At 35.0% G+C, this 112,303-nt stretch overlaps 2 protein-coding genes across 2 annotated transcripts; both read right to left on the minus strand.

The window, feature by feature from the left end:
* Positions 1 to 43,235: 43,235 nt before the first annotated feature.
* Positions 43,236 to 71,913, minus strand: LOC111506452 (odorant receptor 4-like). Its single transcript, XM_023161519.2, has 5 exons — positions 71,352 to 71,913; positions 56,003 to 56,102; positions 55,088 to 55,177; positions 54,877 to 55,032; positions 43,236 to 43,492 (listed from the first exon to the last, which is right to left on the minus strand). The coding sequence occupies exons 1-5, from the start codon at positions 71,861 to 71,863 to the stop codon at positions 43,442 to 43,444; spliced, it is 909 nt and encodes a 302-aa protein (XP_023017287.2). The 5' UTR covers positions 71,864 to 71,913; the 3' UTR covers positions 43,236 to 43,441.
* Positions 71,914 to 73,065: 1,152 nt separating this feature from the next.
* LOC141480614 (uncharacterized) lies at positions 73,066 to 80,095 on the minus strand. Its single transcript, XM_074170806.1, has 3 exons — positions 79,981 to 80,095; positions 78,901 to 79,468; positions 73,066 to 73,090 (listed from the first exon to the last, which is right to left on the minus strand). Exons 1-3 carry the CDS (start codon positions 80,093 to 80,095, stop codon positions 73,066 to 73,068), a joined length of 708 nt encoding a protein of 235 aa, XP_074026907.1.
* Positions 80,096 to 112,303: the final 32,208 nt, after the last annotated feature.

The following is a 112,303-nucleotide window of genomic DNA, read 5'->3' on the forward strand; positions in this document are numbered from 1 at the left end:
CTACTTCGAATACATGAGCACGTATTTCACTTGATTAAACGAACCATTTGTTAAAACACAAAATTCTTCTTGAATAACAAGGAGGTCTGTGAATTCTCCACACAAAAGTTTAGTATTTACCTACTTTTCTTCTCAAGTCTTTCTTCTCATTACTGAATTAATGATCTACTCTGAGTCATGCGAATTATATATCAGTCATGATTGAATAATAATATACGAAACTATTCACAGCTACTGAATTATACAGTGCATTTCTTCAATGTCCCCCCCTTTATTTTTTTGAACGGGTCAACTCAAAAAATTGAAATTTGGGGTAATCAAACATAAATATTTTATTCAGAAATGTAATGGACAGATGAAGCTCTCTGGGCGCGACAGGGCGCGATCTGGGAAAACAAATTAAATAGAAATGAGGGTCTTGTGATACATAATTTTAAAGCTCCTGACGGATACTTCACAACCCTAGAATATGAAGTCAATATATTCTCCTACTACAAAATGGCGGCACATTTAATAATTTCACAACACAACAAAAAAATATTTTTTGAATGTTTCCTACACTAAATTAGTCAATTTCTACTGATTTTGGGGTGATAAAAACGAAAATAACAATGAAAAATTTTTATTAGCTCTGGTTTTTGAGATACACAGTACTTAATCTCAAAGAGTAGTTATACTATACGTGAAAAGTGAAAGTACATAAAACAATATTGTTATGTTTCTTTTAGAATATTTTAAGTACAAAATTAATAAAAAAAAACATTATTCTTAGTGTTTTGACAAATAAAAGAAGTTTGTACCACCAAATTTCAATTAAGTCCATCCGATTCATTGTAAGATCGCTGTCGTTTAGCTTGTCTTTTATAAAACACTTCTGGAGCATCCCTACACACAGACCAGCAGTAGTCTGCAAGCATTGCTTCATTCCAACGGCCCTGATATCTCTATTCCATTAAGGCAATGTCTTGATGGAATCTTTCTCCATGTTCGTCACTCACAGCTCCACAGTTTTGTGGGAAGAAATTAAGATAAGAGTGAAGAAAATGAATTTTTAAGGACATGTTGCATCCAAGTTGGTGGTAAGCTTGAAGAAGCTCTTTAACCAATGCTGTGAAGTTATCATCTCTTTTGTTACCTAAAAACCCATGTACAACCCCCTTAAAGGCTTCCCAGGCTCTTTTTTCATTTCCTGTTAAAATCATGTCAAAAGCAGGATCATTTACGATTTCACGGATTTGAGGCCCAATAAAGATGCCTTCCTTGACTTTAGCATCACTCAACCTGGGAAACTTTGCTCTCAAGTACTTAAAAGCTTGTCCTTCCTGGTCTATGGCCTTCACAAAGTTTTTCATTAGTCCCAACTTAATATGTAATGGGGGAAGGAGAACATCCTTAGGATCTACAAGAGGCTCGTAAACTACATTTTTCTCATTAGGGTTTAGGTCTCGTGTAGGCCAGTTCATTTTTTTATAGTGAGATTTTCTATCCCGACTGTCCCACAGACACAAAAAACAACAGTACTTGGTGAACCCTAATTGCATTCCTAGGAGTATAGCAATGACTTTCAGATCACCACAGATGTGCCACTTGTGTTGTTCATATTTGATTGATTGGAGAAGTGTTTTCATATTTATATACGTTTCCTTCATGTGAACTGCAATACCTATAGGAATAGAGGGTAGCTGATTTCCATTATGCAGAAGTACAGCTTTTAAGCTTAGTTTTGAAGAGTCTATGAACAGTCTCCATTCAGATGGAGTGTGATCCAAATTCAAGCAGTCCATCAAACCATTAACATCAGAACAAACTACGAGGTTTTCTTTTTTCTCAAAAAAAGGAAGCAAATCTTTTTGACGCTGTCTGTACTGAGATATTTTCACATCATGTTTTAGAAGATTCCACTGTTGTAGTCTTGACCCTAACAGCTCAGCCTTTTCCTTAGACAAGCGAAGATCTCTTATAAGGTCACTCAACTCTGCTTGACTAATTCTGTGCGGATCACTAGACCTATCGCTTACCTCAAAATCAGGGTCATAGGATGTAGAAGGATGGGTTGCTCCTTCTAAACAGTCTTCATCACCTTCCTCTAAAATTTCATAGTTTTGGGGTGGAGAAGGGACTGGCAAATTGTCTGAGTGTGGTACCGGCTGAAGAGCAGATGGGAGATTAGGGTATTTAACCGTTCCTCTTTTCTTCATAGATAAACCTTGCTTAATGGGAGGAGTTAAGCAGAAATAACAGTCGTCTGTATGATTGGTAGGCTCACGCCAAACCATAGGTACTGCAGAAGCCATTGCCCGGTTTTTATTTTTCAGCCACTCTCGCAATATGACGGAACAAGAATTACAACATATTTGAGGAGCCCATGATTTATCTTGGTCCCCAACTTTCACACCAAAATAATGTTCATAGGCTGTCTTAACGATAGGTGTCATTTTACGTTTCTGAGCCTTAAATGTTATTTCACCACATATATAGCAAAAGCTATCGACAGAATTCACACACTTTCGAGGCATTTCAGATCAGCACTTAAATTAATTTAAAAATCAACTTCACACGATAATTTCAATAGCAACCACGTGCGTACAATTGACAAACTCACATAGGTTATGTTTACTACTTAAGAACAGCTGATGAGAGGGGTGTTATGTAAACAAACATGTGTACCAACTGTTGGTGATGAAATATTTCATTTGTTGAAAACTCAATATACATATATATAATATAATGATACTATATCTTGAAAACAAGAGCTAATATATAATTGTTATGGTCACTTTCGGTTTTAACACGTGGAAATACATTAAAATCATCTAATTTCAACCCCGAAACAAAAACTTTGTTGTGTTGTGTTTCCAGAAGAAAAACACATTAATATCGATATTTCAAAAAATATTCCTTTTTATCTACCATATGGCAATTTCAACAACCCGATATGGTTTGTTTAGTTATTTTTTGTTTATAAAAACGACAAAAAATGTCAGTACGACAATGAACATCATTGTTCTGTTAGAATATTCTCATTTAGTTTTCGGTTTTATCAGTAAAAAGGTACCACGTCAACAATTTCCAAAACGGCCAATTCTCGTCCATTGGAAGGAAAAATTGAAGCGATTTTTATTTACGATGCACGAGACCGAAAGGATTTGCAATGAACGTTTTCAGAATCATCCTATCTGTGAAAAATATATGAGGGAACTTGTATCCAAATTCACAACTATCGGTAGTTTACATAACAAAAATCTCCCAGGTCATCCGTCCATTCCGGAAGAACAGCAAGTGCAAATAATTGGTGGGATGGTAGTAAACCCTGAACAGTTCACTTATTCCGTCGCAAATGTTTGTGAGGTGTCTCCTTGTACTATGTGGAGACTTTTGAAGAGTAATACGTATCATCTATACAAAATTAAAATGGCATACCAATTAACTGAAGATGCCCCTGATCGAAGAACAGAATTCTGCGAAATCATGGCGGAAACCATTGCAAGGCATCCTACCTATCTCCACAATATTTGTTTCAGTGACGAATGTACATTTTGTTTGAACGGCAATGTCCTCAGACAAAATTGCCGTTATTGGAGTGACACCAACCCTCACGTTTTCCGAGAAACACATAGCCAATATCCAGAAAAAATTAACGTTTGGGCAGGAACATTGGAAAACCATATTTTAGGACCTCTACTTATTGATCAGAATTCAACAGGGGAACTGTATTTGAATATGCTGGAAACTACTGTTACCCTCTCATCACTGAAATCGTCGAAGAGAATCCTAATGAATTCGATATGGATATTATATTCAAACCGGATGAAGCACCACCACATTACTTCACACAAGTAAAAAACTATTTGGATACTACGTTTCCCAGTCATTGGATTGGCCGTCAAGATCCTACAGAATGGCCAGCCCGCTCGCCAGATTTGACACCTTCGGACTGTTTTTTAAGATACTTTTTGAAGCAAAAGGTGTACGAAACTAAACCTGCTTCAATATTGGAAATACGACAGAGAATAATAAATATTTTTAGAGATATGGACATTACTGTGTTCGAAAATGTTCGGCGTGGAATATTGGATAGGCTGTTCATATGTCAAGAAGTTCGAGGAAATCATTTCGAGCATTTTCTGAACGGACCTCAAGCTCATTACCTCATATTATGTAGTTAAATGTCAATGTATTCAGGCAATTATTGAAAGTTCCGCCATTTTGTAGTAGTTGAAGATATTGACATTATATCCTAGGGTTGTGAAGCATTCTGTCTGTCTAAATAAAATCTGTTTTTCCGTTAACCATCTCTCAGAAGCTTTGAAAAAATGTGTTACAAGACCCCCCTTTCCATTTAATTTTTTCCCCAGATGGCGCCTAGACGCCATCTTGAAAAATTCATCTGTCAATTTCACTTCAAAACAAAGTATTCATGCATTAACTTGATTATCCCGAAATTCAATTTTTTGGGTTGACCCGTTCAACTAATAAAAGGGGGGGCATTAAAGAAAAGCCCTGTATATTTGGTCATATTTCATTTCCTGGGAGGAATTCACAAAGTTCTGCCATCAACTCATATATTTTATAATGATAGTTGATATATGATCGATAATCATGACCACTGCGTGAGCAAATCAAAGTATTATAAAGTCATTCGTCACTGAACTGATTCTGTTTGGTGAAATAAACAGAATGCTTTTCAAAACAGTTGATTGGAATGATCATGTACTTGTAAGTTGTGATAATTGGTATATGAGAAGCTTTGGAATTTAGTATGATATTTAAATATCAGATTCTCAAGAAGTTGCTTCGGAGAAGCAACTAAACAAATACAAAACAAATCAAAACAGTTGATGGGAAAAATTATTGCGGCCTATGTGAACCTCTAACTTCCATTTCGAAACATCTAGCTTGCTAATAATGCACTAAGAGTGATTGCAATACCCAGGAAAGAAGAAGAAGAACATTTCCATTGAAATAGGTAACTCTAATATACAATATCATATAATACATTTGAATTGAAGGGGTTATATTTTTAGGAGTGATTAATTTTTGGGAAAGAAAGTTTTTGGCTTTCTACTACTCCATCTTGATACACAAAACAAGGATGAGGGAATCTTCCAAGGAAAGGAAGGAAGTAATCAATTCGAAAATAAGTAACTCTATACATGGATGTGTAGATCATGCAAAGAAGTAACTTTCAGACACAAACTGAAAGAAAGTCCTCCTCCTCCTGAAACAGCTACTTTCATATAAAATATTGAATTACACGAAAGAAAAAAATTCTTTCGAAACAAATACTTCTATATGAACACTGAATTATACAGAAGATACTTTTCTCTAATCAGTTTGTATTTCAAACATTCGTTGTGGAATAAAAATCAGATATCATTCACATGAGTTCTACTTTAAATGAATGGTAATAAATTGCACTTACATGGAGCACTGTCACCGTCACTGGTATACACCGATGTATGTTCCTTGGAAGATTTCTTCATCCATGTTTTTTGTATCAAGATGGAGTAGTAGAAAGCCAAAAACTTCCTTTCCAAAAAATTATTCACTCCTAAAAATATAACCCCTTCAATTCAAATAAGTTTCCTCTTGGCTGGGATTGAATCAAATAGGTGAATGAATGACATTACGATGTCATCGATGACATAAGCAGATCAAGCTTATTCCGTGACATTAAAAATCGTAATTTATTAATGAACTGTGTGTATTTTCTATAATGTTATCCAATTCGGTACTGGAGGGCCTTGGGGCAAGTGTCTTAAGGCGAAACATCGGTGTATACCAGTCAGGGTGACAGTGCTCCATGTAAGTGCAATTTATTACCATTCATTTAAAGTAGAACTCATGTGAATGATATCTGATTTTTATTCCACAACGAATGTTTGAAATACAAACTGATTAGAGAAAAGTATCTTCTGTATAATTCAGTGTTCATATAGAAGTATTTGTTTCGAAAGAATTTTTTTCTTTCGTGTAATTCAATATTTTATATGAAAGTAGCTGTTTCAGGAGGAGGAGGACTTTCTTTCAGTTTGTGTGTTTCTTAAATTCTTCCCTTTTGACATTTTCATACACCCCAATAGTTTTGATAAAATTTCAATCACATGAAATTGAATCTAGTTCAATTTTATCCAAATTATTTCAGGAGTAGGAATATCAACTAGTACGTGATCAATTGAAGTCTCACTGTTATCAGTGATTCTAGTAGGATTCAATATTAGTTGATCAATTCTACATTGCAAAAAAAACATAGATTTGATTTTTTCCACATGAAAACTGTGATTCAAAAAATCTAAATTGAAATCTCCTACAAAAATGCAATGCTCATCACTGGCAAAGATATCATCAAAGATAATTTCCAGATTTTCTATGAATATAACATCCGAGGCAGATGGAGAATGATAAAGACAACCAACCTACCATTGATACACACCAAAATTTACCCTTATGACTTTATACCAGTAATTATCTTATAAAATGTGAGTCTTCTATGTTGAACACTGTATACCATTCTTCACATAAGTCAACACTCCCAGTTTGACGATTTGTAGAATCACTTCAAATATGGCTATAACCATCCAGTTTGGTTCGTGAATCTTAAATTTCACTTGTTATTTTAGCCTCACTAACTAGAATTACTTTTGGCCAGTAATTTAAAATGCATATTTGAATTTGGTCGATTCCATGCAGCAAACTTTCGGCGTTCATGTATATGATATCAGTAAAAAGGTGGAAACAGGGGTCCTTTATAGATTTTCTCGTTGAGAAGTAATATTTTTGTTTACTATGGTTGGTTTATTTTCGTTGAATTTTATTGTTTTTGAATCATCATTTCTAATGAACTTATCAAATTTGGATTTAATGCTTTCGAAATATTTTTGTTAAGTTTTGGTTTACTCTCCTGATTATTTTATTCCTGGGAAAAATATATTCGTGATGACAGTTAGAAAATATTCAATATTAGTGAGTCGATCCTGTACAAGTTTGGTTTCAAATGCCCCCATAAAAATCCAACACTGTGAAATCAGGAGAATCAACATAAATTCACTTTCGAATTTTCTTCTCAACCATTCAGTGGTGAAATGAGCGAGACATCCATCAGGGTTTCAAATATAATGATATTTTGTGAAAAACATTTCTGGTGGAGGAGTAAATGGAGTTGAATCAATAAAGAATCTTCTAATGTGTATTGAAAGCAAACTAAAACGTTTACTCCCACCTTACAGAAAATAATTCTTTTTGCTTTCAGAACAAAAAAATTCACTCGTTGACAACGTCTCGATTGAAAGCTATATTTTTTTTGACACACATCAGAAGATTTGAATGTCCAGAGGTCATCTTCGATAGTCTACATGAATAGACATATTATAGACTTTCCATAGATCTAAAGCAAATATTTCTTGGGAAAGCTATTGCATAGCGAAACAGGTGTCGCTGTTTTGTAAACTTTTCATAGTAGCAATCAAAATAAATCTCACAAGTAATCTTTCATACAAAGGGAAGACGGATCGGAAATAGTGGAATATATTCTGAAATCAAATCAACTGGTGATCACGCGATGAAGTGGAGTGAAATAAAAATTGTCACCAAAAACCCTCACAGAAAAATTGTAAAACTCAAAGAGTTTGCATATTTTTTTCCAGCAGGTAACAATTGTATTTCGAATGGCTCTAGGTAACAAGTGAATTTCCAATAGTTCTGTAGAAATCAATCAAAGGATGCCTTCACTAAGACGAGAGGCTGAAAAAGGAAATCTGAACACAAACTAAGTTTCGATTTTTGAGGGTTCTCATTCGTGGAGGGGACGGCAGATGGTTAACGGCAAAACGGAAACAGAAACAAAGACTATCGAAAATGACATCTGAACCGTTCACACTTTCGACATGTGCCGAAAAATAAAAGTGTTTTCCATCGAAGTATTGTGCACAAGTGAGTTTTTAGGAGTTCAAAAACGAAAATTGATTATTTTCCGTGAACATCAGTCATCTAAAGAAAGTTAAGTACAGGTATTTAACTTTTTCCATTTAACATTCAATTCATAAGCAAAATTCATACAATACAAATCACTCGCTATTTGGATTTTTCAATGGTTCATGTTACTCAGTAACATTTTGAAATGGACTTTTCAGTTAGCCCTTCATTACACTGTAGATTCTTTAATAATTTGCTCCGTTTATCTTTAAGATAATGGATGTCTGAACCCAAAAAAATTTTAGAAATATAAATTTTATAATATCAGCTGTAACTTAATTGACTCAAATTGAAAAAAGTGATTCAGCACAAATTTTAAGGACTCTGAAAATACCTAAAATACACAAAATATGACTGAAAATTTGTACAAGGGTGGGAATTGAAATGAACGTTTTGCTTCAAATACGTCATGTTTGACAATTTGAAAACGATGAAATATACTCAGTGGCTAATGAATGCCAATGAAAGTAGTTTCTCACTTATCTTAAAATGCAAATAAATTAATTTGAAAGAGTACTGTGTTGAGAAAGATTTTGAAATTTGTGGCATATCCAGCAGAATGGAAAATAAGACTTCAGTCATTTTAACATGTTACGCTAGTTGCACACACATGCGTAGTAACTACAATTTCACCGAGCATTCGAGAGTGGAATGGTCGGTAAAAAACCGGTGAGTATGCAAGAGTGTATTTAGTCATGTACGCCAGTACTTCCCGGTACTGCCGGCGATACAGTGGCACTGGCCGGCTGCTCACCGGTATTTTACCGGCGACGACAACCGGTCGGCGTGTGTGCAAGGTCCCGTTTCCTCATGTGGTTCACCATTGGAATTTGGACGACCGGTATAATATCGGCCGTCCAAAATCGCTGTGTGTGCAACTAGCGTTACTGCTCACCTAGCGGTAACATTGATGTTGTTTCAAAACATATTTATAAGTATTGGAACAGGTATGTTACCCACATGTAAACATCAGTTTATCTGGAGATTTAAATATTGACTCTTCTATTAGTTCCATGGATAGTGCACATTTTAGTAAGCTCACACATATATTCGATAGTTTTAATATGCACCCGTCGTGAACTGTCCTACGAGAGTTATATATCAAGCCTTGACCATCTTTCAGTGCATTCATGGATGTTTTTCTCTTTCAGTTCAATATTCATTTCCCTTTGAAAAAGTATTTTGATAAGAATAATGTCAGCAATTTATTATTTTTCTTATGACATTAAAAATAAAATAAATACAACAATAAAAATTAATTGGCGCTCCGGGGCGACTTCATTGATTCCAGTGGCGCATTTGCTTTTTCAGCTGCAGGAAAACCCGGAAAAACCTGCAGCACCACATCATCTGAAGATCTTGATCTAACAATGTCCTCTCTCTCATAAAACAAAATGTAGGGTGTCTCCAGAGGCTCCAATAAATTCAATGCATCGCCAGAACACTTCGTGACACGACTATCGTCAAACTTAAACCAGTCCGTTTCTTCTTTGACCAAGGCGTAATAATGACCACATTCAACGCCAGAACCACAGTGAACAATGACTGCATGAATATTATAACAGTGGTCTGCTAGGTTGAAATGTTCATCTATTTCGAACCTTCCAAAGAGTTTCTTGCTTCCGTTAGAGGTTTGAGTCTTGTTTGAATATCATCAGTGTTATTATTAGATTGACTGGTGCCTCAGCTATACTTGTTTTCTTATAACAGTCAGTTAGTTTGGCGCATGTATGACAATACAGTTGATCATCACCTGTTAAAAATTCCATTTTCAGATGATTTAACAATAAGCTTTGCACGGACTGGTAATTAGTCGTATTAGGAAAAGCTAGATGAAGTTCCAGAAATTCACATAAGTTTTCAGTACTTCTTGAACATTTACCACAAAGTAAACAAGTGAGGATTTTTCCAGCAAAAGATTTACAAACACAAGACGAGATGGGTTGTACGGAATCATTCAGTCCAGAGCGGCTGGGAGTATTGATTTTGCTATTGTTTTGCTCACGAAGAGTATTCAACAAGAACCCCAAGAATTCGGAACAATCCTCTTGTTGTCCTAACGAGTATCTAGTGGACTTCAAAGACTCCAGGAAATCGGTTGGAGGGAAAGATGATACCTTCTTACAAAACTGCAGCTGCATGAACAGTTGTTTGAGTTTGATGAATAAGCAGGAAACATTCTCGTTCTCGTTCATCATTAAAACTTCGTTCTTGAAATTCTTCGTCATGAACAACACTTGTAAAATGCTATTCATGTAACAAGTGTTTCCTAAATTATCCAATCCAATTTTCTTCTCTAGATTTTCAGGACAACTCTCTACTGATTCGTAAGGAAGAACACGTTTCACAGAATCTCCATAAGAACCATTTCTCAAGCTGCGATCGATCCTTCCAAGTGAAAAAGGGTTTCGTAGAGGGATCGATTCGGCTCTTGCTTCAAGAAGCGCTTCCACTGAAATGATACCAATTCTACGAGGAATGCAACTCATTTTTTGGGGCCAAGAATGACCTGAGTCCACTGACCGCACTGAAAGGCGAAATAAGGAAATCTAGTATAAAACTGAAGGATTCACACCATCTCAAAAAATACCCCCCTCCATTAACGAATCAGTACAAAACAGCTAAGAAGGAACACGAAGTTTTAATGAGAGATTCAAAAAAATGATATTACGAAATAAGAATCGCTAATTCTATCAATGTCAACAAAACGGCCTGTAATGTTATAACTGAACTCAACAACACGAACGTGAGAAGTCAACAACCTATAATTTAAAAAAATGGTGATATAACTCATGACAACCCTATTGAGGTATCAAACTTATTTAATGAATTTTTTATAAATGCTTCATAACAAAGTATAAAAAAAGGTGTAAGTGAAAAACGTAACATTTCTAATGAGATTAAATAGATAGAATGAGTACTCATTTTTTCTTGATCCTTTCACCCCTCTCGAACTGAAAATATTATTGAAATCTAAACTGAAAGATAATCATTCCTCGGGAAAGGACGAAATCCGACTTTCCATAATGGAGGCGTGTTTAGGAAATATTATTGAACCTCTTACTAACTTAGTCATATTGTCCTTTCTGAATAGTGAGTTTCCACAATGTCTGAAACTTGACAAAATCATTCCCATTTTCAAAAAGGCATGTACAACTGATATGAATAACTATCATCCAATTACTGTAACATCAAATTTCTCAAAAGTATTTGAGTAATTCTCAACCGACTTGTAACATTTTTGTATAAATGCAATATACAGGGTGTCCCTGGACTTCCTCTTTTCCTCTCGGGAATGTATAGATGGGGTCAAAATATCACCAGTACTTCATATAACTTTTTTTCCTAAAATCCTTCGTTACCAAGTAACGGGCCCTCGAAGTTACAAAATGAAAAATGTTTTTCTTTGATACCTTTTCAAGTGAATATTCAAAATCATCCAAATTTTGGTAATTGACTAAACAAATGAATTCCTTCGATGAGCTTTCATTCAGGAGTCAGTTGTTTTGCTACAAAGTCAGGAACGGATTACCCCCGATGGTCCACACCCCAAAACTTTGAAATGACAGATATTTTTCAATATTTTTCAACAAATTAAGGTTACTTGGACAATTTTATGAATAAAAGTACTCGTGTGGAAAGTCGATCGGAGCAACGAGTCTTGATAAAAATGTAGTTTCACTCGACGACATCAAACCCGCTCGTCCACCATTATTTGAAATGAATAATTATCAAAGCAGAAATAATAATGATACCGTTAATTCAACAACATTTATCCTGAGATGTCTACCATTATTCGAAAATATTAGTTTTTAAGGAAAATGGAAATGATAGGTAAAATGTTCATAACGAATTTTTATAATGCAAAAACGTTTAACTAACGAAACTCAAGAGCCGCAAGAGCAAACAGAAATGAAAAATCCGCTACAGAAACTGCTCGATATGACCACCTTCTCTCTCTTTACATTTTCTTAGTCTGCGAAGACACCCTCTCTGTACTTGAAATAGCATTCCAGGGTCGTTTCGTATGGCTTCACAATGTAATGTTATTCTATTCAACAATGCATCTCTTGTGTGAATAGGTGTAGCGTAAACAAGGCTTTTTAGATGCCCCCACAGAAAGAAATCCAATGGATTTAAATCCGGAGACCACGATGGCCATGAATATGGCCCACCTCTACCAATCCATCTATTGTGGAAAATATGGTTCAGATGGTCACGCACAATCAAACTAAAATGAGGGGGAGCGCCATCATGCATAAACCACATATCTCTTCGGGTTTGCAATGGAACATGTTCCAAAAGTCCATTCAAATCGTTCTGAATGAACTCCAAATAACGTTCTCCATTCAATCGGTCCTGTAGAACGAATGGTCCTATAAGATGGTTTCCTATGATACCAGCCCAAACATTCACGTTGAATTTCCGTTGGTGTTTGGTTTGCAATATCCCATGGGGATTTTCTTCGGCCCATATATGGTGATTATGAGAGTTGATAACTCCATCTCTACTGAAACCTGCTTCATCAGTGAATAAAACTCGATTAATAAAAGTCATATCCTCTCTTTGCCTATCCATGAACCAATTGGCATATTCCAGTCGTGCTGGAAAATCTTGAGGTGTCATGGCATGTACCTTCTGGATGTGAAATGGGTGGAGCAGTTGTTCCCTAATTATTCTATGAATAGTGGACTCGGATGTATGGAACTGTTCTGATAGATTTCTGATGCTCATTGAAGGATCATCAGCGACGGCTTCCACCTCGTTTTGGCAAAACTGTACCTACAATAATATCGAAATAAAACAACGTGCTCAAATTAATTATCAATTATTACATACCTGTCTCCCTCAAGCTGCGATCGACACGCTCGAATGTTTCTCTTGACGGTACCGTTCGATTGGGAAAATGCTCGGAATACAGACGACGAGCTTCTGCAGCATTACAAAATGCTCGTCCATAAAATACATGCATATCTGCATATTCATTGAATGTAAACTGTTCGGCCATATCAAAAAAATTCAAAATATCCTATAGAATATTGACAATACAATGATAGTCATATGACAACGCACCACTCAACAAAACAAAATCGCATTCCAGTTTCTCATTTTTTATCAAAACTTTCTAAAAGGTTTTTTTGTCAACATCTGTGAAAGAAATGGAACATAATTATTCCCTGGATATTTTTCACCTGATCATGTGCAGCCGTTTTTGTAGTTCATTCGTTTGCTTTTTATTAGTATAGTAAATATTTTTTCCGATGTGCGTTTTTTCAGCTAAATTTAGATTCGTGTTAAAGAATTTCTCCCATAAAATTATAATTATCAGTGAAACTCCTCAACAGTTTAGCTGTGAAGAAGAATTTGAAACATTCGAATGTTGAGTTTCATGAGATTCAGATAACTGATCAACACGGAACGTGATTATTCCACACGTATTATGTACATACAAAATATGGAATGAATTCGATATTTCATAGTAGAGTAGCTTGTTAGTTTAAAAACACCACGAATCTACAGAACTTGATATTTCTTTTGAAAAAATATCTGCTATCACAATTGTGACTCAAACTTCCATATAGGTACTGTACTTTTTGTTTACGACTTCATTTTAGCATACTTTGTATTATTCCTGTTATAAATGTTGTTGAATTAACGTTATCATTATTATTTCCGCTTTGATAATTATTCATTTCAAATAATGGTGGACGAGCGGGTTTGATGTCGTCGAGTAGAACTACATTTTTATCAAGACTCGTTGCTCCGATCGACTTTCCACACGAGTACTTTTATTCATAAAATTGTCCAAGTAACCTTATTTTGTTGAAAAATATTGAAAAATATCTGTCATTTCAAAGTTTTGGGGTGTGGACCATCGGGGGTAGTCCGTTCCTGACTTCATAGAGTTCATTAAGGCCAGGCAAGTGCCTTTGTGGGATTTTTTGTGATCTCAGCAAGGCATTCGACTGTGTCAATCATAATCAGTTAACATCGAAATTGTATAATAATGGATTACGAGGTGTAACATTGAAATGGATTTCCTCTTTTTTGAAACACCGGCATCAGTACGTATGTATTTCAAATATCCAATCTGGAAGGGTTGGTTTCGTCAATTCAAAGGGTTAAGCCATATTGGTGTACTACGAATATCGATCCTGGGACCTATTTTATTCATATTGTACTCTAACGATCTGGATAAATTCTTGAAAAGCGTTCGTGTAACAATGTATGCAGACGACACGTCATTGATAATTTCACAAAAAAACGAATTCCATATACAAAAAGATACAAAAAAAAGCTCTAGAACTGATGCAGGACTGGTGCAATACAATTTTTCTGAATTTGAACGCTCATTAAACCCAAATTATACGATTTCATAACTAATAAAGAAAATGCGATCTGCTCAGAATTAAGATGAGTGTTGATGTATCTATTGAGAGTACAGATGAAACCAATTTTCTAAGACTTTTTGTTGATGAAAATGTAACCTGGAGAGGTGACTGTACACAATCGATAGGAAGACTGAATTATTCTTGGAAGAGCAAGGTCTGCTCATGTTGCGATTTCTCCGTAGCATGGTCAGAAATTGAATCCTGCCATTTGATAGGAGGTTATATTTTTGTTTATATATATATTTTTTTCTTTGTATTTGTTCCTGTCAATAAAAGCAATTATTATTATTATTATTATTATGTATGTTTCATGTTCAGGAATCTCAAACATATACTTGAAATATCTCAGCTAGTGGCTCTATACCATGCACAGGTTGTGTCGCGAATTAGGTATACAATATGTTTGTGGGAAAATGCCACTTTGGCAAAAAATGTTTTTTCTATACAAAAAAGAATAATAACAATAATAGCTAGAGCTCCTAGTACCCATTTCTGTAGGGACCTTTTCAAACATTTATGAATTATCCGTCTTTATTTTTGAAAATAGACAAAAATTTGTTTTGACGGGAGATTTTCACTGCGTAAATACACGCCAGAAAAAAATTACCACATTCCATTCACAAAATATAAGGTCTCTATCAATGCACCCACAATGATGGGTCTGTCTAATTACAATAATTTACCTAAAAGTATAAAAGAAACCAAATATTTGAAAAAATCCAGTATCTGCCTCAAACAATTTCTGACTGAAAAATGTTTCTACTCGTTGGAAGAATATTTTAATAGCTAGTTATATCATATAAGTATTTAAGTGTAGGTGTATGTATATATATATATATATATATATATATATATATATATATATATATTTATGTTGACTTTTATATATCTTTATTCTCAAATGACTGTACTCTGTTTCAGTGCTGTTACATTATATATTCTTGTAGGCATGACTGGACTTATTTCTCCGAGAGCTGACTATATATATATATATATATATATATATATATATATAAAAGTCTTCGTAACCAAGTTACGGGCCCTCGAAGTTACAAAATGAAAAATGTTTTTCTTTGATAACTTTTCAAGTGAATATTCAAAATCATCCAAATTTTGGTAATTGACTAAACAAATGAATTTCGTCGATGAGCTTTCATGCAGGAGTCAGTTGTTTTGCTACAAAGTCAGGAACGGACTACCCCCGATGGTCCACACCCCAAAACTTTGAAATGACAGATATTTTTCAATATTTTTCAACAAAATAAGGTTACTTGGACAATTTTATGAATAAAAGTACTCGTGTGGAAAGTCGATCGGAGCAACGAGTCTTGATAAAAATGTAGTTCTACTCGACGACATCAAACCCGCTCGTCCACCATTATTTGAAATGAATAATTATCAATATATCAATATATATATATATATATATTTATATATATATATATATATATATATATATATATATATATATATATATATATATATATATATATATATATATATATATATATATATATATATATACAAAGAGAGATTTTATCGAGTGGGTATGATATAAAAATCAAAAATGAAACAATTAGTGGACACAACACTCCAAAAGTGGGGCAAACCGCGGACACGTGTTTCTGGCTTTTGGCCTCATCAGCGCGGTATAAAGAAAAGTAACTGAAATTTCAGCAGGTGTAATAACCAAATAAAATTTTGAAAAACTTTTGTAGAAAAATATTCTGAGGAAAAACTTCCATATTGGCAAGTAAAAAACCTGAGAAAATAACCTTTATACTGAAAGGTGAATCCAATGTACAAATAAACGAAAAAATGAATTTCAGTAGAAGTTGAAATCTTACCAAACCAAGGGGTACATAAACGCATTGTTGATAACTACCCTAGAACTCTTATTTAATCGGCACAATCCTATTTGCAGGTATTTTTGGCATCACCTCGTGCCTTCGTAAATCCCTTCTAAGGAAAGAATGATACGGATTGGAAGGAGAAAATAGGCAACAATTCGTACAGTAAACTGATCATAATATGTATGTTAAAAGCATAATCTCAACAAAAGATCATTTTTGGAACCCAGAAAATTCAATGAATTGAATGTTTATCCGAAAAGTGAATACCTTGTCTCAATAAATGAGAAGGTACATGCCTCAACGAGATAGCGGAAGCGAATTGAGTTGTCTGCTTCATAGTGAACATTTTGATGATTTGGAAAATCACCAGAAATCACTTTATGTCAAATAAAAAAAAAGTACGGTTGGTTTTTATTCATACCACGATATATCGAAAAAATATGTTGTTTGTATCGTATTCCACTCTTTTCCAATCAGACATGAATTTTCACTTTCAGATTCAACGAAACACTGATCCCTATTGATTGAAGATATTATTGATACTGACTTCTTGCCAAACATCTCATTTCGTATCGAAATAACTATTAAAGGTCTCTTAAGGAGCTAAGGTGATTTCATTAAAATATTTCACGTCACGCTTTTTGATCGTTCGCAAAATTGGCTCAACATAAAAACGTACAGTGAAAGACTAATTTATAAATGAAAAAAAAAAAAATAAGCTTTTACTCCATTCACCGAAAGGACAAGCAATCAATTAGGTGAGTGTATCAGTCGTGAATTTTGAGAAAAAGATTGGAAGGTGGTTTCCTGAAGAAAAACTGATGTGACTAATTAATCTAAATAAGAACTGAAAATAACAAAAAATATATTATTTTAGCAAATGCAAATAAAATTTGTGGGTGAGGAAATAATTTTTTTCTGAAAAAAATTCACTAAATGACAAACTGCCCCTCGATTCAGCTGGTGTTGAACTCTAGATTATGAGCAAGGTATTATGAGCAAACACTATATGGATGAAACCACGCCCAGATAGCATTCTGTTTTCCAGAATATTTCAGTTCCATCATACATTTTTTCCCAAGAATGTTTTAGAAATTTTCAGTGAGATGAAACAGAATTTGGTATCAATCTCTAGTATATTAACCCTAATTGTTTACTTTGAAGAAAAAAGTAATACATATCATGAAATTATAAAACAAAAAAAATTATTAGCGCTCCGGGCCGACTTCATTGATTTCAGTGGCGCATGTACTTTTTCAGCTGCAGGAAAATCCGGAAAAACCTGCAGTACCACATCATCTGAAGATCTTGATCTGCCAATGTGCTCTCTTTCATAAAACAAAATGTAGAGTATCTGAGAGGCTTCAATAAATTTAAAACATCGCTAGAACCCTTCGTGACACGACTATCGTCAAACTTGAACCACCCCGTTTCGTCTTCGGCCAATGCGTAATAATGACCAGATTCAACACCAGCACTACAGTGAACAATGATTACATGAAGATTATGATAGTGGTATGCTAGATTGAAGTGTTCATCTATTTCGAACTTTCGTAAGAGTTTGGTGCTTCCGTCAGAGGTTGAGTCATGTTTGAAGATCATCAGTGTCATTATTAGATTGACTGATGCCTCAGCTATACTTGTTTTCTTATAATAGTCAGTTAGTTAGGCGCATGTTTGGCAATGCCGTTCCAGAAAATAACATAAGTTCTTGCTACCTCTTGAACATTTACTACATAGTAAGCATGTGAAGATTTTTCCAGCAGAAGATTAACAAACACAAGATGAGATAGACTGTATGGAGTCATTAAATCCAGAACGATCAGGGGTATTGATTCTGCTATTTTGTTGCTCACGAAGAGTATTCAATAAAAACCCCAAGAATTCGGAGCAATTCTCTTGTTGTCCTAACAAGTATTTAGTGGACTTCAAACACTCCAGTAAATTGCTTGGTGAGAAAAAAGATACATTCTTTCGAAACTGTAACTGCATGAACAATTGTTTGAATTTGGTGAAAAAGTAGGAAACATTCTCGTTCTTGTTCATCGTTACAAACTCGTTTTTAAAATTCTTTGTCATGAACAACACTTGTAAAATGCTATTCATTTAGTAAGTGTTTCCTAAATTATCTAATTCAATTTTCTCTCCAAGATTTTCAGGACAACTGCCTGCTGATTGTTAAGGAAGAACATGTTTGGCAGAATTTGTATGTGATGAAGGGTATCGTAGAGGGATCCATTCGGCTCTTGCTTCATGAAGCTATTTCCCTGAAAGGTAACCAAAACCAGCTCATATTTGGGCGGCAAGAATGACCCAAGTTCATTGACCGCACTGAAAAGAAAGAAGGTGGATCAATCACTTGCGAATCAACTTTGAAAGGAGACTGAAGAATATACACATATCTCAGCTTGTTTCGGAAAGATTTTAGTTCCATATGGAGATGAGGGCAATGTATGATCTCATCAAAATTATGTGGATTAGGAATAGTTCCAAGGACCGAAGCAGCATTACCACGTTGAATAGGAGCTGTCTGACATGTCCAATTAGTCCAAGTGTCCAGAAAACACTGCAGCTAATAGGCTTATTGCGTTTATTCCCCCATCTTCTCATGACACCCATTCCATCAGTCTCGTTCCCTGTACTAGTTTATACAGGTTTCGTGAAGGATGTTCGTCATATTCTTCTGGATGTAATTTTGTACGACCATATATTGCCTGCCTCCTGTGATTCAGGGCCTCACATTCGCATAAGATATGTAGAGCTGTTTCTATCCCTTCGTTGCATAATCTGCAGCTGAGGTCTCCGTTGTACAGCCCCATTTTATTCATGTGTCCTCTAAGCGGACAATGACCGGTTAGTAAGCCTGTAATTATTCTGAGCCGATCCCTACTACATTGAAGTAGTTCTTCGGTTCTTTTCTCGGACGGTTCTCTAATGAAGGTTCTACTGTTTTCGTTGCCAGGTACTTTTGTCCAGTTCTCTGTGTGTTTCCTATTGGTCCATGTCCCAATCTGGTTTCGTACCAATGATTTTGGTACCCTCAGATCTGGTTCAAGACCTACATATGAAGTTGACGATCCACGTCTAGCGCATTCATCAGCTTCATCATTACCTGTGATTCCTGAATGCCCTGGCTCCCAGTACAAAGTTAATTTGTTCCTGTTTGCAAGTTTATTCAGTTCTTCATGGCATTCCCAGATCAGTTTTGATGTCACCTTCGGGTTTGTTAGAGCCCCTAGTGCGATCTTGCTGTCTGTTGAAATATTGATCCGCTCATTTCTTTGAGGTATCAATTCAATAAGCCTTGCAAACTGCAAGATAGCATACACTCCCGCCTGGAAGACGGATGTGTATAGTCCTAGCGGATAACTGTAGTTAAAATTTCTATCCGCTGGGTATATTCCAGCTCACGTTCCATGTTTGGTCTTCGATCCATCTGTATACCAGGTGTTTTTTCCAAATATGTTTTCGGGATGACTCTTCACAGCTTATGATTTTAGCAGTGAAGTTTGTGTTAAAGGTTTACTTCGGTGTCATGTGGTCCTTGCACATATTCAATATGTGCTCGTCCTCCACATGTTTCGAAATTTCTGTTCGGTCCGATCTTCTGTAGTTCGGTGAGTTTTTCAGTCTGAATTCGCCCATCCTGGCCTCCCCCATTATCACAAAGTGTAAAGAAGGTAGATTCAGTAGTGTCTCCAATGTGGCTGTTGGGGTAGTTCTCATTGCTCGCGTCATTTCCAAACATGCAAGTCTTTGCACCTTGCCTAGTTTGTTGATAGCGGTCACCTGCTTCATCTTTGGCCACCAGACCAGAGATGCGTATGTTGACATGGATTTAACCACCATCATTTATAGCCAATGTACCATGCCTGGTTTCAGCCCCCATGTTTTTCCATTGGTGCGTCTGGCGAGCATCAGTGCTACCTTCGCTTTCCTTCTATCCTGTCCAAGTGTAGGTTCCGGGTCAGTTCGGAATCTAGAATTGCTCCTAAATATTTAACCTTCCCCGACACTTGTATTTCTTCCCCTCGAAGTTTTAGAGGTCCTAGACCCTTCGTTTTAGTCCTCTTGGGGAATGCTACTATGGTCGATTTGGATGGGCTTATGTTGAGCCCTTCTTCTTCGGTCCATCTTGTTATAATATTCAGGGCCTGCTGCATGCATCCCTTCACTACATTATTGTATTCAACCTGGAGTGAGATGACTAAGTCGTCTGCATAGCCCAGTGCTTTATGCCCATTGTGGTCCATGAGACATAATAGCTCGTCCATTACAAGGTGCCATAACAGAGGGGATAAAACCCCTTCCTGAGGACAGCCCCTTACTACCCGTGCCACGACTGTTCACCCCATAATGGTTGTGTATACCAATCTTCCCCTAAGCATGCAGTCTATCCACCTACAGCTTGTTTTGTCGATCCCTCTTTTTCTCGACGCCTAGATGATTGATTGTAACGACGTATTGTCAAATACGCCCTCGATGTTCAGCAGCTAAAAGTACTTCCTTGATTTTCTAAGTATGTTCTACTTTTTTTGTTTCTGTTCTGATATGCCTGTCAAGTAGTTTTTTCAATGCGAATGACATGAGATCGATTGGTGTCAAGGCCTTCGCCGGGTCCTGTCCGATTTTGCCAGGTTTCGGAATGAAGGTGGCCCTGATCAGTCTCTAAATTTTTGGTATGTGTCCCAGTTCTAAACTGCCCTGAGAATTACATACAATTTTTTGAATAGAACTTCTGGCCCCTTTTGAAACATTACTGGGTATATGCCACCAGGTCCCGGCGACTCATAGGGTTGAAATGAGTTTACAGCCCATTTGATTTTCTCCAGATCTATTACCTATTACCTATTACCTATTACCTCCTTCGTCATTTTCCAGTCCTTCCTGGATGCCCTTTTGGGGGCTCCAGTTCTGAGTCCTTACCATGACTCCGGTGTAAGATTTATAATTTCTGACGCGTGAAAGTGTACCCGGAAAAGTTCTTTAATAGTCTCTTCTCCGGTTTTTGTATACGCCCCAGTATTTGTTTTTAGATTATTTATTGAGACCTGAGGTTCCTTCCAGAGTATTTTGTAGAGCCTGGCACATGCTTGGGTCTGTTCGATCTCCTTACATTGCCTTCTCCACATATCTCTCTTGGATTTTCTCAGGACTTTGTTATACTCAGTTAGGGACCTTCTGTATTGGTCCTACGAACCTGATTTCCTTGTACAATTGAAGTCTTTTCTGGTTTTTTGTCCCATCCTCACCAGATCTTCATTCCATCAGGGCACAGTCCTGTTTGATCTCTGATTTACTATGGGATAATGTTCGTTGTACATAGAGATGATGGCTCCCTGTAATCGGTTTGCTGCCAAAACTCTAGGTCTATGGAATCTCTAATGTCAAAATCTATGCGGTCTAAACAGGATATGTTAGGATCGGGGTCTGAATCCCTTCGATTTCAAAGTTTATGTGTCGATGGTCTGAACAACTTTCCTCATCAGACACATTCCATTTCCAAACATAGTTACTTACAAATGTAGTTCCTATCGTTACGTCTATCACTTCACTACGTCTCGCATTTACGAAAGTAGGTTTATTGCCTATGTTTAAAATGCCCAAATTATTTGCCATGATAAACTCTAGTAAGTGCCCACCTCTTCCGTTGGTGTTGGTGCTTCCCCAGGTTAGGTGGTGTGCATTGGCATCACAGCCAATTATGATGTAGTCCCTCTGATTGGCAGGTCCTAACCAACTCTTCCACTTCCCTGATTGGTGGTGGTTCCGGACTGTCATAAGGGATGTATGCTGATCCAACGATGATTTCCCCAGGTCCGCCTCCGCCAGCCGTCTTTATTTTGACTGCCGTCATGTCTTTGGAAGACAGATTACTCAGTGGCAGTATATTTGTTTGTTCCTTTACGGATAATTATGCATGTTCTTGGGATCACTGAGGTTCTGTTATGAATCAACTTCTCTCTGATGCCCCCCAATTCCATTATTTTTCCCCTGCACACCCAGGGTTCTTGTATGAGAGCAATATCAAACTCCCCATCAATTTGGTAAGGACAGCCGAGGCTCCCTTACTGTGTTGCAGGTTTGTTTGTATTTCTCTCAACATTGCTGTTAAGTCCCTTCAGGACCTTGAAGGTGACCATGCCTATCTTATAGTAGGCTTTAAACATGTTTCCCTCCAAGGCCCGAAGAAACTTTCATTCTTGAAGAAGGCCAGGATTTGTCCTTCCTCTTCCACTTTTCTGCTCAGGAAGATCCAGTTTTCCACTCCCAGGGCAGGATTCTGCTTACGGCGTTTCCTAACTGTAACTTTTTTGTCTTTTCGGCCCGGAATGAAGAATAAGACTCTCGGCCTCTTCTGGAGTTCGTTGGCCTCGACCACGATCAAGTCCGCCCCTTCTCAAAGATTGCCCAAGTTTCCATGCTTCCTCTGAGACATTCTTTTGTCTCTTCATTCGCACAGGTTATCCTTAGGAACCCTGCTCCAAATGAGGTCTTTTTAAATTGTAGATTTTTTAGGCAACTAGAGGGAGTATTGCTTTCATCAGTTTGCGCCTTTGCGCCCCTGATAGCATTTTATTCTGCAGTTCGACTTTCGTCAATCCTGCAGTTATGCTTTCGGCGGGACCGGTGTCTCCCGCCGTTTTGACTATGACTTTCCTTGCCAGTTTGCACCTCCAGGATAGTATTATTTTACGAGGAGTTGCTCGAAGAGTCCTCCTCTGATGTGTTGATAATTCTTTTTTCCACAAGTATAGGGGAAAGGGTTGTCCACATCCATGGTGCCCCCTATATGGATGTAAGGCTGGATACTTTCGGAGGTCGCCTGGTATCCCAAAGGCTCCGTTAGTGATACCTGTTGAGGCTCGGGTACCATTTATCCTTTGGCACGGGTCGCATAACACCTTGGAATAGGCATGGGTCCTTCTTAGTCTCTTACGGCCTTTTCGGCATAGGAAACCCTACCACCAGCTGAGATGCCGTCGACATAGCCCGTAACTTCATCACAGTAAGCAAGCCCTCCCACCACGACACGACAAGGTGAATAACCTTCGGAAGAGTTATCAGTACTTACTATCGACAACTTTCCCTTTATTGGATTTTGTGTCTTTTATCTAACTCTCAAGTATTTCACTTTTATCTAGTTTTCAATGGACAATTAAAAATTTGGTTTTCTGGTTATTCAATTGGTGACTATTTGATTATATGAATTTCTTCTCAATAAATTCACAACAAAATTTATGCAAAGTTAGCATTTTATTTTTTCTGAGTCCCATTTCAAAATTGATTTTCCGTTTTGAGATCAACTCAATATCTTCACCGGAAGCCTCTACCTCAAAAGTGAGTTCTTGTGAATTGGATTTAATTGATTCACAGTTGCACATGTTATCTCTGATCAATTATAATATAAATTCAGAACAATATCTCCAGAGAATTGAAACACTGTTTACTACCACCTATTCACGATTATTAGCTCTCTTATGGTCAATTAACCAATATTGGATGCTCTTTAATGGATCGTACTTGATTACTCGATATGGACTCAACGTCCAGTAAGTGTCACGAGGACTACTTTTTTGCATATGTTGGTACACCGAACTGAAAAGTTACCCTGCAGTATCTCAACAAGAGCTCAAACCACCATCCAGACCAAAAATATCCTATGATAAAAACCATTCATGACTTGTGACCCACCTTCTGAGCCCCTTGAAGGAGAACTTCGTCATCTAGGCTAGTGAGTTTCTAGCGTGAAAAACCAACTATGCTCTACTTCAAACAAAATAGATATACTTCAACTTCGATCATGCTTCAGTCGACAGTGGTAGACATAGTCAGTTTTCCTCACGTCAACAAAGTCACGAATCGCATTGAGAAACTGCATAAACGGCACGACTTTGAGACCTTTTACGAGCAAACTGTGAAACTATGCAACCCATTCCGATTAGAGAAGAAGAAAAGGGAGCTTGTGACATCCGCCGAACTTTGAAGAAGTATCTGTTTCTGTTGCTCAGTTCTGTCAGTACCTGTCAACAACTTGGACCAAACAGAACAACTTAGCAAAATTGCAGATCAATGAGCAATAAGCATTCGCATCCTCACCGTTACTCTCACCACCCTCACAAGTTATGAATACGATTAAATACGAAACTCACCAGTCAGTCGTTGCTGAGATATAGGTAACCTCCATCCTCGCTGTCAACGCACATACCACTAGAGATATCTGCCGAGGTAGCCGACAAAACAATCGGTTCTGCAAGCAACATTTGTTCTTATTGTTACATTTTTTTCTTGAAAATGAACTAATGGTGTTATTAACGGATATCATATACCTCTTTCGCATTTTTCCTACCATCTCCAATTATTATACTCTTTTCCGGTACCCTAAGACATTTTGGGTCAATTTCAGCTTTTATACAGAGTGTTTCAAATTCGATCCTTATCTCTGGGATCTCGGAAACTATGAGAGATACGAAGATGGTTTAATTAAGGCAAATTTACTCATTGACCCGACTAACAATATGCCGTTGAAAAAGTTCTGAAATTTCTAGTGTAAACGGAAAAAACAGAAATTTCGAAAGAAGGTTTTTGTTTTTTCTGGCTTTATTTTTTGTAGGATTCGAAAACAAATTGCACTTCCACATTGCCACTTTTTCTCTGCTACCTAATGGTGTTTTCAGATTTGCCATCCGACTTTTCGCATTCCGGCCACCATCATCAACTTTATTTTTTCTTATAGGCGCTACATTGGATTGTTTCTGTTTTGGATTCAAAACAATTTTATCCTTCCACTGATGTATCAAAAGTGATCATTCTATTTCCAAATATTGGAGATATTGAAACAAATTAATTCCTATCATAATATGCTTTGACTTTGATGTTTCTAAATTTGACTTTCAATTTTTTTACTCTCAATAACATTTCGTTATTGTACAAGTCTTTGAATTTTTGGCGAAAAATGGCTTTCACGAATTGTAACAAATTGAATGTCAAATTAAAAACAACAATAGTCAAAGATTATTATGATAAGAATCAATTTTTTTTCAATATGATCCATTTTTTTAATGATAACTCATGATACATCATTGAAAAGGTAAAATCTTTCTCTATCCAGAACAGAAAGAATCCAATGTACCGCCTATGAGAAAAAATAAAATTGATGATGGTGGACGAAAGACAAAACGTCAGATAACAAATCTGAGAACACCATTATGTAGCAGGGAAAAAATGGCAATGTGAACGTGCAATTTATTTTCGAATCCTTCGAAAAATGAAGCCAGAAAAATCATTTTTCGAAATTTCGGTTTTTTCCGGATATCTCCGGATAAACTTGGAATTTCAGAACTTTCTCAACGACATATTGGTAGTCAGGTAAATGCACAACTTTGCCCCAATTTAATCTTCTCCGTATCTCTCACAGTTTCCGAGATCCCAATGGTGAGGTTTGAATTTGAAACATCCTGTATAGTTGTCCATGCTGAAGTGAATTCATAAGATATAAAAAATTCAACAATGGTGTATTATTTCCACTTACAGCAATTTGTAACTTCCAATTTGAATTACATGTTGCTAACATAACATTGTAGAAAACCCCTCCAAAATACGTAGTTCAGTTACAACTGTTTGGTATATCCGTTAAGTCTCCTTGAATCAACTATCGTGGGCTTGTAACACGAACTCAAGGGAAACAATCCATAATGGTAATACATTCCAAACTCGATGCCGAATCGAACATTCATGTCCTCTGACAACAATCCGTAACGGTGTTTGTCTTCCAATATATGATCATGTTGCATTTCATTAATACGACGGCCGTCAAATCAATTATTATTTCGGTTTCATTTATTTTCCTCACAATATTTTTATATACCATTACATTATAAAATATATTTATGCATGGTCTTGTCTTCATGAGATTATAATATGAATGAGTTGAAAAATAGTTTATGGAGTGTATAGCCAATAAGCAAATGTTCCCAGCTAGGCTGCTGTATAATGATCATCATATCACCCTTGCTATTGATTTTTTCGATAACGAGATATTATCATTAAATCTTGAACACTTTCCACAATGTGAGCTTAACGTGCTTTAGAGAATTAGATAAGTTGAGTTATCTGCTTCACAATTGAAAGAAAGGTAATGCCCAATCATTCGAAATGAAAAACAAGATATAGGTATATTTTTTCTGAGTCAACTCTGAGAATCCGTCGTGAACGGTTGTAGTGTCCACTGATAAATTCCACAAATGATAAAAACTAACAAAAGTGTAGCAAGTTCTCAATTATAATTTTTTTCGGTGAGACTTTTTCCGAAGCAAAGTAAAAAGTTGTTTTCTCAAAAAGATATGCTTGATATTGCCGGCAAATATCCCTGACACCACAATGAGCACCATTATTATACCGACTGTTTCTGACTACAAGTACACTCGAAGCAGTCAATCTATTGTTCATTCCAGGTTATACTTCATAGCAAAACTTCCAATTTCCATCCAGAGAACAAGCTATACTCTTCCATTCTATCGAAGGAGTCCATCAAAAGCCATTGGAACCAAAGTTCAGCCCAAAAATATAATATTCTTCTTTAGAATCTCCAATAACAGAATTTGTATATATCTCTCCAGTCTTACAGTTGTAGATACTTTCCTTCAACAAGTTGGTGAAATTTACTACTGAAAGCACGAAAGATAATAACTTCCGCAACTTGGTTGATCCTATGAAATATATGCCATCAATTCCTTCCACCATAATTGAAAACAGCCTCAAGACTATGGGTTGAACCTTATGTCCCCTATTACCTTTCTCAGAATCGGCATTCCACAAACCGGAGTTCAGCCATAAAATAAATTTCTGACACCTCTACCTTCCTAGAATCAATTGTCATTTCATTCTAAAACACTACATACCGTATCTTTCTATCTGAAGACAAGTTAACCTGCTTCAAATGTTAAAAAGATGGTCATGTAGCCGAGTCGTGTACTGAAACAGCTAATGAGATCCCTGCCACTGCTTGTACCGAAGACCAAAGGAAAAATGAAACTATTGTAATATCATCACGAATCACCATCACAACACAAAAATATTCATCATCGGAAGTGATAGCCTAACGATCTCGAACACCAACTCCAATCCACCCGCTCAGTCCGAGATTGTCCAGCTGTCCCAAATTCATGAAAAACCAAAGAAATCCACATCATACACTACAGTTTCATTCCTTTTTTCAGCGAAACGGATATTTGACGAAGAATCACCACCCTTTCCTCTTAACTTCATAAATAGACAGCTTTTTGGAAAATACATATGGGTCATCCGATCATCTCGGTATAGCACGTGAATATACTGACAATGTGCGTGCCCTCGATTCCATGCCCATAATCATCTATGAGGTTGATCATCTTCCAACAATCATGGAGTAGTATATCAACTTTTCCAATCTCGTTATCCTAAATAATGGTGAATTTACGAATCAACAGTACATCTGGCGACCATTCTGCTGTTTTACACACCAATGATCTCTACATACGATAGTAATCATCCCACAATCCTGATTGAACGTAACGAAATCTCAAATCAGATACCAGTATATCATCCTACATGGAAAGTCATGGTGAATGAGTTTCCATGAGGGAGTATGCTCCGGTGTTGGGCGTTCAAGTTATTTAGGAAACGGTTGAGCCGTTTCCTAAACCACTTGAACGCCCAACAATTGAGCAGGGCCAACGGATAGCTTTCCTAGATGTACTTGTAGAACGATGTGGTACCAGATTAACCCACAAAGTGTATCGAAAACTCACACACACAGATAGATACTTGCACGCACTATCGAACCAACATCCTAGCCAAAAGAGAGGAGTCATCTCCACTCTAACGGAACCGGTTCGGAGAATATGTGAACCAGAACATCTGGAGAGGGAACTGAAATACCTTGAAGGGACCTTGAGATCGAATGGATACAGTGCCTCCGAGATCAGAAAAGCCATGAAACCGAAGGGCACCATGGTCCAGAAGGCGAAAAAGGATCAGATGGTTGCACGCGCATATCTTCCGTTTATCCCTAGGGTCACGGACAGAATTGGAAAACTATTGGGCAAACACGACATCAAAACAGTCTTCAAACCCACGAGGAAGATACAACAAAGACTCAGGTCGGCTAAAGAAAAAAGAGACCCATTATCAGCAGCAGGGGTCTATCGCATACCGTTCACGTGTGGATAGGTATATATCGGAACCACCAAACGATCCATAGGAACAAGACTTAAAGAGCATAAAAGGAACTGCAGACTAGGCCAAACGGACAAGTCAGCTGTGGCAGAACACGCACTCAGTGAAGGAGACCACAGAATTTTGTTTGAAAACACAGAACTAATTGCCCCCAGTCAGGGGTACCATAGTCGACTGGTACGGGAGGCAATAGAGATCCACAAACACACGGAGAATTTCAACAGTAAAGAAGAAGCAGTGAACCTCAATAGAATATGGAACTCCATTTTAAGGAATTCGAGAATAACGAACAGGACAACAAGCAGCAAGATTGTTAATGTTCCTGGTTCAAGTGCAGGTACGACTGCAGGTACAAGAGCAGGTACGAGTACAGGTACAAATACAGGTACAGATACAACGGATTACCTGACAAGGCATAAATACGCTTCATGAAGCCTAAAAGGTAGTCATCGGACAGCAAGCCATGATGGTTATACCTCTGGAGAAGCTAGCCAATCGCGCCAGCGAAACGTCAGGAAGAAATTTCAAAAATCCACGGCTCTCAAACTCGAAAAGCAATGACACGAAAAACTTCAGCCGTGAAAGTCTAAACCATTTTGTCATCAAGTCGTTTAATTATCGGACACACCAGACTAACTCACCAACACCTCATGAAGAAAGAATATTTGTTTGAAGGTGATTGACAATGTTTCATGATGAATTTCACTAGTTGTCTATTATATAAAATAATATATATATTATATATATAAAATGATATATATATATAAAATGATTTGAAATCCCTGAAACAAATAAAAAAGAAGAATTGAAAATAAAGCTGAAAATAACAATTATATTAACCAAAATAAACCTGAATTGAAATGATAGTGAAATAAAATACAAGTAAAAATAGAACAATTGAATAAATCAAAATGAAGAAATTACTTACTTCCCTTAATACAACCATTACAAGGAAAAACATTATCTTTTGTGAAGAATTCAAGGCATTTTGTTGAACTACTAGGGTCAATTGAGGTCACACAGGAAGATCAACTAATTAGTTTCGACGTGGAAAGCCTTTACACTAACGTTCCGGTCGAAGAAGCACTCCAAATCATACAGAAAAAGCTATCCGAAGACGGGAACCTGAAAGAGAGAACGAATCTTCCTATAAAAGTAATCATGGAATTACTAGGATGCTGTGTACGAAACTGTTATTTCCAACTGAAGGACGAATTCTTTACACAAGATGAGGGACTGCCAATGGGATCGCCACTTTCACCAGTCATAGCCAACATATATATGGAATGGTTTGAAACTCTGGCCATTGAAGAAGCCCACAAGAAACCTCGAGTCTGGTTGAGATATGTTGACGACACCTTCATAATATGGAACCATGGGAATACTGAACTAGACGCCTTCCTGAAACACATCAACAGCGTGAGACCTTCCATCAATTTCACAATGGAGGAGGAAATCCACAACGAATTGCCATTCTCAGACGTTTTGGTGAAGAGAACCGACACTAAGTGGGAAACATCTGTATACCGAAAACCCACTCATACGGGACAGTATCTGAACCACGAATCCAACCACCATCAATCAACTGAAAGAGGAGTCATCAAGACTCTATTAGACCGTGCTTTTGGGCTCTGTAATACGAAGGAAGGTCTCGAAAAGGAACTAGACATCATCAAAAATAATCTTCAACGGAATGGCTACTCCAAAGCGATGGTGGAAAAGACTTTGGCTAGAAGACAGCAAAGAAGAGAAGCCGTCACAACCAGTGCTTGCACTTCCCTACATCAGAGGATTATCGGAGAGGATAAGAAGAATTGGTTCCAAGTACAACATCAGAACCTGCTTCAGATCCGGTAACACTATCCGTAGCAGCCTCACGAAAACCAGTTCACCAAACGCGGACTGCGATTCCAAGAATTGCATTTACTGGATACCCTGTGAGTGTGGAGAATCCTATATTGGTGAAACTAAGAGGCCATTGAATGTTTGCATTGCCGAGCACAAGAAACACACACAGCGAGGGGAAACCAGCTAATCAGGAATAGCAGACCATGTTTGGACCCATCAACACAACATCGAGTGGTCCCAAGCTGAGATCTTGCACAGAGAGGAACATTGGTTTAGGAGAAAATTCAAGGAAGCCGCATACATGTTGTCCAACAACGTATTCAGCCAAGCCAGCGTAGAAATACGCAACATATGGAAACTCATCATCAAGCGAAAAATGGCCAACTTCCACCAAAAGGGCCATCTCCCACGGAACCAGTGAAGCGGAAAATGGAAAGCGGGGATAAGTGAAAGTTCCCGAACGATCTATAAATAGTCATCTCTCGGAGGAATCAGTCCAGTCATCACCCGAAGACGATTGTAGATACTAACAATCGAAACGTCGTGAACTAACGTGACTTTATTTTTATTTTCTTTTTTTATTTCTTTATTTTAATTTATTCAATTGTTCTATTTTTACTTGTATTTTATTTCACTATCATTTCATTTCAGGTTCATTTTGGTTAATATAATTGTTATTTTCAGCTATTCATTTTCAACTCTTCTTTTTTATTTGTTTCAGGGATTTCAAATCATTTTATATAATAGACAATGGAAGTCCAAACTAGTGAAATTCAAGAAAGAATATGCTGCGGAATGATGTGATGTGATCAAGAGTGTGAAGCACATAATCATGGAGTGCCCAGTTTTTAAATATGAAAGACAAGAGGCAAGACTTTATTATTGTTTTGAAAATATATTGGTATATTGAATACAATATGATTGATTATATCTAATTGTTCCTCCGCTAATAACCCATCGCGGTTGATGCGGTTATCTTGTAATGAAAAAATAAATATTTTGCTGAAGAAAAGTTTTTTAAAAGTTTTCACCAGACCCCCTTTACATTTGAAAGTCGGTAGTGTCCTCTTAGTAACAAGTGATGTTGTTTTGTTCCAGAGAACGTCCGCACTTGATGTGGAACTTCGCATACCGTGAAACTGCTAGATTCTACAAAAAAAATGTGTCTGATTGAGAACTAAACATTACGAACAAACTCGATAGCCAGAGACTATAGGGATACGGAAAATGTTCGACTGCCTTTTTTTCCCTAATTGGGAGCCATCTGACTCCCTTTTTCATCCGACTATGCTTCATGGGCTCATTACGTTATTCTCCAATTTTTCAAGAATATTTTATGGAATGAACATTCCAATGCGATATTGTTATTATTATAATATACAACTATCCAAATTCCAAATGGGCTGGAATTATTTTCCAGCAATGCATGTACATATCCAGAAAAAAATTGAGTTGTTTTTATCGAAACTTATATTTTTAGGAATTTCCTCAATAAATGACTATCCAAAAGAAATGACCTGTATCACGATTTCCTCTACGAATCAAAACAGTTGCATAAACTTTCGTTGCACTGGGCGGTTTCAATTATTTTCGTTTCGTATTTCAACTTGTACATCACCTTGATAATAACACCTTGATAATAAACAAATTCGTATTAAAAAACCTTCCCACTTCAATCTTTTAACATGTTATGAATCCTTGAGACATCAAGGTGCATATTTATTGCTGAATAATAATGACATATTTTTATATTTTTGACCCCCGAATTGTCGAAGCGTAATACTACGGCTATTATTTGAATAACAATTCGATTTTGATGTATTTTGTAACGACTATTGAGAAGCCGTTACATTTTCAGAATCACCAAGTCTCAATCAAATCGAAATTCATCAAGTAACTGTTAAAAATTGCTTCCTTTGAATTCCATTCATTCCACGAAGATTTTGAAGCTTTCTATTTAAGCGGTGATTGATGAATTATGTCATAATGCCACTGATTCAGTTTAGAGAAAATTGATTATGCAACGTGTCTGAAAATGTGGATCCTTTCACAAAAAATACATTTCTGAAGAAAATAACTGATTCATTGCTATTCATAATTTTTTTTTGGGCAAATCAGTTGATGTGATGTGGGACACGGTGTTGGAACACAGCTCAAGTGTAAACCTTTATTGAGAGGTCCGAAGAAAAAAGCGTTTTAAACGTGATTTCATACCAAATTCATTCGTGAAAACAACGATAATAACTCTTTTTCTTATTTCGAAAGTGTGTGGTGTGCATCTCTCATACCGTGAGTAAATACTACTGTTTTGATTGTAAATAACAATAATAGTATAGCTAATATCTACACTCTGTGGCAATTTTTTGCTGGCAAAATCTTATCACTGTAGAAAAAAATTGGCTATGTTCAAACAACCTGCAGTACTTCCCAAACCTATACTCGCACTATTATATATTCCGTCAGAAGAAGTGCTATATCATCGTCTACAGTCTGGAAGATGGCAACGAGTCCAAACCAATCAAAATCTTACTAGCTGTCATCAATAACAATTTTGAAATTGACTGCTCCGCACGAGATTTCCGTGAAATATATTGGATTGGTCAGCACCCTCCAGATAAAACCCTAACAGTTGTAGCAGAAGTCGTGAATTACTATTTGAAAACTGAACTTTTTTCCTGCGTCAAATTGCTCGGCGACGAACTGCGAAAGCACAACTGCAGTAACGTTAGTTACTTATACATTATAAGTTTGAAAATATCCTTATAGGTCGAAATTGCAGTAACGTTAGTTGCAAATGAAAGTGGTAAAAACATAAAAGTTGCAATTCTTTTTTCTTCATTATGATTTCCTACCACGTAGGCTGCATCCATCAATTCATCACAACCTATTTGTTTCCCAAGAATACACGAAAGAGGATTGTGACAAGAGAAAATTCCTCTCCCAATATGTAAAGAAAGCCAAATCGTCATTCAAAGTGGTCAAAATCAACAAAGATACGCTAATTGCCGACAACCAAGAATTTGCTTACGATTACTTGAAGAGACAAATTATATCGATTTGGGACAGCATCGCTGCGGACCATCGTGGAAGACTGAACAGTATATCCAATAAGAAGCTAAATAATCCTGAGTCACCGGCAATAATAATAGAAACCGCCCACTCGAAAAAAATCATCACTAGGTCCAAGGATGAGAAAATATATCAAATTATACTAACCTTTTTTCCTTTGCTTCTTTCTTTATTCAAATTTCTGTGCTTCGTTTCTTCTTTGTCTCAAGGTCTTAAGATCGCCTATTTGAATATAAGGTCACTAAACTCTTATATATCCGATTTGAAAGAATTTATTTTACCAAAAACCATAGGTGTCATGAGACTCTGTGAAATATGGTAAGTCATCAATATCAATCAGATAATACAACTTTATAAGAGCTGATAGAGCTATTAGATCTGGGGGTGTTGAATTTTATATGAAAAACTGCTATCATTATACTTTCATATTTTTCAAAATAACTGAGTTCTTGGAACAACTGTTGATATCCCTCCCTCATTATAAAAAGGAATAGTTCTTCTGTATCCTCTACAGACCACCCAAAGCAGTGAATTAGGAGATTGTTTCACAAATGCCCAAAGCTGATGACATATTCTTAGTAGGTGATCTGAATATTAACCTCTTAGTCAATGACAGTCAATGTGCTCTACTTATTAAATTCTCGAATACGTACAATCTTTTGCAACTGAATGAATTACTCACTCACATAACATCAACCACTAGAACCCTCCTTGACTTGTTGATCACTTCTGATGAAAATCTAGTATCCAAGATTTCAGTTGTGGACGTTGGAAAATCAGGTCACCTGTGAAATGCTATCAAAATCGAATGTCAAGAAGAAAGAATCTCAAAACGTGATTTCTCAAAAATCGATTTGCCCTCCGTTCATTGTGATTTGGAAAATGTTAACTGGGACTCGGTTCACAATTTTGGTACTGTGGATGAAATGGTAACATTTTTCAATGATACTCTACTTGATATCTTCGAAAAATCTGCACCATTGCGCACATTCAGAGTAACTAAACCATTTTCACCTTGGATAACCTACAACATCAAATAAATGTGCTCAATTCGAGACCGGGCTTTCAGAAACTACAAGAAAACAAAATCCCCAACTAACTGAGAACTAACATAACAGAGAACTACATAACTATATAAAGGGTGCCATACGCAGGAGAGCTTATCTAGAATTCATACTACGTCGTAAAAATTCGCAATTGATGTGGAATATGTTAGATCTTCCAGATTTGAAGAGTCCCGATAACATAATCATTTCAACAACATACCACACCCGTGGTCAGCAAAAATATTTTAACTTCCATACCGTAGATCATACAACCGTTTTGAAACACCTACAAAAAATTAAAATCAATGCTGTGGGTACTGACGACATTCCACTTCACATGTACAAGTTGGTAGGAGAGGAACTTATTAAACATATAACTTACATAATGAATAAATGCATCTCTAGCGGTATCTTTCCCCAACATGGAAACATGCCTTGGTTCTCCCTCTTCCCAAATGCCCTTCACCAACAGAATATTTAGATTTACATCCAATTAGCATTCTGCCAACCTTGTCGAAAGTACTTGAAATGATAATGAAAGAGCAGATATTGGAACACGTTGATTCCGCCCAAATAATATCTGATGTATAATCTGGATTTCGACAAAATCATAGTACCGGAACATGTTGAAAATCACAGATGATATAATGAGATCTTGTGATGAAAGAAACCTTACCTGTTTGGTCCTTTTTGTTTATAGTTAAGCTTTTGATACCTTATGTCATCACATTCTTCGCACAAAGCTTCAATTTTTTGGTTTTCCTAATTAATCGCACACAAAAGGTAGTGATAGACAACAATAGATCTGAAGCATTGAATATTGTATATCAAGTACCACAGGGTACAATTTCAGGTCCCTTGCTATTCAGTATTTATATATCGGTATCATAATATAGTATTCTCAGACAATTGCATTCATATCGTGACATCCTTTCCGTGACAAATATGAAGTTGACATGTGACAGTGTTTATGGACCTTCTTTACGCCTATGCGATTCCACACGTCTGCAGATAATACAAAATACTTGCATAAGGTACACATACGGACGTCGCAAATTTGACCACATTAGCCACAAAATGGAAGATTCAGGTTGGCTTTCAATGCAGAATATGAGAAAACTACACCTCCTCACAGTTACCCACAAAACCCTTCAAACACGAAAACCAGCTTATCTTTATGAGAGATTGAAGTTGATTTCAAGCATACTCCCTTTCTCCCTTTCTCACGGTCGGGTTTAAAACAATTCAGGCTGAACCACCGCCAATTCATCATTTATTGAAATAGTATCTTTTTGTCAATGCTATGTCTATTGTATATTATGGTGAATAAAGTCGATTTATTATTATTATATTATTCTTGAAGACACCAAAGACGAAATATTTATAAAAAGCTATATTGAGTACACAAAGAAACATATTATCGGAACTGATGATTTTGTTATAGGACGAGCCCATCGGAAAAAATTCTCGGAATTTTTATGATTGCATGAAATTGAAAGATGTCAATTAACTATCAATCCAAATGGTCGGTTGTATATCTGTTGCTAGCACAAAAAAACTGACGTGATCATAAACAACATCCATATTAAAACAGATTAATACAGTTTATTGTATGCTTTTCACTATTAATAGAGAAAATCATACAATGAACTGTAGTAATTAGTTTAATATATGAAAAAAACATACTTACCCAAACTCAACTGCATAGAGTGTTGATGTGTTGCATTCTTCTTAAATATGTTTGATTTGTATTTTCTACAGATTTCGGATATAACTCAGCCTACAAAGTTGAAGCCTACTATGATTTGCAACCGCTGACATGAAAAACATCTATTGAAAATACTTTTTCCCATCAGAATGCGCATTTTGCTAACTGAGTTAGCATCATCAGATTAGTGAAATTGCTTTTCATAAGCTATGTCGATGTTTTTATATGCTTCTAGACCAGAGGTGTCGAACTCAATTTTGCAGAAGACCATATATCAAATTTAAAATGTGTAGGCGGGCCAGATTTGAATAAAAAAAATAAATTGAATTATAATTACATTTTATTCATTCAATTATATAGTATATAATATACGGTGGTTAAAAATCATATCAAAGTTATGAAAGGGGGTAATTATTTCGAGCTCGAGGATCCAGATACCTGACTACTCATGTTTTTGACAAGCTCACTGAAGTTTGGTATATGTTCATCTGTGATTCTTTTGCGATGTTTGTTCTAATTTATTTTCATGACGGAAAACATATGCTCACATGTATAGGTTCTAACAAACATGCACAGAATGCGTGCTGCGGAGTTTTACCCTGTAACTTCATATTCAGATTAGTCAAGTGTTGATTCAAATCTACCAGAATGGCACAATCAACCCACCAGTTTATAATCAACTGAGTTGCCTATTCCTTACATGAAGGTTCGAATAGGGTCACGTAATGCAAATAATCATTCTGAAGCTACTCCTCAACTGAGCCAACGAACTTCGGTGAAAAGAGGGGCATCAGAAACACCCAAATCTTGTAAAAACTGCCTGAACTTGATTTCTTCGCGATTTACAATGCAACAATGAAATTTGATTTCAGGGCAGCTTCGCTGTCAGTATTAGCTTTATTGAACATCGATTATCAAAATTGATGTTTAGATTTTGAAGATGAAAAGGTGTCTATCCCTATTTTTCAGTGTAACAATCGGATTTAGATTTATGTTTCGTATCATAGTTGAACTCCTTACAAACAGCTTTACGTTTTTGTGACATTATGCCAAAATCGTAACAATTATGAAACTCAACACAACAATTATGGATATCGCACGCGCATGACACAAACGAATGCACAAAACCTTTGTCTAAGAGCCAGTGAGCGGCTACCTGCATGTATTTGACCAGACTTAGGTTTTTGTACATTGAGGCCTATATACCTACCGTACATGATATGGGACCTCACTAAGCCCAAAGTGGTGGACGCGGTGAGTGCGCAGGTAGGATAGGTATCAATTTTTTAGTAATTTTAAATGCATTTGACGACGTTTGCCGTTTTGATATTTTGAAATATATCATTATTGTGAACGGAAAATAATAATGGCTGAACATTACCTCGCGTTCAACATTGTGGCAGACATATTTGAAAATGTTAAAAATAAATATTTTTGAAAGTAATTGACGAGATCTGCCATTGATACATTTTACTTATTATGGTTTTAAAAACTTATATTAATTAGGGCAGAAGTATTCAGTGCGTTCAAGCATCAGAAAATAACGAAATCTGAGATACTACCCGGCCAGGTGTCTATGTATTACGATAACTGTTTTACATCGAAATAATGTATTTATGATTTACTTAATCACTGCATTTATTGAAATTAATATTTTTTATGTAGTTCATAAAATATTTAAAAATTTTGACAATAAAAAAAGACGATAAATATCAAGGTATGTTAAGGTAACATACATATTTATAAGTATTCATTATTCTTCATTCATCATCATCCGGGTAATGTTCATCATTGTGTAAATCATCTTCATCATCAATTGAGTCAGATTCTGTGAAAATTAAACGTAAATTGTGAAATAATAATAATTTATAAATAGATTTGAACATATTCGATAAAGAATTGATTTTTATCAACTTACCAGGAATATTGGCGAAAAAAACTCTGAAATTCATTGGTGGTGTTGAACATTCACTTTTAATTAGTCGTTGACTAGTTAAATAATTAGGTATTTTGTTTCGGTTATTCCTAAAATTTCCTCTCTGAAAATAGCAGCAGCTGCTTGCAAGGTATCTTGGTCTTTTAGGTGCGCAAATAATGAGTCATCAATAGTTGAAACGCCCTTAGGAGCAACAACTTTTCTTTTTTGACATCAAAATTTGAATGTTATCATTAAATTTCTTATGAATTTTTTCTTGTAAATAATACGCGGCAAATATTGATGCTTTATCGGATCCTTCACTCAATTCTTTAAACATTTCGAGATACTCTTTATACAAATATGACAGAAAATAACAACGTCCCCGTTTTATGACATTCTCCTCAATTGAATTACAAATTTCTCTATAAACGGTTTCATGTGTCTCTCGAGAGATATGACATGAAGTACGGAAAGGACTTTTTATCAGTGACCGTTTGTGATTTCTAAATTTTTGTCGACAAAAATCATGATAATAGGTATACTTCATCAGAGGCAACACTTTGTATTTTTATCAAAGTTTCATTGTGAATTTCAGAATTTTGTTCCAACTTTGATAAGATATTTATTTGAAATTGATTTTTTTTTGAAGTACGTAACGGCTCATTCTTAGACTTATATTGTTTTTTCTTTTATCACAAAAAAGCACAAATTCAGGTTTGCTGAAGCCATAGTTTCAGGATTCTGAACAATTAATGGTTCTGTTGGATCTTCCAATTGTCTTTTCTCGAACGGCTGATCTACTGTGACGTCAATATTTTTTTCTACAACTTCATCTATCTCAGTAACGTTCACGTCATTCAAAACGGGATCCTGTACCATTGCATCATCAATTATTGAACTATTAACTGATGGTTGTTCAGTCGCAGACGACGACGTACTTTGTAATGAAACTTTTTTGTTGGCATCTGCCAAAAAAAATGTTTTTCTAAAGCTGTAAACGTCTTATAACAACTACTATGATAGCCGGCATCAAAAATATCTTCCGGTAAAATTACATCGTTGTACTTTAATTTATGAAGTTTTCGTAACCTCAAAATATTTCGACATTTTACCATAGTCTCTTCCGAAAATATTAATAATTTTTCAGTTTTTGATGTGTCACAAAAAACACACTGCACTTTATCTATTTCACTCGACATAATGTCAAAAATATTCAACAATTAATAATCCAATGAATAAAATAAAGCAACACTATCAATTTTTTTAAATTCGCGCAACACGAGGCATCTATATGAAGGTTGTCAAATATACTGAAAACATCTGATGGAAACCATAAGATTTGGGATTATAATAGAGCCCTCTCTGGTATAAATCTTATATTATTCAAATAACAGGTAGTAAATATCAGAAAAAATGTTATAGGCTAGAATGAGTACAATAGTAATACTTTGAAGTGATTAAGTAAATCATAAATACATTATTTTGATGTAAAACAGTTATCGTAATACATAGATATCTGGCGGGTAGTATCTCAGATTTTGTTATTTGCTGATGCTTGTACGCACTGAATACTTCTGCCCTAATTAATGTGAGTTTTTGAAACTATAATAAGTGAAATGTATCAATGGCAGATCTCATCAATTACTTTCAAAAATATTTATTTTTAACATTTTCAAATATGTCTGCCACAATGTTGAACGCGAGGTAATGTTCAGCCATTATTATTTTCCGTTCACAATAATGATATATTTCAAAATATCAAAACGGCAAACGTCGTCAAATGCATTTAGAATTACTAAAAAATTAATACCTGTCCTACCTGCGCACTCACCGCGTCCACCACTTTGGGCTTAGTGAGGTCCCATATCATGTACGGTAGGTATTGGGGCCTCAATGTACAAAAACCTAAGTCTGGTCAAATACATGCAGGTAGCCGCTCACTGGCACTTAGACTACTACTTCGCAGTATAACCAGAATCCTTCTCCGACCGTATCGCTTCGATTATTCTACTCAACAGACTCACGTCGCGTCGAACCGACGCACTTCTTTTATATTGATGAGAAAGGTTCTAGTCTAGACTCGAAGAGCGTGAAAGATTATATCGTTTCAACAAAAATAATAGAGTATTTTCGCTTGTTGCTAAGTGACGGCGTTTTTACTAGACCTGAATAGATACCTGATTGACACTGTCTCACTTGTCTTGACACGCGCTGCCCTTGAAATTGCTTATAAATGCACTGTTCGCATTTCAAAACTTCCGTAGAGGAATCGAGCAAAGTCTTAAGCTCTAAAAGGATGATTCTTTTTTGAGTGACACATTGCGATTGCGGGCTGTAGTGATACCGGCCCGAAGGCTAGATGCGGCCTGCGAGCCGTTCTTTTCATACGATTGATTTAGACGGATCATAACATTGCATAATGAAGGTTTCCCTTCGTCTTTCTCTCTGATTTCTATGCCCGTTGTTTTCCATTCGAGCGCATTCTACCAGGCTCCTTCTGTTCATAGTAAACAGGAGCTTCGTCCGGGTGCGCAGCTGTTTCGCGCAGAGCAATGCTGCCACCCTTCTTCATTCACTTCTTCTTTTAACGAAAACACTTCATTTTTGTTCTAGTCGCTTCCTTCTCGATAGGCATTCCGATGATAACACAAATACACTCGTTCATATAGTTTACAGAATTGATGACCTCGTCGAATCAGTCGACATCCAGCCTGGTTACTGGCTAGGGGGCCGCCAGTCCTCTCATATTCCACTTCGATATTCATTCAAACTTATCCTCATTTTAGAGATCACACTTTATTCTACAAATTTTGGAATCTACTCCGGCAACGATATCAACGTGCCATCTTTGGGAGCGGTCGTTATCAGCCATATTGAAGATCAATTAAATTGATTGATATTATTTAATTTTCTTCTATCGTTATTTATAACCTGACTGATATCTAATCTTCCCCGTTTTTTCCACCTGTGTTTATGTACGAGTGCGAACAATGAGATATTAGAAATGGGACCTTCATAGACCTCTATCAACATTTCAAAAATGTATTGATATGTTTCAATCTCGTTAAACATTTCCCACTTATTTTGTCGCCATTCTCCATGACCTTTCGAGCAACACTGAACTTGTGTGGTCCATGAGAACGAATATGCGAAACCAGTTCTTCGTGGCGAACTATTATAGTCCGCTTAGTTTGTCTAAAATATATTTTATCGCCATCTCCACAGCTCATTTTCTAAATCCCAAACTTTTTCTTCTCGTTGTTTTATCTTTCGGGTTGCCCAACACATGTTGAAGTGTACGAGAAATTGTGAAAGCCACCACATAAATTTTCCAAAAATTTGAACTACTCGGTGTATTCTGGTTCGTATAGAAGAACTGAAGATTTTAGGTATTCATTTCTCTGAAAAGTCTCTGAATATTCTCTCCTCTATCAGATTATTGAGGGATAGTGATAGCCCTTACTTTTAGCTATCTCCTAGATACATTTTTTCTCGATATTATATCTTCCTCCGCTCGAAGAACGTGACCATTTATGATAATGTAGTCTCGCCATTTTTTGTTGTAGGCAATGATAGGAGCCGTTAGGGATATATCTGGATGTGCTAGTATTCTTTCTATATGAATCAAATTCCCAAACGAAAAAAGATATGAAACTTCCTTTGTTTTTTACCACTTGTATTTGTAACTTTGTTACTGGAGTTTCGTCCAGTATGGACAGTTCCATTGTATTAGTTTGAAACAATCCATGTAGGAAAAAGCTGCAGTAACGAAAGTGGAAAAAACATAAGAAGTTTCGCTTCTCATTTTAACACGATTTTATTAGCTTCACCTGTATGTATGTATGGATGTTTGTTAGGTTGTAACTGTCAAGCTCGGGATCTGTATTTGACAGAATTATTGACATTATTGCTTTCTATATTCGCGGGCAGATAGCGCCGTGTTGATATATCGACAGTATTGCTTGATCTATTCGCGAGCAGATGGCGCTGTACGTAACCTCCTTTATATATCAACATTATTGCTTGATCTATTCGCGGGAAGATGGTGCTGTACGTAACCTTCTTGATATAATTCGAACTCAATTTACATGTATTTCTTCATTTGAAAAAAGTATTTTTTTCTATTAACACGCGCGCCTGCTGCCTTATTTGTAACTCTCGTTTATACGCATGATGCCTTGGGCTTGGCAGCTGATTTTCAGGCTCCCTCTCCGGAATCGGAAAATATCAATGGTCAGTTTTCTAAAAAGTATACCTACGGCTGATTGATTCCAAAGTTAAGATGAAATAAATATAAACTAAAAAGATTAAAAAACACGTTTTAGAGCATACGAAACTGAAAAATGAAAAATAAATATAGTTTAAAAAACTAAAAAACACGGTTTTAAAGAAAATCAAACTTAGTCCCATATTTTTTGTATATCTAGGGCCCGTCGCGTTTCTCACAATAATACTAGTATTTTTCGTTCTTTATTGTTTTAAGTTCATTAAAAAAATTATTTTAACTTTTAAGTTCGATGTTTTTTAAAAGCGTGTTTTTTAGTTTTTCACAAATGTACGATGTGATCATGTAATCATGATGATCTTCTACCACGTAGTAACGGCTAATCAATCAATTCATTCAAATTATGTATACTTATCGGTGTTTCTTATAACTGTAATATTCAAGAATGGTAACTCTCCATTATTTTTATATTAGAACTCCATTCAAAGTTAACGTATGGAACGTATGAACTTTATATAAAGTAAACGTATGGAATTGTGAATGAATTATGGAACATTTACTTGTACATGGACTAGTCACGTGCACTTTCAGCAAAAAAAAAGTAATCAAGAAAATAGCTGAAATAAACGGATGTCCATCAAACATCGTTGATAATTCAAATTCTTGACTTTTCAGAAACATGAAGACTCAAAATTCAAATTGCATTCCATAAATGTGAAGAGTGACTAAGAATCTTACCTTACCAAAAATAAGTGGCGGCGTAGTTGAGTGTGATTTTAATATGTATGATTGATGACTTGTTTACTTTATGGTAATTCATAATCACTTAAATGAAATGAAAAAAAACACTTTTGTCTAAATACCACTGGAAAATTTTATTTTACGACCGGTTTGGGTTTGATCCCATCATCAACATCAAGTTTTATACTTGATAATGGGATGAAACCCGAAACCGGTTGTAAAATAAACAGAACGTTTGAGATGCTATATTATTTTTTATTGCTGTTTTCATTATGAGCGAGTAACTTTGAAAAATCTACAATTTGCTTAATTCAGAAAATTATGTTGAGATTTCAATTTTTGAAGATCAATTTTGTTATTCAATTCGTGAGATGTGGAGTTGAATGATGCTTGCTAATAGTGCAGGTATATTTCTACTTTCTTCATCGTTGTACGTTCGGATTGCAGGTTTCTTTCAAATTGTTTGTTGTAGTAGCATTAGATATGAGTATGACGTTTTAACAATCTGAAACAAATAAATCATCTAAAATCTTCAAATATTGAAGAAAAGATCACTCGAAGATCATTTTCACTATAAATATATATATATATATATATATATATATATATATATATATATATATATATATATATATATATATATATATATATATATATATATATATATATATATATATATATATATATATATATATATATATATATATATATATATAACAGAATAATTAGTGACTGGATTAACTATAAATCGATTTAATTCGTGAGGTTGCAGTCAATAGCTGGGCTAAAATAATAGCTAAAACAAATGTCACTTCTATATCTAAATTATACAATAAAGTAAAAGCTCCAATTTCAAATAAACAAAAATCCAATTTAGTATACAAAATTTCTTGTATGGATTGTTCTGAAACATATATAGGACAAACATCTTGACCTCTAAGTAGTCGCATCACTTCCTTTAAGAGCGACTGTAGACGAAATGTTAATTCTTGTGCATTAACAGAACATGTTAATTCGGAGGATCATAAAATGAATTTTGAAAATCCAAATATTTTAGATAGAGAAACCAATACAACTAAAAGAATATTTTTGGAAATGATACATATTAATAACGAAGAACATTCAATGAATAAACGAACTGATATTGATAGTCTTAGCAAAATTTACACGTACCTACTGAAATATGATAAAGAAAATAAAAGATCTAGTAATTCGAGCATCATTCCGAATTTTCCCACTTGACATTGTCAGCCAAAATTTTTATCAACTGTCATTTATTAATGTTTTTCTATCTGTTTTTGAACCATTTTATATTTTATTCTCACGTTAGTAAGTTATCCATATTTATATATTTTTTACAAGATATATAATCTTATTATTGTAGTTGCCCTGACGAAGGTGTGAAATATACCGAAAGCTTGACATATAACAAAGAGTTTTCTTTGTAACAGCCCAGCTATATATATATATATATAAATATATATATATATATATATATATATATATATATATATATATATATATATATATATATATATATATATATATGTTTCCTGTATATCTTGTGAAAAAAAACGATATGGCGAGCGTTGTGTTTTTGAATTTCCATCCAACATAATATCATGTTCATTGAGACTATCAATGACTTGTTCCAATTGATGACGAAAATATTGAATTATGTCCCTTGAGTGACAATGATTTGTTGATAATTGGTTCACCAACCACTTCAACAACTCAATATACGAAAGCTATGAAATGAAACATATGTGAATATGGCGAGTGTCTCAGAAAAGCAATATATGAGGTGTCTCAAACATTGTTATTTTCAGAAAAAAATATTTTTCAAATGGTTAGAATGGAGTTTTGTTCACCCAGTTGATGAATTTGTAATTTATTTTCTATGATCTTCAGGTGTTTTTATATCATATGCTTTGAAACAATTCACTATGTTCAGAAAACTATTTTTCGTTCATCAATTTTTTTCAGTTTTATGTTTGTACATTCCATCAATGTTCAATGACGAAGTCTCGACAACCCATATTTCATTTTTTGCTTTTTGCTTGAGAACGGGTAACAAAAGCAATTCCCATTTTCTGAACGGTATGAAAGTACGAGTGTCGGCATTGATGGCTTACAACAATTGCATTTTGATTCGATCGTTGGGACACAAACGCTTGACCTTGAGTTCAACATTATCAATTTTCAATGTTACTTCTATAAAAATTGTTGAGTGGAATTGCATGTTGAATCCTAAAAAGGGTGGAGCTGATGATCACAACATTCGTGTTGGATATCTTCTTCGGTGAAATACATAAAATCTCTGACAGAGCTGACGATATTCACAACACGTACGGTCTCTAGTTCTTCTTCATCGTTCTGTTAATAGCTGACAGATCAAAACATGAAAGCGCCTGCATTGCTGACGAAAGTCACCTTTCCGGTGCCTTCGATTGTGATAACTTTTTCGCTCACATACTGAAGACTATCATACAAGGCGTCATATTCATCCGATTGAATAATGTTGATTTCGATAACATCGTTGTTGCGAAAAGAATCGACCTACGGATAGTACGTTCTCCATTGAATATAAAGTAAAGAAAATACTATTGTCTAATTTCTACTGAGTTTATCATTTGTTACGACCGGTTTCAGTTTGATAGACTATTCTCAAGTAACTGATACATTTTATCAAGACAAGTTCTTGAATATACCATGATACAGTCAGGTGTCTGTAATAGTTACCTGCAATAACGAATGTTAACTGTTTTATCAATACCAATACTACAACAATAACTTATTATCTTCAATAATATGTCACGATTAGCAACTATTGATCCCTAAAAACTTATTTGTGAAATTTTTCAGCTACCAATGGATCCTGCTTTATGATCTCCATTTTTCCTTGAAAAGCCTTTTCCAATGACGAAATCATAAATGCTCAATATTTCATTGATCTGAATGCCGATGATTTATGTGATAATGTACTGAACTCTGTCATTGTATATTCAAAGATTTGTCTTGACAGAATGCATCAGTTACTTGAGAATGGTACAACAAACCGAAACCACTCGTAACAAATGATAAACTTACTAGAAAAAAAAAATCTCTGTATCCTATATTCAATATGAATTTCTACAAAACGAATAGGTCATCAATAGAACACGTTCTCCATTCCACCTTTTGTATTCATTCGTCTACTTGGTATTTCTGGAAAATGTTGAATACTTGAAACGTTAACATAGCAGTCAAAAGACTGGAGTAAAGCTATGATTTCAGCAGTCAATTGATAATGACCGGTGAAGATTTTGATGCATACTAAAGGAGTTGTAGCGTTGCTTCTGTAATAATTTTTGTTTTGGTTTCAAGCTAATGATAATCTCTTTCTCTCAAAAATCAACCAATCGAAAGTACTTCCAAAGGCATGTTAGTTATCACGTTTATGTGAGGGATGGACAAATAGATGAAATGATGAGGCATTCACGGAGAGAACTCAAAAATAAAAATGGACGTATGCAATCAGACATATGTTCCATGGAACACTTGACGGAGTTATTATATTGAAACAATCCAAACAAGTTAGGCGAGAGAATGAAGCTGAATCACAGGTATATTCAATGAACTCAGAAAATCCAGCATCATTCAGTAATGAATAATTGGATATAAAATGAATTTTAATTAATAATCTGAAATATATTGCGATGAAGTGTCCATTTCTGTCCCGAAAATCGCATCAGCCGCATCGAAAAAACGTATTATTCCAATGTCCCATCTTCTTCAGGAACCCATGTAATTTGCATTCTGAGTTGTCGCAGAAGAAATGGTTCTAAAATTGAAATTCTCTCCAGAATACATCAAAGTCAAAGAGTGATGGGGCGTTCATTTTTGTCGCGAACATCGCAAAAATTATATCAAAAAATGCATATTATCAAAATCATACCTGTATGTTTCGCATTTTCCTTATGACTACTGTGATGCAGGAAGCAAAAGCATCCTGCAGCGTCATCGATAGGCATTTTGATAATTTGAAATTGTGTAATGTGGAATGTTCCACGAACTCATCGGATATAGTCAATAAAGATTACGTGAATGAAAATGAGAAAAATCAAACTGCTTATACACGGGAAAATATGTCTGACTTCCATTGGGAAATGATCGACTTCACGGAAATTGAAGTCAAAAAAATATTGAAGAGAAAGGCGTATCGAGAGAACTAGCGGCCCCCTATGTCATTAATCAGACTGGATGCTGACAAATTCGTCAAAGTCGTCAGTTCGATAATAAATATAAACATGTGTGGATAGATTTTGTCTATTTGTGATATTCTTATATAAAGGCCTCACGAAGAGGAGACAACCAATATTTTTTGTTCCTCATCGTGTGATCTTCACTTTGTTCAATATTAAACAAATCATGGGCGTAAGAACGGACTGTATGCTGGATTACCGTTTTTTACCCCTATAAGCAACCAATATGATCATCAAACGTGATTTCATATTTTACAACGCATTTTCAACCATTTCAGTATATAACGAGTTAGTGTTGGTGTACATCAACTTTAAATTGTTTACTATCAACTTTCGAAGCATGAATTGAAACGAAAATCTCATATGACGATTTAAGATGAATCCAAAATAATAATACCAATGTACAGGGGCTTATTGAATATGAGTTCAGCGTTTTTTATCTCGACAACTACGAGTTTCTCATTGAAATCTTTCCATTGATGCAATTGGGGATACACCCCAATTTTTTTTTCAACAATGATGACCTCTATATTCCTGCATCAATTCAACGATGCGGTAGTCCTTTGTGTTCTGCATTGTTTCGCTAACAACACTTTGTGTGTCACTGTTAGTTGAAGTCCGTGCATTTTGATAATATAACATGTACGTTTTCTCATCATGAAGTGTAGTAATTGATGTATTCTATCAGCTTCACTGAAACATACGAATATCATAGCATTAATCATAAACATCAACATATGCGTAATTTATAACCAGTATATTTGAGCATAAAATGCCACGTATAGCCACGTGTAGTGTAACGTGAAATGCCAAGCAGATTCTGGAGAGTACGTTCGTATGAATAGCTCTTGGACATTTTCGAAAACGTCTGCAAGTAGAACAATATCAATTTTTATATTTTCTTTTCTGCCATATTCTTCGAATATAGGCATTGTCTGAAATGTTGGTATAATTTATTTTATTGCAGAAAATGTTTGTGGATGGTAGTTCAGTCTCTTCCAGTTTGTTCAAATTTTTCATTGAATCGCTAGTAAATACGCCCTCTTCAGTCAGCGACATGAATCAACCTTCTTTCAAATAGACTATTTTTATTAGGAATTCAAGATTTTCAACTTTCAAATTAGATACAAGTGCATCGAGACCTGTCTCCAACAAATGAATAGAATCTTTGAATTTCAATTCAGAATCAGTCTTGTCATCATAGAATGTGGAGGAAATGTATTTTTCTCTATTGATAGAAAGTACATTCACACATCCTCGGATTGATATATCCCTAATAATCAAATTACTGACAGCCTGACAAGTTGTGGAACGCGATAGGGACTACAAAGATCATTTTAAGGCCAAGGTGCATGCTTGATGAGTGAATCAAGCATGATAAATCAATCTGTGAAATGACAATGATCGTAGTCGATAACGTCTTTTTTGGTGATGGGTTTTTCGCAAATACCACATGTCATTACGCTAGCGGTAGTCTTTGGAGCACTATCATGGGTTTTATATTTCTAATTTTGGATAAAATTAGTTTTTCAATTTAGTTTATTCCATCCACGAACCAGTCCATGCAATCCAGACATCGATAGCCAATGACATAGGCTTTATGTCGTTGGTATTTTGAAGTAGATACCGAAATTTGAACATTACATTTTTGTAGTTGAGACTCGAAATCTATTAACTGGAAAATAATCTAGACATACTTTTTATCCAGCATTAATGGTAATTTTTATCAATATTTTCATCATCGACATGTGACGCTTCATAGTCATTCAATTTCGGAAAATAGCTGTTCCGAATCAGTAGCAAATCAATATGAAGTTCTAGTTTATTTTTGATTAGTCGTTCAGATGTCACAATACTAAAAAATTCCTCAATAACTAATCCTATTCAGCTTTCGAAATCAAGAATTTTGTGAAAAAGCATGGGTACGTCAAGATATTCTATTTTGAAAACTGTATCACAATGAGAGTATGAGAAAGTTCGTATTTCTCTTCCTTCAGCTGTTTAAAGAGCACTGATTATGCTCCAGTGAGAGCATAATGAATTCTAACTTCAATTTGGGTTTCAATTTGTAGCGGAGCCGTGTTGAAATTCTGCTGTCTGGGTAGGATCTTGCCTTACTGAGGTGATACCTCGAAACCGTGGTCTGCAGGTGATCTACTTGAGTAATTTCAGCATGATACTGCTGTTGAATGAACAAAAAAACATCTGCAAAACTAATCTCCGTGGGGTATCTTGGTATCTTGCATAAATGTCTGTGGGATATAATTCAATATACAGCATGGTATTAGCCAGGAAAGTAGATGTTTTCTGACAGAAATTAACGAGAGTCTACTGTGTAAGTAGTTGAAAGAGGTAGCTATAACGCAATTTCATTTTAAAATGTTCATTTCCTTATACGTATGTATCTCTCCTCGATAGTGTTCCCATTTCTTTCTCGCTTGGGGCTTTGTTCACGAAGTGTTAGTAGTTAACAATCCTTCTTTTATACAAAAGTTTCATATATGTTTTGCTGTCTGTTATGACGAGGGGCAATACTTCGAAATCGTGGTCTGCAGGTGATCTACTTGAATGATTTCAGTATAGTTATGCTGCTAAATGAACGAGAAACATATGCGAGACTGACCTCTTTGAGGTATCTTGCAACCATTATCAAAAAATGATTTGAGAATGGTTAAATAAACTGGAATCGGTCGTATCGAATAGAAATCCCAGTAGAAATTAGGCAGAAGTTATTTTATTTATTATGTCTCCGAAAATGATGGAGTTAGCTTCCTAAAAGCGTGCGTCTAGCATGTACTTTGAAGATCTGGTTTTGAATGACGTTAATTGTTTCATTGTTGCCAAACAAAATCATTTGAAATCACATCATATCTATACCAATCATATAGGAACTGATTGACTTTTTCAAGATGATTTGTTTCTCAGGTTGGAGAGAACTTTATGAATTGATTTTTATTTCCGAGGTTGGTAACATCAATGGAGGTCGTTATCGCAAAATAATTGAAGGGTTTAAACCATCTTACCAAATCAATACCTGTTCAGACCTATTTTTGGCCTTTCCGATACCTGTTCGAAAAAAAAACGAAATAAATATCCAAAAGCTGATAGATATTTATTCCGTAGCAATGGAAAGTGGAAGCATTGTTATTGAAAAACAGAAAAGAAACTCAAAAATAACCGAAAAATACGATCATTTGAAACGATTTTTTTTCAATAAACCATCTTGTTTGAGGCATTTGTTATATTAAATTCTTGAGACACCTGCTATATCTGTTTGGTACGTTGAATTTCAATTTGATGTTCACGCGGTCACTGTACGAACGTTATCTATCTACTGAACTTTTCCAGCATGATTTTGATGTCCATTGGAGAAAACAATAGGATGGGAGAAACATCTTCATTATTTTACATCGGTTATGACTTTGGAAAGTACATCCTTCATTTCTACAAAATATTGAAATTATATTAAGTGTGAAATAAATCTTTCCGAAACATTATCACCCCTTCAAAAATTGAAAAATAGCATATTACCAAAAAAAAAAAGGAGAAAAAATATATCAGTCAAATACTGAAATATATCTGAATAGAAAAGGGGAATAATCAAAGGTTTATATATAGTCGTTTAGGTGAACCAAACAAATACTTATGATAGTGAAAAATACTAAATAGAAGTATCCGCAGACTCTTCAGATAAATTAGAAAGTGGACACAGTTTGGACAAAGATCATTTCAAGATACCAGCTGGTGTTTTTACTGTGGCGACTCTGTTAACTAAATCACGACCTGAGTGAAACATCAAAATGCAACAAAGAGACCACTTTCAAAGCAGTGAATTCTCATCTCTAATGAGCATTAGAGATCCCTCTCTAGAAGAGGGTGTATTCGAGTTAAGCCATTTCTGCCTGTGCTGGAGACTTTGTGTGCCATTTTTTCTAAAATCCTGTTGCATTTTTGTATCATATAACAAAGCGGTTGAATAAATTTGACGGGAAAGTGAAACTGGGTGTTTTGCATTCAGCAATCTATTCTTCTGAGATAAAAAAAGATTGGAAGCAAGTTGTCTTATTCCGGTGAAAGTAGGATGCGGTCTCACAATGGTAACGATTCAGTATATAATCCAGTAGTATATCTGATAGTACTGTTGATTGTTTTGAAATAATTTCCACCAAATTATTCATCAGGATTAACCAACTCACAGAATGGGACGTCTTCTATCCCTCAATATTTTTCAATGTCACTTTCTAGTTTCGATAATTCACAAAAATTATAAAACGAAGTCATCGTTTTGAATATTCAGATATAGTGTTTATAGTGGTGGATTCATTTCCCGTTATTGAGCAATTTAATAGAATGTATGCTAGGGTTATATTTTTAGGAGTGTGGCTAATTTTTGAGAAAAAAAGTTTTTGACTTTCTACTACTCCATCTTGATACAGATAAATGTGGAAATCTTTCAAAGATAGGAAGGATATGTAGAAACCCTGTGAATGATATCTGATTAAATTCCATAACGATTGTTTGGAATACAAACTGAGTAGAAAAAAGTGTTTTCTATATAATTCAGAATTTTTATTACATGTAATTCAATGTTTATATGAGAACAGCTGTTTCAGGAAGGCTTTTTCTTCCATATTCGTGTCTGAAAGTTACTTTTTTGCATGATCTACACATCTATGTATACAGTTACTTCTTTTAAAATTCATTACTTTCTCTCTTCCTTTGGAGGATTCCCACATTTTTCTGTATTAAAATGGAGTAGTAGAAAGCCAAAAACTTTCTTTTCCAAATATATTACAACCTTGAACTTATCATCAGCAAGCTTGTTTGATAGATATGTTGTCTCAATAAACAGAGATTAGGGTATAACCATATATATTTATTGTTTGTAGGTAAGCGCCCTTGGGGCTATAGTGCATATATCAATCGATAATTACCTATTTCCACCTAATTATCGATTGATATATGCACTATAACCCAAAGACAAACTTGCCCACAAACGATAAATATATGATTATACCCTGAACTTTGTTTATTGATATAATTTTATAAGTGCATGTAACCTCCCTACAAAAATGATAGATATGTGACCAAGAATTATTAATAATATTTGAAGGAGGTTACTTGTTATAAATTTTGTTCAATATCAGAGCATCTGTGTGCATAGTGGATGGAGACTTGATTCAAATATGCGTAAAAACACAAACTTTATCAATAATTAATAATCGTACCAGCTTTCAGATATAAAACAATTCCACGAATCAGTCTATAACAAAATATTTTTTTATCTGATCCAGTTGACTAATATGCGATTTCAAATGTATATGATTCAATTGAGTTTGGAGTTTTTAATGTTTTCATTTGTTTTCATCTATTCATCAAGGTAACAAGGAACCTTTTCGTTATTTTTTCCAATCGAACATACGTCTGAAGATTGCATAAATTTCAGGTTTTCGTTAATATCAGTTTCTGTAAGCGGTTCATTGTCACTCAAGATATTGAAACAGTCATCTAGAAGTGTAGGCAAAAAACTATTCAAGAATACATTCTTCCCAGCTTGATTTCATGATGCATTGAAAAAAAAATAATCACATCAGAAAAAAATCCTTATCTTTTTCCATCTGTAGATATTTCAAAAAGTACAGTATAAAATAATATTGAAAAGGGTATATTTTAGAAGAGGTTAATTTTTTGGAAAAGAAAGGTTTTTGCTGTCTACTTCTTCAAGTTGACACAAAAAATGAGGGAATCCTACAAAAAAAGCAATCAATTTAAAAAAAAATTATTCGATACAAATATTTGTAGATTATGAAATGAAGTAACTTTCAGTCACAGATGGAAAGAAGAAGGCTTCTCGAAACAGCTACTTTGGTATAAACATTAAATTACACGAAAGAAAAATACTTTCGAAACAAATATTGAACACTGAATCATACAAAAAACATATTTTCCCATTCGGTTTGTTTGATAAAAATTTGTAAAATACAACTAAAAATACAACTACTAAAGTGTGTTTATATAATTCAGTGTTCATATAAAAGTGTTTATTCCGTTTAATTCAATATTTTCATGAAAGTAACTCTGTTGAATAACTTTTTTTGGAATTGATTGCTGTCTTGCTTCCTTTGGAAGATTCCCACATTTGTTTGTATCATGATGGAAAAGTAGAAAGCAAAAACCTTTTTTTACCAAAAATATAATATTATCATTTCACCAACAGTTGGTTTTGTCGATAGACTTTTCAGGAGATGTTTATCGACGGTATTTGGAAAATAATGAATTATCACAGTTGCAACTCTGAAACTCAACTCTCTGTTCCCCGAAGATGATGAAACAGCTCGTTGTCTACTTATGTAATGTGGAGCGGTTAGATAATTAGTTACCGTGGATTGCGTTCGAATGATAAAAATAAAATCATCTAAAAGAACAATTCGTCCCGGCAAGTCACAACTCCCTTCACCTGTAGGTTAATGGACTGACACTCATCAGAAAACAACTACTTCCCTTCGTGGTATTATCCCTGGATAATACCACGAAGGGCGTTGAATTATATCCGACAGGTGTCAGTGCAGGATTCTTCACTGACCGGTTTCGTGCTGTTTGGCTACTTGTCAGTGCAAAGTAGTGTCTACCATCAACATCAAGTCCATGATTTTCGATAATTTCAAATCGAATTCCTTCAGAGTATCATTCCTCGAAATAGGCTGAATCGGACAACAAACAACAGGTTTGTCATCGCCCCGTCTGCCTGTGAAAGAGGTAACCAACCGCATATCTGAAATTTGCCCAATTCCTTGAACAATGAAAGAAGTATGGCCACTGACTATATGTGAAAAATTAAGAAAATAATACTGGAAATAGCTTTGAGTGCTGCGGAGAATCTGACTGAGTGTTTGGTCAATCGTCCTTCTGAAGAGTGGTTGAGGATTCAATGAATGCCATTGCGGATTTTAACAAAATACTGGAGTGATTAATGATTATTTCCGAAAGAGCCACTAAGAACTCAAAGTTAATGAAACAGACTCAAAAATGAGGGAGAATATATTTTTTTGAGAATGAAAAAGTTCTGTTTATCATAATCTACATTATTTCAGAATTCTCCAACTGTAAATAATATGAATGATCTTGTTACCCAACCAACTTTTCTTCAGAATAAGAATTAAATGAGGAGTTGACTTAAGGAAAAATACAACTGGATCTTTTCTGCTCATATTTCCATGACATTGAATGAGGTAATAACCTATTTAATTGTAGTTAGTTTTTAAAATCATTGAATTTTCATGCTAATTATGAATTTTTTGATACGAATGTCAACATTTTGAGGTCATACGAAATGAGCAGAACATTTTTATGAAAAATGAATAATCCATTTCATTGTGAAATTATAATTTCTGGATCAATCGTTCCATAGATATGTCATACTTCAAGTTGAAAGGGGTATATTTTTAGAAAAAAATATTTCTTGGGGAAGAAGGGTTTTGGTTTTCTTCTCCTTCATCTTCATACAAAAAATCATTCCCAAATTTTTCGTTTGAAGATGGAGAAGTAGAAAGCCGAAATCTTTCTTCCTGTCTTTTCAATTGCTTTCTGCTGACGTAGATCAGGAAACAACTGATTTCTTGGTCTTACATAACTTATAATTACTTACCATCATGAACAATGGAAAACAAAAGTTTCCAAGTGGCCACGCATCCAGTGTGAGCGGAATCTGACATCTTGCTAAAGAGAATAGAATACTTTTCTTCATTTGTGTGTTGGCTTCGTACCATTTTGATTGATAAATAACTTCAGCAACTGATAAACTCTACAAGAAGTCGGTGATTACGAGAATATAATATCAATTCAACTTCCCAACTCACTTCATTTGTAATTCTTTGTCCAGCATAACAGAGTAAAAACAGTGATACTATGTAGCCAAAAAGAAATATTGCGGCTCCTACTGGTTTAGTCTGGTGAAAATATTATTGAATGAATTTATGATCGACTGTGCATGTATATCTTCATGAATTGTTCACAACGATTACTCAATTACTCAAATTATGTCTCAACAATTCCAGTTGAAAAATACCTCAGAATATATAGGTTTCATCTTTATAAAATTGGGATAATACATGAATTGAATGAAGATGACTTTCACAGAAGAATGCAGATTTATGTTTTCATGTTCGAACGTTTGATTGCAAATCGAAACGGCATCAAACATATTCATTTTAGTGTTGATAACACATTTTCTTTCAAGTATAAAGGTCAACATTCACAATGTGCGATATTGGTCAGACATAAACCCATATACTTCTCGAGGTCACACTCAAACTCCCGCAGATATATTGGAAAATCATACATCTACAAAAATCACACTACCCATAGGTGCAATCTGTACGGTTTTTAAAATGTATTATATTTGTAGATATTTATTTCATAATGAATTCATTATCGTTTTTATTATAGAGCTATTTTTCATGTTTTCAATTCCTAGAAATCGCACGTGAAAAGATGAAACCCCGTTAATCCTTAGCGCACACAAGTTTTGACTTCTTAGGGTTGTTTTTCATATGGGGCGAAGGATTTGAAAGAATCTGTGAACCAATACATCAATCTCAAAAATAGTTCGAAAGTGTGATTGAGAAAATTATATTAAATATATTTCTAGAAGTCGTATGTTTTTTTAATGGCATCTGGATTATGTTGATCAACTGGCAGAAATATTACTGTCCCAACAAAAATCATTGACATTCAATACGATAAGCACTTGTTGGGCTTTTGAATATACTCACTTTGAATATTTGATTCCCGAGGCATCCAAACACCATTGCGCATATCAGGGACATGTGACCTACGTTAAACTTCACCACATAATTCAGCTGATTAGCCATTCTGAAATGATAATCAAAACAATTGAGATTTCGGGAACTTTTGAAATATGTATCAGTCTAATCACTAGATAGGTACATCATACGATTGTATCACCTATGATACTTTGAAATCTGCATTTTTCTATAATGTAATAATTGTGATTATCGAGAAAATTGAAACTGAATATGCCACTGAAATAGATCCTATGATAAATGAAATTCATTAATGCTTTTCGTAGCAGCAAACATTTTTTCATATCGCTATATGAAACAAAATTCGACTACTCCTACCATTTTCTCGCAAAAATCGAAGAGATGTGAAGAAACATATATATATATATATATATATATATATATATATATATATATATATATATATATATATATATACATATATACATATATATATATATATATATATATATATATATATATATATATATATATATATATATATATATATATATATATATATACATATATACATATATATATATATATATATATATATATATATATATATATATATATATATATATATATATATATATATTAATCAGATGGTATCTTGAGGTTGCAGTCAAGGTCAATGATGAAAACTCTTTGCTAGTTTGTCAAGCTTTCGTAAATGTTTATTTCCTTCTTCAGGACAACTGAAAAAATGATTGTAGAAATATATATTTTTAGCTGCCCGAGCTTTCTCTAATGTTTATTAGCTTTATCGAGGGTTGTAATATAAAAATGGACATTATATATATATATATATATATATATATATATATATATATATATATATATATATATATATATATATATATATATATATATAACATAACATAACATAATAACGAATACCTAGCATACCTGTGCTATGTGTGCTTAATTTGGAAATTTTAATTTCGAAAGAAGTCTTCAACATCACAATGACAACTTTTTGACATTGAATAATGTGAAATACTTTTTCTAATTTTTTAATGTCGTTCATCATAGTGATTTATATTGTGTTAATATTACAGGATGTATTTAGATTTTCATTTTCTGTTACTACAAATGAATAAATATGATCAATACAACCAATACGATCAATGACCAAAATTACCAACACGACCGATATATAGACAATCCAAATATCTCAGAATACCAGGATTTTCTTTCACTTCCTACACAACATCACCCTCCAGAATTCAGTCAATCTCAAGACATAACATCGGAGATTCAAACCCGAATCCAATCAATGAACCTAGAAGATTATCACCCCGATCTGAACTTCCCGGAACAACGCTTCATGTAAGTTCACTTCACTCCATGAATTCAATAAATTCATACCATATCAAAGACCTTTCAAATACCTTCAAAATTTCAATAGATACTGGTGCAGGAATTTCAATATTGAAACCAAAAACTTGTGAAAAATACTTTCACCGATTCCCAGAAAATGTAATAGTCTAGGGAATTACGGACCAAAAAGTTTTAATCACTGAATCGACCCTAATCAATTTTAAAGATAACGATCCCCACAAAGTCTATGTTCACAACTTTGATATTGAATTCGATGGTTTATAAGGATTCGATTTTCAGGAACATTATTATTGTAACTAATTACAAATTTCAAAACAGTTCCTTTATTCAAAGTTATAGATAATGAAGTAACCGAGAATTCGAAACCAAATCAAATTTCAATTGAACCCAGAACAGAAAAAATATTCAAACTCAAAAGTAACTTCACAAATACCGACGCTATACTGTTAGGGCAAGAAAAAGAAAAAGTCAGAATACCAAACGCTTCAGTAAAACTCGACAGAAATGATGAATTTTTTGACATCAATCATGAATGCCAACGCAATCCCCAAAACAATCGATTTTTCAGACCTAATTCTCGAACCAATAACAGACTTTGAATCAATTTTGAACTTTAACACCTCTCACGATGATTTAGAACAAATTGACAGAGCTCAAGAGATAAAAAAACAACTCAGATTTGACCATTCAAACCATGAAGAAGAACAAATGATAACCGAATTATGCCTAGAATTTTCTGACATATTTTATCTTGAAGGCGACAATCTCACCTTCACAAATGAAATTAAACATACAATTGAAACTAGCAATGCGAGACCCGTGTTTACAAAATCTTACAGATACCCTCAAATCCACAAAGGAGAAGTCAAAACCCAAATTTACAAAATGATTAATCAATGTATCATTCAACATTCGACATCCCCATGGTCATCCCCTGTTTGGGTAGTACCGAAAAAGCTAGATGCTTCAGGAAAACCCAAATGGCGTGTTGTGATGGACTATCGAAAACTGAACGAACTGTCAGTAGCCGATAAATATCCGTTACCCAACATTTCTGACCTGCTAGATCAGCTTGGAAAATGTCAGTATTTTACCAACCTCGATCTTGCGTCGGGATTTCATCAGATCGAAATCGACCCAAAAGACGTTCCAAAAACAGCCTTCTCTGTTGAGAACGGTCACTATTAATTTGTCCGTATGCCTCTCGGATTAAAAAAAGCACCATCCACGTTCCAAAGAGTGATGAATAACATCCTCCTTGGCATCCAAAACGAGCGCTGCCTTGTATATATGGATGACATCATTATATACTCACCAACGATCCAAGAACATATTTCAAGACTGACAGATGTGTTCAAAAAACTAAGAAAAGCCAACTCGAAAATTCAGCCTGACAAATGCGAATTTTTAAGGAAAGAAGTCGCTTATCTTGGACACGCAATCACGAAAAATGGCGTTAAACCTCCAAAGTTGAATGCATCCAAGAATTCCCCCAACCAAAAAACCCAAAATAAATCAAATCTTTTTTAGGCTCAGCTGGTTATTATCGACGCTTCATACCAAATTTTGCCAAAATTTTCAAACCACTCACAAAATTATTAGAAAAAGATACCCCATTCAAATTCGACTCAAAATGCGTAAAATCATTCAATGAATTGAAATTAGCCCTTATTTCCAGTCTAATTTTGATACACCCCAACTTCGAAGAACCTTTCCTCTCAACGACAGATGCTAGCGCATTTGTAATAGGAGCTGGTCTGTCACAAGGACCGATAGAAAAAGACCTTCCCATAGCATACGCCTCCAGAATACTATGCAACGCTGAATCAAAGTACTCTACGATTGACAAAGAACTTTTAGCGATTGTATGGGCTGTGAAACACTTTCGACCATACCTGTTCGGAAGAAAATTCGAACTCATCACTGACCATAGACTCCTTACTTGACTTTTTCCAATAAAAGACCCAGGTAGTAGGCTAGCACGAAGGAGACTCAAAGTATGACTACGAAATAGAGTATAAGCCTGGCAAAATGAACAAAAATGCCGTGCCCTATCACCGATAAAAATCAATCACTTCAGAGAATGTGTAAATTTTCACGAAAAATTTACGATTCTCGCTTCAAACGAAATTGATGAAACGAACAAACCAACTGACTCAGAAACACAAGACACAGAAACACGAGACACAGAAACACAAAACAAAGAAACACCAGAACACGAAGAAACCCCCTTCGAACAAATTCTACAAGAATACGAAAATTTCAGTCACTTATATGAAACTCGATCCCTGGTTGACTACTCAAAAATCAAATTTGACAATTCTCAACTTTTAGACAAATCACATAAATACATCCTCACTTTTTTTGCCAAAACAAATTGGAAGATCGTCATCATAAAATCATAGATGACATATTCGAAGAAAATGCCGGATTTTACAACGATAGAATCAATATTCTTCCAAGTAAAACCGTCAAAGACAGAAAATACTCCATAACTGCTTTACCCTTCGATCATACCTCAGCCATAGAAATTCTATTCTGCATCCTTTATGAATGGACAGATGAAATAGACATTTCCAAAACGTACTTTATCGAAAATAATTTGGATTTACCAACTTGGGAAATTCTGTCTTTCATTTTCGCTTAAAAAGAAATTGATATAACAGTATGCCAAAATCTAACAAGAACTCCCGACGAAGACCAAATTCCCATCGTAATGGACCAATGCCATTCTGGAAAAAATAATTTACATCGAGGAATAAACGAAACGGTTAGACGCGTTAAACAAAAATATAATTTGCCAAAATCAATCAAAGACGTAGAATATTTTTTAAAGAACTGCGAAACTTGCAAAAAACCAAACATTTGCAGACAAAACCTCAAAAGCCCTTCAGTCATTACAGAAACTCCGAAAATACCATTCGAGAGAATAAACATTGACATTCTTGAAATTCCCACAAAAAACTATATACTTACAATTCGAGACGAACTCACCAAATTTACTCAGACTTACCCAATTGAAAATAAATCAGCAAAATCATTAGTGAACACTTTACTGCTATACTTTCAGCATTACGGAACTCCACTCAGAATTCATTGTGACTTCGGTCGAGAATTCAACAACGCCCTACTGAAAGAACTTTATACACTTAATGACATTAAATAATCATTTTCTAGTGTGGACCATCAGCAATCAAACGGTTCCTTAGAACGTTTTCACGCGACCCTTCTAGAAATGATAAGAACAAATAAAATCGACAACCCTGATGAACACCCATCAGGCATTTTACCATATGCAATAATTTGTCACAATAACACCAAAAACAAAACACACGGATTCATCCCTTACAAATTACTATTTGGACACACCTCTAGTAGACCACCCGAAACTCTTTACAACCAAAAAGAACTCATAACCAAGTACATGCGAGATTCAAATAATAAAACCAAGAAGAAAAATCCAAAATTCGATTCGATAGAAACGTTGCACAAAATATAACTGAGTATAAGGTAAGAGACAATGTTTACGTTAAAGAATCCCAAATTAAAAATAAACTACAAAACAAATTTAATGGCCCATTTGAAATTATAGAAATCTACCAAAACTCAGCAATGCTAGTTAATTGGAAGACAAGACAAAAAACAAATGTAAATTTTGACAGACAACGACCTTGTACTGGAAATTGATTTCATTTTCAGGATTCTCCTGCTGATTTCAGCAACACACACAACTCATTCCCAATACTCCGTTCAACCGATTAATAATACAATAGGAATTTTTCTTCACGAAGAAAGCACTTTGAAAATTCCCAATGATAAATGAACTCTTCTCGTCTACAAAGACTTGGACTCCATAGAATTTACCGTGAATAACAACAACAAAATTTTGGAAAACATGCTATATACTTTTGACCAATCAAACCCTAGAATGTTATCCATCAAAACCGAAGTGAAAACACACATTAGTTTATTGACCCAAATATCTGACTCACTTGACTTGAAACATCAAGAAATATTTGCAGACACCCAAAATTATTATAAAAGATCCAAAAGAGGATTAATTAATGAAATAGGTACCTTCTGGAAAGCCATTACTGGTAATCTAGACTCGTCAGATGGCGAATATTACAACAACTGTATTAATACTCACTCAAGACGAACACCAATTAGAAAACCTTTTGAAAAATCAAATATCGGTGACCACATCAGTAATTAGAAATTTCAACATAACTATACATAAACTTCAAATCGATGAAGAAACCCTCAATCGAGATATCAAGCAAATAGAACAATCAATCTATAATATTTCAGACGATCTTGCGTATTACGAAGCACAATTGAAAACATTGAAAATATGTGAAACATTAATGGAAAGCTATCTTTTCTTGGAATCAACTCTTGATGACATATTGAATTCAATAACATTCGCTAGATTGAAAATACTTCACAGTTCAATTATCACTCCTAATGACCTAATGAACTCACTTCAGGAAATTTCTCAATTACTCCATAAAAACAATCTACCTTTACCCACAATGCTCTTACATGTTGCTCAATATATCGAAATCATCGAACTTGAAGCATATCAAGTGGACAAAAGAATTGTTTTTATATTAAAAATTCTACTGATCGAACCAGAAACATACACTCTGTATCGACTTTTACCAATACCAATTCCAGATAACCGAACGGGACTTCATCATATATTATTAACTGTTCAAAAATATATTGCGAGAGATGACGAATCCTTGTTGTACATTTCACTTCAAAATTTAGAAAACTGTAAAACTCTGAATCATGGCGTAAGAATCTGTTCCGATCTACTACCCTACCCGATTGATAGCGAAACTATATGCGAAGCCCAACTATCGAGAAGATTGACCGTCCTCCCGAAAACTTGCTAGTCTTCACTGATCTACGCTACGGAATACAACGTTCAAGAACTGAGTCTAAATTTGTGGCTCTATTTGAAGTCCTACCAATCACCAATAACTGAGAAAATATGGAACCAGTGACACGAGTGGCCAAAAACAATTCCCTGCTAAAACTTCAACCCGGATGCAGCTCATTCGTTGGAAGCACTAGAATTCACTCCAAATACTTCGTCGATAGATATAAGAACGTCACATACAAAAACATGCCGTTCGAATACCATACAGCTGTTGCGATCATCTTCCTGAAAAACGACATCTTTCAGAACTGAAACCGCTGAAACTCAACAAAATCAACGTTGACGAGTTGAACATCGCTCAACATAAATTAAACCAATATTCCGAAGAATTGAATAAACTTATCAATGAGCCGTTTGTGAACAAGCACATATCATGGTTCACATATTGCACTATAACATTGATCATTTTATTAATCATACTTTACATCTTTTGCAAAGATCAGACAGACAACCATCTTATGAATCTTATCATCCCCAGGAGAAGACCTAGTATCAACCTCCAGGAACCTATAGAAGAGGAAATCCAACTCAACACCAGTTTCCACAAGGAAAATGTTTTGTGAAAAGTTGCAGCAAAAAGGAACAACTTTTTGTATGAAAGGGGAGTTGTTATATGCGAATTAGCGTCTCACACGTATTAAATTACAAGCGATAACAGCTTCCTGCTGAAAGTGCTAATTGATCAGTATCAGCAAGATGAACACTTGTGTTCCAGACAAAGCAATTGCTGACACTGTTCAAATATCAAACATATAAATAGACCCTGCGAGGTCAATTATTTATTCCAAGTTTTTCACATTATATTCAAATATTGTATAAAAGTGTACATAAAGAAATAAACCAATTTTTAAAAAGTGTATCGTGAAAAACAAGATATTATATGGGAAAGAAAGTTTTTGGCTTTCTACTACTCCATCTGATACAAAAAAAATGGATGAGAGAATCTTCCAAAGAAAGGAAGGATTAATCAATTTGAAAATAAGTAACTCTATACATGGATGTGTAGATCATGCAAAGAAGTAACTTTCAGACACAAACTGAAAGAAAGTCCTCCTGAAACAGCTACATTCATATAAACATTGAATTACACGAAAGAAAAAATTCTTTCGAAACAAATACTTCTATATGAACACTGAATTATACAGAAGATACTTTTCTCTATTCAGTTTGTATATCGAACATTCGTGGAGGAATAAGAATCAGATATCATTCACATGAGTTCTACTTTGAATGAATGGTAATAAATTGTACTCACATGGAACACTGTCACCCTAACTGGTATACACGTGTTTCGCCTTAAGACACTTGCCCTAAGGCTCTTCAGTACCAAATTGGATAACATTATAGCTTGATAAGCTTGATCTGCTTATGTCATCGATGACATCGTAATGACATTCATTCACCTATTTGATTTAATCCCAGCCATGAGGAATCTTATTTATTTGATTTGAAAGGGTTATATTATTAGGAGTGATTAATTTTTTTGGGAAAGAAAGTTTTTGGCTTTCTACTACTCCATCTGATACAAAAAAAATGGATGAGAGAATCTTCCAAAGAATGGAAGGATCAATCAATTTGAAAATAAGTAACTCTATACATGGATGTGTAGATCATGCAAAGAAGTAACTTTCAGACACAAACTGAAATATATATATATATATATATATATATATATATTTAATTTATATATATATATATATATATTTAATTTATATAATATATTTATATATAATATATTTATTATATATATATATATATATATATATATATATATATATATATATATATATATATAAATAGAGATTTAATCGAGTGTGCATGATATAAATCAAAAATTAAACAATTTGTGGACACACCACTCAAAAAAGGGGGGCAAACCGCGGACACGTGTTTCTGGCTATTGGCCTCATCAGCGCGGTGCAGCCAAGTGTAAAGATGGGAAACACTTGTTTGCCGAAATCAGGAAATAGCCTGGGAATTCTAGGTCTTCTAACTGGAACCATAAATGTGCGGTTGGCTCCTGTTGTTGACTCCGTGCGTTTGTGTTGTTTCCTGATTTTGGCAAACAAGTGTTTCCCATCTTTACACTTGGCTGCACCGCGCTGATGAGGCCAATAGCCAGAAACACGTGTCCGCGGTTTGCCCCCCTTTTTTGAGTGGTGTGTCCACAAATTGTTTAATTTTTGATATATATATATATATATATATATATAAATCTATATATATATATATATATATATATATATATATATACAAAATGAAATTCTTGATGTTGTCAATAGATATAAAAAAAGTTACAATTCACTATCGAAATAGAAAATAATCAGACCCTTTCTTTTCTTGATACAGGAGTTATTCGGGAAGATATATCAATTACTATTCCTTTCACAAAAAATCAGTTGAAATTAATTTAATTACTCTGTTTGAAAAAAAGAATAGAAAAATAAGTACACCCTTCCCTCAAGCAAAAAAATCTCAGACTTCTTAGAGACATATCGATCGATAATTCTTATCCCAGAAAACATCTCAATAAAATAATTTCCATTACTGGCAGTAATACAAATTCTGATGTAATTAACAGAAATGTATGTAATGATAGTTCACCTATCAATATATCTTATAAATCTATACCTAACCTTGGAAATTTATCTTCAAATATCATAAAACTTTTTCATAATGAACAAAATATCAAAATATGCCAAAAAAATATTGAAACTATAAAAAACTTCAATACTAAATTGAAAGATGAAACTGATACAACAAAAAAGTCAAATGTGATTTATAACATTCCTTGTAACAATTGTGACTTGAATTATATTGGAACAACATCTAGAATTCTTAATGATAGAGTAACTTCCATAAAAGTGATATAAAGCTCAATAAAAAATCATGTGCATTAGCGCAACACTCTATAGAAACAGGTCATAAACCAAATTACTCTAATATCAAAGTTTTACATACAGAAAAAAATATTTCCAAACGCCTTTTTCTGGAAATGGTGGAAATTAATAAGTCTTCTGATTGTATGAATAAGAAAACTGACATTGATAACCTCAGCAGTATATATAGTAATTTACCAGAACTACATCAAAAACATGATAATAATGAAAAATGTATCAATCAATAACACTTTCTTTACAGTAAAAAATTATCAAATCATCATACCCATTGGAAAATTACATTTATGTGAAGGTATGACATTTGTCAAACCCACAAAAAAATCGTATTCATGTTAACTTTTACGTCAATTGTTTTTCACTCATTTTTACTGTAAGTATGATTTGTAATGTTATTCAAAGGCGAAAATATTCAAAAATCATTAAATTATAGGCCCTGAAGAAGCTTCCCATTAGAAGCGAAAGCTTGGCAAAGTAAAGCAGAGTTTGATTTTTGATTTTTTGACTGAGATACCCTGTTAATCCATTTTACCATACATTTCTCCAGTCGCTAAGATTATCCACTATATATATATATATATATATATATATATATATATATATATATATATATATATATATATATATATATACAGTGTGACCCATTTAAGATGGAAGCACCCTTATAAAACTTACTTTTTTTAACCGATTGGAATGATTTTTTTTTGTTAGGTAGATATTCAAAAAGTCTATTAGGACACCAAATATCATGAATAAATCTCAATTTCCAGGGCCAACTAATCTTATTTTTCAAGGTCAAAAATCTGAAATAATTACTAGCAATTTTTTTAGAAAAATTCTGACTACACCACTGGATTTGTGACATTTTCAAATGGGTAACATGTAAATTACGTTGAAATGCGTGAATCAATAAAAAAGTTATAAAGGAATGAAATTTGAAAAATATGCCGTTTAATCAACCCACCAATTCATGTTCAGGAATTTTATGAAAAATCTGTATACTCCACTGGATTCAGGATGTCTTGAAATATTACTGATCACAGTTTCATCGAAATCTGTTCGGTAATAAAAAAGTTATAAAGGAATAAAATTTGAAAAATATGTTGTTCAATGGAATTTTAGCAACGTTCTTACTACACCACTGGATTAGGGACAATATTCAACAAAATATTATTTATTCAAATAAAATTCATGAAACGTTTATGGGAGAATCAATTTCCTTTCATAATGTATGTCGAACCATATCAATCAATCAGTTTATCACAACAAACTTTAGTGTCAATAATTTCAAAAGAATCTACAAAAAACTAACTGTAAGTACATTTTTCTAATTGCTACAAACTAGCGGAAAACAATCTTTTATTCACAATCAATATAAAAATAGAAACCAAGAAGATACCGAATTGAAAAATAAATGAGTGCAATTCATATTCTGGTGGCCTCCACCAAACTTCCATCCAATTCAATGCATTTATCATATCGCTTACGAATATTTTTTAAAGTATTCCTCAATTGTTGTGGAGTAATTGCATCGCAAGCTTGCTGAATTCTGGTGCACAGTTCCACTCGATTCCTTGGTCGTGATTTGTAAACCTTTTGTGTAACATAACCCCAAAGGAAAAAATCGAGTGAAGTAAGGTCAGGCGATCTTGGTGGCCATCCAATTAATGTACTCCCCCTTCCTATCCAACGATTAGGGTAATTTTGATTCAGCCAACTCTTCACAATTCCCGCATTATGTATGGAACAACCATCTAACTTAAAATATAAATTCCTTGTTTCTGCAAGGGGAAGTTCATCTATTGCGTCCGAAAATTCATTCCATAAAAATTGTAGGAAAATTGCGCCATTCATGTTGCCGTCGAAAAAGAATGGTCCAATTATCCTTTCATTCAGTATTCCACACCAAACGTTCACTTTTTCTGAATACTGCCTTTTACAGTTTATCACCCAGTTAGGATTTTCAGTGGCCCAATAGCGAATATTTTGTGATGAAACCACTCCATTTGTTGTAAAACTAGCTTCATCACTAAATAAAATTTTCTTTAAAAATTGCCTGTCATTAAGATACTCGCCCTGGGCCCATAAGCAGAATTCCAATCGTTTTTCTTGATCACCTAGTTCCAGAGTATGTAAAAACTTTGGTTTAAATGGCCTCAATTTATTTTTCTTCAGACATCGCCTAACATTCTTCCTAGGTAAGTTTAAATCTAAGCTGGCATCCCTCAAACTACTATTTGGATTATTTCTGAAGTAATCTAATATAGTCTGGTTATTTTCGTTCCTTCTTCGTATGTTGTTCTTTAAAATATATGTGGTTACTGCTCCAGTCCGATTGAAAACTTGGTTTATTTTATGTACCGTGCTGTTACTTATGGCTGGACGATTTGGGTGTCTTTCATTGAATATTCTACTTACTTCTCTTTCACTCCGGTAATCATCACCGGAAAGACGTATAATTTCGATTTTTTCTTGAATTGACAATTGAGCCATTATCTGTTTTTATTTTGAAACACAATTTATTTAGTTCACTAATGGTGCGTAACAAAATGACAATTTAACAAAATGACAATTCATGCGCAAATAAATGGATGAGAAACTGTAAGTCACAGCTGACTTGTTTATTTCATTAATGCATTCTGAATAACAGGCAGTTAAAATTGCAAATCTCATTTTTTGCTATTCAACAAAAAGAAGAAATCACAGCTGATGTTACCTACTGGAATGATAATAATTATTATCCATTGCATATTTTTTTCGTTATAATTTCTATTGGGAGTACATTAGACTTGTCTTATATTGTTGAAATTGTTTTCATGAAGATTAACCAGGAGTTCTCTCCTGATTGTACTTGTTTATGTATCCACTCCACTTCGAGAAATACCTATAGACTATTTTTACCATCATGATTTTCAGATGTTATAATTGTACGACATTGCAATAATCACCCCAATAATTTTTTCAATAATCAACAGTGGTGTAGTAAGAACGTTGTTAAAATTTCATTTTACAACATAGTTTTCAAATTTCATTCCCTTATAACTTTTTTATTACTGAACAGATTTCGATGAAACTGTGACCAGTGATATTTCAAGACATCCTGAATCCAGTGGTGTATTCAGAATTTTCATAAAATTCCTGAACATGAATTGGTGGGTTGATTAAACGGCATATTTTTCAAATTTCATTCCTTTATAACTTTTTTATTGATTGACGCATTTCAACGTAATTTACATGTTACCCATTTGAAAATGTCACAAATCCAGTGGTGTAGTCAGAGTTTTTCTAAAAAAATCGCTAGTAATTTTTTTAGATTTTTGACCTTGAAAAATAAGATTAGTTGGCCCTGGAAATTGAGATTTATTCATGATATTTGGTGTCCTAATAGACTTTTTGAATATCTACCTAACAAAAAAAAACATTCCAATCGGTTGAAAAATGTAAGTTTTATAAAGGTGCTTCCATCTTAAATGGTTCACACTGTATATATATATATATATATATATATATATACGAATATATACGAATATGAAAGTTATTAAGTGTCTTGATATAGAAACAGAAGTTAATATCGAACATAGCACTCAAGAAAGTGGCAAACAATAGACACGTGTTTCGGGCTTTTGGCCCATCATCAGTATGGTGCAGCCAAGTGTGACGATGGGCAACACTTGCTTACCAAAAGATAGAAACAGAAGATAGAAACAGAAGTTAATATCGAACATAGCACTCAAGAAAGTGGCAAACCATATATAGCGTGACTCACGGTCGATGGTAGGTTAGACGTTTCTGGAAAACGCAAAGCATGATTTTTCTGAAAATTTCACCTCTCACATTTCCTTACCTGTTCTATCGATCTTAAATATTTTCAGCATTGCAGCGTTGTCACTTCTATCAAAAAGTTCTAGCTATTATATTTATTTGAATGGAACACCCCACATATTATTACATTTTTGGAATTGCTTTAGTATTTTAATATTTTTTTGTTGATAATGTCCTATACCTATCTCTATCTGTTTTCGAGATAAAAAATAAATTGTGCTGAATATGGTCCAAAACATAGCCTTAATTGAAATTAAGTACATCAGTACCCTCAATACATGAAAAGTTGATATTTTGATGATAGTTTGGACAAACTCGAAATATTCAAATAACACCAAGAAATCGACTCCATATCATACAGGGCGTGCTAGAATTACTATTATTTCCATTGTGCTTAAAAGTAGTCGAAAGTACATTTTTTCAAATGAAACCCCTGTATATTACTCGATAAATTGAAAGATGGTGAAAAATGCTTCATGATGATATACATATATGTTCCTATACCTAAATCGTCAATTTTTTTTTTAAATCCCTTTTTGTGGAAAAATAGTTATTCACGTTTTACCTACAAGTGTTGAAAATGGCATTTTATTTTGTGAGTGTGGATTATTGCAAAACGAGCGTCAGCAAGTGGAGCAAACTCACGAGCAAAATAAAATCACTTTTAACAAATGTATCATACAAATTTTTTTGCATAACGTTACTGCTGATAATAAAAAAAATTATAGGGACCATGAGATTTGAACACACGATCTTTGGATTACAAGGCATATGTTACAACTACATACGCCAACTCACGTTATTTCAAGGAGGATCATTGGTTAGTCATGGAGGACTTTCTACAGTTGGACTGAATACTACTTCGTCATCATCAGTAACTTCACAGGGATTTAATATTACCAATAGCACGAACTGCATGTGTGAACTTTTCTAAATGATTTCTTGGTAGGTGTTCTGATTGAAGTGTTTCTATCAAAGAGATTTTCAGTAACAGTTGTACAAAAAATAATATTTAAAGAATTTGATTTCTAGATAGTCGTGGAAATATCAAGCTTATGACAGTTTGTTGACTTTTATAAGTAATTGATAAATGGTTATTGACGGTGTTTCAAAAAATCGCCAAAAATGAATGCAAATATTGATTATTCAAACGAAGTTCTTATGAAATTATTTATCGAACACGGCAGTGTGATCAAATCATTGCCATAACTTGTAGAAAATGTAACCAATTGTATCCTGAATTAACACCAATGAACGAGAGGGAGTTTGTAAGATTACAAAATAGTTTCCTCAACTATGGCTCCATGTTGAAAGGGCCTTCAACATTACCGAAACCTGTTACTTCAAATGAGGACAATACTGTTAACGTTTTGGCATATTCTTATGCATATCCAGGAGCTTCCATTCGCAGTGCAGAAAAAGATTTAGGTGTATCACATGCTTCAGTACAACGAATTTTGAAAAATTACGAAATGCATCCGTATGAATTTACTAAAGTTCAAGCTCTAAAAGCAGAAGACTTCGAACGTAGAATGCATTTTTGTGAATCCCTTTTGATTCATACACAGGAAGATCGGGAATTTTTGTCAAAAATAATTTGGAGCGACGAATCAAAATTTACGAGGGATGGTATTTTCGATAGAAGGAATGAACATTTTTGTCGCGTTTTTGTACGCGACTTGTGGTTGCTTTTTCAATTTCCTGGGGATCCAGATCTTCAATACTTCGCACTATTCGCCGTCGCAATTCTTTTTTGGTAGGCACTGGAGTACTGTATACCCTTTCCTTCAAAACACCCCATAAAAAAAGTCAAGTGGCGTGAGATCGGGTGATCTCGGTGGCCAATCCCACGGCCCTAAACGCCTAAACCAACGATCGTCGAAGAGTTCGTCAAGTTTCCTGAAAACTTCCTTGGTGGAATGAGCTGGCGCTCCGTCCAGTTGAAACCACGAATTCCTATATTTCTCTAAAGGCAAATTTTCAAGAAAATCGGTCACAGTCGTCCCACAGCCACACTGTGTATGATACGTCTGTGATGACAAAGATATATTAGTCCTAAACATTAGAAATAATCTTTTTCATGAGAAAAATAATTTGTATTATTTTTTATTCCCGATCTTGGAACTAATTTCTGAGGGAGCATACATCAGCCTTAAGACAAGTCAGAAGGTACAGTTAGTTATCTAGAAAGTAGTTCACCATCTGTATCAGCAATAGCAGAAAGTGGAAAAATCTTAGATATATGTATTCAGTGTAGACTTACTTTTTCGAAATTCATTCATTTTCAACATCAGGTACTTACCTTAGAATATGATTATGATAGGTAATACAAAATCTCAAACGATTACTTTCCAACTCTTCTTTTTCACACTGCAATGATTCCAGTATATTCTCTTTGAGGAAGCCAATATGACAAATAAGCAATTCTGTTGTTTCGAATACTAAAAAAGTTATGATTGCTGGAGGTATTACCATATAATTACCGAGGATGTATTGAATCAACAGTATTAAATTCCTTGTTGCTGTAGATACGTTTTCAACAGGTAGCCATATGGGTGATATTGTTCCGCATATTGATTTGCGTTCTATTCCTTCATTGGGATCTTCACAAGATGATTCTAAGACACTTATACACGTGTAAACAATAGTTCCTATAATGCAATATATAGTATAAAGCTTAGAGAGGAATATGCACTGACTTTTCACTTTGTCAAAATTAGCTGGTTTTCCGAATGTATCAATATTTGTTACGTCTTCGAAAAGTCTAGACCATTTCTTACGATGAAACTTGAATAGAATATTAGTTATCATCATGCCGAGGCCACCAACAATAAACGATAAATCTTCACTGATGTCTTCTCCAATATTTTCTGGAAAGTTGAGTAATAATTTGCAACGTCACTTTATCCAAAATCATTTTGCTGAAGTGTATCAAAAGTCAAACTGAAAAGTTACTGCTTAAAATAAACCACTGCAGAGTCCAAATAGTCGAAAACTTGTATTTGTAAAGTCTGTTACAAAATAATTCTTGGATTTTTCATTTTGCTCTTCATTACACTTTTTTAGATTCTGGAAAGTTTTATTTCTGGAAAATCGTTAGGATTATTCTGAGATAACAACCAATTCAAAAGATATTTGGAAAAATATTCTCATGTTTATGAACTCAGGTAGGTGGGAAGCAGCCACAATGCACTCAACTTTTTATTGGTTTATGACATCGTTCGAAAATTATTGATCCAAGAAAAAAATTTCAATACTATGCCCTATACCCATTCTAGAGATTGAAAAATATATTTGCATGTACTACCTTCAATTGATAAACTAGCATGTAAAATGCAGATAATGATGAACATTGTTAATGTCATACAACTCAATACCACACTTATCAAAGATATTAATATTTGCCATGGTTCCTGTGAGTATTCGCGATAAACTAAAAAAAATCTCAATGTTCTGAGACTACTATAAAATGGTTGGTCTCTCTTGATTGGATACATGTTTCAAACGGTAACTCTATAGTGAAACTTTGTAGAATATATCGAATAAATGTATGATTCCTTTTCCAGGTAATGAAGAGTTATGTTGAAATATTCAAGGTGATTTCGCGAAATTATATAGTAGGAAAATGTAAAATTGTGATGTTGAGAGTGGGAATTCGTAATGAGCTTGGGAACATTGAGCTGCACTAATGAATCTTACATAATTCGTTTTCGCTCATTACGAGAGAGTGACAGTCTCTATGAATATTGGGAAATACCATAATATTCAAATTAATTGAATATTGAATCCTCAACTATTCGCAACATTTCGAATACTCAAAAACATCCACAGAGTTACTTAAAGTATTAAATGTAGAATTGAATGACATTAGAACATATTCTAAGTACTTCTTTCAAGGAACTCAATTATTATTAACAAAATATATTGCATTGTGAATGAGACAAAATATTATGAGGACGATGAAATTCGGGAAACACAAACTGAAATGCATTATGGTGGCACCATGCATATACGGTCTACAGAAGTTCTTCTACAGTTCTCCTGGAAAGTAAGTAAATGAAAATAGTTATGGAGCAACACAGTGAGAAAAACATTCTGAAACTATATTTCATTTCGATTCCATAGTGAACTGAATCCACAATTTACTGAATTCACTGAAAAAGATTTTATGTTGATATGAAGATAAAAAAATATTATTACATGAAATTTTCAAAAAATATCCGTCAACCAGAAAAAAAGAATATCCAACCAAATGAACTCTCTTCAGAACTGAAAATTGAGACTAAATTGCCCATTTTCAGTATGCCGATATAATTTTCTACTTTCTCAGCCTCTCTTATTCATTATAGATCTGGTCAAACCTGCAAATATATAGGACGTACCAACAAAATTTGACCCCCCCCTTCAAGGCAGAAACAGAAGTGTAATAAAAAATTTGAAAAAATACGTCGATTATTATTTTTATCAGAACTAATTCTGAGAAAATCATACCCGAAACTTCACCCCCTGTGATCAGCAACAACCCCCCTATGTTTTGCCTGACATGGGGGGTCGAGTGATACACAATTTAAAAGGACTTTTGTCTCTTTATTACCCCTGTGATTTTTTTTGGAATTGGTTCATTCTTTATCGAAAAATTAAATGTTATAGCTTTTATTTAGGAAAAAACAGAAAATTCGATGTCATTCATTCTAATAAGGAAATCAACGACCAATAATATCAGTGGGAACGAAATCAACAGATAAATTGATAAAAATGACCTTCACATAGTCGCAATCGCAGCAATCGGCATTCCCGAAAAATGCTCTGTCGCAGATCTTTTAAATATGTAGGCTTAGTAGAGTACACTTTCGGCTTCAGGTGTCCCTACAGGAAAAGTTCATCGGTGTGAAATCAGGTGATCTAGCTGTCTCATTCGAACATCAAAATGTGGGGGTGCACCATTCTGCTGGAATGTTATTGAATTTTTACAAAATTGTTTTCATTATCTACAATTTGTATAATCATAGGCTCTACACAGTCTCATAATAGATTTGAGTATGTGTCTGTATTGAGGATACTGTAGCGTTTATAAAAACCTACTGTACTTTTCATTTAATTTTCATTTCACCGGAGGTAATCCTAATTGATTTTAAAGAAAGTTTCTGAGGAGTAGGCAATCCAATTTACACCTTTTGCCTCGCTAGGATTTTCACTTCTCATTACACATATGGTATTTAGTTTCTGGTACAGATTGTTAAGTTTTTTTCCAATAGGACCGATTCATTCGGATCCCTTCGAGGTAGATTTTCTATTTCCGTTAAACCGAAAGTCAGGAATGAGATGTTGCCAAAATTATTTGGGTGAATTCCTCAGAATAGACTTGCGCTGTAGGTGATTCTTGATTATGAGAACGGCAAGGAGTGGTGTTATTTTTTGGAAAGGATGAACGAGAATCTCGAGAGGGGATTTGTTGAGTGGTGAGCCGTGTGGTCCATTTTCAAGAACTAGAACGATATCGTTTCGGATATAGTTTCATGTATACATTTTGAGAGTTCCATAAAAGGTTGCACTTCCTGAGGATTCTACTGGGTCACAACCACTTTTCCAGAATGAGCGACGCCATTTCCTTGAAGATGTTATTCGTGATTTTATTGGTTAACGGAACCCTTCATTTAAGAAGGGTTTTAGTATTGGAGACTTTTTACAATAGTTTTTCTGCTGAAGAGCCTCTACAGAATTTGCTTGGAATCATTAAAGAGGGAAAAACAAGGACTTCTTTCTCTGGTTGCCTTACGGAATAGATTTTCAGTTAATATACCGAATGGTGGGTTTTTCATTCGTCCAGTCCGATAAATGTTATTGTCTACGTCCACAAGATAGTCTAAGTCCATATTAATTATTAGAAGAGTACGTGCTCCAAGTCTGTCCCGTTCCTGGTCGAAGAAAACTGCAGCTACAGCTCGACGAGAAACTGACAGGCAAATATTACTTACATTTGACTCATTTTTTTTTGAAAATCACAACTTTTTGCTTCAGAAATAATGTTTTATTAACATGATACAATTATTGAATTTTGAGTTAATCCATTCATAATGTAAACCTGAACTGAGTATACTCTGGTGAGGTAATTTTAATACCATTCCTAATAGTTATTTTATGACAGGAATCTTATAAGTAATAATTTTCCTGATATTTTTACCTGGACTATCCTTAGGTAAATGAAAGCGTATTACGATCATTATTGGATTATTACAATTTGTTTTACACATGATTAAATGGCAAATTTGGAGTACATTCAGATTTTGATTTCTACCCGTATTCAATTTACCAGCCAATATTTTGTGAATGTCAAGTACCTTCAGAATATCTGATTTTTATAGTTTCATTTCATTGCCGTGGTTTAAAGAACTAAATTTGATTAGATTTGGTTTCACAGTCGACCAGATCATGTATCCATTCATTTTATTGACTGTGTGGCGCTCAACTTAAATCTTTATAAAACAAAATATTCAATTGCTGAAATTTCATGATACAGAAAATTTTCTTTGAACGAAATCCATAGTGCATACCGACGAAGAGCTGCCGTACGCAATGTGTCTATCTTTCGAGTAAATAAGTAAATCTTTCGAGTAAATAAAAATAAGTTTTGTATTACATGAAAGATAGGGTCACAATACTTTCAATGAAGAATGGTCCAACAATATGATTACCAAGAATGCCGGCCCAGACATTCAATTTTTGTGAAGTTTATGAATGTGTTTCCACCACCAGATCAGGATTCACATCGCTGCAGTAACGAGAATTGAGTCTATTCACTTCACCATTCAACATGAAGGAACGTTCGCCTGAAAAACATGTATTGGTTTGGGTTATTGGTCAATTTCTTGCTGAACACCTCACAAAACTGAAGTTGACGATCAGGATCATCTTCGTTTATTTCCTGAACTAGCCTTATTTTGAAAGGATGGAATTTGTAGGCTTTCAAAATCCGAAAAACAATAGTAGCTGATTCTCCAGACGCTCTAGTTACTTGTCTGATAAATTGTCGACTATCCATTTGTATATGTACTTGTTGCACTGTTTAGGACCTTCGGTGTAGTAATGAATATTACTGAAGTTTATTCCTCAACACCACTTGGTGATCGAAACACGTGTCGCGGTGTTAAAATAATGGTTCGATGTTAGGAAACTCCAGTAATATTCATTTGTACATGTCCTAAAACTGCAACTTCAACTCTGTCATTTCTGACAGGACACCTTAGTCTACCGCAGTCGCGTGATGGGTATAGAGGTTCCTGACACAGGATGCAGGGCCTGCCGCGAGGCGCCCGAGACCCTAATGCACTTGCTATCAGCATGTCCAGCATATGCGGTCTCGGCCTATATCCATCGACATAACGCGGCCCTAAGAGTGCTATATTACCATCTATGGCACTCTTACGGTATTGACGAGACACCGATGTTGCCCTACGCTCCGGGGGATATTGAATCCGTTGTGGGGAACGAGAAGTGCCGAATGGTAGGTTAGACGTTTCTGGAAAACGCAAAGCATGATTTTTCTGAAAATTTCACCTCTCACATTTCCTTACCTGTTCTATCGATCTTAAATATTTTCAGCATTGCAGCGTTGTCACTTCTATCAAAAAGTTCTAGCTATTATATTTATTTGAATGGAACACCCCACATATTATTACATTTTTGGAATTGCTTTAGTATTTTAATATTTTTTTGTTGATAATGTCCTATACCTATCTCTATCTGTTTTCGAGATAAAAAATAAATTGTGCTGAATATGGTCCAAAACATAGCCTTAATTGAAATTAAGTACATCAGTACCCTCAATACATGAAAAGTTGATATTTTGATGATAGTTTGGACAAACTCGAAATATTCAAATAACACCAAGAAATCGACTCCATATCATACAGGGCGTGCTAGAATTACTATTATTTCCATTGTGCTTAAAAGTAGTCGAAAGTACATTTTTTCAAATGAAACCCCTGTATATTACTCGATAAATTGAAAGATGGTGAAAAATGCTTCATGATGATATACATATATGTTCCTATACCTAAATCGTCAATTTTTTTTTTAAATCCCTTTTTGTGGAAAAATAGTTATTCACGTTTTACCTACAAGTGTTGAAAATGGCATTTTATTTTGTGAGTGTGGATTATTGCAAAACGAGCGTCAGCAAGTGGAGCAAACTCACGAGCAAAATAAAATCACTTTTAACAAATGTATCATACAAATTTTTTTGCATAACGTTACTGCTGATAATAAAAAAAATTATAGGGACCATGAGATTTGAACACACGATCTTTGGATTACAAGGCATATGTTACAACTACATACGCCAACTCACGTTATTTCAAGGAGGATCATTGGTTAGTCATGGAGGACTTTCTACAGTTGGACTGAATACTACTTCGTCATCATCAGTAACTTCACAGGGATTTAATATTACCAATAGCACGAACTGCATGTGTGAACTTTTCTAAATGATTTCTTGGTAGGTGTTCTGATTGAAGTGTTTCTATCAAAGAGATTTTCAGTAACAGTTGTACAAAAAATAATATTTAAAGAATTTGATTTCTAGATAGTCGTGGAAATATCAAGCTTATGACAGTTTGTTGACTTTTATAAGTAATTGATAAATGGTTATTGACGGTGTTTCAAAAAATCGCCAAAAATGAATGCAAATATTGATTATTCAAACGAAGTTCTTATGAAATTATTTATCGAACACGGCAGTGTGATCAAATCATTGCCATAACTTGTAGAAAATGTAACCAATTGTATCCTGAATTAACACCAATGAACGAGAGGGAGTTTGTAAGATTACAAAATAGTTTCCTCAACTATGGCTCCATGTTGAAAGGGCCTTCAACATTACCGAAACCTGTTACTTCAAATGAGGACAATACTGTTAACGTTTTGGCATATTCTTATGCATATCCAGGAGCTTCCATTCGCAGTGCAGAAAAAGATTTAGGTGTATCACATGCTTCAGTACAACGAATTTTGAAAAATTACGAAATGCATCCGTATGAATTTACTAAAGTTCAAGCTCTAAAAGCAGAAGACTTCGAACGTAGAATGCATTTTTGTGAATCCCTTTTGATTCATACACAGGAAGATCGGGAATTTTTGTCAAAAATAATTTGGAGCGACGAATCAAAATTTACGAGGGATGGTATTTTCGATAGAAGGAATGAACATTTTTGTCGCGTTTTTGTACGCGACTTGTGGTTGCTTTTTCAATTTCCTGGGGATCCAGATCTTCAATACTTCGCACTATTCGCCGTCGCAATTCTTTTTTGGTAGGCACTGGAGTACTGTATACCCTTTCCTTCAAAACACCCCATAAAAAAAGTCAAGTGGCGTGAGATCGGGTGATCTCGGTGGCCAATCCCACGGCCCTAAACGCCTAAACCAACGATCGTCGAAGAGTTCGTCAAGTTTCCTGAAAACTTCCTTGGTGGAATGAGCTGGCGCTCCGTCCAGTTGAAACCACGAATTCCTATATTTCTCTAAAGGCAAATTTTCAAGAAAATCGGTCACAGTCGTCCCACAGCTACACTGTGTATGATACGTCTGTGATGACAAAGATATATTAGTCCTAAACATTAGAAATAATCTTTTTCATGAGAAAAATAATTTGTATTATTTTTTATTCCCGATCTTGGAACTAATTTCTGAGGGAGCATACATCAGCCTTAAGACAAGTCAGAAGGTACAGTTAGTTATCTAGAAAGTAGTTCACCATCTGTATCAGCAATAGCAGAAAGTGGAAAAATCTTAGATATATGTATTCAGTGTAGACTTACTTTTTCGAAATTCATTCATTTTCAACATCAGGTACTTACCTTAGAATATGATTATGATAGGTAATACAAAATCTCAAACGATTACTTTCCAACTCTTCTTTTTCACACTGCAATGATTCCAGTATATTCTCTTTGAGGAAGCCAATATGACAAATAAGCAATTCTGTTGTTTCGAATACTAAAAAAGTTATGATTGCTGGAGGTATTACCATATAATTACCGAGGATGTATTGAATCAACAGTATTAAATTCCTTGTTGCTGTAGATACGTTTTCAACAGGTAGCCATATGGGTGATATTGTTCCGCATATTGATTTGCGTTCTATTCCTTCATTGGGATCTTCACAAGATGATTCTAAGACACTTATACACGTGTAAACAATAGTTCCTATAATGCAATATATAGTATAAAGCTTAGAGAGGAATATGCACTGACTTTTCACTTTGTCAAAATTAGCTGGTTTTCCGAATGTATCAATATTTGTTACGTCTTCGAAAAGTCTAGACCATTTCTTACGATGAAACTTGAATAGAATATTAGTTATCATCATGCCGAGGCCACCAACAATAAACGATAAATCTTCACTGATGTCTTCTCCAATATTTTCTGGAAAGTTGAGTAATAATTTGCAACGTCACTTTATCCAAAATCATTTTGCTGAAGTGTATCAAAAGTCAAACTGAAAAGTTACTGCTTAAAATAAACCACTGCAGAGTCCAAATAGTCGAAAACTTGTATTTGTAAAGTCTGTTACAAAATAATTCTTGGACTTTTCATTTTGCTCTTCATTACACTTTTTTAGATTCTGGAAAGTTTTATTCCTGGAAAATCGTTAGGATTATTCTGAGATAACAACCAATTCAAAAGATATTTGGAAAAATATTCTCATGTTTATGAACTCAGGTAGGTGGGAAGCAGCCACAATGCACTCAACTTTTTATTGGTTTATGACATCGTTCGAAAATTATTGATCCAAGAAAAAAATTTCAATACTATGCCCTATACCCATTCTAGAGATTGAAAAATATATTTGCATGTACTACCTTCAATTGATAAACTAGCATGTAAAATGCAGATAATGATGAACATTGTTAATGTCATACAACTCAATACCACACTTATCAAAGATATTAATATTTGCCATGGTTCCTGTGAGTATTCGCGATAAACTAAAAAAAATCTCAATGTTCTGAGACTACTATAAAATGGTTGGTCTCTCTTGATTGGATACATGTTTCAAACGGTAACTCTATAGTGAAACTTTGTAGAATATATCGAATAAATGTATGATTCCTTTTCCAGGTAATGAAGAGTTATGTTGAAATATTCAAGGTGATTTCGCGAAATTATATAGTAGGAAAATGTAAAATTGTGATGTTGAGAGTGGGAATTCGTAATGAGCTTGGGAACATTGAGCTGCACTAATGAATCTTACATAATTCGTTTTCGCTCATTACGAGAGAGTGACAGTCTCTATGAATATTGGGAAATACCATAATATTCAAATTAATTGAATATTGAATCCTCAACTATTCGCAACATTTCGAATACTCAAAAACATCCACAGAGTTACTTAAAGTATTAAATGTAGAATTGAATGACATTAGAACATATTCTAAGTACTTCTTTCAAGGAACTCAATTATTATTAACAAAATATATTGCATTGTGAATGAGACAAAATATTATGAGGACGATGAAATTCGGGAAACACAAACTGAAATGCATTATGGTGGCACCATGCATATACGGTCTACAGAAGTTCTTCTACAGTTCTCCTGGAAAGTAAGTAAATGAAAATAGTTATGGAGCAACACAGTGAGAAAAACATTCTGAAACTATATTTCATTTCGATTCCATAGTGAACTGAATCCACAATTTACTGAATTCACTGAAAAAGATTTTATGTTGATATGAAGATAAAAAAATATTATTACATGAAATTTTCAAAAAATATCCGTCAACCAGAAAAAAAGAATATCCAACCAAATGAACTCTCTTCAGAACTGAAAATTGAGACTAAATTGCCCATTTTCAGTATGCCGATATAATTTTCTACTTTCTCAGCCTCTCTTATTCATTATAGATCTGGTCAAACCTGCAAATATATAGGACGTACCAACAAAATTTGACCCCCCCCTTCAAGGCAGAAACAGAAGTGTAATAAAAAATTTGAAAAAATACGTCGATTATTATTTTTATCAGAACTAATTCTGAGAAAATCATACCCGAAACTTCACCCCCTGTGATCAGCAACAACCCCCCTATGTTTTGCCTGACATGGGGGGTCGAGTGATACACAATTTAAAAGGACTTTTGTCTCTTTATTACCCCTGTGATTTTTTTTGGAATTGGTTCATTCTTTATCGAAAAATTAAATGTTATAGCTTTTATTTAGGAAAAAACAGAAAATTCGATGTCATTCATTCTAATAAGGAAATCAACGACCAATAATATCAGTGGGAACGAAATCAACAGATAAATTGATAAAAATGACCTTCACATAGTCGCAATCGCAGCAATCGGCATTCCCGAAAAATGCTCTGTCGCAGATCTTTTAAATATGTAGGCTTAGTAGAGTACACTTTCGGCTTCAGGTGTCCCTACAGGAAAAGTTCATCGGTGTGAAATCAGGTGATCTAGCTGTCTCATTCGAACATCAAAATGTGGGGGTGCACCATTCTGCTGGAATGTTATTGAATTTTTACAAAATTGTTTTCATTATCTACAATTTGTATAATCATAGGCTCTACACAGTCTCATAATAGATTTGAGTATGTGTCTGTATTGAGGATACTGTAGCGTTTATAAAAACCTACTGTACTTTTCATTTAATTTTCATTTCACCGGAGGTAATCCTAATTGATTTTAAAGAAAGTTTCTGAGGAGTAGGCAATCCAATTTACACCTTTTGCCTCGCTAGGATTTTCACTTCTCATTACACATATGGTATTTAGTTTCTGGTACAGATTGTTAAGTTTTTTTCCAATAGGACCGATTCATTCGGATCCCTTCGAGGTAGATTTTCTATTTCCGTTAAACCGAAAGTCAGGAATGAGATGTTGCCAAAATTATTTGGGTGAATTCCTCAGAATAGACTTGCGCTGTAGGTGATTCTTGATTATGAGAACGGCAAGGAGTGGTGTTATTTTTTGGAAAGGATGAACGAGAATCTCGAGAGGGGATTTGTTGAGTGGTGAGCCGTGTGGTCCATTTTCAAGAACTAGAACGATATCGTTTCGGATATAGTTTCATGTATACATTTTGAGAGTTCCATAAAAGGTTGCACTTCCTGAGGATTCTACTGGGTCACAACCACTTTTCCAGAATGAGCGACGCCATTTCCTTGAAGATGTTATTCGTGATTTTATTGGTTAACGGAACCCTTCATTTAAGAAGGGTTTTAGTATTGGAGACTTTTTACAATAGTTTTTCTGCTGAAGAGCCTCTACAGAATTTGCTTGGAATCATTAAAGAGGGAAAAACAAGGACTTCTTTCTCTGGTTGCCTTACGGAATAGATTTTCAGTTAATATACCGAATGGTGGGTTTTTCATTCGTCCACTCCGATAAATGTTATTGTCTACGTCCACAAGATAGTCTAAGTCCATATTAATTATTAGAAGAGTACGTGCTCCAAGTCTGTCCCGTTCCTGGTCGAAGAAAACTGCAGCTACAGCTCGACGAGAAACTGACAGGCAAATATTACTTACATTTGACTCATTTTTTTTTGAAAATCACAACTTTTTGCTTCAGAAATAATGTTTTATTAACATGATACAATTATTGAATTTTGAGTTAATCCATTCATAATGTAAACCTGAACTGAGTATACTCTGGTGAGGTAATTTTAATACCATTCCTAATAGTTATTTTATGACAGGAATCTTATAAGTAATAATTTTCCTGATATTTTTACCTGGACTATCCTTAGGTAAATGAAAGCGTATTACGATCATTATTGGATTATTACAATTTGTTTTACACATGATTAAATGGCAAATTTGGAGTACATTCAGATTTTGATTTCTACCCGTATTCAATTTACCAGCCAATATTTTGTGAATGTCAAGTACCTTCAGAATATCTGATTTTTATAGTTTCATTTCATTGCCGTGGTTTAAAGAACTAAATTTGATTAGATTTGGTTTCACAGTCGACCAGATCATGTATCCATTCATTTTATTGACTGTGTGGCGCTCAACTTAAATCTTTATAAAACAAAATATTCAATTGCTGAAATTTCATGATACAGAAAATTTTCTTTGAACGAAATCCATAGTGCATACCGACGAAGAGCTGCCGTACGCAATGTGTCTATCTTTCGAGTAAATAAGTAAATCTTTCGAGTAAATAAAAATAAGTTTTGTATTACATGAAAGATAGGGTCACAATACTTTCAATGAAGAATGGTCCAACAATATGATTACCAAGAATGCCGGCCCAGACATTCAATTTTTGTGAAGTTTATGAATGTGTTTCCACCACCAGATCAGGATTCACATCGCTGCAGTAACGAGAATTGAGTCTATTCACTTCACCATTCAACATGAAGGAACGTTCGCCTGAAAAACATGTATTGGTTTGGGTTATTGGTCAATTTCTTGCTGAACACCTCACAAAACTGAAGTTGACGATCAGGATCATCTTCGTTTATTTCCTGAACTAGCCTTATTTTGAAAGGATGGAATTTGTAGGCTTTCAAAATCCGAAAAACAATAGTAGCTGATTCTCCAGACGCTCTAGTTACTTGTCTGATAAATTGTCGACTATCCATTTGTATATGTACTTGTTGCACTGTTTAGGACCTTCGGTGTAGTAATGAATATTACTGGAGTTTATTCCTCAACACCACTTGGTGATCGAAACACGTGTCGCGGTGTTAAAATAATGGTTCGATGTTAGGAAACTCCAGTAATATTCATTTGTACATGTCCTAAAACTGCAACTTCAACTCTGTCATTTCTGACAGGACGGGATGCTTCATGTTTTCTGTTGTGAACAGAACCTGAAGTTCGAAACTCATCCATTAAATGTTTAATGTATTGATGGCTCTGGATGATTAGTATTATGAATTCTTGTAGCAGCTTCAGCACATCCATTATTTCGATAATAGGTAGCAACAATTTCTATTCTTTCTTCAGTGGAATGAACCATTGTGGAACACAGTGAACAAGGATGACTGAGAAATTATTCGTGAAGAAGTGCAGTGGCCAACTATCTAACAATTTAACTTTCGATGCATTCATTCCCGAATAATGCGTTTTCTGTCAAACAAAGTATTATATTGAATCAATCGAATATTGAAAGTATTTGGATGAAATGTATATTGTGACAAAATGTATAAAACATTATGTTCTACAATTTCAATTTATGGGCTGGGTTCAGGACCTAGGTAGACCACTGATTCAAATTTCAAGTTTCTGAAAGTTAATGACGTATTTGTTCACATAACTATTTGTGATATCAGTAAAAGGGTATTTCTCATCAAATTGCGAAATTTGATTCCCGAGTCGAGTCATTGGTGCCGAATCATATGCATTAGCTATGCAAGTCTTTTTTTATTTAATTCATGCTATCTAATACTACTTTTGTTTAAAAAGAGAACATTGCCACTTAAGAAAAAAAAAAGACATGGCCACTTTGTTACAATGAAAGTCATTCCCTCACCTTGTCCCTTAGTACAAAAATATTACCAAAATGCCTGTTCAACTAAAATAAAATCAAAATTTCTCATTAATGAAGTATTGCAAATAAATTAGAAAGATATGTGTTATTCTATGTCAAAACTTTCATTTTACAACGACGGATTTATAAAAAACATAATTCGATTTTAAATATGTCCCGCCAAATAAAATCATTTCCTCACCATATAACGAATATTCGATTTCTGAACGTATCGAACGATATTTTTATACGTAACCCTATGAAATTAGTACCTGACAACACTTTCAAATGTTTCAAAATGGCTATTTCTTCTCAACTATAGATGAGTTAGTGCAATAAAATATTACGTTAAAAATAGTTAAGAGTTACATTTATGACGATCATTACCTCACGTTACATGTATATATTAGGTATTTTAGTATATATGTATATTATTTGTTGTTTGTATGCGTTTTTGAGAGTAATATGCATATTCGAAATGTAAACAACAAATTGAGGTTATGTACCGGCATTCTTGTAGCTTTAGTTAGAATTCGTCATTCCCTCATGGTCATTTCCTCACATTTGGGAGTGAGGAAATGACGGTGGGATGAGGGAATGATTCAGAAAGTATTCTATATTTCTTTTAGATTTTTCATTTATTTCTAGCAACTGGTATTATATAATATTTAATTAAAACCAGGTACAAGTTTATGGTAGCAAAATGACACGGTCAATGAGTTTGAGTGCTGCAGAAAAAAAAATTAGATTATGATAGAAAAAGGGGAGAAAAAATGGAAAATAATACCGAATTTTTGAAAAAACTACGGGAAAAGGACAGATTAAACTATTTAAAGAAAAAAGATATAGGTCAGGTGAAATCAGTTGTACATATGACTGCAAAAACTAAAACAATGGAAAGAAAATAGTAAAGTGTATAGAAATAAAAAAGCTATAATATACAAACATTTACAAAGAGTACTTGATAATACACCCCCACAAAGTCCAGCATCAGATATACAGTATACAGCAAAGTAGAGAAGATGTAGCTGTTCGAAATAGATGACAGATGCGAAGGCGCCGAGCTATTTTGTATGCAAAAATTGTAAATTTGTAAAAAAAATTAGGAATGCAGTGAAATTAACTGAAAAATACAAGAAAAGGTAAAAAGGTAATATCAAAGTTCCTGAGATTGTGAAAAAGAAATTACTTTTCAGCACAAAATAAGCACTAGAATGCTCAGTGTCGAAGACGATGTAAGTAGTTGAATTTTTGGAGAAAGATGAAAATTCAAGAATGTTATCGGGTAAATAATACTGTTTGAAATCCAACGAAGGTAAAACACAACAAAAGCGTGTTTTATATGATCACTGCATAATTTACAGCAACAGTTTTTAAGCACAGTTAATTATAAGATAAGTTTATCAACCTTCTGCAGATTCCGACATTTTTGGATTACTTGGCAAAATGTTAATGCACGAAATAATTACCAATGCATACAGCATGCCAATATTCAACTGATGCTGGGAAGACGTGATACAGAAAATAAAGAATTATGTTACAACAGAGATAGATGAGAGTGATGTGAAAATTAAGACTGATTAATTTGGCCTCAAACAATAAAAACTAACGCAAGAAAAAATCAACATTAATGATTATTATTGTTACTTGAATATATATGAAGAAGTTTAAAGTTATGAAGAGTATTAGATACAAAGATTAAAAATAAATACTTGTAAGTTTAAAGATAGAAAAAACATCTATTACCTTTTTAATAGTATATTTGGCCTCAAACAATAAAAACTAACGCAAGAAAAAATCAACATTAATGATTATTATTGTTACTTGAATATATATGAAGAAGTTTAAAGTTATGAAGAGTATTAGATACAAAGATTAAAAATAAATACTTGTAAGTTTAAAGATAGAAAAAACATCTATTACCTTTTTAATAGTATATTTGTTAATATTTTGAGTTATTTACATCGACTATAAGTACATAGTTTTTCAATTGCTCTTCTTCAGAATAAGATATATATTTTTTCATTTCATAAGAATTACATAATTTTGTTTATTATTCTTTGTTTTTCTCTTGAAAATAATAATAAATCATTCCCTCACCCTGTTAATCATTCCCTCATTTTTATTTTTTAAATATTTAGTTTCAAGAGAATATAGACAAAAAAATGGCAGACCAAAACTTCAGCAACAAAAAAAGGAAATTCCATTAAAAAAGAAATTTTAATTATGTCTCAAATTTTGAAATTTCGTAAGAAATACCCAAACCAACTTAACTTGAGTTTATTTAAATTATGCTGCCCTAATTTAATCACACACATTACCCATATAGTAAATATCTATCCTTCTGAACACGTTTATCCTTCTGCGTGGAAGAGTGTAGTGGTTAAAGTTTTGCGAGAAAAAGTGATATTACTGAGTTTGAAAACTTGCGCGAAATAAGTATTTTGCCAACATTATCAAAAGTTTAAGAAAAAGCAATGAAATTACAGTTCGGAGATTATCTTGAAAAAGACTCGGTGGTGACAAATAAACAGTCTGGATTCAGAAAAGGTCATAGTTGCCTAACTGCACTCTCACATCTCAGTGATTACATAATGAGAGCAACGAATCAGGGTTAGTGCATAATATTGGTTATCCTTGGTTTTAGCTGATCATTCAATACCTCGAATCATAAACTCATATCATTTGATAACTCTGTCAACCTCATAAGCAATTAACTGAAAGGTGGGAGGCAACAAATTTGGTCGAAGTTTGTGGAGATCAAATCGTGAGGTATGGTTTATGAAAGAAGAATTATGTTCTTACAATCACGGATGAACTTACAAAATTCACCTTAGCATATCCTATATCTGACAAAACTGCAGAATCCGCTGTGAACACACTATTACAATATTTCCAATATTATAAATACACCATCAAGAATACATGCCGATTCCAGAAAATAATTCATTATTCATTTATCAAAAGACATGTGTTTACTCAAGAATATCAAATTAACATTTTCTAGTGCAGACCACTCACCATCAAATGGTTCACTTGAGAGATTCCATGCCACCCAAATGTCAATGACGAGAGTAAATCAACAGAAAATCGTAACGATCGCCCACTATCTGTTTTAATCTATGATGTTATATGTTATAACAACATTTTAAATGAAACCCACGGATTTAGTCCTCATGAATATATATTCGAAAATACATTCGGTAGACTAGCAGAAGACCTTATCACGAAGTATGTCAGAGATATTAATAATCGTTTAGAGCATTATTTTGAAGTAGCACGCACAAATACTGAAAGAAAAGAAGAAAAAGCTTAAATCATATTTGATAGTCACTAACACCATGAAACAAATGTTTATAATATAGATGATAAAAAATATGTCAAAGAGCCCCGAATCAAAAATAAGTTAGAAAATGAATTTAACGGAAATTTTGAAGAAATTAAAATTTTCAAAAATTTTGCGTTACTGAAAAATCCCGAAACTAAACAAACAACAAAAGTCAATCTCGATCGATTGAAAACCAGTTTTGTCTCAGATCAAAAATGATTCTTCAACTGGCAATTATTATCCCAATAATCATCGCTCACTCCATTTTAATGTCCGTGAACAACACAATAATAATAATAATAATGATAATAAACCGAGTTTGGAGTGTCTACATGACAGAATGGTACTGGATACAGCCTGTAAAGTCGTCAGGAGTTCGGATCCCCTTCTCTGCATGGTCCGTGACCATGAGAGAGCAGGAATTGGAGCATTTCTCCTTAGGGCAGCTGCTCGAGCAGCTGATGAACTCGGTATAGTTTTCGACTCTGAACGAGGTGACTACAACTCTGTCACCGAGTTGGAACCCGTTCAGCAAAAAGCTCAGATAAAAGCCGCAGAGATCACCTTACTTCTGCGGAGACACAGGGATAAGCCGATGCATGGGGTCTTCTTCAATAACATTGAAGACCTTGGCTTATCAAAGCGCCTGACGTTCGCTTTTCTCAGGTCGAGTGGGCTGAAGTCGGAAACTGAGGGGTTCATCATGGCTTGCCAGGATGGTGTCTTCAACACCTTAGTCTACCGCAGTCGCGTGATGGGTATAGAGGTTCCTGACACAGGATGCAGGGCCTGCCGCGAGGCGCCCGAGACCCTAATGCACTTGCTATCAGCATGTCCAGCATATGCGGTCTCGGCCTATATCCATCGACATAACGCGGCCCTAAGAGTGCTATATTACCATCTATGGCACTCTTACGGTATTGACGAGACACCGATGTTGCCCTACGCTCCGGGGGATATTGAATCCGTTGTGGGGAACGAGAAGTGCCGAATTTATTGGAACTATTCGTTCCCCACCCTCAGGCTCATACAAGCTAATAAGCCTGATGTAGTCCTTCTCGACCACCAGACCAAAACGATATTTGTCGTGGAGTTTTCAACTCCTGGCGAGACGAATATCGTCAGAAAAGAGGAGGAAAAACGGATAAAATATCGAGATTTTCTCTTCGAACTCCGCAGACTCTATCCAGATCACTCTGTCAAGATGGTCGTTCTGATTATTGGAGTCCTTGGTTGAATGATGTCTTCTCTACTCTCGAATCTCAAAATCATACCGGCTTGCCGCACTAAGGCAGAAATCTTAGCCGCAAAGATGCAGAAGGCTGTCATTCTTGGCTCACTGCGTTTGCTCAGGGCACATGATTCTCGGACCCAATGATCACTTACCCCACGGTGTGGGGAGTGGTCATTGGTTGATTATGCTGGCGCGCCCTCCCGAATGTATCGGGGCTTCGGGGGATAGGGCCTGACCAGCGCACACTACGGTGAAAAAAAAAATAATAATAATAATAATAATAAGGGCAGGAATTGGAGCATTTCTCCTTAGGGCAGCTGCTCGAGCAGCTGATGAACTCGGTATAGTTTTCGACTCTGAACGAGGCGACTACAACTCTGTCACCGAGTTGGAACCCGTTCAGCAAAAAGCTCAGATAAAAGCCGCAGAGATCACCTTACTTCTGCGGAGACACAGGGATAAGCCAATGCATGGGGTCTTCTTCAATAACATTGAAGACCTTGGCTTATCAAAGCGCCTGACGTTCGCTTTTCTCAGGTCGAGTGGGCTGAAGTCGGAAACTGAGGGGTTCATCATGGCTTGCCAGGATGGTGTCTTCAACACCTTAGTCTACCGCAGTCGCGTGATGGGTATAGAGGTTCCTGACACAAGGTGCAGGGCCTGCCGCGAGGCGCCTGAGACCCTAATGCACTTGCTATCAGCATGTCCAGCATATGCGGTCTCGGCCTATATCCATCGACATAACGCGGCCCTAAGAGTGCTATATTACCATCTACGGCACTCTTCCGGTATTGACGAGACACCGGTGTTGCCCTACGCTCCGGGGGATATTGAATCCGTTGTGGGGAACGAGAAGTGCCGAATTTATTGGAACTATTCGTTCCCCACCCTCAGGCTCATACAAGCTAATAAGCCTGATGTAGTCCTTCTCGACCACCAGACCAAAACGATATTTGTCGTGGAGTTTTCAGCTCCTGGCGAGACGAATATCGTCAGAAAAGAGGAGGAAAAACGGATAAAATATCGAGATTTTCTCTTCGAACTCCGCAGACTCTATCCAGATCACTCTGTCAAGATGGTCGTTCTGATTGTTGGAGTCCTTGGTGGAATGATGTCTTCTCTACTCTCGAATCTAAAAATCATACCGGCTTGCCGCACTAAGGCAGAAATCTTAGCCGCACAGATGCAGAAGGCTGTCATTCTTGGCTCACTGCGTTTGCTCAGGGCACATGATTCTCGGACCCAATGATCACTTACCCCACGGTGTGGGGAGTGGTCATTGGTTGATTATGCTGGCGCGCCCTCCCGAATGTGTCGGGGCTTCGGGGGATAGGGCCTGACCAGCGCACACTACGGTGAAAAAAATAAAAAATAAAAAAAAAAATAATAATGATAATATCTATCTTACTATTGCCATTATCCGTTGCGCTCAGGAATACTCGAGGGTATAACTGTGGCACCCCCGGAAACCGGAGGCACAAGGTCACCCATCTGTTTTATATGGATGATCTTAAACTTTATGCCTCTGGAGAGAAGGATCTCCATCAGTCCTTGAGGGTGGTGGAAGAGTACACGCATGCTATCGGTATGAAATTCGGGATAGACAAATGTGCAATGGTTCATCTCAAAAGAGGACGATGCGGGACTACGGAGAGGATGTGCAGCTCGTAGATGGAAGCATCCTTCATCATCTGGATGCCGGAGAGACGTATGGGGTGGAACACAGGGCTAACCACCCGGTGGACCCAAAACTTGGTTCCCAATAATCTAGGAAGAAGCCCCCACAATCGACCCGCTCGGAGGGGTCAGAGGCAAGGTGGTGGGGCCCATAACGATGATTTGCCTACCGACGACAACTCTGGCAACGACAACCGACGCTTTGAGTGGACGTATGAGCTGAGAGATAGCCTTATGCATTGCTACGAGAGTAGTGAGCCCGCGCAAAGAGGGTACATGACGAGATTGCATGCTCTGTGGTGTGAAACACATCCGGAGCATGCCGCCTTTTCCGCCCAAAATCTTAGGGATTACGTATCCTATTTTCGGCGGCAGGGCTATATAGATCCTCCCCAGCCTGCTAACGAAGTGGTAGAAGTGGCAGTTCTACCACCCGTTGGAACGGCTGGAGAGGAGACTCGCACCATACCACCAATGGAGACGACAATCAGAACACGCAGGGCGCTCCACAGAATTAGGTCCCTGAAGCCACAAGAACTGGCTTGTTTGGTTGCGGAGGTTCATAGTGTTCTAACAGAAGAGGCTGACATCTGGCAAATCAACACCGCCGTGTATAACGTTGTCCAATCGCTTTCCGAATCGGAAGGACGAAATCCCGGCCTTGCGGTTCGGAAGATTGAACGGTGTGTACACAAGATGGAGGCTAAGATCACGTCGGCGAGACAACACGCGTCTCGTATCCAATGTGTGATGGACTACAGGACGGTTAATAAGCCTTTCACGCCCGCAGTGCGGCGAATAGCCGCCAATTTACGACGTATCCATCACACTCTAAGCCAAGGCGTGCTGTTGATAACCAAACAGCATTGCCTTGATAGGATACGAATGGTAGTGGCTGCTAAGAAGTCACTAGTGAGGCGAGCGAGAAGTATCGCAGAAAATCTTAGGTTCCGCGAGAAACCTTCTCGCTTATTCCAAGAGCCTCCACGTATTGTGGATAATCCGCCGACTGCTGATCAGGTGAAATCCTTCTGGAAGGATATCTATGAACACCCGCAGCCACTCAACTTAGACACTCCAGCCCTAGCGCAGTTCGAAGCTCTCAACAGAGAGCTTCGACAGCCTGAGCCCAATGAACTGCTCAACTCGATAACCCCGGATGACGTTCGAAGAGCCCTTGTTGGTTCAAAGAACTTTGCTGCTCCAGGCCCAGATGGGCTGAACACTTATTGGTGGAAAAAACTACCAAGTACCCACCGCCATCTGGCCAGAGTTTTCAACTCATGACTGGACGGAGAGCAGCCGATTCCGGATTGTTTTATAGAGGGGCGGATCGTTCTCATCCCCAAAAGCGGAGATTTGTCGATTCCTAAGAATTACAGACCGATAACATGCTTGAATTCGTATTATAAGTTGTTTACAAGCATCTTATACACACGAATACTCACCGCAGTTGACCGAGTGTTCGAACGGATATATGAGCAGGGAGGGTCGAAGAGAGGAGTCGCTGGATGTAAAGAGAACCTGCTCATTGATAGATGTGTAACGCAGGACTCGATACAATATGAGCGTAAACTCTCTATGGCCTGGATCGATTACCGTAAGGCATTTGATACAATTTCGCATGAGCTCATCTTGCATTTGCTCAGATGCCTTGCGGTACCCGATAACATAGTGAGATGCATTGAATAACTGATACCACTTTGGCGAACTCGCTTCACCATAACATCTGGTCAAGCAAGAGTCCAAACAGGGTGGGTCACTTCCAGAAGGGGTGTATTTCAGGGTGATTCCCTCAGTCCCCTTCTATTCTGCATCTCACTATTGCCATTATCCGTTGTGCTCAGAAATACTCGAGGGTATAACTGTGGCACCCCCGGAAACCGGAGGCACAAGGTCACCCATCTGTTTTATATGGATGATCTTAAACTTCATGCCTCTGGAGAGAAGGATCTCCATCAGTCCTTGAGGGTGGTGGAAGAGTACACGCATGCTATCGGTATGAAATTCGGGATAGACAAATGTGCAATGGTTCATCTCAAAAGAGGACGATGCGGGGACTACGGAGAGGATGTGCAGCTCGTAGATGGAAGCATCCTACACCATCTGGATGCCGGAGAGACGTATACTCACCTCGGGGTGGAACAACGCCAGTCACAAGAGGTAACTGCAGTGAAAAACTCTCTCCGCGGCCAGTATCAGCACAAACTTCGACAAATCTGGTCATCGGAGCTGTCGGGGAAGAACAAAGTTGCTGCAACAAATATGCTTGCCGTTCCAATCTTACTCTACTCGTTTGGAGTAGTGAAGTGGACTCGGAAGGAGCTGTATCAACTGGACGTAAGGACCCGAAAAATGATGCATCTCTATAGGAGTTTGCATCCCAAATCGTCCGTTCCACGGTTGTACTTCCCCCGACAACAGGGAGGTCGTGGACTTTTGAGTTTGGAGTGTCTACATGACAGAATGGTACTGGATACAGCCTGTAAAGTCGTCAGGAGTTTGGATCCCCTTCTCTGCATGGTCCGTGACCTTTAGAGAGCAGGAATTGGAGCATTTCTCCTTAGGGCAGCTGCTCGAGCAGCTGATGAACTCGGTATAGTTTTCGACTCTGAACGAGGTGACTACAACTCTGTCACCGAGTTGGAACCCGTTCAGCAGAAAGCTAATATAAAAGCCGCAGCGATCACCTTACTGACAATAATAATACTTATTCAAAACTAAGACTAAGACCTCTCAGTTTTCCTACTATATTTTTAATTTGAAAATCCCATCTAAGATGTATTTGGTGGAGTTTACTTCTGAATTTCTGAGTTATTTCCAAATCGTAATTAACCTATATTGGGTAAGTGATTGGAATAAGAAGTAAATGATAAGTACTTTGTTGTATCTGAACCACCTATCTATTTTACTGAAATCAGTTTCAGCTTTCGTTTTCAAATTCATCCAAATATCAGATTCATATAATATTGCAGTGTCATCTGCAAAATTCATTTTTTCCTTGGCATTAAAATGTGAAATGATGTTCATATTGATTATGAATAGAAGAGGACCCAGTACTGTTCCTTGAGGTATGCCATATGTGACAGTCATAGGATCACTGATAGTCTCACCTATGTCAACTTTTTATTCGCAATCTGATAAATAATTTTCTTAGATTTTATGAGTATTTTCTCTTATCCCATAGCATTCTAGTTTGTTCGAAAGCTTTTCATGAATTACCGTATCAAATGCTTTTGAAAAGTCGACAAAGATATACAATGCATTATAAATATTACTTGTAACATAATAGACCGCATCTTCTGTTAACTTTCCTTCTCTGAATCCGAACTGAGAGCTAGAAATAACGTTATGTTTGTTCAAGAAACTCAGAAGTCTCATTTTCAGTATTTTTTCAATTATTTTCGCCAAATCTGAAATGAGTGAAATCGGTCTGTCGTTGATTATGTTCAATTTATCTTCACTCTTGTAGAGTGGCATGATAATTTCAATTTTGAGAATCCTTGGAAAACACCCTCTATCAAAGTATCTATTTATCAAGTAAGCCAGAGGTTTTTTAATTTCATTAAATGTAACCTTCTGTGTTTCCGAACGAATGTTATCGGGACCTGGTGATTTTTTAAGTTATAATTTCATGATTACTTTATGAACCTCATTTTCATCAGTGTCGCAAAGATACTTGGTTTCTTGCGGAGTATTTTCAGATTCATTGAAATTGTGAGGTACTGAAATTCTATCGGCTAATTTTTTTCCTATCGTACTGTAAAGGATATCGAAACTATCAGCGAATGTGTTTATTGCTCTGTAATATTTTATCATTTTTTAGTTTAATTTTTTATATTTTGGTTTCGTTTCGGGTTTAATCCAAATATTATTAATATACACCCAAAGTCCTTTTGAGCTATTCGCATTTTTATCGATAATTTTTTTCGAGTAGTTTTTTTCTGTTTTTGTGAGCTAAATTATATTCTTCTCTCAAGACATGATTTTCAGGGTTTCTCAATAATTTTGTATGCATGTCACTTTTTTTCTTGATGGATTAATACAAAGCAGAAGTTATCGATTTTTTCCTACATAAAACATTTTTCCTCAGTTCTTTCAAAGACTTTAATTTTGAGATAAAATTTTCTGCAATCTCATCTGGACCATTTTTGTCGTAAATACCAATCCAATATCCATCTTTGAATCTGACCTCAGACTGTCATAATTGGTACATTTTTTCAATCAATTCATTCTTACTCTTGATAATTTCATCAAGAATATATTTCAGAGTAATATTGTTTTTATCACCTATTTTCCCTCCTTCGTTTACATTTACAATAGATTTCCAAATGGCACTGAGTTTCCAGCAATTCAACTGTACTAATTGAACGTTGAACATAGAACATTACACAACTCTCGAAGGAACTGTTATTCAGATACAGATACTACTGGTTTTTGATTTCCTTGAAAACTTTGATTTTCACTTAGTAACACTTCACCTATCAAATTTGCACCTTATTCTCTCCACATTTTCCACAACTTTTTATAGTTTTTGAGCAGTGCGTTGGCAACACGTCTACTCGTCTCAATATACAATTCATTATCGTAAAACAGGAAGCATGAAAATATCAAATGAGAAATGGACGTTGATAGTTGTAAAAAATATGGCACAGAAAGCCATTAATCATAATCGAAACATTAAATGATCTCATTCACCTTTATGAAACGAACAATTTAGGACTGATAACTTTCAGTTTAGAGAAAGAGAGAGAGAGAGAGAGAGAAAGAGGGAAAGTCTTCTGAATGAAATAGCAGTCTCGGGAGAATTGAAGTATCAAGAAATGCAAATAGATGCGAATGATTACAATGAAAGAAACAAAAGAGGACTTTTGATTGGAGTAGATTCTATATGGAAAGCTATTACTGCCAACTTTGATGCCAGTGACGGCGAATATTTAAATAACTGCATTAACAAGATTTGTGAAGACAAGCACAAATTAAAAATTCACTCAAGAACGAAATTTCAGTCACAACCTTTGTAGTTGAACAATTCAATTCTACAAAACAATAGTTACAGATTGATGAACGAGCATTTAATGAAGATATAAAATCAACTCAGGAATAGATATATACGTTATCAAATCGGGTAGCTTCAATAAACGCAAATTAGTGAACAATTCGAATTTTTGAACAACTTTTTTGTTTTATTTGAGCGCCAGGTAAATTGAAATGCCAAAAGATCCCACTAATATCTATACCAATTCTCCAACTTACCAAGAGAAAAGAAATAAAATTGACCAGCCACCATTCCAATAGATTAGTGTATTGATAACGTAAAAATAAATTGTACAGTATAACCTCAATACTTGGATACTATATTTAAATTCAATTACATTAACCTTCCATTACTCGCGCACGGTGTATCGGACCGGCCCAAAATTATTTTCTGGGTAATTTCGATGTTCGCGGCGGTGCATCGTCCCCCCTCCATGTACCTTTCCAGTACTTCTTCAGCTAACATCGCCATCAATTATTAGTTGATATGAAGTGTTTCTCAGAAGTGCTACCCCAACACGGTGCAGTAGACCGGATGCGAGTAAACAAGTGACTTATTTTTATCATTTGTGAAAAGATTCTAAAATTTTCCTTTTGTTTTTCACAAGAACTACTATAATACCACTATTTTTGTAGTGAAATTGAATATTGAAATTAAGTATGCTCACGAAAAAATTGAAATATCTTTGAAAAAACGTTGATTTGAATGACAATTAAGTTTTGCAGATTCCCATTTTTTCAAAAATATATATTAACTTCTTTGATATTTTTGTCTCTTGCTGCCAACTCGCCGATGGAATAAAAAGAAAGAATATATAAAATACCAGTTCCTTCAGAAAACTCGCGTTACGCTGTCGCCCGTTTCATAAATCGACGCGTGCCCTAAAATGTGTTATAAAACTATATAATCAACTTTTTTTATTATAGATATGGACTACGAAAAGGAGCAGGAAAGACTTTTGAGGTTATTCGAGGAAGTGGAAAGTGATGAAGATTATGGGAGTGATGATGACGATGAACAAGGCGAAATAGATAATATAGAGCAAAGATTGGAAAGTAGTGACACGGAGCAAGAGTTTGAGGACGGTGGAGGTGATTATACACCTATTGCTGTTACCAAAGAACTAGTATTCATAGGAAAAAACAAGATAATAATGTGGAAAAAGCATGCTCCACCAAAAAATGTAAGATCTTGTAGTTCAAATATTGTATTTCAATTGCCAGGAGTAAAACCATACGCAAAATCCAAAAAGTCTCCTCTCGATATATGGCTATGCTTGTTTGACGAAGAAATGCTGAATATCATTGTGGACTGCACCAATATAAAAATAAATAGCATTTTCCAAAAATGTTTCAGAGAAAGGGATGTTAGGACTACTAATCTCATAGAAATAAAGGCGCTGATTGGAATCCTATATCTTGCAGGAGTAAGAAAAGGTAACCATATGAATCTATGCGATCTTTGGAGAACGAATGATAGTGGAGTGGAAGCATTTCGTCTTGGAATGAACAGAATACGATTCCAATTTCTAATGAGATGCCTTCGTTTTGATGACATACATACAAGTGGAGAGAGAGTACAAATTGATTAATTTGTTTGAGAGAATTTTGTTTGTTTGTTTGTTTTGTTTTGTTTGAGAATTTCAACGATAATCAAAAAAAGTGTTACTCACATTCTGAGCACGTAACCATAGACGAAAAGCTTGAAGCGTTTAGAGGTTAATGTAACTTCAGACAATATATACCAACAAGCCAAATAAGAATGGCATAAAAAATTATGCACTTTCTGATTCTTTTATGTACTATACCAGCCATATGGAAGTTTATGTGGGTAAGCAGCCAGAGGGCCCCTTTTGAACAGAGACCACTGCTAAATCAGTAGTAGAAAGACTTTCTCAACATATCAATGGTACCAACAGAAACGTTACAATACATAACTGGTTCACCAGTATGGAATTTGTAGAAGGTTTGAAAGCAAATAAACTAACCCTCGTAAGGACAATCCGAAAAAACAAGAGGCAGCTTCCGTTGGAATTTGTACAAAATACTGGGCGACCTAGCGGTTCATCAATGTTTGGCTTCTCTCATAATACAACACTGGTTTCATTCGTTCCAAAGGAAAGTAAAAATGTGCTACTATTTCAACAATCCATTTTGGAGATGACATTGATTGTCGTACGAATAAGCCAGAAATTATTATGACTTATAATCGCACCAAAGGAGGTGGATAAATTGTGTGCTTAATACGATTGTGCTCGTGGCACCAGAAGATGGCCAATGGTCCCCTTTTACAGCATGCTAAATGTAACTGGTATAAATGCGTTCGTTGTTTATAATGGAAACCATCTCGATTCAAAAACACTCAGAAAGGAGTTTCATCTAAATCTTTCCATGGCCCTCCTCTACGACTATCAAAAAGAAAGAGCAGTTTCTGCCAATTTGCCAAGGACCATAAGAAGCAGATTACGAAAAGTGTGGTTTACCAGCTGCAGCCGAAGCTCAAGTAAGAACCCCGGGAACCGTGAGCCGCTGTGCTGACTGTAATTGAAATAAAAACAGAAAAACCAAATACCCCTGTCATAACTGTTCAAAATATTTGTGTCTAGAACATATTAGACCAATGTGTAATGTATGTTATGAAAATATAGGTTGATTTTTTCTTTCAAATACAGTGAAACTTTTCACTTCTGTTTTTGTGCTTAATATATTCCTTTTGAAAAAAAAAATTTTGAAGTATCTTTTATTCTGCCCCAAAATCATATGATAATCATTGAATTTTTGCCAACTCAGAAATATCATATTTTACTAGCGTGCGCGAGTTACTGAGTACAATAATTTGGCGCGAGTAATGGAAGGTTAAGAGGAAAAACAAAATTAGCACAGGTTGAAAAAACTTTTAGCATTCATGGATTTGATCCATGTGTTTTGAACAAATTGAAATCAATACTTATATATCAATATTAAATACACAAAGAGCAGGAAGTGAAGCCGCAGGTAAGTCATTTCCAAGAATATTTTACAAGGATTCCGAAGTCATTTGCTGTGGGCCCAGAGCGCAGCCGCAGTATCACGGGAAAAAATTAACTAGATCAAAATCCGACTTAATTTCCGCTTTACATAATTGACAGTAAGTTACTTATAACGATAATATAAATAATATAAAAAATATAGTCAATCGTTTTTTTTGTTTCAGGTACTTGCTCGTCTTCTCCGCCCCCAAGTCCAAACAACAATCTTGAATCTACAGAGTCCGCTAAGATGGGTAGTAAAAATGTTGTTGATCTGGCGTGAATTCTTTCGACAGGAAAATGGTACCCCAAAAAAGACCCTTCTAGTTTAGAAGGGTTTTATTTCCAATAAAATCCGGAGAAATACTGGAGACAAGTATTTCTTTTCCGGTTTCCACAAAATAGATTTTAGTATTTTTCCAAAATACTGATTCAAGTAGTTCCCAACTCTTAATGGTTCAACAAAATCGTCTATGATCTAATCACACACAGATCGTCGTGAAGTTCCCTGATCCTTGAAAAGGGTGAAAGGGCCATAAACAAACAATAGCAATACTCTATAGGTACGAAACTAACAGGCACCGTTTCCACTTGAAATGAAACCTTATGGAAATTAATCCTCTATGAGGTGTCTAATAAACAGATTTTCCAAAATGGTTCTTTCTGAACATGCACGGAGCGAAAAGAAAATGACCAAGTCAGGTCGATCTGTTTCTCTTTCCCGTCCTGAGTAGGCCAGAAATTAAGATTGGGAGAATGTCGAGTGGGGAATTATATCCATTAGAGCCTATTTTGAAAAACGTTTTCATATTGAAGCGCATGCCTATACGTCATGAGCAGCGTTAAGTGAACCAATCAGGTGAAGAGTTAAAATACGTGACTCCCGATCCATTTCCAAATAGGTAAGTTAAATCACTGAATTATCGAGAAAGGTGTATGAAACTGAAAGGGGCAATAATTTGAAAACTATCTACATCTAGAATTTTTAGGTATATTTACAATTACAAAACCTCTAGGTCCCTCTGACCCATAAATGGCGTAAGATAATTGATAATTTTTCTTCACTATTGTTTAAATTAAACTAGCTGTCAATTATTCACCTACACTTGGTCCGAATTCAATTTTGATATAATAATAAAAATCAGTAAAAATAATTTCCTTCTAGACACATGAATTTTTATAAATAATCGTGAAACGATACCTCTCGCGCCCTCCATCTATTTCAAAGTGTTATTTACTTTCAGGTATTCACATCGAAAACCGAGGACAATCTAGCTCAAATTATGTCAACTGCTCTCTGTTTCCTTAGAACCTCAAATTTATCCTATAACGGAAGGCTATAGGAAACGAAAGAATATATTCCAAACAAATAATGGGCTCACCTAATTTTTGACATTCATCCAGTGCCGTGGAAAATCATAATGTCCGAGGGATATATCTCCAATAATGTTTGTAATTGTTGAATGTGAAATGTTTATCTGATATGAATAAAGAATAACATTTTTTATGAGGTTAATTCCATTCTCAATATTTTGAACTATATATTTTCAAGTGGAGATATATCACTTTACAACTTGTGCTAGACTTCAAATTATTCATATATCAATCATAAATTCAAACGATCTGGTTTAGTCACTTTAGGGAATTGCTCAAAAAATGCAAAGGAACAATTCACCTCCACCAACCAAACTTTCTTCAATATCAAAATATTCAGGCATAAGTGAAATACAAGCTTCCCAAGCAGATTCATTATTTTGAAAATACCATTGGTAGAATCTGAATTATATACTATCTATAGATTGTGTCCCATCCCAATTTTGGAAAATCGAACAGGGTACATCATGTCTTACCTACAAATAAAAAATGTTTAGCAATAGATGATGAGTTTAGCAATAGATGATTTAGTGTTGTATGTTGCATTCAGTAATTTAAGTTTATGTAAAAGCCAGAATTATAATTTTGATATATGTGAAAAAGTAATTTTGTACCCAATTGATAGTGACGCAATGTGTGAAGCTGAAATTCTAAAACCACTTTTAGAACTTTCTAGAATTTAAAGTAATACTTGGCTGATTGCATTATCATATCACTCAGCTGTAATGATAAACTGTTTGAAATGTGAGATCGAAACTCGAATTATAAAAACTCAATTAATTTTGAAATTTCAGGCCAATTGTAACACTTTTATTGGAAACACAAGATTGTATTCAAAAGTGCTTGGAAGAAACGAAATGAAACTTATAAAAGTCATCCAATTTTAATAACATATCAATATTGCAATGACGTACTAGAAAAAAAAGCTCACCACACGCAACCTTCAATATGAAATAAATAAAAATTCAGATCAACTAAATAAGATATTAAATGAATCATGCATTCGTTAACCGACATATTTAATGGTTTAATATTTTCACAATTCATATTTTCACTTTTCATATTTTGTGAATGTAGTTGAAAGCTTTCTATAAGAATTGATATAATGACATCAAGCAATGGTGATCAACCACAACCTACAGGACACAGAAGAGATTTTGCATCAGTTTTCCAGCTCCCAGCACATCTCAACTCCAAGGAGGAGACCTAGTATCCACCTAAAGGAGGCTATTGAGGAAGAAATCGAATCAACCCCCAAGAAAACATTTGCTCAATTAGAAGTTGCGGCATCGCATCAACTTTATTTTCAAGGAGAAATTTGTATCAAAAAAACAATGCACCCTTTGTCTACGGATTGCACCATGATAACGAAGTATTCCATCAGCCACTCAATTACCCAGAAAATGCCTTAGCTTATACAACGAATTTTCAAGGTTTCCTTCTGTTAATAGAAAAGTCGCACATCTATATCATCAGTTCCTGAACTTATAAATATGTCGTGATTCTTGATAACTTTGCGACTATCCATGTTCGTCGAATCTTGAATCATATTTTTGTAACTCTTTATTGTATTCAAATTTGTGTTCAGTAAAGTTTATTTTTGAAAAGTTAAATTCAATTAGAATTTCATAGCATACATGTGAATAGTCAGTATATAAACAAATATATTATTGCGGAAAGAAGTATCAGAAATGCGACTTGATGAATTCTCTCACAGAATTTGGAGAATGAGGAACATGAAGAACTCTTTACGTTTATTCTCCTTAGACTGTAGATAATAAGTTTTGTCTTTTCTATTAATAAGTCTTCAGACCTGTCCATTGAGGCATAACATCATATTGAAATACTTACATCATGCTCGAAATGGAAACTTTTTTGAAACAGTTGAACGTACAAGTCATTATTTTATCTGAAAAATGTTGAAGAATGTTCAAGCCATTGTCCAATATATTTTACCGATGTTAAACTCAAGGCATTGACATGAGATTATGCACTTCTACTAATTACATAATTGAATTCAATAATGATAAAATATTATGTATATAGCATTTCGAAGTTGAGTGCAAATTAAAAGATGGCGCAAAACATATTTTTCACAAGGATTACAAGATTCCACGTGTCTTGCAACTAACTATCAGTGAGAATGGTAGAGATGGGCATTAAGTTTATGGAAAGTCAATTTCATTTGACATACATTTTTGTAGACCAGTCACTGTTTGTATATTTTCTTGTCAGACTCACTCCAGATGAATCTACATGTTTTCAACCGAGGAGAACTGAAAATTTTCGGTTTTGAGCCCGTTAATATCTCCAAAGGCTGAGTCATTGGAGATATCAACTCAAGATGTATAAACCTCTGAAGAAGCTAGCCACTCGCGTTAACGAAGCGTCAAGAAGGAATTCCAAAAATCCATGGCCTTCAAACACGAAGAATATTCACACTGAAAGCCTTAATTATTTTATCAAAGACTTGAGGAAAAAACGAAGAATCCAATATAATACTTTGCTGAATACAGCACACTTGTCTCGTCATTCCATTTGGAATCAAAAACATCGGCTACGGAGACACATCTTCAACGGCAGCAAGAGGTTGGTTATATATGTTAATGAGGATCTAGAATTGATTTTGAATTGGTGTGAAACTAACCAGGTTCAATTCAATGCCACAAAACCCAGGCATTGGTTTTTTCCAAACAAAATCTTGGAACATTGTTCCGAACCAGAAAATTGTACACACCCCAGCAACTTTTGATGCTTTATAGAGCTCAGATCAAACCTTCGTTGGAGTATTGTTCTCATGTATGGAGTCCCGCTTCTAAACATACCCTGAAGCTGCTGGATTCTATTAGGAAAAGAGCCATCCACCTGATTGGAGACCTCAACATCACCTGCAACCTTGATTGTCAAAAAAAAGTCGGGTATTTATCTCTCTTCTATAGATAAGTACCTTCCCGGGAAGTGTTCAAATGACTAGGCACATTTCAATCCACCACAGCGGCACATATCAGAAATATGCGAAATAGTGTGGCTACTCATCTTTTTGAGATTCGAATCAGTACACCTCGAACTCTACTGTTCAAAAATTATTTCATTTGAAAACTACGTTCATGTGGAATGAACTTCCTGAGAGCGTTTCACCAAATGGATTTAATATCCAGCGATTAAAATGTGATTCACAACTCTCGCACAGGCACCGCTCTTAGAGCGCCTTGATGATTTTCCTAAGGTGCTTGTGTTTTGTCCCTATCCTTGGTGATATGAACTCTAATACTGCCGTCCTAAGGCTAGTTGTCCTATGTGGCTATTATACATTCTGAGTTATTCAATTTTTAATGCTTAGGCATATATTTCTGTTGTTTTTCTTTTTCTCCTTCATGAAACAGGGGCAAAATGTTATTGGGAATAAATTAAATTATATTCTTAACGGTTCATTGAATTTGGAGGAGTACTTTGATTGCAATGCTAGATAGGACAATATCACCAAGTGAAACACAACTTAACTCAGTCCATATTTATTGTCCTATCTGATATAATTAGAAACAAGTATAAACACAAAAAATACAGAAAATATAAAATAACACCAACAAGAATTATTATTTTTCAACCATATTAGTTGAATCTGAGTCATTTAAATCTGTAATAACATTGTCATTGACTGGTAAACTCTCCCAAAAGTTCATTCTATTTTGAGGTATATGAGACTTTAAACTGTAATCAAATTGCGCTTTCTTTCAGAAGTAATTCCGCGATATTGTGTCTTTACTACAGGATCAGTAAACGACCGATTAATATATTTTTGACTCCAAATGCTGGCAATGTCTTGAAACGTGTCTGAGAAATTAATTTTGTACTGAAAATGTTTTTGGTCTCTTTTGAATGAAAGCCCAACAATGTCTTTAAGGTAAACGCGAGGAGCTAGTTTCTGTAATTTATATTTAGATGTATAATCCGTGAATGTAAAGAAGTTATCAAGATTCATTTTGATGACATTGACTCAAGCAGAATTGGAACTCTGAACCACATTTCCAAAATCTTCAAAATCGTACACCTTCTTCTTACGTTTCAATGCTAATTCAACTTGATGATGGAATGCGTCGGCAGACATAAAAGTATGACCTGGTTCAAAATATTTTACTTCAATATTTTCAACAGCTACTTGGGACGAATTTACTATATACATGAAAAAACTAAGCAGAGTCCAATTCTTATTTTGCGATGAACAATTGTCCAGCCAAATTACAATTTTTTTTTGTCTCTGTTTGCTAAAAAAAATGCGTAGTAAGCAGACACAATATCGTCTTTGGTGCGACCGCTTATTGCTTCATGTCAAATTATTGCGTACGGATATGATTTTTTCTCCTTTCCTAGAGAAACGAAACTTTCGTTGAATGCGATGATCCTCGGAGTGAAAATAATTTCTTTAAACATATCGATGCGTGGGAGCATGATGACCTGAAAAAATATTACATACTTATAATTTGTGCCAAGCAGCCGTCAGTTATGTTAAACCTTTTGTAAATCCGCAGATACAATAAGATGTTCATCACCAATAATGCTTTCAGCGTCCTTTCGGTACTCTTGTCGTGCAGACATCGACTTCAAGTTATGTTTCTTCCACGTTGCGCAGTTTTTGTTTTCTTCAACACTGTGGTGGGTCGAATCTCTATGTATATTGAATGCCTCGCATTCCCAACACTCCTCGTGTCCGAGTTTTGTGAAAGAAATGTTGAGGTTTGCGACTTCCTTACGATATAATTCGTAAGAAAAGTTGCTATGTGGGTGGTTTTCTTGGAAATTCTTGTACATGAGCGTTATGGACACATCGCTAGGCAGATACAGCCGATTTGGCGCATGTTCTCTACGATAGTGTGAGATAGTGGGTCCAAGTGACTTGATGTGATCCACAATACATTTTCTGTCTATTCTTTTTGGGACCTTAGTTCGCTTCTGAGTTCTCCCATCATTCAATGGTGCTATTAGATTTGGGTCTGTGCTACGAACATTTTTCAATAACCTATCATTTTCAGGCTCATAGCCTAGTGTTGACAAAAGATATATTTTACATACTTCAACATCATTGCCACTTTCATTTTTCAAAGTATATTTAAAACTCCATGTTCTTCGGGAATTATTTCCAGATTCAACTGTTTGTCTTTTTTTTCCGATTTCATAACACAACCCGCAGCAAAAAGCCTCTGCTGTTCAATGGTTAGTGACCAAAACTGAGTATTAATGTTTTTTGTCGTACAGCAGGTATATTTTGCGGACATTTCTTCATGCAGCTACATGAACCTTTTACGTTGTGTGAGTTTATATAATCATCTTTTTTTTGTTTCTTTCTTTCCAAAGGGCCGATACTGAACTTCTTTCTCTTCCTGAGCTCTCCTTTTTTCGTATATTTTTCTGTTTCCGCGATTTTCATCGCTGAATTCACAACACCTTGTAAAATTTTTAAGATGAATGTATCAGTGCCATTCTCGTTCAAACAAACGTCTTCATTTCCTTGTTGAGATGTAACAAGAATTTCTTGCTGTTCTTTAGATGAAACAGAATTGACTGAAGTCGCGGTTATCACATTTGGTGGACTGAGTATTCTAATATTTGATACGATATTGATTTTTCCAGCTCTGCACGAGTTTTGTAAAGTTTCTGTTTCAGTTTCTGCTATGTTACAGTTCAAATCCAAATTTAAGAATACCTGGTCTAAAATATCCGACAGTATATTAACAAATGCTTCTGTCGTATCAATCGCATCTACATGAACCTGTGTATCTAAATTCGATGGCGAAAAACACATTCGTTGACGTTTTGATAATGTCTTATATTTTTTGGAAGTCGTAGCATTTTCATATAGCTCTGCTTTGTCATCATAATCATTGTCTTTCTCTTTTTGTCGTCTCTTTGGCCGTTTCTTACTTTTAAAAGAGTCGACTTTATGTCTAAATTCCTTATTCAAGGTCATTGAAATTAACTTTTTGCTACGGCTGCTCGCCATACTAACAATTCAATCTATAAATGATACATTATCATTATAGGTATATATAATTATGTAGAACAATAAAATCAAACTCACCCCTTTTGTGATGTTAACAATGCCAAATAACAACCACTTATTTATGAAACAGTACAATCAAACGTGATGCACGCTGCATCTGATCACTTTTTTAGAGGTTATGGCGCGAAACTGACATTCATGATGACATCAACTCAACCTTTCTGGTACATACTTGCTTGAAAGAATTGTCCTAAGTGTCGCAGATAGGACTTATTGAACTAGCATCGCCTCAAATTTCCAACGAACTTTACACATTGCTAAGGTTATTTGTCCTAAGCTAAAACATATTTGAAGATAGGACAAACTATCTGAGTATATTACACAACGGACTATTCGATTTAGGAAAGCATGTTGTATTTTCACATAGGACAAGATATTTAATGTTATATTGGGTTTATTAAAGTAGATAGGACTTTGTGATTTTGTAGATAGCTAGAGAATACAAAGAGCTTTCCAACAGTACCAATATCACAAAACTGTAAATTTTGTTGTTAGGACAACTACTCTTAGGACGGCAGAATAGGACAATGTTAATTGATAAAAAAGTTGCATTGGGTGAGTACTCATGATTGGTTATTAGTAAGATGCCTTGGAAAATATGATAGGTCAAAAACAAGATCTTTATTGGTTAAGTTATGTAACAGCTATATAAAGACCATGAATTACAATAACAAAAGAATTCTCAAGAAAACAGGTGTAGTGATAAGTGGAGATATAATAACAACAGAGAAGTTCAGAATTATGACAGCAGTTGTCTCCAAGTTTGGTACTGATGGTTATACTTGAACGAATTTCGGAACTAACTATATCAAATTCAATGAAGAATCAACTATCACAAAAATCACTGAACTAGGTCAGTTGAACTAGCTAATTCATTATTTTTTTTCACATTACCCTCAGTTTTGTGTATATTATTATTCTATTTCTTCATTTGAAAAACGTTAGTTACAGTTTTCATTCGCCGTTAGGTTAGGATTGTGCTTAAAGGAATGGCTAGTGTAAATTACTTGAAAATGGGATGGCTTAATGTAAGATCGCTGTTAGCTTCTATTCAGGAATTGAAAACTGTAATATCAGATAACGAATCAGATATATTCTCAATATGTGAATCAGCTAACTAGCGATTCTGGCGAGAATCAGATTGCTATTGACATATAAAAACTCTACCGAGTGGACAGAATTTCAAGAGGACGAAGGATCTGTATTTAAGTTCGTAGTTATATTCCCAGTAAAAATATTTTTTGTGCGAGTCATATTTGTGAATAGCTTTAGATCAAAATTAAAATAAAAAAACAATCCACAACTATTGTAGTAATCTATATATCTCTGTCTGAGGATGTTACTACATTCATACATGTATTTGAAAATATTCTTAGAACATTGTACCCAACTGTGGACAACTACGTCTGTACAGGGGATTCGAATATCAATTTTCTTCTAGAATCAGAACATAGATAAACTTTTTTTTATTTTGAACTCCTTCAACCATAGTAATACCATAAACACCCCTACCAGGAATACAAAGCGATGAGATACCTCATTGGACGTCATTATAACTGTGGAAGATAATGTGTTTAGGAGGAGTGTTATTCACTTTGGTGATATATCAGATAGTTTGCTGGTGAGTTGTAAATTGCCATCATCACCATCGGGATGTCGGAAACTATGACAGATACGAAGATGGTTGAATTGGGGCGAAGTTGCGCATTCTTCTGACTAACAATATGCTCTTGAGAAAGTTCTGAAATTCCGAGTATATCCGGAGATATCCAGAAAAAACAGAAATTTTTGAAAATGGTTTTCATTTTTTTCTGGTTTGATTTTTCGAAGGACTCGAAAATACATTCCACATCCACATTGCCATTTCTTCCTGCTACATAACGGTGTTTTTCGATTCGCTATCCGACGTTTCGTCTTCCGGCAACCATCATCAATTTATTTATCCTTATGTGCGCTACATTGGTTCCTTCCTGATCTGAATAGAACCATATTCAACCTCTGCAATTATGTTTCATCAATTATTATTCTTTTTAGAAAACTTGGAGATGAGGAAAAAAATTAATTCTTATCTGAATAGACTTTGATTTTGATGTTTATAAATTCGACTTTCAATTTGTTACACTCAATGACATTTTGTTATCTTAAAAGTCATTAAATTTTTGTCGAAAAATGGCTTTCACGAATGAATAAAAAGAGATATGAAACAAATTTATTACAAATACGAAAGAAACAGTGTTAGGACATCGGATATAAATTTAAACTTATCCCGAAAAACGACAACCACATCGAACTATGTCCCAAGTTGTTGGATCAAAATCTCAACGAGTTCGGTTCGTTTGAAAAGCCAATGAAAAAATACGGAGACAGAAATTTGATAAATAAGGTGTGTATGAGGTAAATTAGACATTGTGTCCTTTTTAATGAAAATAGAACTTTGGACAAATAACAATAATTAGTTGAAATGTAAACACAAAAGTATATCACAGTAAAAGCTCAAAATGCTGGCCTTGTTCATGATAACACAACTGTGCCCTTCTTCGAATATTATTCACAGAACGATAATTTCCCTCATCCACAATCTTCCGAATTCTAACAATGCTGTGTTGAAGGTCGTCAATATTTTGATATTCCCTCTGACCATAAACTCTATTTTTCAGAGTACCCCATAAAAATGTATCCATAACACTTAAGTCTGTATTCTGTTGAAGAAAAAATTCAAGAGAAATATGTGTCTAACACCTTCATTCAGAATATTTGACTTAGAGAATGTTAAATACAGGGTATAACTAAATAAGTGTAAAACATTTAAGGAGTTAATTCCTCATTGAAAAAAAAGGATTTTTCATATAAAGAAATTTCATTGGAGCATCCCTTGAACAGTCCCTTAAAGGTGGTACATAAAATTTGTATAACAATTTTTTTCACAAGCACTAAAAAAGTTACAATATTTAAATTAGCCTGACGTTTTGTACTACCAAAAAGAAACTTAGCCAGAAATTCATTTGGTTTACCCTATGGTTGTAAGGGGTGGAAAACGCAACCCCTAAAATTTATTTCCAATGTAACTTTTTGTCTTATTATTTGTTTACCATTTAAAAATTTATTTTCGATAGCCTGTTTCATTCTAAACAGAAAATGTCTCTTGGGTTTTTTGCACAAAATAAACCAGTTCGCAACAAAAAATTATTTTACGAACAACTACAGAGATACATCGTCATAAATGCGAAAATACGAAACTCCATTTAGTAGGTCGCTATTAGCGATAGTGAAAATTAAATTGGTATGACGCTGTCAGTTTGTGAATTTCCGAAATTGAATTAATACTCATTGTGTGTTGTTGTTCTGTTCTTAATTTGTTACTTCAATGATTCACTTGTTATTAAAATGGCATACACAAATGAGGAAATGCCTGATATGCATTACGTTTACGGTCTGTCACAGGGGAATGGGTTAGAAGCTTCTAGAAGATATACTGAAATGTATCCTCAACAACCTTAAAGGGGGTACATAAAATTTGTTTAACAATTTTTTCACAAGCACTCAAGAAGTTACAATATTGAAATTGACCCGACGTTTTGTACTACAAAAAAGACACTTAGCCAGTAATTTATTTGGTTTACCCCATGGTTGTAGAGGGCGGAAAACGCAACCCCTAAAATTTATTTCCAATGTAATTTTTTGTCTTATCATATGTTTACCATTCAAAAATGTATTTCTGATAGCCTGTTTCATTCTGAACAAAAAATGTCTGTTGGGTTTTTTGCCCAAAATAAACCAATTCGCAGCAATAAATTATTTTACGAACCATCAACTGATATTATCAATTCCTGATCAATTCAAGATTGCAATTTTGAAAGTACTACCAAAAAAGTGTATTCCAAGTAATTTCAAATATCTCAGAGCAATCAGTATATTGTCAACCTAATCGAAAATTTTGGAAAAACGGAATGGAACTCCAGATAAAAGAATATCTCGAGTTCTTCTCAATATTACCATCAATTCAATCGGGTTTTCGTAATAAAGCTTACGACTGCACCCTTGCATATTGTCGACAATGTAATTAGAGCAACAGATCACGGAACTGGTACTTGTATGATGGATGATGGAATTGGCCAATATTTGATGAAAATCCATAACTAACTCATTCAAAAACACTTTATTGTAAGATTTTCAGCAAACAGCCTTACACGTCTGAAGAAGCCATTGTGTTGCGTTTTTCGAAAAACTTCCTAGTGAAAATCTAACAGTATAGTATTTTTCCATACGAAATATACATGTTTGGTTTTATTGAAATTCAGTGGGGCTTTTGATTTCATCCTATATTGGTCTTCCAGATACTGCTGTTTCACTCTTTGGATCATTCTTGGATCAGCAAAAGGTCAATAGAGACGGAGTTGACTCCCAATATACTTCATCAAACCCTTGCGTTCCTCCAGGGTCTATTTTGTGTTCACCGCTATTTGCCATGTATACGTCGAATTTGTTCAAGTCTTAAGTACTGCAAAATACACGTATAGGTTAATGACACCTAACTTTTTTGTAGCTTTCCTCCACAAATGATTGGTAACGCTTATTCTCGAATAAATAAAGATCTCGAAGTTTTCATAGAGGCAGCCTCAAACCACTGTCTGATAATTGATAATAGTTAATCAAATGTTAGTGTTTTCGGCTTCGAAATCAATCGCTGTACTGTACTAAATTCTCGTGATGTTAGAATAAATGGAACTTCTCTGACAACTGTTCAAGAAGCAGAAATTCTTGAAGTTCTCCTAGATGTAGATCTCAAATTTAAAAAACACGTCAATATACTCTCACAACGTGCATATTTTATGTTGAGGATTACATTCGGTCAAAGACCGTTGTGAGGCAACAATTATTTCCAATTTCCATTATGCAGATATGCTCTTCGGTACATGTTCAACCGGTCAATATAAATCAAAATTCAAAAAGTTCAAAGTTCTTGCTTGCGATTGATATATGGCATAAGGAGGCGATAAAGTATTTCACACGAACTTTGAACTGTTGACTGGTTGAATATGTGTAATGGAAGAATTCACTTTGTGAGTTTTGAAAATGGTGTAATAACCGAAAATAATCAACAAATATAAAACTATGATGGAAAATAGGCAAGAGTGTGTTTTTATAATGTATTCTCAATAAAAATTGCACTTCGCGTTTTATTTCCAACTTATCGAATATAGCTACGAAAGGTCATTCGGAACACCTGAAAGCCTATAATAAATCCAGGTTGATGTCTGGTAAGATAAAAGCACCAAATGGTCAAAGACGAAACGGACTGGTTTAAGTTTGACGATAGTCGTGTCATGAAGTGTTCTGGCGATGCATTGAATTTATTAGAGCCTCCGGAGACACCCCACATTTTTTTCATAAGAGAGAGGAAATTGTTAGATCAAGATCTTCAGATGATGTGGTGCTGCAGGTTTTTCCGGGTTTTCCTGCAGCTGAAAAAGCAAATGCGCCACTGGAATCAATGAAGTCGCCCCGGAGCGTATTGTTCGAAATAATACATTTGAAGCACCAGTTTTTGAAGATAAATAAATGGTTTTGAAAATCAGGCATATTGTAGAATGGTGCATTTATTATCAAATTCTTACAAATACTGAAAGATGCAATGAAATTTTGATCTTGTATACTGTTTGGTGCTCTTTTCAAACATTAGTTTAAGAATCAGAGAACGTTCTGTCTGGTAATGTGGAAGAGAACTTGATTATTGGTAGGAACGATTTTGAAACAAAGATGAACCATTTGGTGCTTTTATCTTACCAGACATCAACCTGGATTTATAATAGGCTTTCAGGTGTTCCGGATGACCTTTCGTAGCTATATTCAATGTACTAGTAGTAACCAATATAAGTCATTTCACTTTGATTGTGTGACTGAAAGAAAATAAATGTGATATATGATTCATTGTTGATTGTTTTTTTTTGTTCCAGGTAAGTGCAACCATAGTGTCAACGGGTGTGTCCAAAATATTTCAAAAGCGATTGGTGAGAATTAATTTGATGAGAATCGATGGATGACAAAATATTCCTTGAAAGGAGC

This window comes from Leptinotarsa decemlineata, unplaced genomic scaffold, assembly GCF_025532065.1.
Source record: "Leptinotarsa decemlineata unplaced genomic scaffold, Ldec_3_MD MMD2_P_RNA_scaffold_9, whole genome shotgun sequence".
NCBI classification, from domain to species: Eukaryota; Metazoa; Arthropoda; class Insecta; order Coleoptera; family Chrysomelidae; genus Leptinotarsa; species Leptinotarsa decemlineata.

Excerpts from the sequence above, each read along its gene's own strand:
- LOC111506452 (XM_023161519.2), bottom strand. The coding sequence starts at position 71,863 with ATGATGATAACTAATATTCTATTCAAGTTTCATCGTAAGAAATGGTCT. Across the intron at positions 55,033-55,087 it reads GACAAAGAATTACAAATGAA|AGTTTATCAGTTGCTGAAGT; the intron begins GTGAGTTGGGAA and ends GACTTCTTGTAG. Across the intron at positions 43,493-54,876 it reads GTTTTCCATTGTTCATGATG|ATTGTTAAAACGTCATACTC; the intron begins GTAAGTAATTAT and ends TATTTGTTTCAG.
- LOC141480614 (XM_074170806.1), bottom strand. The coding sequence starts at position 80,095 with ATGTATCCAATCAAGAGAGACCAACCATTTTATAGTAGTCTCAGAACA. Across the intron at positions 79,469-79,980 it reads AATATTAATATCTTTGATAA|AAAATATTGGAGAAGACATC; the intron begins GTGTGGTATTGA and ends TCAACTTTCCAG. Across the intron at positions 73,091-78,900 it reads TATCATAATCATATTCTAAG|GAGAACTGTAGAAGAACTTC; the intron begins GTAAGTACCTGA and ends CTTACTTTCCAG.